We start from the raw sequence: 125562 nt of genomic DNA, 5'->3' as shown, positions 1-125562 counted from the left end.
ATTTTAAATGAATCTTTAAATCTTATTATAAACCTGTCGACTAAAGATGTGGACATGAGTCACATTCCTCACTTGAGCCTTTTGAGTTTAGAGGACCTGATTTCCTCCTCAAGGCCCAAGATTTAAAATTGTGTCATAGACTCTTCATTTTCCAGACAACTTCAAACAGTGGTCATATTGATGAGCAGACAGAGAACAACTGAAAAATTCACAACTGGCAGAAAAAATGGATGGAAACATGCAAAACACTCAGATATTACAAATGTCTAATTGTGTCACAGGAAAAAACTTACCAAGACTGCTTTATTTTGCAAATTTTATGTAATGTTTATTTCAAATGTATTAATACATGTTCTTAAAATCATGATAATAACTGTAAATCTGTTTAAAAAATTCAATATGCCATCAAATTCAGTGAGAAGTGCAGAATGACTTGCAGAAGTTTGGCCATGAGTTGGGACTTTTGATTTAGTTGTCAAGAAGGAAGATAAAAACCATAGTTTAAATAAAAAGCAGACCTGTTTCAGTCATAAATAAATGATACTATTATCTCTAGTCTATTTGAACACAAAACCTGTGTTTAATTTAAATTATTCAATTAAGTGATTAATTTTTATTTTAAACTTGTATTATTTAATCATTTCAGCAGACTTTACAACTGTGTGCTATGTCAATGTCAATTCATTTTTATTATGATGCACAGTATATATATATATATATATATATATATATATATATATATATGACCATTGCTATTATTGTTTTGATATCCACCACATTAATATATCTATCTATCTATCTATCTATCTATCTATCTATCTATCTATCTATCTATCTATCTATCTATCTATCTATATATATATATATATATATATATATATATATATATATATATATATACACACACACACACACACTATAGAGAGAGAGAGAGAGAGAGAGAGAGAGAGAGAGAGAGAGAGAGAGAGAGAGAGAGAGAGAGATAGATATGTAGTGTTTATACAATGCTAAAATATACACATGTAAATCAAGAGCTTTCACTTTTGATACTTTTTCCTAAAAATACTTCAGTGCTTTTACTTAAGTAATACTTGTTATTAAGTATTATTATTGCAATATTTCTACCTTTTACAGTAACTTCAGCTTTAAAGTTTCATCATCTGGTCTGAATCAATATAAAAATATTTCTTACACTAGTTAGTTAAACTTGCCAGATTAATCATATTACCAGTCATCTCCTCTATTGGTGACGTTACCATCACACAACCACAATGATAATCAGAGAGCACTCCTCGGCCCCTGTGAACCTGTGTGTGTGTGTGTGTGTGTGTGTGTGTGTGTGTGTGTGTGTGTGTGTGTGTGTGTGTGTGTGTGTGTGTGTGTGTGTGTCAACAACAAGGTCTGCACCTGTAAATTACAGGGAGCAGTGTGTGTCTCTGTCATAACAAACAGCACACCGGTGTGTCATGTGACCTCATACAGTTTGTTATATAAGTGGTTTCATCTTGTTGGTTCCCAACTTCTGCTTAGATCATCAACCTCTTCTAACCTGTGTGATTCTGTTGCTCAGGTTCCATCGATCTCTGGTTCTGGTTTTTTTAGTTTTTTGTTTTTTTTATAAAGATGCTGAAAGCTAAAACATTTTCGGCAAACCTGGTCTGCAGACACATTGGAAACCTTGACAGTGATGTGCACCTCAGTGATTTCTCCTCCCTTTTTCTGTGTGACAGGAGCTGCTCATGTAGCTGCACTGGGCTGTTCAATTCAATTCAATTTCAATTCAATCTTATTTGTATAGCGCCAAATCATAATATACATTATCTCAAGGCACTTTACAGGTCAAGGTCAAGACCTGACTCTGTTACAGAGAAAAACCCAACAGTTCCCACAAAGAGCAAGCGCTTGGCGACAGGGGGGAGGAAAAACTGTTGACCATAAAGGAAGAGTGACAGATTAATGATTTGGTGTTAAACCTGCAACAGCTGATTTCTTTGGCCATTTGGGGGCAATGAAAACAACACTGACAACAGAAACAGCTGGTTATTAGTACATCAGCATTTACGGACCAACATTATCACTAATTGGAGTTGTATTTCTGCCTACCTGATAAAGTAAAGTCCAATACTCCCTCTCTTTTAACTCTGAGAAATATCTGACTTTTTAGCTGCTAAATGCTGCACTATGTTCACCAGCTGGTCTCTAACTCCCTGATGCTGAGCACCTAGTGTTCAGTGTCTGCTGCAGCTGAAAACGACGCTAGGAGAGAAGTGAAAGTGACCCAAAAAAATGAAGTTACTGTAAAGCAGAGGGGAGCTGCAGGTTCGTGTGATATTTCCCTGTAGGTTCACGACTATACTGTCCCATTGTTTTCATTTTATTTACTGTAAAAATATCGATTGTAGTTGCTGTAAGTCCAGGGGATTTAGTAACCATCTACCAGGCAGCACACATACAGATCTCCTTTGGTTTCCAATGAACAGGACAGGATGCAGGCTATACCTGAGCTCTACTCACTTTCCACAGTCGCTCCTCTGCAGCTCTGGTTTGTTAAGCAACCAAATAGATGCAAACAGAAAATTAACCAAAATACTTTAAATACATTGTCCATCAGTCTCAACTTAAGGAGTTCTGTGCACTCTTCTCTACACTCTTCTACTCTCTCAGGTAACACCTACCTTATTGACCTTTGACAACCAATCAGTATCAAATGACAAACAATAGGCTGGGTTGTTTCCCAACTCAGTTTGAGGTGTAAGCATATTTCCTGAAATGATAACCCACCAATGATCAGAGTCAGTAAATGTCAACAGTTCTGTATTGAACATCTTGTTATTGTTTTTTGTGTGTTTGTAAGTTCAAAATTACGACCTATTCAGACAGTTTATTCGGATATTGGTCAAATTAAATAAATAATATCAACAACCAAGTTATCACGAATAGATTTTCAAAATAAACTGAATCAGAAGCATCATTACCTTTGGTTTCCACGAAGTGTATCTCCATGTGTGATTGTACATTACCTAACTCAGTGTGTGTGTAAAGCATGACTCTGTGTGTGTGTGTGTGTGTGTGTGTGTGTGTGTGTGTGTGTGTGTGTGCGTGTGTGTGTGTGCGTGTGTGTGTGTGTCAGATTGAGCTATGTCACAGCAGAGAGTTATGTCCACCTCTGCTGTGTTGTGTGTCAGCGTGCGTCCTTGGTGGGAGATGAGTTGTGTGAAAAGGAGGATTTCAGCCCAATCTTGCTCATGACTGGCAACCCTTAAATCACTCAGCAGCTTTGGCCCCTGGGGTCATGGCGAAATCAGGACAGCCAGATTAGATGAAAACCCACTCTCTCTCTCTCTATCCATCTATCTTTATCACTATCTGATTAGACACATGGGTGGGGGGGCAAGAGAGGGATGTAAAAATGACATGAGCAGAAAAAATAGAGAGAGAGGGATGAAGAAATGAAGAAAGGGCAAAGAAAGTGGGAAGACAGTCATGTGGATGTAGAGAGCAGAGTGAAGGGAGTAAATATTACAAGAGGGAGAAGGTGGGAGGGGGTGGAGGGGGGTGGGAGGAACAAATAAGAGAGAGGGATGAGGAAATGGTGGATGAAAAGGATGCAGTGAGGGAGGAAGAGGAGGTGGGGAGGAGTATTAGAAGACTGATTACAGAATAGAAGGAAGGTCCCACACTCACACACACACTCACACACACACACACACACTCACACACAAAGACACAACAGTGGTAATTAGCATGTATAATATTTATAATGGTCAGCACGTTGGCTTAACGCAGAACTAAACACGAAGGTTCATTCACTAGTTGAGACTGATGGTCACTGGTTCCATTGGATCCATCCAATAATTGTTGGATATTTCACTCAAAGCGACAAATGTCAAACTCATAGTGTTGCGAGAGGAAAAGTGAAGGCACTACCAAACTCATTAGGCTTCATCCTCTGAGCAGCGTATCTGCAGCAAATTTCACGGCAATCCAATAGTTGTTGAGACTAACTGGTGTCTGGACAAATGATGAAACAGCCATGTTTAGGTTGTCATGTGTGCTGCACCTGGAATTTAGAGGCAAAAATAGGAAGCTAAAACAGATTTTTTCGACATGGTTTCCTGGGATAGGACACGACTTAGTGCTGCTGTGCTCATGTGTGAGGTCGGCCCTGTGCAGCCGGTTGGAGGGAGTTCAGAATAAATAACAGAATGCTGTACAGTGTGCTAGCATCTCCTGTCACGCTCCACTAATCAATGTTTCTATATCCTCAGTGAATTCATTGACTCACAGCCACGAAATCACTGAGAATTTCCCCCACACAGAGCTTTTTAGCCCATTTAGCTCATTGTTTTGGTTGTATGGCACATTTACTGTGTGGTTTCATGTCAGCACTCTCACCAAACTAGTTTCCAGCTGCAGCAGACAGCTGTTTTCCAAAAAAACAACAACTGTGTGCTACTTGTCCTGCAACTAGCTGTTGAACGTCTAGCAACTAAAGAGCCAAATTTTTTTCTCAGAGTTGGATCTCAGAGATGTAAAAGATAACAAAGACGTCTTTACTTTCTGTGTCATCTGAGGCACAGAGTTGTGTGTTTTCTTGACTTCCAGTCTTCCCGCTGGTGGCGTGTTTACATCTTTAGCTACTCTGTGTGTTTCCAGGTGTGGCTATAAGGGAAAGCTCTGTTGATGCCAGTAGCCTGTGGTGCTTGATATCAGCTGTCAGACTGACTGACTCACCCAATGCATGTCTGGCTATTAATGACTCACACACACACAAACACACATACAGTACACACATAGCTGCACCCACGCATGGGGAAATTATTTGCTAATTGCTGCATGCTGAAGCACACACACACACACATACACACACAGACATACACACACAGACAGGGATCGAGGGCATTCCCATTTGTGTGACTCAGCGTCTGTGAGCGGCAGACACAGACTGAGAAATGTAAACAGCAGTGGTTGCTGGTTCAAATCCCTGCAGAGTGGAAGAGAACATGGCGTGGCTCTGTGGCTTTCACCCTGCATGCATACAACTCGTATCAGCTCCTGTTTACTGTTCACGCTTTATTTACCCATCGACGCTTTAACGTACGGTCCCGCCCTTTAAGGCCAGCCTGCTGCACATTCCTCTCTCTCTCTTCTTGAGAAGACTGACTGCCAAACAATAAGCAATCATGTTGTGCAGAGAATGCACTTTATTGTATGGGCTTTGTAATTTCCTGCCAGTTCCTGGAAGCCACAGCATATATATACTGAGAAAATACACATGATGCCCTGTGGCAGTGTACGTATGAAAAACCTGTACTCATTAATTCATGTTCTTTAGAAAGAGGAAGTTATGTAGTCAGGGCAACATTGACCTAGGGGGAGTTTGTAGGTTTCACTGATTACCAGAAGTGCTCTGTTGAAAGACTTCTAAATTCTCAATGACTGGACAAAGATCTGTTTCAGTTTAGGTTTTAGACACAAACCCTCTCTGTTCAGCAGCTGAGTCACTCAGGTGAAGTTTCACTGAGCACACCTTGTTGAAACTGTCCCTGCTCACAGCGACATGAGGCAACAAAAATTCAAGATGGCCCATCATTCATTTAATTTACCAGTGAGAAGAGTGAAAAACAATGGCCTCATCAAAAAACACGTGCACATCATGTCCCACACAGAAATGTAATATATGACCCTATATCAAGACTGATGTTGCCATGTATGTCACTTATATTATTATCATACAAATCTTCATGTATCCAGAGAATGAATATAAGTTTATAACATATATGAAATATCCATTGTAAAATGTTTATATACATATTAAATTGTCTAAATGATGAATTTTTATGTGGTACAACATGTTGTGACCATATTTGTTAACAATACATATTTAATTTCTATATACAAGTTTATTAAAATAACATACATATAAAAATTCAATGTGTTTATATGCTGTATGTTTTATCATTAATTTCTCATAAATTTTAGACATGTCTGTCGTCCTGCTTCCTGGAAAGTGGTCTCAGACTTTTGGAGCCCACTTTATAATATCAACATATACCGACAGGCTTTGGAATGGATATATATTTATCAGAATCAGAATCAGAATCAGAATCAATTTTATTGCCAAATATGTTTCACATACAAGGAATTTGTTCTGGTGATTGGTGCAATTGGAGGTTCTTGGAGGTTCTTGGAGGTTCTTGTAAACAACAGGTTTACACAGTTTTAGTTTCTGCCTGTATGTGGGAATCAGGTGGACCATGACATGGTCAGAGTGGCCCAGTGCAGCCCGGGGGACGGCGTGATAAGCACCACTGATTGTGGTGTAACAGTGGTCCAGAGTGTTCCCCTCTCTGGTCGGGCAATTAACAAACTGTCTGTATTTGGGCAGTTCGTGGCTGAGGTTACCTTTGTTAAAGTCACCAAGTACAATAACTACGGAGTCCGGGTTGGTCCGCTCCACACACAGTATCTGCTGTGGCCTGTGGTGGGATGTAAACACCGACCAGGATGAATGAGGTGAACTCACGGGGGGAGTAGAAGGGCCTGCAGTTTATGATGAAAGTTTCCAGGTCAGGAGAACAGTGCTGCAGGATCACTGTCACGTCTCTGCACCAGCCACTGTTAGCATAAAAACAGATTCCTCCACCTTTGGTTTTGCCGGACAGCTCTGTGTCGCGATCCGCTCTGAAGAGCTGGAAGCCGGCCAGCTCCAGCGCAGAGTCCGGAATCGATCCACACAGCCACGTCTCCGTGAAGCACAGGACGGAAGATGAAGAAAAGTCTCTGTTCTTCTGCACCAGTAGCTGAAGTTCATCCAGCTTGTTGGGCAGTGAACGCACGTTGGAGAGAAAGATACCTGGGAGAGTATATGTAATGTATGTCTACAATATAAGCAACATACATAAACCTACATATTTGTATGGGCTAGACATATGTGTCAATATATGAAATTGTTTCAATTTCTTATGGTTTTATATATAATTTTTAGATATGTGCTTTTATTTTATACGTACATATATGTCATATGTGGAAAATAAAATACATGTAGGCTACATATATTTGCTTTTGACAGACAGTATTTACTTGTGTTATTTACCACAGGTTTACAGGAAGCCATAGCATGGGGGAAGCTGTGGCACCTCTACTGATTTAGAAACTAAAAATATGATCAGGTTGAGCCTGACCTGCTGACTCATCCTCAGTTGTTTTCAATAACAGCATTACTTACTTCTTCTTCAGTGTAAATGTAAAATAATGCGTCCAGGGGACCTTTCTAAAGTGCTTGGTGGCAAAATGAAGCATCCAGGAAATTCCTGGTAAGTTAGGTAGGAAGTTGGCAAGCCCTTCTTTCACAAAATGAAAGTGTTTATGCAGATTGGATCATCAGCAACAGCGATTTCAGCCAAAGGGTGCTGGTCACATGAAACTTCATCGATCAGATAACAGGAGGAAAATAAGAAATGGAAAGCTTTGTATTTTTTCATGAGTAAAAATCAGAGTTTTGAGTAAACGAAGGGAGAAGAAGGTAACACCGCTAACCTTCCCATAAAGCATATCACAAATTCAGGCTGGGCATCTTGGGAAATTTTACAAACTATTTCTATAAAAATTGTTGGTTTTTTTTCGCTAAATGTAAGATATTTAATAGTAATGTAAATGCAGTCTAGGACAAAATCTTCACATAACAAGGTTAAAGTAACTTTATTTATTTGTAAAGCACTTTCAGTTAAAAGTGTTTCAGAAAAGGCTGTAAAATAAAAAAAAAATAACACATGAAAATCGCTGTTTGCAGCCTGAGAGGAAGAACTGCAGACACTGAAACAATCCAAATACCTCCTCTGCATTTTTTATTTAAAAAATCTGTTTTTATTTACTGATAATAAGCATAGGAAACAGTCTGGGATCAGGAAATGAACACAAAAAAGCCAAAAATGACACTGCTCTTTAGAATAAGGATGAAAAAACATTATTTAATTAGTTTATAGTTTAAAGATTAATTATTGACGTTGGCCATTGTAGTTTGATTTTTTTTTGGAAATAAAATTGTACGTTAAATCTGGATATGTTCACTGATACAGGTTGTTATAAATAAAGTTAGATTTAATTTCAGCTGAGTTAACATCAACAGTGAACGACAGTGAACACAGTAACAGCAGCACTAATACTCGTAATAACAGTAGCTATATTATTTGTAGTCGAGCTACTGAACAGCAGTAATAACAGTAGCCGTCATGATGGGGGGAGTGTGTGACAGGTCAAGTTAATTGTTGTGTCAGAGTTCCTTTGTGTGTGTGTGTGTGTGTGTGTGTGTGTGTGTGTGTGTGTGTGTGTGTGTGTGTGTGTGTGCCCAGACACCTGTGTGTGTGCATGTGTTGTGTTCCCACTCATTTATTCATTCATTCAGTCATTCCTGTCCCTGCTGCTGCAGGTGCTTCGTTCAGCTCCGCACTTCATTCATAAAACCAGGCCGTGGTGGAAAAACAAAAGGAAGGATGTTGCACTTCAGCGGAGAAAAGAATGGATGCATTGTGTCGTCACGACGCCACATCCACTGCACATTTCTCACACTTTTCATTTTTAAAGCGGACTTGAGGCGCGAGTTCACAATGTTGGGAAACGACGGCTGAGTTCATTTCCACCGCGTTTCTGTTTTGGAAAGACACAAAATCCTGACCCACGTCTGACATCAGTCAGCAGCTGGAAACATGTGGCACTTTTCACTCCCATTCACTACCCCGTCATTGTTGTCAATGAGTTTGGGTCATTAACACCGGATCCTACATTATACAATGATTCATCATGAAGTGATACTTTGTGGCTCAAACGAGCTGAAATGAACTATGGGGCAGAAAAACGGCTCATGAAAGTAAATCTTATTGACTCTGTACAAACAATGTAGAAGAGCAGTGTAGCGTGAGAGAGCAGCATGTTTCTGGACTGTCAGAGGGTCGGTGCTCTTCCTCTCATCAGTACGGTCACCTGAGGTTTCTGAGTCAGCCAGTGGATGAGCTCCCTGACCGACTGAACTTTATCTTGAAATTCTAAAACTTTTTTAACTTGAACACGCTGGTTTCCATTTTTGAAAATGTTTTAAACTTGTTTATATGTTGGCCCTGAGAGTTCAACGCTCTGCAACCTAACAAAACAGGCAATTTGACAACACACGTGACGCAAATACTGACAACACAACAGAAGTGTTTCTGTTGTAAAAGTTTGTTCAGTGCTTTGTGACTTTTGCAAGTGAAAAGCATTGATCAACAAGTGCACACAGATGTATTATGATATGTTTTATATGTATATTATAGCTTTTTCTTTGGAACAAACCTCTGTTTAGCTTTCAGTCTGCAGATTCTATCTCAGCTTTTAAATCACAACTTTAAACACATTGCTACAGACTTGTTGTTTGCAGCTCTGTCATGTTACTACTCGATTTGATTTTCATGCCTCGGCATTGGAACATTCTTCCTCCCTCGCTTTGAGGGAATTTCTTCAAATTTGGCTTCCATTTGGAAACAAGAAGAAACTTTGGTGGTCGAAGGTCAATGTCACTGTGATCTCAGAAAAAACATGTTTTTGGCCTTGCCAACACAACATCTCAGCAACGTCTTGAGGGAATCTCTTCAAATTTTGCACAAACATTCACTTGGACTCAAAGATGACCTGATTAGATTTTAATGGTCAATGGTTAAAGGTCAGTGTAGACAAAAATAACCCAAAAACACTAATTAACTGCAACTGAACTGGTTTGTGGAGGCATACAACTACAATGCTGTAATTATGGTTTCTTTTTTAATAACCTCCTTCACAATAACCAACTTTATGTCAGAGGAGCATGTAGAATATATCTAAATAAGCAAATTCTTCACCTTTATTCACTTTTGTTTTAGCAAGGTACAAATGTGGTGATGATGTTTTATTCATCCTTTTAAAAAGGAGGCTGTTGTTTTGTTTGTGTTTGAATTTATATGAAATAATCCTCATAAAACAAATGGTGAAGTAGACACTTTACTGTGGAATAATTCATCTCTTTTAAATCAAACTTTGGGAGACGATTATATAACAAGTGTCCATTGTGTCCATCCACACCCAGGTCTCTTGAGAAAGACATGTCCTTAAACAATAAACAGCTCAGTGGATTTAATTACTGTAATGTGTCAGTAATGACTCCACATTGAGCCACAAAGGGGGATATGACTGACTCACAAACACACAGGGTAACAGTTACCTAACATCACCTGTGAGTATATTTATCTTGCCCTTTCAAATCTTAAGAAATGACTCACGGATGTCCCAATCAGAGCTCAGGTGAGTTCGGCTAATCCCTCTGGTCTCCCTTTCTCCACACACGCTGGGACACTCATGACCACACCACCCGCCCTTTAACCCCAGCCTGAGTCACCTCGCCCTGCACCGACCACATCTCCAGCGGCCGCGGCCCACAGGGGCTGCCAGTCCCACAGCCGCAGGCACGCTAGCTTAATCTGCGCTAAGATAACAATAGCCTTGAGCATTACCCTGTGATGAAACAGCGGTTTGAAGAGGTATTAGAGTATCTCTAGCGTATTTGCCCCCCCTCCCTTTCTTTTTGATCCATGAGGATTGTTTTTGAATGGTCTCAACTTGCTGTTGTGCAGACTGACTTGTGTGCGGTGAGACTCCATGGAGAGAAACGCTAGGAATTAGCTAACTGAGGTACTGTCATCGTGAGGGTTAGCAGTGGTGGGATTTCTCTTTACAAGACTGATGAGCTGTCTCACACACAAATACACTCACTGACCAACACTCACACACACACACACACAAACACACACACACACACACACACACACACACACACACACACACAGAAGTTATTCATAGGATATTTCAAGAAGCAGTTGTTGAAATCTCTTCACATTTTCACTATCGGCTACTAAGTTTAACTTTTTATACAGAATAGGTTTTTGAAGATGCCTTGTTAGGACTGCAGCTGATAACCACACCAAACATCTGAAGACTGAATCTGCTGAAGATTTTAAAGATTTGAGATGTGAGAAGGGAAAATGTTACGTACCACCAATGGATCCAGAAGTGCAGGAATGCAGTGGTGAAAAGCACATTTCCCTTCTGTAAAACCTGATACTTTAATACTTTTACTGTGGTGACTCTCACTATAAATATATAAAGTTTATTTCATTGCAAGCTTTTGTACAAAACAAAGGGTTTTTTATCTTTGATATTAGTTTCAATATGAAGTCAGTTTTTAAAGTTCTCTTTAATCACTGTTTTCAAAATCCTCCTGAGGATTTCTGTCATAGTAAAGAATGAATTATATCTTCTAGAGTATGTGAACATTTAAACACCTCATAAACAGGACAAGACAGCAGTGACTTCAGATACTTTAGTCCTTGAGTACCCATGTGTACTTGTACTAAAGTGAACCTGCAGAAAGTTTGATCACAATGTGACATTAGATATAAAATATTGATACAAACACACATCTGAGCCATTTGACTTAACATGAAATAAATCAAAGAACACAAACAGATGCATGGAAGGATGGTCACACACACACACACACACACACACACACACACACACAGCAGATCTGTGGTAATGACAGAGCAGTTGGTTACCAGGATCTTTTCTGTCCAGCCATCCTCCCTCATCTAGACCAACTGCGTGTGTGTGTGTGTGTGTGTGCTCGTGATGACATTTTTAGAAAGTAATGACATTTTGTCCAGTCCTCACTTCTTCAAAGAGCTGTTTGAGGATTTAGACTTGGTTACAGGGTTATGGGTTTTGGTTTAGATTAAGGTTAAGGGTATGGTTATGGGTAAGGTCAAGTACAAATGTGTTTCCGTGTTGTGTGGTTGGATGTCTGAATTTTCCTTTCTACTTCTTTACTTTGAAGTTTCTGCAAAATTATCCCAGTTCTCTGCTTCACCAACACACACACACACACACACACACACACACACACACACACACACACACACACACAGATGTTGTGAATATGCTCATTCAAAAAGATATGTAAACACACACATACATGCACAAAACTCATCCATCATGCAGCAGGCACAACAAAAACTGTGTGTGTTTGTGTGTGTGTGTCTAATAAACAGACCTATAAATAACATGAGAGGAGGAGACACACTGCATTTCTGTTGTGGTTTCATGTTTTGTCGCTGGAGGATCCTGCAGACACACAAACATCCCCAACAGTAATTACCGTCTCCACGGACACTGACGACTGATGAGCCCCTCTCACAGCCAATCACAGGCCGAGGAGGGAGCAGAGATATTCTACCTCTTCCTGCCAGCTGTGGATCTACATCCTGAACAGTCTGTGCGCCGGCAGCAAAAACAGGTGAAAGTTAAAACCTTCAGCCATGAAAACTAAATGTCCACAAAGTTACCTGAACATCTGTGAGAGGAATCTGTTGCACAGCCAAATGTGCATCTTCGTGTCACATTACATAAAAAGTAAAGTAGTTTCTACTTCGCATCACTCTAAAAATGCATGTTGCCATTATGATTTCCGCTCGAGACTCTTTTTTCTTACAAATGGCCCTGATTAAATCTGCTGCATTAACCAGATTGCTTAATTAAAGGTCCCATGTTTTACACTTTTCCATTTTTTTTTTTTTTGAAGTGTTGATATAAAACAAGACATTGCCAGTAATTACATGAAAAACAATAAACTATTTTACTAATTGACAAAATTATTTAAAACAGACGGTGTGGGAGCTTAACTGATGAAAATTTTAAAAAGATGTAACATGGTCCTGGCTCTCTCTACACCAGGAGTGTGTGTGTTTCATTAAGGAAACAGGATTGTTGCCAACATGATGCCTAAGAAATCGGCCAGCACATTACAACCAGTCAGGTTCTAGGATGGCCCTCCTCATGAAGGAACCATCTGCGCAAAACCAGATGTGCTTCAGAGCTGCATCAGTGCTACATATAACCCGGGACAGGAGCAGGGCCGTGACGGAGCCGGTCCACCAGTTCATTACTGCGCTGGTCTGAGGGAGGTCCATGTGAGCTCAGTGGAGGAGAGAGTGAGGATGGGATACGATGACCTGAGGGGGGAGGGGGGGGGGCTCTGTGTTGATGAAGGTAAACAGGAAATACACTCACGCACAATGAAAAGGATTCATCCCTTTGATTGTCAAGGCTGTGAGAAAAACTGGCTTTCAAGCTGCAGTGTGTGTGTGTGTGTGTGTGTGTGTGTGTGTGTGTGTGTGTGTGTGTGTTGTGATTGTTTCCATGAGACACCTGCTGCCATTCTTTTGTTGTGTGCTGTATCACTTTACTTCAAATTCCTAAATGCAGTTTTGATTATTTTCATCAGTGGTGACACAGACACATGTGGACAAACCGCAGCGAGAGGCTGCAGTTATGAAGATGAATTTATGAGCACGGGCCTGTGAATGTACGTGTGAGTGTGTGTCTGTGCTCTGAATAGCTTTGAACAGGAAGTCTAAATTCAGCCTGGACCAGGAAGAAAAGTGTGTGAGAGGAACAAACAAATCAGGAAATCCTACCCCCCGACACCCCCCACCCCCCCTTCTCACATCAAACACACACACACAAAATGAAGGGTACATCCATCTCATGTCATTTTCTGACATTTCATCTGTGTTTACTGTGTTTCATATTTAATGTATTTTATTTATGTAATAGATCGAAACGTGCATCAGTAACTCACTGACAAACATGGAGCTGTGGAAGCTTCTGCATCAGAGCTGCACCTGGACAATAACACCACCACATGAGAAAGAGTCCATGGCGGGTGAATGATGTTCATGGTTGGTTCCATGGTTCACTTTCGGACTTATTTTTCCTTCTGTCCTGCATGTTTAGCTCTGGGATTTTTGGGGGGTAGTTTTGCATGTTTAAACATGACTTCGGAGAAAAATGCAATGCAAATTTTAGAGGCAGTGCATCTGCATGTAAGGTTGATGGCAAGATAAAGATGTTCGATTAGTTCGCCCACATCTGCTGGAGTTAAAAATGTTTCGGTTTGAGTGAAAGATTCACACTTATTCTGGGGTGTAGAGGTCCCAGTGAGTTCTAAAATCAGTCAGAGTCTGAGCTGTCGCAGACACACACACACAGACTCACACTCCCATGCCTTCGTTACTAGCTAGCTTACAGCTAACATCTGTACAGCTGCTACATCCAACCAGTCCTCCAACCTGAACAACCAGCAGCAGTGTCTCCTGAAATAGCATCCCTATGGCGGCGAGCGTACCGGACCTTTGTTGTCATGGTTACAATAATAACAACAAACGGTCATGGATAATAGAAACAACATAAACTGCTCCTGTCACATGGGAATCGAACACCGCTCTCCTGGGTCATATTCATCCATCCACCCCAACCTCCTCCTGACGTGGACTTTGTCGCTCTATAAACTACGTCACCGCACTTTTCCCTTTGCTCCTGTCATCATCACTACGACCACTAGATGTTGCCTAGCAACAGAACCTAACTCTGGGTCATAGTAACCTGCTGACACACGACCAGTGGGCTCGTTCTTTACAGGAGGACAGTCTGGCTACATCAGCTCAGTCAAACTTGTTCATAAAGTCACTTCACTTTCACTGTAGAGACACATGATGTCATGTGTTGTATAGACTCTAATGTCCTTCCTGTGTTTTGTGATATAAACATATAAATAAAATTGACTTGACAGTTCCCAGGATGCCTTTGGTCTGCACTCATTTCCTCATGACATGAAAATCAAACAGCAAACTCTTGGAAGTTGTTTGATTTGTTTGAACCAGCACAGAGAACATCACGTCTGCATTATTTTTAACTCTCACAATCTGAAGCCCTAACCCTGACAAAAGCTTACACAAATTACACAACTCAAGCAAGTTTTAAGAGTCTTTTAATATAATCGTGGCGTAATGGAAACCAAATGATGAACTGGTGAATGAATTATAAATATTAACAGTAATGAATGCCTCACTGGAGGTCTGCAACTTGATCCAGGTCTGGTTCAAATTTACCATGGGTTTGGACACACTGTGTCTTCACTTTAATATCACTGTCAAAGGTGAAATTATAAAGACACACACACACACACACACACACACACACACACACACACACACACACACACACACACACACACACACACACACAGTGGTGCAAGATGCAGCTTCAAAAGAGCCCAGAGAGGTGTTTTAGATTTTTTATTGATCTGTTGTTGACACGTGAACATGTTTAGCACCAACCTGATGCATCATGTTATCATCTGTAACTGAGCTGAACTGATAGCACACACACACACCTGCTGGTAAACACACACACACACACACACACACACACACACACACACACACACAGACTTCCTCAGTGGAAAACTGAATCCTACTTCCTCCTGTGTGTGTTTGTGTGTGTGTGTGTGTGTGTGTAAGTGTGTAAGTGTGTGTGTCTGTCAGGTTCTCAGGGTAGCCGGTACTTCCTCCTCTTCCTCCTCCTCCTCCTCCTCTTCTTCTTTTGTCATTTGTTCCTCCTCCAGCTGGACTCCAGACAGGAAACAGATGCTCTCTCTCTCCCCCTCTTTTCCCTCTCTCTCCCTTTTCTCTTCCTCCTCTTTTTCATCTCTCTTCCTCCCTTTCTCTCTCTCTCTCTCTCACCTCCTGCCATTTCTCTTTTTCCCCTCTCTGTCTCTCTTTGCTCTTTTTCACTTATTGCTCTCTCCATCTCCATTTCCACATCATTTTACTCTGTATTTTAAATTGTCACACACGCTTTCGTCCCTCCCTCTCTCTTATAACAGACCCTTATAAGAAGTTTTTGCTACTTGTTACTGTAAATGAATAAGTGATGAAAACTGTAAGTGAGTCATGTTGCAGATACAGAGTGTGATTCAATTGTTGTTATCTTATCATAATTCCTTTGTTTACTTTTGGGCAATTTAGTTTTAAGGCAGTGGTTTTAGGCTAAATGAATGCAAAGTCTTGGGGGAGCAATGGAAACTCATCAATCACTGCTGTATATTATACATTATACTATGATAATACTGCATTATAAACATGTAGTAGTATGTAATGCTCTGTTTCTTTGTATATTCTGATTGGAGATGCTCAAATTATAAATCTTAGTGTATAGTCTGTTCTAGTAGCTGATTGATTTAGAGAGAGAGAGAGAGAGAGAGAGAGAGAGAGACTGACTGTGTTTTTGGCATTGTGTCTCCACCTAGTGTTCATGCTCACACTGCTCTGCCGTCAGTTTGTAGATAGTTTTCTTTAACGAGCTGCAGGAAAAGCACAGTTGTAATGAACAACATGAATAATAAACTACACCAGTGAACAACAGCAGGGACAACATCAGGACCCTGGAACTGGATCCTGTCGTCATCACTGTGATTATTTGTGTTTGACTTTAAGACTTGTCTGCTGTGAAAAGGGATGTGATGACATGAAAATACTGGATTAGGAAAAACACAAGAAATCTGACCATGAACTAACGATAACTGTAACATCTCATGTATCTTGTGTTGATTGCCTGTAGGTCCAGCCTGACAAATACAGTCATGTCACGAGCTACACGCGTTAAATGTATTTACTGATTAATTATAAATAGAATCCAGTGCAGTTTGATGTAGGTTGACAGGTTATGTGTTTGTCTGCACATCAACAGTAGATGTTGATTTGTACATTTTCATACAAAACTAAATTGCCCAAAATAATCAAAGAAAATATGATGAGATCCAACAGTTGAATCTCACTCGTCCCTGCAACATGACTCATGTGCAGAGGAAAACTCCCTCTGGTCACAGATATATGACCCACTCTCTCCTCAGTAGCAGGTTGTATTGACCTGTTGTGTCAGGATTTGTGGAAAGCATCCAAAGTAATGAAACATCAGACACACTAAGCTCTGAGTGTGTGAGTGAATACAGAGGAAAAGAAAGCAAACTAAATTTCTACTAAACTCTAGACGAAAAGTGCAAACTAGTGAGGAAACAAACTGATAAAAGGCTCAGTAAAAGACAGAGAGGAAAACTTTCCACAGAGGAGAATCTTCCAAACATCACCTGTGAGAGGAGGTGATGGTGGGTAAAGTGAGTGAAATACACTCAGAATCTATTTTCAGCTCGCTCACACCACATTATTTATAAAGAAAACTCTGGATATCATGTGTCATATTTGACACTAGAGCTTATTAAAACACACAGATCTGGATTTTTAGGTTACTGCTCTTCTCCCGGCTTTGAACTGTGTCTCCCTCCTTGATGTTTCTACTGTTCACTGTGTCCATGTCCATCCCTCCACGTCTGTGTAAGTTTCCAAGATTCATTGTGCATCTGTAATGACATCACTACAGCAGCACAGAGCCTGAGGATTAGACTTTAAATGTAAGTATTGGGTCTAAGCTCAGGCCCAACAGCTAACTGTACAACTGTTAAAAGCCATGGTCAAGGTTGCTAGGCGACACAACAGTGAGGGTGGACATGCAAAGAAGACACGCAAGAATCCTCTATAGGCCAGATTTTCTCATTTTGGTTCAGCCTTCATGGTCTGCAATGAGTATAAAGGGCCATGCCTTCATAGGCTGCGTCCTCTGAAGGATATGAGCCCCTGAATTGGGACACAGCTTACGTGTGACCCTCCCCACTCTATCCTGGGTCATCAGAGCAACTGGCTGCACCTGAGAGGTGGGAGTGGCCCTGCAAGAGGCCTGCTCTGTGTCTCAGGTGCAGCCAGTTGCTTTGATGACCCCCTCCTCACCTGCTCCAAAAGAGGAGTTAAAAAAAAAGAAAAAAAAAGTAACACACCATATAATATTACACAAATAGGCTACATACAGTATGTGTATACATGAACTGTGACCACATTATGACCAAGTTGGTCATGTTACCAGCCCCAGTGTACAACTCCAGTTATTGCTGTTGTTTTTCTCCAGACCTCCTCCTCTCTTTTGTTGTCGACTCTCTACATTTATGACTTGGACTCACAAAGTCAGGCTGCAACATTTTTAACTAACACAGATGCATCTTCTCCTCAGTTCAAGCTGCACAGGATAATCTGCTGCCTGCTCCCATCTGTGTTGACATTGTCAGTTTAATAGACTTTGTCAGCTACAAACATTATTTTGAAAATTTTCTGATGCTCATAAAGTTGAAGTGATTTCCTTATTTACATTGTTGATTGCTTTCTGATTGATTGCTGCTACAGATTTTAGTAAATGATTTACACATTACTATTCTGTGAAAGTTAGAGGTTTCCACTTTGAACTAATTAGTAGTGTTGTTGGCCTAACTGCTAGTTTGCAAAATGAGTTTATTCATATAAACATGCAGGTTATTTTGTGAGAAAACACAGGAGTCCAGACTTGCAGTGTAAAAACAGCTGTGAAGACCATGCACAGCTGCAGAGTGTGCACACTTTTTGACTCGTTGAGCTGGTGAACTTTCTCCAGATCGAGATCTGTGGTAATGAGCCAGACAGCCCTTCTCTCTCCAACAAGGTAAACTGAGGTCAGGTAATCTCTGTTTGTTTACAGCTGCACGTTGCCTAAAGTGAACATGGAACACGGAGTTCAGTGCTGGAAGATGTGGGGGGTGTTTTCTGGTTTTATGGCGCCATGTAATCCTTCCAGTAAAACCAGTCCACTCTAACTACTACAACTCAACTCAATCCGAATGAATCAGAGTTTCCAAGCATCCTGCTTCAAATGACCCCCCTCCCCTGCTCTCTCTCTCTCTCTCTCACACACACACACACACACACACACACACACACACACACACACACACACGCAGTCACATCCTCTCCTGAAGCCACCACAGCTTTCAGAGGAAGCAGCCTGGAGCTGGCGGCTGCAGTGAATTATCATCCAGCGTGGCTGCTCTCTGCAGGGATGTTGATCTGCTTCTGTCTTCCTGAACTTTCCTCTACCTTTAATTAATATTTTCCAGTTCCCTCTCTCCCTCCTCTTCTTCTCCTCGTCGTCGTTCCTCCCGTCTCCTTCCCCGCACCACATTTTCCATGTCACGGTATTAGAATGCTGCACGAATCAAACATGCCACTAAATCTTGTTGCAGACACATCTAAACAAAACACATGAAAAAATATAGAAAAAAAACTTTAGTCTAGACGTGATCCTGTCTTCATGTAATACATTCAGTCTGTTAATGTTGGTTTCACGTTGCACTGGTTCAGTGAAAGGACACAAAGCAAACGACAAAGTTTCAAGCCAAGTGTGCAGTGTCATCTGTAGCATTTTACTGCCTTCATTAGGTGCAAGTCAGTAGATTATAATGTTTTATACCAAACCAAACATGAACTCCAGAGCTACACAAGAACTGTCATCCTGCTTAGATTTTTATTTTGAAGTATGTATGTAAAAGCATTTGTCTTACAGTAAAGCAAAGTTTGTCTCTCTCTGGTCAAAGTTAATTTAAATGAAGGGTGAAAATTTTCTTGCTAATTCTCCTGTCTCTCTTCTTGTGTGTCTACAGGGTCAGAAACCTGAAGTTAAGCTGTGCTGTCTCCAAGCCAAAAGAGTCATTCTGATTAAAGGGTCCAAGCCCTGCAGTAAATATACGGTTTGAGAGAGTGCGACTGGTTTTCGTAAAGACTTTCACAGAGGCTTGGGACTGGGACTTCATGGCCCACCACAAAGCATTGTTGTAGATGCAGAACCTTTCTGGATGCAGAACTCAATATCAAAAAGTCTCAATGAGAACCTGGGCTTTAGGTCGGCCCAAATCTGTTTTCACTTGTCTGCACACCATCATTCTTTAAACCAGTTTTTAAAGGTCCCATATTTTACACATATTTTAAGTGTTGATATCCTTAAGAAAATATATTTGTGTTTTTAAGAACCAAAAACATGTAAACACCAAATCATGCAAGGTTGGTTACTGGGTCCAAGTGGGCGGGGCTTGGGGCATGACTGAGGGCAGTGGCTGCTTTGTTGTGACATCACAAAGTTCCAGAAGTCCTGACAGCTGGTTTTAAGGCTCAGTTTCTGAATACAGGCTGTGTGCATTTCTCTGTGTGCATTTCTCTACTTTCACAGTATTAATATAGAACCTAGACCTGCTTTATAATCACAAATACACGGACATCTACCTTTAAACTATATGAGACCTTTATGGTTTTTGTCTATTTTTTTAATTTAATTTTTTATTGTCCACATTGATGAATTTCAATTGAGTGGCTGTGAGATGAGGGTTTCTCTCTCTCTCTCTCTCTCTGCCCTGGTGTCGGGGTTACCTGCTGGTCATCTCAGGGGCTGATCACAGCACTCATACATCACGTCTTTATTAGGAGGAAGTCATTAGGTTTCTGCAGCGACCCAGCCTTGACCCTGCCAAAGCTGCATTAAAAACCCAGACCCAGGGGTCAGGACAGGGAGCTACAGGCTTCAGCCAATCACAGATGACCTGGGCACCAAGCCAGCAGCTTGGGACAGGTTCCAAGGTTTTGTCTGGTGTGTGTGTGTGTGTGTGTGTGTGTGTGTGTGTGTGTGTGTGTGTGTGTGTGTGTGTGTTCTTCTGCAGCTGTAGTATTGCTGGTGAGCTGTGATAAAAGTTGAACTAATTGCAGTTATTTTTTTTCCCCCCACACAAAGCTCTACCACCAAAAACTGCCAGTCACAACATTCACTGAGAGCACAAAAACACATTCATTCAGTGACAGGAAATTTTCTCTAAGTAGTACTTACTCTTTCACTTTCTCTGCCTGCAGTTCTGCTTCAACCACACAATTAAATTGTCTGTTTTGAAAGATCTCTGCACGCAGGGGAGCTGAGGGGGGTGCATAATTTTCCCTTAAACTTTGGTTAAGAAATCTCCTGAGCTCTGCTAAAAACAAGCAATTATAGCATAGTCTTGACCAACAAGGACGGTGTGTTTTAAATGAGGTACCAGTCATGTGCAAAACACACTGCATGCACTCTGTGTAACCTGGATAACATGAGCTGTACAGTTCTGAGATTCTGGTGCATACGGAGGAGGTGGCCAAAGAAAACTAGACTAATCTACAGTAATGTTGGTGACTCTGCACTCGAGCTAATTGCTTATGTCAGCATGCTAACATGTTCATGTTTACCTGGCATAATATTTCAACCGGCTGTGTTTCAAATCTGATACTTCAGTCAGTACATGTTGTACACTGTGTACTCAGTATATTCACTGGTGTACTGCCTGGATTTTACCAGGATAGTGTTGTCTCAAATCAAACTGTTGTGCACTCAGTGGAGATGACCATCACAACATGGACATGATTGCTGCCCGCCTGTCAGCTGCTTTGCTCGCTTGACTTGAAAATTAACCTTTTACTTGAATGTGTTATGGAAATTATGCTTCGTTTTCACAAATTTAAAATACGTTTGAGGTAACTCCCCTTCTGCTATGTATACAGTTGTATGAAAAAGTTTGGGCACCCCTTAGGAAAATCATTGCATCAGTTTGTCACCTGCTGAGCTTTTGAAGCAGCAACTTTATTTTAACATATGTTATACCTTATGGAAACAGAAACATCTCAGTAGTGAAATCATTCTCATTGGTCCAACAGAAACATTTTTATGTGTATTTAAACAAAAATAGGCATGTTCATAAATTTGGGTACCCCAAAGAAATAATTCCATTAATATTTAGTAGAGCCTCCTTTTGCTGCACGAACAGCCTGTAGACGCCTCCTATAGCTACAGACAAGTCCCTGAAGTCTGGCAGGTGGTAGTTTGGCCCATTCCTCCATACAAAACGCCTCCAGTTCAGTCAGGTTTCTTGGTTTCCGTGCGTAAACAGCCTGCTTCAAATCAATCCATACATTTTCAATGATGTTAAGGTCTGGGGACTGGGATGGCCATTCCAGAAGATTGTACTTGTGCTTCTGCATGAATTCCTTGGTGGATTTTGAACAGTGCTTAGGATCATTGTCCTGCTGAAAGATCCAACCCCGGCGTAGCTTCAACTTTGTGACAGATTCTTGAACATTCTTGTCAAGAATCTGCTGATACTGAGAGGAATTCATGTGGCCCTCAACTTTAACAAGGTTTCCAGTCCCTGTGCTAGTGCTAGTCACACAGCCCCATAACATGATGGACCCTCCACCAAATTTCACAGTAGGCAATAAGTTCTTCTCATGGAATTCAGTGTGTTTTTTTCGCCATGCATACCTCCTCTTGTTCTGACCAAATAACTCTATCTTAGTCTCATCTGACCACAGTATTTTTTTCCAAAATGCTTCTGGCTTGTCCAGATGTGCTTTTGCATACCTCATGCGACTCGTCTTGTGACGAACACTCAGGAAAGGCTTTTTGCGCATCAGCCTTCCAAAGAGCTTTTCCTGGTGCAAAGTATGCTGGATTGTGGAACGATGAACAACTACACCATCAGTAGCCAGATGTTCTTGTAGTTCTCTGGAGGTGGTCTGTGGCTTGTCTGTGACCATTCTAACCATCCTTCGCCTGTGCCTTTCCAGTATTTTTTTTGGCCTACCACATCTTTCCTTCACAAGGACTGTTCTTGTGGCCTTCCATTTCTGCACCACATTTCTGACTGTGGAGACAGACAGTCCAAACCTTCTTGATAATTTCTTGTACCCTTCTCCTAATTCATGATAATGAATTATCTTAGTTTTTTGGTCAGTGGAGAGTTGTTTCGATGCCCCCATGTTGCCACACTCTAAAAAAGAACCTAGGACAAGCGCAACCAGCAATTGCCTCTTTTAAATAGCCTTTTTCATGATTGGTTCCACCTGTCTTTGTAATTGAAGGTCTCACAAGCTAGTCAAAGCAATTCTGTGCTGTAACCTGTCAGCTATAAATCCCTACAGGTCTTGAAATCAATGTGATTAGAAGGGTGCCCAAACTTTTGCACATACCATTTTTTACATTTTAATTTATCATAATAAAACTATGTAATGCTACTCTGAGAATTTTGGTCTGGAAAACACTTAAATGTCTACATCTCTGTAGGAAATCAAATCTTGTTGCTGTGATCTTCTTTTATAAAGTTAGAGCAAATTATCATGAAATCTTAGAGGGGTGCCCAAACTTTTTCATACAACTGTACAAGATGGTGGTTGTTGAGAGGTGTCATTCATTTTACACTCAATCTTGAGTGTACTCTCGAGTACTTCGAGTACACTGCATGTTGCTGTACTTTTCAATGTGAACGCAGATATGAACACAAAAGAGCGAGTGGGAGTATGGAAGTAAACAAATTGACAGCATACGTTCATCAACTTATTTTGTTGTGTTAGCATGCTAACATATGTTAGCACCAAACAGAAAGTACAGCTTAGGCTAATGGAAATGTCACTGGTTTTGCATTTATTTGTACTGACTATGAATAAAGATGGGCGTAGCCTACATGATGTCACCCCTAGGTTTCTGAAGAGCAGTTCTGAAGCTCAGAGTGGGCTGCTCTGTCGTTGCCATCTTGGCAGTGCCTGGCTCCGCCTACCTCCTGCCTAATCCAAAAATGTACAGTTGTCATGCAGGAGGAAATAAGCTATAGAGACCAAAACTCTTTTTTGTACCCGGCTGTAAACATGTTTATCTCTGCTGTAAAGCTGGACATTATAACATGGGAGCCTATGGGGATTGACTCCCTTTCGGGGTCAGACTCTAGGGGTCATAAGAGGAACTGCAGTTTTTTGCACTTCAATGTCGGCTTCATTTCACAGTCCCGGAGGTTGCCGCTTGGTCATAAACCAAATTATTTGACAGACTGAAACTTGAACCTGATGATGTTGCTAGATGAAAGGACAGTGGGTCACCAAACAATTCATACTGATGGGAACATAAAACACATGGCTGAAAGGAACAACACTGATTTTCAGTTGGAGGAAGGAAACAAACAAAAGGTGTTGCCTATTTTTACACAGGCCGTGAGAGTCTACCGTATGTTGGCGTATATGCGCCACTTAGTTGTATTGGATTATACCAAATGATGCTATAGGCCTACTACAAATAAGAAAAACCCCGAATACAACAGTAAAATAAAATTACACCCTCCAAAATCATCATAAAGTTCCCTAAACTACCTGCAACATTAGAAAACACAACCATCAGGAATGTAGGATTTATTGCAGGGCCACTGTATTAGACTGCATTAGTTTAAGCTAATAAATTTGTAGTCATATAGTATGTACACACAGAATCCTGTTTATTTTCATTGTCTTATTTCTTTGCAAACTCCTCTGTGCTGTCAGGGGATGGAAGCCTTCTGATATTCTGCTCAAGCCTTAGAAATAATCTGATCCTCTTCTTTTTAACACTCTTGAAATGCACAGCTCATTAATTACCTGCATCCTTGATATAATCCTCTCCACCTTTAAGTCCCATTCAACTTTAAAATCAAACCTAATTCCTTGTAAAAAAGATGATATTTCACAATTTTACAATAAACATAACTGTAGGGGAGCTGAGACTGGCTCACCCTGGACTCTGATCTTTCACCTCTGGGCTCCATGTGTGTCAGTGAAGTGGGTTTTGTTTTTTGTCCCATCATCATGGACCCGTGGATATTTAATGGCACTCACTTTCAGTGGATGATGCAGATGAATGTTTCACCCATGGGTGGGGCAGCTGCGGGTGTCTGTTTGACTGACGGGTGGTATTATGTGGCGCCAGGCGTCCCCTTACCCTCCATCTCCCCTCTTCACCTCTCCTCTCAACTTCCTCTGCCCAGATCCCCTTTCTGGAGGTCAAAGGTCATTCATTAGGATGCCCCTCCATTGCTGATAATACACCCATACACACACACATATATATGCACAGAGAGTGTGTGTGTGAGGGTCATAACCCACACAGGACTCTGCCAGGGGTTGAGAGGGCCGGAGAGGCCTGACAGCTACCATCAGTCTTTATGCAACCCCCCAAAACCACCTCTGTCACACACACACTCATTTCACCCCCAGGGGCATTAGTGTCCTCATTTTGCCCTGAAAGAGAGTTGCACTGACCGGTCACAGTGATGACAGAAAATGTGACGCTCCATCGGTTCAGCGCTGCTGCGACAATTTCACACTGATCAGCTGTTAATGTTCGTGTGTGTCAGTGTTAAACAGGAGGCATTAGAGGTGACTGTGAAGAGGCCGCAGTCAGCTTGGACTCACAGCAGATGGACAGATACTTACAGCAGCAGACTGGTAGCACTGGGTGGCTCCCAGTAGGAATGCACTAAAATATGTGAAGTAGGGCGTTGCTGCTGGAAATAAGTTCACTGTTTGTCCTCAGTAAGTCTTTACCAGGTGAACAAAGGTAAAAAAAAAATTCATTTACTGAAGAAAACTCTCTTTAGATAAGAAAAATTTGTTTGAAAATGTGTGGTTGTTGCTGGTCACCGACCACACACACACACAAACACACACACACTCAGGACATACTGTTGGTTGGACACTTCATTTGTGCTCTGGTTGAAACAGGAAGTTGAATCAGATTTGGTTAGGTAAAGGATTTTATTATTTGTGTTAGTCATCGTTTTCCCAGAAGAGAAGAGGGTGAAGATTAGGTAATATTATTATACAGACAAATGTATGTTCACTGAGCGGTTTATGGTAGTAGAAGGAAAAATCTGTGACTAACTCCCTAAACTCTAAAGGACTTTGTCCCACTGTCCCACATTTCAAACACATTCACTTTTTTTACTGTTCAACTCCAAGTTACTTTTTGTGAGGATTATTCTTCATTCTTGCAGAGTGTTAGACAAGAGGATCAATATCTTGCTCCAGTCTCAAAGTTGCAGGACTGCAAAGTACAACTTCGTGTTTTTACACACAAGTTTTTGTACAGACGAACAACCGAGACAAAATAAATGAGATATAAAGTGTTAATTCATGAGCTTCATAGGGGGCTAGGCTAGCTGTTTCCCCCCTGCTTCAAGTCTTTATGCTAAGCTAAGCTAATCGTCTCATAGCTTCTTATTGGACATGGTGGCATTAATCTTCTCCTCTAACGCTCAGTTCATCCAGGGAATTTTTCTGAATAAAATCCCTGATCACACAATTGAATCATATTGCTGAGTGCATATTTCTCTCAGAATTTTCTCAGTAATAGTCATCATCATCATCATCATCATCATCATCATCATCATCATCATCATCATCATCATCATCATCCAAAGAAAAAAAAAAAACCTTCTTCACAGTTCCATACATGATTATATTTATGTGTTTACTGATTTAATGTTACCGTTTTTAATTCTGGTATCAATCTTTTACTTTTTTACCCGAAAGAGTTTGTGCACAACATTGTATTGCACTCATTTGTATGAAACACGCTACACGAATAGATATCAATTGTTATTATTAATCTATCATCAATACAGGCAGAAACCAGAGTCTGTCCTGGGAACAGAAGTCTTACATTTATCCAAAGTTGCAAAATCCTGAAGTGAAGTTTGGTTTATTATGACTCAGAATAATCTTACCTTCTGCTTTACTTCCTGTCCACTTACAGCCCAGAATGACTCTTCAGTTAAATCAGGTCTTGCTGTAAATTTCCATGGACTGCATTCTGATTGGATCACTAATCATTTCCATATAATTCTAAAAATCCTTAGTCGTCCCATCTGAGGAGGGCGCTTTGTGGTTTTATCGACAAAAGCAGATTTAGGTTCAGGTCAGTCGGCCTTGTAGCATGAAGTGCACATGAAGGGAGATGAAAGCTGTTTATGTTTGCCTGGTTTACACGAACTAAACATTTCAACGAGCCCACACACACTCAGAGATACACACACACACACAGACACACACACACCGTGTGGTTTAAATCACAACTTAGACTGAAACTTTCTCTTTCTTTCACTCCTCATGCAAAAATGCACAAACACACACACTAATTTCTTTATAATGAGGATCCATCCACTCCACGAGCCTAATCTAAACTAATCTTCTCTGAGGAGCATGAAGATCTAACACAAATTCCATGGAGATCTGGCAAGTACTTGTGTCGCTATCTCTCTCTGGAAGCAGGCTCAGTGCTTTAGATTCAAGATATGAATGAAAGTATTTATGTTCACACACTGTAGAGCTGCAAGTCAGCTTCACAACAGGTGATGCCTCTCAGAATCTTTTATTAGCTGTTTCTTTATTAGCTTTTCAGTAGGCATACACTAACACTCACACACATTAATGACAGGACAGTATGTACAGGTTGTGGGTCTTGTTAAGCAATCCTGAGTGACGTCGCACATCCGACACTTTAAGTATAGCCCTTCTCTGAGCCTTGGTGTCTTCTGTGGTTGCACAGAGCTGTGTGTATTGTCTGGGCTCAGTGACAGTTTGATGAGCCATTAGATGATATTATTTATGTGTGTGTTCGCTCAGCCTGCAGACTTTCTGTCTGCTGTGCGGCGGCATGACTTTGTCCTGAGTGCTGCACAGGGAAGGGCAAGGGATGTTCATGCACACGCACACACATACAGACACACACAAATGCATGCATACTAGAGTCATACAGCACTGACGTAAAAAAAAAATGTTACTGTGTTTAGTAACGATGACATGGCATAAAGTTGCAAAGTATTGAAGGTTCAAAGATTATGTAACATGATGAGGAGTCAGACCAATGAAACATCAACTTTAACTAAACTCTACTCTACACTCTAAATGTGTAAAATTAATGCAGTATTTGTTTCCTCAGGGCAATGGCCGGTTTATTCTCTCTGTCTTTTGGCTCTGTGTTGTTACATCTGACAAAATAAAGCTGCCAATTAAAATAAAAAAAAAAAAGAAATGGTGAGTAAAAAGAACAAAAATAAATTACATACATATGACCACAATAACATGACAATACCAATAAATAAATAAATCAAAACAGATTTTGTGATGCCACTTGAGGGCAGTGCAAGCAGAAAACTCAACACTGACAAGTTATCATCTTATGAAGCTGATATAGTGAATGGTTAGCAAACAATTGCCTGTTTACACATCCAGCAGACACTTAACAACATTCAGTTTGAGTTGTGTGTCTGGCTACATAATGAAAACCAGTCTACACACACACACACACACACACACACACACACACACACACACACACACTTTAAGCTCTGTTTTGGACTCCACCAACTCAAATAATTGAATTCTTTAGCTGCTAAATGCTCCACTGTGTTCACCAGTCACTTAAATAATTACCAAATATGCTATAAATACCAATTAGCTTAAAGTTCCTCTCCAGACATGTTTTAAACTATGTAAAAATACCCTGCTTTGATAAATATTTGTTTAACATGGTGTTCCCTTACAAAAAGTAAAAAAAAAACCTAATTTGACCAGTGAGACAGCAGAGGGTATCGATATGATAAAGCAGAGGAAATGTCAGAGAGACTCAGACCCAGGCTCAGGGGTTGTTGAGAAGTTTATTGTGACCAAAATTGACGACTAGAAGACATATCAGAACGGTTAGCGTAGTTAATGGGTTATGTTGTAACTGGCAGTGGCTGACACAGTGTTCATGGCTGTGCTAATCCTGACTCTCGCTCTCTGTACTGACAAGTGAGCAGATGTTTCGTGTTACAGGAAACACTGGAGAGACTCAGACCAGGACTCAGGTGAGGAGTCTGTTGTGAGCAAAATCGGTGACTAGCAGACGTATCAGAATGGTTAGCGGCGGCGGTGGTGTTTGTAAGCTCGCAACTTGTCATGGCTGACACATTGTTAGTGGTTGTGCTAATGCTAACTCTAGCTCACTGTACTGACAAGGTTTCTGGTTTATTTAGCCCTCCCCTTGTATGAGATGAATCCTTGGCTGTCTGAATTGGTTTCATGAGATTGACATTTCTTCAGGTCTGAGGTGGAAATGTGCAGCCATGGTGCTGACTGCTTATTTTGCTCATGATGTCTTGTATTAAAAAATATCATATGAAACTGTTAACAAGGTTAAAAACTTGATTTTCATCTAAGGGGGGTCTTTAAAGATGTCGAGGTAAACTGCCAGCCACAGAACAGCAACTTCTCTTTAATACATCCACAATACAGAGAGAGTGATGTGACCAAGGACAGATAGCAGTGAGGAAGGGTGATGTGGCTGTGAGGTGGGGGGGCTGATTGTGCCCACTGACCTCTGACCTGTAGGAGGATATCAGGCAGGGGTCATGGCGACGACAGGTTGGCTAAGGTTGTATGCTTTCAAAAATGTGGTGCCTGTCTGGAAACATGTTCAATTTTTATAAAGACAGTTTCTTAATTAAATTCAGGTGGAAAAAGGACCACAGGATTCTGAGTCGTTATTAAGTCCGTCTTCGCTTCCTGTTGGTTTGGGCTGAGGAGAACTTAAATTAATAACCTGTTTACTGTTAGTTTCTGGAAATGGCCTATCATTCATGAGATGAAACACTGAATACTAAACTACTAAATGGACAAAACATATCGTGTTGACAGTGTTTTAAGGTGGATTTCTCTCTTTGAATGACTACACCTGCTTTGAAAAGAAAAAGAAGAGGGACACAGGTGGAACTGGACAGAGGGTCAACTCAGAGGCCAGAAGGAAAGATAAGAAGCATTTAGTCAATGTTAGTTACATTCAGGATTAGGGTTAACCTCTCTGAAGAAAGGTTAATGGTCGATAACATAATGCTCAATCTTTCAAGTTCATAATGCACATTCATTCCACAGGTACTGCCCTTTAGTCTGCTGTGGAGTTAAACGTAATGTCATCACCGTCTTGTGGTTTTGCGGTTTCGGCTCTCGCAGCTCTCACTTTGTTGGTGTCGTAACCGGTGTGTTGCTCAACGGCTGAAGCCGCTGTGAAGAGAAGAGAGGAAACACTGAGGGGAGAGGCAAGGGGCTTTCTGTCTGGGTGGAGGGCAAACTCCCAGCTCGATAAGAAAGGTGAGAGGTAAACATTGACCTGAGTCCTATCGCTGCTTGTCCAGGTCCATCTTTCACTGGAGAAACTATGCAAACAGCAGGGATGCACTGATAACTCTCTTTCACTCTGAGCAGTAAACCTTAAGTATCGTCTGATAACAGGGACCAGAGCCCAGGCGCCACAGTTTCTACCTTCGTTTAAGGTTGTTGGGGGAAAAAATGATCCTTATAATCCATTTTCTGTGTGAAAAGGTTTTATTATCAAGCATGTAATTTGACCAAATCCCCTGATCTGATGCTGTGTAACTGCTGTTACAAATGTTACAATCAGTAATGTTAAGGGTTTAAATTTTTTTTTTGTTTTTTAAATGAGTGTTTAGAATGACTGTCCTTTTCTATGTTAAAGGCTGAGGTAGCTTTTGGGATGGAGGCTGAAATGGATGTTTGAGCAGATAGTAGATACAGCAGTCTGTATTTCATCTTATCTCATCAGTCAGTGATGGTTTCTTTTAACCATGACCATGACTTTCCCACAATTTTTACCTAAAGCGTTTTTCCACCCCAATTCCACTCGACTCTACTCGCTTTTGGTACCACATGTTTCTTTTTCCCCTACAGATGGCACACCTTCAATGTGAAGTTGTTACTTTAGTGACAACGCATGAAACTATCGTAACATTATCTTCAACGCAGAAAAGCACATAAACGACGGAGGATATCAAAGGGATACCAACCAGAGATCTCTCCAGGTTGCCATAAAACAATAGAAGAAACAAGCTAGGTAGCAGGCACCATTAATTTGATCAATGGAAAACCAAAAAAAGCAAATAGAGTTGAGTTGAGTTGATACTATGCAGTGGAAAAGGGTCACAAGATGTCTTTAGCATTGCTAGCAGACTAGCTCTAGAAATGGCAATCCCCCAGAGTTTGGCAATCATCTGATTTTTTGGTCATCTGGTCTGATCTGATCTGATCATCTGGCTAAAATTTTCACTTTGCCAGTTAAATATCTCAACAATTACTACCATGGAAAGTAGTACAGATATCCTTCATGTGCAGAGGATGAACCCTAATGACCTTGGTGATGCCCTGACTGTTATTCCTGCACCAACAGCAGGTCGACTTTTGATTCAGAGTGAAACATCTCAACAGCTGTGAAGTGGGTTTTTATATTGCTGTGATTGTCCTGCTGTGCAATGGTGAGAGAGGATCCAGGCATTATTGTGCTTTTCTCCAACTTTCTTTTTTCATTTGTTACACAACTATTTGTGGCAGTTTTAATGTGAACAGCAGAGTGCAACATTATGAACTTCTTTCTGGAGAGACTGTCTTAAAAACACCATTATTGCCATTTTTAAACGATATCACGACACTGCCTTTATGATGGCCGCCATTTCTCTCTGTGTTCTCTCTGCACATGAAGTATATCAAAACAACTACAGCAGGTCTGTAGAACTAGTTCTGAGACCAGAAACCAACCATTAGATGTATTTCCATTTATTTTGGTGCAGACATTGTTGGTCTTTGAGAGCTTTGGTGATCCCCTGATGTTTCATTTAGGGCCATCAACAGGTCAAAATGATTTTCAACTCTTGAGGTAGAAAACACTCATTTGAGTATATATTTTTAATGGTGGACAGACAAAAAGACATAACCTTTGTTATGAGAGCTTGTTGCACAAACAGACAAATGATCAGGACCACAAAAAAGGGGTCTTCATAGGTCTTCATAGGTCCCAAGTGAGTTATGTTCTGTATAACCTGGTCTTGGTTGGGTCCTGCTGTGGGTTGGGGTTTCCGTGGGTTTGTTCTGGATCAGGTCAAACCTGTTAAGACCCCTACTGGAAAAATGACTAAGCAAAGCAAAAGAATGGTCACATGAAGAAAAAAAAACAAAAAAAAATCATTGCTCTCAGATTGTACTGCTTTTTATGGAGAATATATATATATATATATATATATATGAGGCCTGTTCCAGCCTGGTGCTGGTCCTGTGTGCTGGTGGTTTCTCCCCACTAAATAGGTAGCAGACCGGGTTGAGAAGGAGGGAGGGAGCAGGGAAACGAAGAAGAGAGGTTGAAGCAGTAAAACCACAAAATAAGGTTTTACTTCATTTCAAACAAAAGAAGGAAGGTAATACAAGATGACCCGATCGGTCTGTTAATGGCTAACTGGATCAGTACACATGTAGACACCCACCCTGCCCTCCCACATGAGCGTCATGTAAACCTGTAAGCAAACATATGGATATGCACATAAAAAGGCATTTGTACACAAATATGTTACTCAAAGAATCTTCCACTGTGGTCGGTTTAACATCGTGAAGATGAATTGATTTTTCCTCTGAACTTTCTCATTTACCAATCACAGGGTTACAGAGTTTTACTCAACCCATAAATCTTGTTTCTTTCAACAATAAACTTTTATGAAGCTGAGTGTAGCTCTGTTGTCACGTTTTCCAGATGATATTTAAATTTTTGCAGACCAAAAATGGATAGAATTGGTGTTTAAGTATGTGTGTAGGTTATGTTTACAACCTTGTTACAAACCTCATGGTTGGTTTGACACACACACACACACAACCCTGAATATGTCTTTATTACACTATGATGTCGGAGGCCACACACCCATGCATGCGTGTGTAAACACTTTCCTGCAACTGCTGAAAGCTCCAAACACAAAGTCAGGATATTGAATTTCTCCATGACTCTCACTGTTAATAAGATCCATACAACACATTTCCTGTCCATCTCAGTTGTAAACACACCGTTATCCTGCTAACATGTGGCACCGTAATGTTTGACTAGGACTGTACATGGTGCCAGCTGTTTGATTTAATGACACGTGAAACAAACAGAGAGAGGAGACGCTTCAAAACACTTTAAATTGTGTAGCCTAGCCAAGAATCGGGGGGAGGCTTGGGGGGGGGGGCTTAAAGCCAGTCAGGGCAGGGGAGCATAAACAATGCTAGCAACGGTATCAGATTCACATTAGCAGGATTTATCCAGAAAGCAAAAATAATTGATTTTTTACAGGGAAAAAACATGATGATGATTTCATGCATGGGAAAAAAATTAAATTAGATTAGATTATGTTCTTGCATTGAAATTAAATGTGGCTCATTTTGTTGCTAAAATCCTCAGATTAGTTAATGATTAATAAAGATTAAATGTGTTTTGTGGGAGGCACGGATTTTTTGAAATGATTTCTAGTGAGGGCATGACTGTAATACCTGAAGAAAAATTTGTGTTTCTCTCTCTTTTCTGTTACATGAAAGTTACCATCAATGTTACTCGATATAATTCTCCACAATTTCCAGTTCATAAGAATTTTGTGTTTATCTGCAAGTTCCAACCTTTGGCCATAAATAAAACATTGGCAAATATTAGTTTATTGCAGATACACATGCATCTTTGTTCATGTTGACGACAAATTATATTGAACAAAAATATAAACGCTTATAAACTCTTTTGTTTTCACTCCCATTTTTCATAAATTGAAATTAACACACACAGATTTTTTCACAAATGTGTTTAAATCTGTGTTAGTGAGCACTTCTCTGTTGTCAAGATCATCCATGCACCTGACGGGTGTGTCATATCAAGATGCTGATTACACACCATGATTGTTGCACAGGTGTGTCCTCGGCTGGTCACAATAAAAGGCCACTTTAAAATATGCAGTCTTATTTTGATAGAAGGCATTTATCAGGCACTGAACTATGGCTTTACAGAGTTGATCAGGCTGATTGTTGGTCCACTCCTCTTCAGTGGCTCTGAAGTTGCTGAATATTGGCAGGAAGTGGCTCATCATACATGCAGATCCAGAGCAGCTCAGACATGCAGGTTGGATGAAATGACCACTCATTTCACGGGCAACAGCTTCAGCAGCCGAATGTACGCTACCTCGAAACGTGCAACATCTATGGAATTGTTTTGTGTCATAAAACTGTATGTTTTAAAGTGGCCCGTTACTGTGACCAACCCAAGGCACAGCTGTGCAATCATCAGGCTGTGTAATCAGCATCATGATATGACACACCTGCCAGGTGCATGGAGGATCTTGGCTCATTAACATGAAAATACTCACTCACACAGATTTAAACACATTTTAGAGAGAGAAATAAATCCTCAACCTCTCTTAGAAAAAAAATCTTATGTCTGTTATTTTGACTCATGAAAATGGGAGTAAAAACAAAAGCATGTTAATATTTTTGTTAATGAAATGCCAACACAAGTTTGAGGTCATTTAGAAACATCGTTAACCAGTTTGTCCTCTAGAGGGAACTGACAAGTTTGTTTTCAACAGCAAAATTTCAATGCATACATAGCACATTTCTTTAAAAAAAAAATCCTTGACAATGAAAGTAATATTGATATTATTTATACTTAAAATATATCAAATACATTACAAATACTATAATGCAATTCAATACACAAGGTATGAGAATGTGCTGCAGGGCAAAACTCTTTTTTGCCAAGATGTCAACTTTTCATTTTGGTTTTTAAGTAATTACATGAGGATTATGGGACAATCCACATGAACCTGCACACATCAAAAATATTTTAAAAAAAAGAAAACAGGACAATAAATATATTATAACATTTTATGAAGCACACTGACCTGATACGTGACAGCTAACCACAAGGGGGTTCAGCTTGTCAGCTCATCATAGTGAAGTCTGTGCCTCCATCTACTGGTCAGTCAATGTACTGCATGCCATGTCCATTTATAGTTGTATGCATTCGATTGGGCCCCCCCAGGCATTAATGCGCTTTTACTTTTTATTCCAACTTATAAAAATGAAAAAATGAACCGTAATTGTGTCATGTGTAAAAATTTGGGCTCCCTACTAAGTAATACTTAGTAGGCTTAATGGAGATTCGGCTCCATGTTGACATAACTGCATCATTTTTAAAAAATGCAATAGACCGTCTCATTTTTTGTTTTTTTCTTTTTGTTTTTTGTTTTTTTATTTAAAGTCACCTTTACATTAACATGTAATTTCATCACAGTTTTAGCAAAAGAAAAAGAAAAATGTATAAAAAGCTGAATGATTACTGCAGCCAAGTATCTTTAATGTGAAGTAACAGTTTTACAAAATGACTGTTCATATATTTGATCTGAAAATACAAACACACACAAAAGAAGCATTTTGCGAAGCTAAAACTGACAAAATTCTAACTTCAATGTCCCGTTAATATTTCTATACTTTAACAATGGTTTGTTGATTAAGATGATAATGAATGCATTCATAACCATTTATATTTGTCCCTACAGCTCTGTGCTACTGAACAGTTATCATAGTTCTGGTTCATTCAGCTCAGCTCCTGCTTGATCCTCAGATTATGGCTGATTTCATGAACTGAAAATAGAGAGAGACAAAAAAAAATCATCATTATATTATTTTTGACAGCTTCCCAATCATCTGTGAAGTATTTGCTTCAAATATTGTTTAATACAGTGTTTGAAAACCTAACAGCGTTTACACCAATGCTACTTTAATTAGATTTTTTTTTTTGATAATATAAATCAAATCATTTAAACTCACCTGCTTGAAAGAGAAGCTGGCGACTTGGCAGTCACATGGCAAACTCAGCAGATGGGCCTTGAAACGATCTGAAAAAAGTGAATAATCTGAATAATCTGAACACAGAAACTGGTGTTTTCCACAAAATGTACAAAACATTTAAAGTATGTGGTGAGACCCTCCTGCCACACTCTGTTTGTCCACCAGATGTCCTCAGACTTTTCCTCCCTGCCTCAGCCACCTGACCCCCTACACCCCCCAGCTCACCTGTTTCCCATCTACTAATCTGCTCGCAGTAGCTGTAAACACCAGCTATCTTTACCCAGTCATTTGACAGATTGTTGCATTGTTGTTTTCTTGCCATCCTCTTACCTATGTTGTTTCTGTACCTGTCTGCCTGTAAGTCTCAACCTTTGGAGATGACAGGACGCCGCAATCACACTCAAACATAACCACAAGCTAACCAATTAACAGCTGACCTGACTCGGAAACTTCTGCTGGGAAATAATCTACATTTCACTTTGACAAGACACATGATGTGACAAGCTGTTATTTAATCAAAACTCAGATGTCACTCTTTCACTCAATCAGACCATTTGTTATGTGAGTCAGTGCAGCAGTGACAACAGATCAGACAAACACAATTATATCGCACAAACAATTTAAGATTTTTTTTCTTTTTACTAATTAAATACATGTAAATCATAAACAATAATAAACACAAAGATCCTGCTGTTTACTCTGTTGATGCTCACACAGTCTGTGGAATTAATTCATCATGATCAATACGAAGCTGCCTCCTGCTCTGAACTGTTCAGATCCAGGTCCTGGAAATCTCTCTCTCTCTCACAGAAGCCATGTTGTTGAATCATCACAGCGGTTTCTGGGCTGTGTAAAGTTACAGTCAAATTCACCTTCCAATTAAAAAAATATGTGCTGGTATCATGGTTAAAAAACCACCAGTCTACAGTATTAATTTGGGACATTTTGTGAATTTAAACAACCTGCAGAGGAGTTTACATTCACTATTACAGCTAGATTCTTAAATTTGACATTAAACACGACAGAGTTTCATATTTGTCCATCAGAAAATATTTTCCCATTTGGAAAATTCTGAAGGAGGGTAAAATTTGCTGAAAATATTGCAGCTGAATTCATAAACAATGTGGAAAAAGACAAACTCAAAGTCCTTTTGGGGGTTTGAAAGTTGCACTGGGGGAGTTTCAGTTCAATGGTCTCAGTATTTCTAAAAACTTGGCTACAGCTCAACAACCATGCCAAATTACAACAGCTGTGAGTAGCAGACAACAACATCCATTAACAGCACATTCAACAATCTAGAGGACTTCTTCCTCCTGCTGATACTGACCTTTGAGGATCTGAAGTTCTGTTATGACGGCCACATACTCATTGTAGTCGATCCCACTTTCGGAGCCGTATTTGTACCACAGAATATTGAAGGTTTCATCATCTAGACCGAAGTCTGCAAGACAGAGACAACCACAGACAAAAAGCTTCTGAGTGATTTAAAACATCAGGGATTAAAAAAATTACTCTCATCCTTAAAGTTCAATGACGGAATTATGGGGAATGATGATGTGTTTAGTACTGTACAGATATAAGAGATTACCATGGACAGACAGAGCCCTTTTCATTTGGGCTTTATTGACGGAGGGTGGATTCTTCCGCTCATAGCTCTCCACATACTCCCTCCTGACAATGGCCACATAATGCAGCAGTTTGAAGAACTCCACGGCATCCAGGTCTCCAGATTTGTCTGCCTGAAAGTGCTGTTAAAGAGCTCAAATACACTGAAAACATACAGCTCAACACCTTATTGCATAGTGGCTCCTATTACAGCCGAAGATGAGGGCAGTTTGACAGATTGATGAGCCATTACTGGTTGGTCAGGATATGATCTGAACTGAACAAAAATATTCAGATGTTTGGGTAAAATTACCTGTGATTCAGACTAAACTATATACATGCAGTCTCAGATTTTGTTGATAGCATCAGGTTTGAAAAACTGGTGACAGGTGAAAGAGCAGAGAGCATCAAGATGGTTAGAAGAGGAAACATCAGAGAGACTCAGTCTCATGTTTGAGCCTCAGTCAGACCCAGACTCAGATAAGGAGCCTGTTGAGACCAGAATCAGAGACTAGCAGACTGATCACAACAGTTAGCGTAGTCAACAGCTTTTATTTATGTTGTTTGTTTGTTTGTTTGTAACTGGCAGTGGCTGACAAAGTGTTAGTGGTTGTGCTAATGCAAACTCTAAGACGGGGTCTTTAATATATCACTTTAACATTTACAATAATCACCCTTTTCTATTTAGACCCACCCAGGTGACATGTTCTTCTTGTCTTCTCCTGACTGCAAAGAGCTGCTACACAACTATTGAAAATCAGCCATTTGCAAAGGATACATCCATGAGAATCAGCAGTAGGCGGGCAGTCTTGAGACTCAGGGCTGGATTGGTGAAAATAAATGAGTTTATGAGTGTAGAAAAAAAAATCTCATTCTGATGATAAGATGGTGTTTAAAATTGGTGGAAAATAAACTGACATTTGCCATGAACAGAGTAGCCACCGGAATCCAGTTTAGCAAGAACAGCTTGAGCATTCAGCAACTGTTGGAAACAGGAACAAATAAAGTGAGAGGAATGGATCATAAAGGTCACAGCTTCACACTATATGTAATAATTTGATAACCCTAACTTTGAGGTGAAATTCAGAAGGAACAACACAAAGGGACTTTATTGCACAAAATGATCCTAAAATAAAACATAGAAACTAAGATTCCAGCTGCTGCTCAAGTGTTTAGTGTCAATTAAAGGTACCATGTGGAGTTTTTCACCACTAGTAGTGCTATGGTGCAATGTTTTTACAAGATGATCCCTATTTTGTTTGTACCATTGGGGCACACAGTGCATTACACAGTCCTACTGCAGTCAACCCAATCACATGACCCAATCAAACCAAATGTTTTCTTTTAATGGGTATAAAATAATGGTAATTTCTGATTTGAAAGGTGCCGTGCGGAGAGTTTACTTGTGAACGATGTTTCTGTTTATATTTAGTGTTATATAAATGAATTGTGTGTATCTTTGAGATCTAAGCATGTTCAATGCAGTTCCTTCTTCATAAAATCTTTGCAAATCGGATTTTTCTGATAAGCGTCTTCATTGACTTTACTCGCACATTGCTGCATTCCTCAGCACCTTATCACCACCTATTAATCAGTCAAATACTGCGAAATCATTCAGCAAAAGCAGTGACAAAAACATCACAGAGTACCTTTAAGTTATTCGTTTTTTTATTCTCTTTGTTGGAATTTGTTCCGTTTTCTCTTCAGTTTGACAGTGCAATTCCCCTGCACTGTGATTCTTGTCTCTGCTAACTTTGATTAGACAGATACATGGTATCAAGTTTTGTTTTTGTTTTTTCTTTTTTCTCAAAGAAATGGCTGGTGAGGAGATTAATGTGACAGAAATACATGCTATCCCCCTCAGTTCATCACCCTCACCAACCAGTAAGAGTCACTCATGCAGCAATGAGGACACAATCCTTCACTGGCTTCCCACTGACATCCATTGTGTTCATAGAGACGCTGAACTCAGCAGCCGTGGTTGAAACTTTCCTGTGACCCGCTTGTACACCCTTATGTCGAGCCCTTTACTTACACTGTAGCGACATGCTTGATCAACATAACAAATATCAACAATTATAAAATATTACAATTACAACACTTTTTATCATAGAATTAACATAAAATTTCTGAAAATACCTCAGTCCTGCTTTCTTCCTGTAAAAAGAGAAAAATAAAATGTCAGCTAAAGATGTGACCAACAAAATATCCAATGATTCACATCCTTTACCAAATTTCTTTTTTCATCAACCAACTGTCCATCACTTACTGATATACACATTTCCTCTGGGAATGAGTCACAATTCAGCTCATTTGGCCACGAAACACCAAAACTGGTCATCAGACTCTCACAGCCCTGTTTGGCCCTCTCACAGAAGGACCTGCAGGGCCGCTGCACCTCCCCTGCCACGCACTGGGGGGCGTAGACCCTGCACAGGAAGAGGCGTATGTCCACCGAGCACACTGTTTGCACCATTGAGTTGAAAAAGGACATCTTCATTACAGCTTCTCTTTGACTGGTGTGTCCCAGAAGATTTGGGATGATGGTCTGGTTGTAGGACAGACCCTGGCACATGGGTATGGTGATCGGCTCACAGATCCCCCCACTGCTGCTTACTCCGTACTGTAACAAGACACAAGCGCACACTGTCATTCCAAATCCAACACCAGTTTGAATGAAGCAATAATCACCTGAAGATTATTCCCCTGGTGAATCTTTAGGTGATTGAACTTCCGTTCATCTTTATGTTGGATTTAAAGAGAGCAGACTTACTTGTTCACATGACTCCGTAGTAAATGCTTCACACCTGAGGGATTCAGGCCAGTGAAAGCCAAACTTGTTCATCAGCGACTCGCAGCCAGACCGCGCCTGCTCGCAGAGTGTCCTGCAGGGAGGCCGAGCTCTTCCTGACGAACACTCAGGGGCGTAGACAGAGCACAAGAAAGGCTTCAGATGAGGGGAACACTGCACTTTTACAAGTGGAAAAAACTGATGTATTTCCAGGCCTGCATCCTCCTGAGCTTTGTGGCCTAGGATGTTGGGCATCACAGTCTCGGTGTAAGGCAGGTCTTTGCAGAGAGGGATAGTGATTGTCTCGCATGTTGAAAAGGATGTTTGAGTAAAAATGCTGTCGTCCCCCTGGATGAACAGAAACATAAATCAGTGAAGTCTGAACTATAGTTTTGCTCTTGATGTCTTCATCATTTCTTGTAGTGCTTACTTTGGTTGGTTGGTTTTTGCTAATCATAGTCTTTACATTGTTGGCTTCAACTTATCTTATTGAAAATTGCTCAACAGATATAGATTCTAATCACAATTAAAAACTCTACACCAAGTGTAAATGTCATTGGATCTTTATCAGCGGAGATACTGTCTATGTCTATATACTGTAGGTTAGTGTCGGCTGTGCGACCGCAGTCCCAGCAGATGATCCAAAGCTAAATTTCTCTCCCAGTCCGACCGTGGAGCCAGTACTGGTCTGGTTTTACCAAGATGGACAGCCCTACGAGCTGCTAAAGAGCTCCAGCTTGACTCAGTACTGTTTTTTCTTTTCCTGGATGCATTAGTAACTTGATGCTACATAATGTTACATTTCTGTTTTCATTAGTGATGGCCACAGTAGCATGATTAACATTAGTTAACTCGCTGTTACCCGTATGATAAATGTGTTATGATAAATGTTGCCATCACTAGCTGGCTAACTGTCAGTACCGCTGTGGAGCGCATCACAGCGTTGCTAGTATGGGCTACAGTTTGTGGCTGGATTGTTTTTTGTTGGCTCTTTTGTTGAGCTTCTTTTTGTGTGTTGAGTGGCCACTTTCACTGTACTCTGTAACACCTTGCTGGCTGAGAATGTGATGGGGGGGGGGTGGCCAAATGGAGGCTGGAGGTGTGGCTTAAGAGGCGTTTGTTTTGGCCTGAGATGCTTGTGGTCTAATGCGACAGTGGCAGTTACGATCGCCTACATCTCTCCATCTGTGTTAGAGTCAAAGAGGGCAGACTTACTTCTTCACATGATTCTGTGGTGAACGCCTCACACCTGAGGGCTTCAGGCCAGTGAAAGCCAAACTTGTTCATCAGCGACTCGCAGCCGGATCGTGCCTGCTCACAGAGCTTCCTGCAGGGAGGCCGAGCTCTTCCTGACAAACACTCAGGGGTGTAGACGGAGCACAAGAAAGGCTTCAGATGAGGGGAACAGTCCACTTTTATAAATGATGCAAAACTATTTAGTTGCAAGCCCGCCTCCTCCTGAGTGTTGTGGCCTAGAAGATTAGGAAGCACAGTGTCTGTGTAAGGTAACCCTGAGCAGAGAGGGACAGTGATTGTCTGACATGTTGGAGGAGAGGTTGGGGCAGCACTGGTGTCTTGACCCTGGAAGAACAGGAACATAGATCAGTGATTTCTGAATAAACAACATTCTCACTTCTGTAGTTCAACTGTCACCAGTCTTTTTCCATTTTTGCCAAGAAAAGTCAACCAGGTTTTGTTTATGCCCGGATGGGACGTTGGTCTTCAGGTTGACCCAAGTGGTTGACCAAGTGGACCTGTGGTTTTCATCTTCTCATTTATCATAGACGCCATTCTACATGATAAAAACAGAGTGGGGGTGCTCATTCTTTCATTCTTACCTGTACACAGTTAGACTCTGGTAAAGCTTCACATCGGAGCCTCGCTGGCCAGGTCAGCCGCTTCACTCTGAGGGCAGAGTCGCAGTCCGTCCTGACCTTCTCACAGAGGGATCGGCAAGGCTTCTTCTGGCTGTCGTTCTCTGAGCCGCATTCAGGCACGGCAACACGACACATGAGTGTTGAGACCTCTGGTGAACAGGCTGTCTCCACAATCTGACCAATCTGCTGCAGACTGAAGCCCATAACTCCAGTCGGATTGGGGGTAGTGGTGTATCCCACACCTTGACAAAAGCTGGCTGTTACTGGTTTGCAGTTTGACCTGTCATCTCGCCCTCCATGTGCCTGCTGAGGAGACAGCAGCAGCAATCCCAAAATCACCAAGACAAAACACGTCATGGCTTTCGGTAATGTCAAATGTTGTCCTGCACTGTTTAACAAAGCCTTTGGAGGTTTGACACCAGTGTGTCTCTGCTGCTCTGCTTTACTCTCTGGAGGTGGAGTACAAGTCCACGAATGGAGTTCCTACAAACAAGGCACTGATTTAGGACCACTGTTAAGGTCACATATCAATAAAATGTTCGACACAAAATGAGAACCAAACTGGTCTCAGAGCAGCAGCCCCATTAAGAGAAATTCAATGCAAGGAACTTTGAGCTGTGTAAGGCGCTCAACATCTGGTTGTGATTTCGTGCATTCTGTGTAACCTTGGGGGGTGAGAATTTGTTGCATAAAGCTTGCACAATGAGCCCGACTTCTGGATGGAAAGTATTTCAGCATTAATAGGATCAAGACATGTTATTTGTGTCTTTTCTTTTTAGACAGCAATGTCTCCAGTTCTCTGGAACTTGGATTTCCAGGATTGCACACCCAAAGGCATGAAGAGGATTAGTTGATCCTCTTATGCAGGGTGGTGTTAAAAAACAGCAGTGCAAGAGAAGGTGGTTGATTTCTTAATAAAAGATGTCAGATTCTTTTGTACTTCAAAGACCCCTAAAAAACAGTACTTCCAAGTGGAGTCAAATGTTAGTTTCTTGGCTGAAGTATAAGATCCAAAATGTCGAGTCAAACAGGACAGAGCACCAGGTCAGGGGTGGCTGTGGGCTCGTAAAACCACGTGCAATATAATGAAAAGGTATCAGTTACAATATTCAGTGTTTCTAGCAGTGCTGTGTGTGGCTCTAGAGATGGTGATGCAGACTGTGTCTTGGTATGTGAACCCAACACAACTCCACACCAAACATTTAAAAAACATTCCATATCTATGAACTCTGATGAATCCTAATGATGCTTTTTTTTTATCTAGGACATGCTACAGGTCAGAATTATCATATGTCTTGACTACCATTAAAACTGATGACTGGATTCCAGTCTACTTTTAGGTCCAGACCAACACTGTGTTCAAGACACTATGTGTGGAATTGTAAAATTTCTGACTTCACCAGTAGATTCAAGAATTATGATGTGAAAAATTATGTTCATCCCTTTGTTTGATTTTCAGGACAGCTGGGATCTCTTGGAGATCACGGCTGACCTGGAGAAGACTATGAGTGGCTGGGTGATCTTTGACGAGTTTGTAGCACCTCTGTCTTTAAATGTTACACTCCTGTTATTATCCAGCAGTAAGTATTTGTATTTCATGCTAGTTAATAGTTTTGCTTCACTATTTCAATGGGAAATATTATTCTTCTCTCTCCACTACATGTATCTAACAGATATAGTTACTTGTTAGTGTGCAAATTAAAATGTTTGCAACCTGTAATGATACAATAGACCACAATAAAAAAAAAAAAAAAAACTGAGCAGTGTGGGAAATCCTTTGTTCCTACTGCCATTAGACTTTTTACCAACTAAGACAAAGGCAGTGGATAATGACACAGACTCAAACTAAATTGAACTAAATACAAGAATAAGCGACTGGATAATTCTGAATTTCCCACGAGAGATACATTTTTGTCTTAATAGTTATTGTGAAATAATAAATTTACCTGTATATAAACTATAAAATAGATTTTATTAACCTGTATCTAAAATAGATGTTATTAGACACACTCTTCTGGCCCCAAGTGCCGTTTTTTAAATATTTCTTGGGATTTATGCCTTTATTTGATAGGTGGGAAGTGAGTTTTGAAAGCCAGAAATTTCATTGAAACAGCTGTCATGCAGAAACACCAATATATGCAGTATGTCGGTTTATGGTCTGAGACAGTACAATCATAAGTCACAAGTTCATAATTGTGCAAATTAACAAGACCAACATAATGCAGAACAAGCTGCATGAACTTTCAGCCTTCGCTGCTTGTTTCCTCACTAATTTCAGTGCTTCAGACCTCTTTATTGTTCAGTTGACCTTTTCACATCGGCAGTGTTTCTATTTTTTCTACTTCCAGTAAACACCAGTAGTAGACAAACATACTCGCAGCCAGTCCTCTCCACCCTGGCTTACAGTAAGCATGTGTCCAAGGACATGGCTGTAAGTGCCATATGGAAATGATGGCAGCTTCCCCACCACTCATGCAGTTGAGTAGCTCTGAAGGCGCACTAAACCTGCTGCTGTGTAACATTGGCAGTTCATGTTGTTGGACAGAGATTTATGCTTCTGCTGAAGTGTACAAACAGCCGCTTGCTGTTATAGATTTGCCCTCTGGTCAATCCGTTACCTAAGAGCAAATTATGTCTTCGGTGAGCTCTTTAAAAGATCTCCTCTTTAAAGGAATATGAAAATTCACAGTGCACTGCAAGTCACAGGATGACTTTTTAAAAGGTTGTATACACTGAAATTAATTGCAGACATAGATTTTTTTTTCAGACTCTAAAAATTATTTTGAGCAGAATTAGTGATTATGTTGATGAAAGTGCATGTTGTTATTATTGCTCTTTGACATCAACGTAATATTTAATAATGTTTTGACAACTTAACTGATTCAAAGCTGACAGAAAATTTTTAAAAAACACAGTCGTCAATGTCCTTTGGAAAATCTGGAGAGTGACAGGAAAAGGGCAGAGAAAGGGGGAATGACATGCAGGAGAGACGATTCACCACAAAGGTGATTCAGATATTCACCACAAAGTAGTAAGTTGTCCAGCCTCTGTGCCTAAAAGTAAAATTTTGGTTTTGTTTATTGCTCTGATACAATAAAGCACAAAACAGGATTCTCCAGTGGAGCTTTTAAGGACAGAGGTAATACAATAAAATAAAATAAAAAACACAAGCAGAACCACAAACACATACTGTATGTTTGTGTGAGCAGAAACCAAACCATCCCGTAAAAAAAAAAAAAAAAGTACATGATTGTTTCTGTGCCATCATGAAGACAGAGCGATGAACCAGAGTGATGTGCTTGATGTAAATAAAACCAAAAGTGTAAAAGCTAATGTATGGATTCAAAGTTTATGGAGGCAGAACTGAGTATCCCTTTTGGTACCGCAAAACACCAGCTCTTCAGACTCCCAGCATGCTCCTGTGTCACAGTGAAACTGAACATCTGAAGAGTTTCACTGCAGCAAGGACTCGTTGCGGCATAAAAATATGTCTGCAGCTCAGATGATGTTCAGAGACCATCAAATAAAAAATCTTTGCTTGATGTCCATTATTTTACATCTCTAAAACCACAGGCTAAAATCCAAATAACCTTAAGACTTAGGGGACCTTCTATCACATGAAAGACAAGTGATTTTCAAAAGGTTGGTGTGACTTCTTCCACCACAGAGTAAATAATGCAGTTTACTGGGATTTTCCCTGTTTGTCCTCCTTATTCACAAGGCTTCAGAGCCACCAGCACAAAGTTTCTTGGAGAAAAGTTTGGGTCGAAGAGAGCGACCAGCTGACTGTCCACACCTGCAGAGAGATGAATAGGTGAATTAAAAGAGATTCAGTTACACACAAAGTGTCAACAGAGATTAAGGTATGTTTTACAGCTGGCTCACCGTTCTCCTGCAGGTAGATCATCCTATCCAGCAGCACCAGCGTCTCCACCACAGGAGCCAGCAGCAGGGCCAGGCTGAAGTACACCACCACCCGGCCCTGCTGCTGCAACATGGTCTCCACCCGCTCCGGGTCCAGGGGTAATTCAGGAGGCAGGCCGACCCGAGCCAGACCCAGACGGGCGTACCTGGAAGAGGACAATGATGTAGATGCAGATTGGTGAGTATGACACCACTCTGTTGTTGTACTGATGGAGTTAATGTATGGAAATGTTTAACACTGAATTTACTGCATTAACTAGTTGAATGCCTCCAGGTAATTCCTCAGTGTTTTATCTGTTCCTGCAAACTCTTATTTAGGACTTAACTATTATTCAAATATTAATTTTTTTATTAGAGAACTTACAATAAAATGCCTTTTGTCTGATTCACAATATCATTCTTCTGACCAATGAATAAAAAGAACTAAATCCAATTAGATTAGATTTTGGTTCCCCCCAATAATAATTTTAAAAATGACATGGTCTAATTTTTCTGAAAACAATCACAACCACCAGCATTAACTTTTAAAGATGCTAAAATTCAGCATGTTGTGACTTTAAATATATAAACAACTTACTTTGAGCCACTGGTTAAACTGGGATTTAAAGAGAATAACTTCAGTGAATCATCTCAAGTCTAATTTCCAGTTTGCTGTGTTGCCCAGTTGTCTAGTCCACTGGTTTCCAAACATTTCCAGATTGATTGCAACCAGTTAATACATTGATAAAAAAATAAATAATTTTCATCAATAACTAAATTTGAATTTAAAGGATGCATTAAAAAATCAAAATGATACGATGAATCAATAAATGGATTAATCAATCAATTCAATTTTAAAAAGGCTATGATATTGTTATTGTTCTTGTCTTTTTATTCAGTTCAAGCCGTCTGTAAGTGTTCCACCTAACACTTTCAGACACTGTAGAATTGTTCCAGACTTTCCAGACTTGTGTTGGGGCTGCAGGTAATGATTACTTTTCTTATCAAGTGATCATTAGTTGAATAATCTGAAAAAATAATTCACATTTGAGAAGCTGGAACCAAGTGATTAGTGGCTCTTAAGTTTTCTGTTATTAACTAATCATTTCAGCACTAGATAAAACTGTAAATAAACCATCCAATCATTTAAACACACTGACCCTCCTCTGGCTGTGCTATCATATGTTTAGTGATGCATTCTGGGAAATTTCCTCCTGGCAGCACCCCACAGTGTGGTGTAACATTAGACCTACTGCAGGCTGCAGTATTACTCACTCTGTAAAGGGTAATAGGTGGGCTTTCTTTATGGTCTGGATTCCTGCCCTACGTAGATCCTGCCTCGTGTCCCTGATGAAAGTCTCCAGCATCGCCCGGTAACAGTGTGTCCTCAGCAGCTCGCTCTCCTCCCTGAGCCTCCGCATGTAGTCCTCCACAGCATGACACGCCCCCTCCCGTGCCTTATAGGACAGCTGATGTCCTGACAGCCCCCGCACCCAGGAGCTCAGAGGGTAGCCGAACTCTGAGGGAACCGATTCCTGACCTGGAGTCGGTGGAGTGGGAGGTTCAACCAGTCCTGGAGGGGTGGGGTTTTCTTGGGTTGTGATTTTCATGTAACAGCATGCCACAGAGGTGATGCCACGAACATGTGGGCAGCTGACGAAGTGGCGGAGGAGGGTGGCGCTGAGGTCACCACACGCGTGGAGACCGGTCAGGACAAAGTCTGGATAGCGCTGTGGGCTGGTTTCTTCAGGATGAACCTGCTCCGGACAGACAGGCTGGATGCATGAGCAGCAGCCTTCAGCAGATGTCTGTTCTTCAGACGATTCAAAGTCCTGTGAGCGAGTTTCAGAGTCTGTGGAGCCAGGTGAAGGAGATGGTGAAGTCTGGACCTCATGTGAACATCCCCGACAATGCTCAGAGCCCCTCAGGCGCTTTTTGCTAGGTCCAGATGGGGTTGGAGGAACTTCACTCAAACTATCTGTAGTACTCAGCTGCTTGATGAAAGCCTCCCACGATGCTTTGGGGTTTACCCATCCGGTGACGTGGCGGGGAGAGTAGTGTGATGCTGGGAGCTGAGACGAGCAGTTCTAGGAAGAAGAAAGATGTTTATTAAGATTTGTGTTGATGGTTTGTTGACATCTACAGCAGGAGAACACATGGAATAAAATATTCATAATTATGTTTTCACTAGTGTATAACCACTTGAAATTAAGAATCGTGTTTTTGTCAGCCTAGAATGAGTCCTTCATATCTACATAGGGAGCATGTTCCTACAGTAGCCCGGAATGGACGAACCAAACACTGGCTCTAGAGATCAATATTTATAATCAATATCTATAAGCAATATTTTTATTAGCAAACATACATGAAATGACTACTTGTACGTGAGAGGGGTCACTCACATTGTGAAACCTACAAATACGTATCATCTCACTGTAGTGGTCCACATTCAGAAGTGAACATATTGGAGCATTTAGCAGCTAAGGACCCAGATAATTCCCTCAGGCATCAGTGACGCACAGTGAACATTGGAACAATATTTTCCATTGAAATAATGAAGCAAAAGTATTAACTAGCATGAAATACAAATACTTGCCGCTGACATCACCGTAAAGGTCCCATGTGTAAGTTTTTCCTATTGCTACATAGGATCAATCTTCTTTCCTTTACATGCTACTTCTAGATAGATCAGGTTTTCTCATACCAAGTTTGCATTAACAGTCCATTATTAGACACAGATCATTAAAAAACAACAGTATCGGTTGGAGTGTCAACACATGTTGATGTCAGTTTTTGATTTCCTACATTTTCCTTTTGATAGTCCCTTTAGAAATAGGTGTAAACTTGTTCCTTTACAGGCAGGATGTGGAGAGACAAGCAAGACAGATCAAAAATCTGCACTGTCCAGGAACCATCAGTGAAGAATATAAAGTGGTTCTGACATTTTACTGCTCTTTGCTCTTTCTCTGTGGACTAACAGTGTGTAATAGGTTCAGCAAAGAACCAACCTTTTTCTGCTTTTCCTTCTCCAGAGCCCACAGCAACTGTCCGTCAAACCTGGACGCCATGGCAACCAGGGTGCGATCAGCCTCAATAGCTGTCACCGACAGTCCGAGCCCGAAGGAAAGGAAACGAGTCAGATGACCCTGTTTAGAGGAGAGTGGCGGACATGTCTCGCTGATTAATACGCCACTGAAAATAGTCCCAACAAATCCACTATTTACTCCTGTCTGAGTAAAATTAGATAAAGCTGCCGGATGTTTTAGGAAACTACTGAGCCTTTTAAAAATCTGCTTATATATTCAAGAGTCTGTTTTAAAGATTGACATATTTTGCAGGATTTGTGCCATATCTTTTAACCTTAAGCAAGTGTTTTAGTTGCTTAACAGAATTTATTTGCCATAACCACAGTCTCTCACAAAGATAAAATCTTTTTTAAAAAAGCATTGGATTTTGCGTAACCTTCCAATATCAAAGTCCTGTCTGGTTACAATAATACCTGTCCAGAGCCTACATCCACCACTCTGTTGCAGTCAGTCTGGTCACACAGCTGTTTCACCAGCTGAGGATGAAAAAAAAAAACAATTAAAACACTATTAACACAGGAGCTTGTTCAAGTTTAAGTTGAAGAGCAGCAGCCATGACAATCCTTATAAGCAATCCTGTACCACGCCCAGCTTTCGGATCTCGTGTTGTTTCTTGGGTTTGACGTGCTTCCTGAAGATGTGGCCCAGCAGCGAGCTCTGGCTCTGGTTCTCCTGGAACTCCTCAGGCTTCACCGAGCCGGGAACCCTGCCCTGCTCCCGCCTGCACTCTCTGGGAAACGCCAGAGCATGAGCTGTGGCACGGAAAGCCAAAAGAGACAGAGGCCACACGGAAGGATATCTGCAACGACAAAGTCTCTGTGGTTATTATTCAGACCATGAGCCCGGCACTATTCTTTATTCTTTTACTGTCAACAAATTCCATGAGGGGCCTAAAATAAAAACTGATTACATTACCACAAAATAATCAGACTGTGTCTCTCTACTTATTATCACACATTAGTAATTTCAGGATTGATAGGCTTTGAATGCATTTGAGTCCAGACTGAAACATGACTCCTAATGAGCTGCAAGACTTTATGTCAATACTGTTACTACCGTTATTGCTCTGTACTTCAGTTTCTTATCTCCTGCACGTCATTTGTTTTACTTTTTATCTCTCTTTTGTTCTTTGGACTTTTGGATTTGTAAAGGGCCAAATTATACATTCCAGTGGTACCTCCTGTCTCCATGCGTAGCATCCAACAGAAGGTCTGCAATCTGTGGATAGGACAGGTCCTGCAGCACCGGCTGCCAGCTACTGGGCAACGTGTGCCAGAGATCCTCAGTGAAGAACTCCTGTCGAGGAACAACACACCAACATTCAGTCATTCATTCATTGTCCATGCCGCTTATCCGAAACTGAGTCGCGGGGGGGGCGGCTGGAGCCAATCTCAGCTGACATCGGGCGAGGGCGGGGTACACCCTGGACAGGTTGCCCATGCCATCGCAGAGCCCAACACACCAACTGTTACCAGACAGCTACAAAATTACTGGACATGAATCCAGTAGCTACCTGTGTTGAAGATCTTCTTTTGCAAATAGTAACTCTCAATAATTTGATGGTCCTCAGGCAATGATTTGATGCTGGGTCCCTGTTTGTGCCCCACAATATACAACAGTTAGACTCTGAAACCCACCAGCTCTCTGACACCTGCTTTCACATTTTCTGTGATCTGATGAAACACAGCTTTTTTTTTTTTTTTTGCTCCATGTGAGCTCAATACAAACTAAAATAATAAAGGTGTCACAACCAGGCTTGGATCCTCATGATGAGGCCACATATTGCACTTTAAGGGTACATTTTTTTAAAGTTAAGAGATTACTTAATTGACACACAGTTGACCCAGCACTGTTGGGGCCCATGGGCAGGGGTCAGAATAAAGAAGAATAAACAGGATATTATTTTAATTGCATTGGGGTGGGTGAGCTGAAACACCTCTCACAACTAGCTCCAAATACACACAATCAAATATCAGAACCATGCAACAGAGCCAATGCGTTGTTGTCAAGGAAGCTGAGGTCGCCATGGCGGTTTTTCAATCTTTGTTTCAAAACACAACACACATCCACTCCTCTGATGTCCAACTGGAAAGGCTGCAAACTATCACAGGACTTGGTTATAGATACGCACAATTATGAAGGAGTCGGATAAGTGGCTGAACTGAGGCAGGAAAGTGGTGAGTCTCTCCGCCAGCTCTCTCTGTTGTTGTGATGACAGACTCGGTGTAAACATCTCCACATCTTGTGCTGCCGACAGCTCAACTGACATGAGACTTACAGGCGAGCTAATGCTACTTGTGTATGTCAATGCTACGTTAGTTTTCCAGGGAAGACGGAAGTGCTAATAAAATACACACGCAGGTACTAACTCGCTCCTAAAATCGAGCTCTTTATAACGTAGGTCAGTAGTTTGTTTTTATTTCAGAAATGTTAGCTGCGCTTAGCCTTTAGCCACTGCAGCTAACTGTCAACTTCCACATGTAGGACGGCGAGGCGTTCAAGTGCTCCCCAACATCTCACGACATAGACAAGCGTACGTTAACAGAAAATGCCAGCAAACTTGAATAAATATCTATATACATAATTAGATAATTCACAGAAAAAAGAACATTGCGTAGGGTATTGTAGCATTAAGGAGTTTAAAAGTGCGAATTACTGTTTGGTCTGAAATGTTTTGTATCTTTGTTGTTTGGCATTATGGTTTTCATATATGTCTTTGATTAATATTTGAAAGAGATAAATAGCAGTTTGCTTGCAGATCATTTACTCTTATTGATTAAATATCGTCCCATTAAGGTAAAAATACTGAGAATAAAACAGTGATGGCATTAAAGTAAAAGAAAATGTCACAGTCAAGACCATGTTTTATTCTGGTTATTATTCACTTGTTAATTATGTCGGCTTTATTGCAGTAATCATTAATAAACTTCATTGATATAGCGACGTCCCACTAAATCACATCAGAATTGTTTCTATTGATATTGTAATTAACTGTTTCTCTGACTGTCCGCGAAGGTAGCATGACCCGGATGATGATGCTTTGTTTTGAGGAAAGGGCGGAAGTGTGTGGTCCACACGGTGAGCAGCAGGTCTGGTTTTACCTTTCACGTAGTTATTTTCAGAGATTTCCTAATTGGGAATCTATCGGCGCTAACCTGCCGATGTTCAGGAGCTACCTGAGCCGAATTTCCCGTCAGTGTACCATCACTTCCCGCCACTGGGAACCAACCGACCGAAAGCTAACGTTAACAGCCGTTAGCTAGCGTTGAATTCAAAAGCGGAAGTCGGTTTTAACAGCGTAAAATCGATGTTTTGTTGTTTTGTTTTTGTTTTTTTTATTTACCCGCTAGTTACGCCATTGTGTGATATTTCACTTGTGTGTACATGGTCTTGTCAGTATCCGGTCATTCACCGGCACAGCAGTGTGTAAGACAAAGCCAGTGTAAATGTGTGTTGTTTAAAAATTAGTAACAGGCACATGTTTGGATCATAGGATAGTCCATGTTTACAGGACGTTAGGTGTGTTCTGACCCCAGTGACACTAAACATCAACATCGGGAAAGAAAGCAAAAGTCAAAATTCTCAAATGGTGTTTTAAAAAAAAAAAAAAGTGCAGGTGCTTTCAGGCACACCTTAAATTCTTGCTCCAGTCTGCAGGTTGGTGTAGTTACACAGCAGAGTGGAGGGGAACCATTAGTCGATTAATCACTTTTAATCACTCCATTGACAGAAAAATAACCAACTATTTTCCCAGTTGTTGAATTGCATCAGTCTTTTTCTTTCCTTTTTTTTTTTTTTTTGTCTAATTTCTTCATCTATGTGTGGAATTTTTGTACTTTTTATTGATTTAAAGCACTTTGTGATTTTGTATCTGGTGCTGTACAAATAAACTTTACCTACTTACCCTCTCACTTATCAAGCTAAAATAATAAAAGAAGTGCTTTTCCTTGTCACATATCAAATAAATAAATAATATTATAAAATAATAACCTTGTGGTTTTGGACAAAACAAGATGTATGAAGACATCAACTTTGGCTCTGGGAGTTGTGATCGGCATTTATTTATTTTTTGACATTTCATAACCAAATGATTAATCAATTAATCAAAAACATAGTTAACAGAATAATCAATATTGAAAATAAATGTTAGTTTGTGTTTGTTTTGCAGGATGATCCAAGTAATGTGGTTTCAGTTGATGTAAACCAGGCTACAGAGGACTTCAAAATAAGAACATCTGTATGATTGGTTTGTTTGAATGCGCACTGAGAAAACCTGTGACTTCTGCTTGGCTGCAATTGTAACCATGTCGACCATTACGATCAACGTGTACCCTTCTGGTGATGCAGCACAGGGGAGAATTCCAGCAGGAAAGCGAAAGAGGAAAAACAAAAGGTTTCAAGGACAGATGCAAAGCTTGGAGCAAAAGGGAAACGTGGAAGGTAAAGAGAAACACAACCAGCACAGGAGTCAGTCCAGACACAATCAGACTCCACGCCACAACGGAGCCTTTTCAAAGCATCCATCGCCTCCCACTTCCACACAAAACAAACGTTTACCTCTTCCAAAAGGTGCTTCTCACTTCGGGCCTTTGGTATCCACACACAGCCTTCCCTCCTGTACTGTCACTGTGAGCAGCAAAGGAAGCCGCGAGAAGCGAATGGAACCTGTGAACACAAAATCAGAAACATCCACCCCAGGCCCCTCGGCATCAAGCAGCTATAAACCCACCGCCACATCAGCAGCAATCCCCACCAAGTACCTGGCTATTGATTGTGAGATGGTGGGTACAGGACCAAAAGGGCGTATCAGCCAGCTGGCGCGCTGCAGTATAGTGTCCTATGAAGGAGATGTGGTTTACGATAAGTTCATCAACCCCTCCATGCCTGTCACTGACTACCGCACCCGATGGAGCGGCATCCGTCACAGAGATCTCGTCAAGGCCATGCCGTACTCTGAGGCCCGGAAGGAGGTGAGGGATGAATTTGTGGATGGTGCTCAGGATTGAGTACCACCCAATTCAAGTTGCAGTTGTGATCAGGGGTTGTCAGTGGTGATCTTGCCCAATACATCCTCAGAATCCCAGGGTGAAATAGTTTGTTTTGTCCAGCAGATATGCAAAGTATTGTTACCTAACACAAAGAAAAGCAGCAAATCTTCACAATTCAGAAGCTGCAATGAGAATGTTTTGCACTTTTGCTCAAAAAATGACCTAAATGGCTAAAACCAGTTATCAAAACAGGTAATTCATTTTGTGTTGATTGACTAATTGATTAATCATCCACTGTTTCAGCTCTAGATGTGCCGTTACACGACAACTAGGATGACTGCAGCAAACACAGCAATAGTAACCAGGCAATGAAGTGATTAATTGAAAGAACAATCAGCAGATTAACTGATAATGAAAATGACTGTTAGGTGCAGCTCTATTCTCCAGCTCCAGGAGATAAAACGAGTGTGTGATTAAGTAAATTAGCAGTATGTGTCCAACTTGGTGCTGTGGTTTCTTGGTTTGTCCTTCAGTTTCTGTTTAACCTTGTGTCTCTGTTTTTGTCCTGTGGGACAAACTTCATCATGTTTTATTCAGAATTGTGCTGCATCAAGTAACAAAGGATGCAGGGTTAGGCTCGCTTGCCAGTATTTGAACATCATAGTCTCTTCTCTGTATTGTCCGCTGCTAAAATATTAACGTCCTCACTAAATTCTAGGAAACCTGCAATTCTTATTATTTTTCTTCTCAAAATGAAGCTGCTGTTAACTGTCCTTTTAAAAAAATTAGCAAACACACCAAATAAAAAAAAACAAACAAATTAAACAGCTGTCTCCGTCCAGTTAAACTCTTTAACACATTTACACTCAAAACTATCTGCATTTGTGTAAATTTTCCCTGTTATTAATGCTGTTTCAGGATGATTCTGAATAAACCTAACAAGTGAGTGTGACTCTTCTCCGCTGGCAGATACTGAGGCTGCTGATGGGGAAGGTGGTGATTGGCCACGCCATCCACAACGACTTCAAGGTCCTCAGTTACTCTCACCCCGCAACCTTGACCAGAGACACGTCCCGAATCCCTCTCCTCAACCGGAAGGCTGGCTTTGCTGACAATGAGTGTGCCTCTCTGAAGAGACTCACCAAAGCCATTTTTAACCGTGACATCCAGGTAGGATAAATTCTTCTTTTACTTTAAGATTTCAGTACTTTAATGTGCATTTAAATCACCTGGCACTGTCTTTATCCCTTTTCAAAAGTGAATGCCGTCAGATTTAAGTCCACAGGTCAAGATTAAGATCAGAGACGACACCAGCACAGTGAGAGATTAAATGTGATCTTATCTAAATGAGATCTTGTTCCCACTGTAATAAATCAGTTATCACTTTTTATCCACTAAGACCAAAACCACTTTAATGAACCACAAAACTAATTTTTCACAAAAGTTAAAGGTCCCTCACATTTAAGAAAGGCTGCCACAAAGTGATGTCATTTTTGTTCTTGTTGTTTGTTCTGTTTTTACACTTGAGAAAAATATCAACCTTAATAGTTATTGACACTTGTTGAATCCACTTTGTATAAAGTAAGAGATTATCAAAAGTCAGTGATGAATGTCAGCATGATGAAATGCAGCCTAAAGGCGCCCTCAATCAGTGTTTAAGCTGAACCGTCATCATGATTTAAAAATGTGTCCAACATGATGCTGAACTCGTCCTCTCTTGTGTCCTCAGACGGGGAAGAAGGGTCACTCTTCTGTGGAGGATGCAAGAGCGACGATGGAGCTTTACAAGGTGGTGGAGGAGGAGTGGGAGAGGAGCCTCGCCTCCAAACAGCAGGCCAGTTAGTGGCAGGTCTGCAGAGACAATGTGAAAATAAAGTGAGCTGAAATGAACATCGTGTGGCAGGTATGTGGTCTGAACTGACAGACTCTGCAGGGTTTCAGGATCGACCTCATGTGCATGTCCTGAAGCCAGGAAAACTGAATCTGAACCTTCAGAGAACTGGATAAGCTTCGAGCAGCTGCCTGAATGCTACAACAGATGAAGATGAAAAACTGCTGGGTCACACACTTTGCTGTCACCTTCACTTTCAACAGGTCCATTCTTCCTCAGGGTTTGCCTTGTGTTTAAACGGTGCTCCTGCCACTAGGCGGCAGTCATGTATTCACTCCGGGAACAAAAAGTACATAATTGAAACAAGAAAAAAAGGTTTTAAGCTTCCACACGTTAAGTGTTTTTAATCAGATCAGCAAGTCCAGCTGTTCCAGGACAACATGCAACCCAGAGTCATAAACTGAAAATTATGTGGTCATAGTAACAGACTGTTAAAACTCCCACATCCCCCAGAATACAGAGGACATGACCTCAGTGGTAGCTACAGCCCTGATGGGCTCCATATTCCTCCTCACACCGACTGTCTGTGTCACAGTGGCTGATTAAACAGTCGGTTATGGTGAATCAGCTGATTTGGAATATGTGTTTACTTTGAGAGTTTCCTATGCAATGTCAGATCAGGTCAGTTTCCCACCGTACATTCAGCTCTGTACTTTGGTGCTTGGTGTTTCAACATCAATAAATCATTACCACATTGAATTTGTAATAATTACTGTTACGAACATCACACACAGGACCGCGAGCTAGGAGCTCACCCTGAGCTTCAACTTCCACTGTGAGTCTGATTTGACAGGAAATGTGATCTAATGCTGATGTCAATGAAACAGGAAGCATTTAACTTTTAACTTAATCCAAATCCTAAATCCACTACTCATGCCACATGTCATCTTCCTGTCACATTAGCTCAGAGCTGGACAACACGCTTTTGTTTTCCTGGTGTTGAAGGTTGAATTATGTCTGACTGTCTCAGCTGAGTGAAATGAATCAGTGAAGACTGTTCTGTTGTCTTATCCACATTAATAATGGCACTTTGGTTCTTGAAAATGATTGTGTGCAAATTTCCCCAGAGAATAGCAGTGTTCATCTCATCATAAAATATTGTCCTAAATGATTTCAAAAGTCCTGAAAAAAACAGTTATTCTTTGTGTTCTTGTGACAACTTTAAAGTTAAAAATCATGTTTTTAACCTCATTTTTAATATAGTACAGGAAATATGAGCAAAATAAGCCCCAGTTTTTTCTTCACTTTTTATGTTAAACAAATTATTAATCATCAGCAGAGTATTTTACTGAAGAGGAACTGTAACCAGCCATTTTCTCCTGATTCATCAGCTGCTACTTTGATTTTTCAGATTCTTAATAATATCTAAATGGTCTTAATTTAAACAGAGGGATGTTAGAGCAGCCAGAGCCGGAGGCATACAACTGTGAGTAACAGTAATTCTAGTTTTGAACAGTTATTGATTTAAGTCATATTTAAACTGGTTTAAACTGTATTTTCTTCAGGCAGAGTTTTGCCACAGCTGCTTCCATTTAGACGACATTTCACATGTGATGACTTTGGCTTCGGTGGTTGATGAAAAGAAGGATCCTGCAAAAAAACAAGACTTAGAGCCATGGGAAAATTATCACTGTGACAATGCTAACACCGTGTTTAGTAGGTATAATTGTCTTCGTTTAATATGTCAGCATGCTAGCTTTAGCATTAAACACTGAAATGTTGGATTGGACAAACAGGCACTGGGACTTGTCTGGTGTTAATTTGCTGCTCTCTCCACGACCACCCCCTCTCCACAAAGCTCATCAGCTGCATCATCAACTTGGACACCAGTGGTGGCCTTACACACTCATAAACACGCCACTCTCCCCGAGTCTCACACTGCTCCACTTTCTGTCTCCTCTGGCAAGTGTTTGTCCTTAAAGGTGAGCAAATCAGCACTGTGTCCCCACTGTGAATTCAACACCAGCACATTAATTATACAGCATGCCATCCTGCCTGGAAAAGCCACACCACACACAGCTGCTGGCACAGAGAAGCTGATTAAAGAGGGAGAAACTCACTCTGCACTGACACTGCAGCACATTCTGGGTTTAAATCAGGTGCGACTGCAAGTGTCCAGAACTTAGAGGCCGGTGTTTGTGTGAGATTAGTGAGCATCTGTGCAGCCTTGGTCTTTGTTGGAAAAGATATGAATTCAACAGTATCCTGCCAGAGTCTCCAGAATGGAGTAAAGACGAGTCCTGTGTCTGTTCTTTGTCCCCGGACCAAACAGGCAGCTGAAAACCACAGTGTCAAACCAGGGGATGCCAAAGCATCTGATGGTCACAGTCTAAGTAGCTGGCAGAGGAGGCAGTGGAGTCTCCTGTGCTGAAATTCTTGAGCTGTGAGCTCCACAGTGTTTTCAGGTTCTCAATAGAAGACAGGAAAAAAAACTGCACAGTAGAAATCTGGAACCAGTTGAAAAGTGGAATTCACTGATGATTAAAAGCCTTTGGTAACAAGGAGAGAGCGACTTAAGAAAGGCTTTAAATCTACTGGATTTGCAGCTTCTTCCCTCTGTTCACAAACTGCTGTGGTGTGGCTGCTGAATGCAGAACTGGTGCTTGTGCTTAAAGGAATATTCTCCTCACTTACCCTTAGTGGTATTGACCCTTTAAAGGAAAGTAGGGTGAATTGCAATTTGACTTTTACTTCGGTTGCTGTGTCCATCAGGCCTAGCAACACTGTACCCACCAGGTTAACAGGTTAAACATATTTTGAAGAGAAATGAATGCAAACAGTGGAATCATAACCTAGATCTGTTGTGATTACTGTAGCGTATTTGTGTTTCCTGATCATATTACTGACATCACAGATTTTTTTGATTCTGCTAAATTGTCAGCTTGTAGGATCGTCTGACTGCTTATATTTGTTGCCATGATATGAAGAGAGGCTCTGAGCCTCTCTGCTGATTGACTGAATATTTTCTGACTGACGAAAGAAAAATACAGCAGATTTCAGGGAAACGACAAGAGAAACAAAATCCTGCAAGTTTGGATGGTGGGTCCCAGTGGGCGGGGCTTGGGGCACGGCTGAGAGTGATGAATGCTTTGTTGTGACATCACAAAATTAAAGAAGTCCTGATGCCTGTTTTATTTCTCTGTGGACTGAGGCTTAAATACTTTCACAGTATTAATATAAAACCTAGACCTGCTTTATAATCAAAAAACACATGGTGGTCTTCCTTTATACGATACGATAAGAATTTAAACCTTGAGTTTTGTGAGACTTCTCTCAAACTCAAACTATGGAGCAGGATAATGGTGCCATGTTAATATTTGATCAGTTGAAATGATTTCACCAAATTTTGTGCTGATGTCGAATGATCCCCAAGATTTGATTCAGTATGTTTCGGGTTTCAGTTTGCAGTAGGTAGTAAAGTTTATATGATTTAAAAGGCCATGCTTGAAGGCGGGTGGAAAAACCTGCTCTGTCTTTGCATTCTGGATGCAATAATTTCTACCAATGGGGCAAACAGCACACACTCCTTGTCAGTCTCTCCTGTAAAGCATTCATCGTGTTTTGCTTTCGATTGTGTTCATGAAAAGTGACTGAAGCAGTTGTGTGACGAATGAAAAAAAGAGCTGGACTCTGCAGGCCTGGGTAGTTGCTGATTTAGGCGGCACAAATGTCAAATAGTCAGTTTTGGGAAGTTATGTAAAATTGTCAAACACAAACTCCAACTTGTGATTGACAAAGTCGCTGTTAGGCAATCAGACACACTTCATTTGAAGCACACTGAGGCCTTTCAGGCCTCATCTGCAGTCTCACTCACCTTTACAGTTTCCCTGGGTTCTGCAGCCTTTGGGCTACAGACAAGGTTGAGCAAAAAATATTGCAAAGCAACATGTGATTTAATCCATTCCCTAGTCTAGATTATCCCATACTCTTTATCCCTCCTTAATCTCCTTGTGCATGGGCAATAATGTGAATAATTTGATTTTATTCCCTGTTATTAGCTCCATAAGTAAAAGCCAGAGCTTAAAACCAAAAGAGGCTTTGGGTTTTCTTCTGTGGCTGTGTTGTGTTCATATGTTAAAAACAAAGACTCTGTCCTTCACTTTTGAGGTTGAAAAACAAATGTCAGTGAGAAGCAACTTTCGGCTCACTTGATCCATTTTTGGATTTTAGACCTTTCTTAATTGTAATCCTGCATTATTTGATTTAAATATTATTCCCGACATTTGTTAAGTTAAAGAAGATTAAGTGTTCACCTGCTGTATTAATAAGGCCTTGAAATACTTGAAAGAGCGCTGTTGGCCTCATTAGGCAATACAATATGGATTTTATGGATTTTATTACCCCCTGGGTCAAGTTATTGGGAGCTAGACTCTGCAGATTACCCTTTCCACACACACATCACACACCCCACACATTAGTCATGGCCCCGCATCAGCCACATGTGCATAATTCGGTTTTTATTACCCGCTGCCAAGCCATAAGGAATTTGTCCATTTTGCAAATTGCTGGTTAACCTTACACATACAGTACATACACTGAGCACAGTGGGGGTGGGCAGCAGGTGGAAGCATAGAGGAGCTTATACTGTCATTTGAAAGCTGCCTGGGAGGGAGTAGAAGTCTCTGGAATAAATAATATCTTTTAAGGAAACACTTAGCCTTTACAAAAGTTTCAAGATAGGTTTAAAAATACATAACAAAATTGAAGAACAGGCACTGACTGAGCGATAACTCTAATCTAATTAAACTCGAATATCCGCGGGGGATTCAAGTACCTGACGGTAGATTCATCTTGTTTGACCAAATTAGTTTCCCACTGTCTCAGTCTGAGTTAATGCTGTTCTCAATTACAGCCCTACTCTAAGATTCATAGAGCGCATAGTTTGATTTATAATGTAAAGGTCCACTAATCAATATTTTCATATTCACAATAAATTGAACATCCAGTATCGTCACCCACACAACAAAGCTCTGAACAACCCACTGTCCACTACCTGCCCATGATGAAGCCCATCTGTACGAACTGTGTTCTCACACCTTAAACCATCTGAATGCAATGCTGCAACCTGACAAGATTCATTTGAAGGCAGTTTTAGAGAGAGTAGCTGGAGAGCCAGATATTTCTCTCAGGAGTTGGTGTTTACCTCTGGTGGAAAATAGATAAATAAATTGAAGATGCTATCTCATAATTATAACTTATTTATTATTATAGTATAGTGTAGTATTATACTAATACTATACTACAAGTATAGTATTTCATCATTATGAGATGCAAATGTCAATTATGAGAGTAAAACATCTCTCATCTCCAAAATCCCTTTCCCATTATCTAATACAGTGGTTCCCGACCTGTGGAAGTGGGCCAACAAATCACTTGCAAAATGGTACAATTTTGGTGAAAATTTTAATTATATATATATATATATATATATATATACACTATATATATATATATAAAGAAATAATAGAAATATAAGTAATATTTTTAACATAAAAAAAATTCTGGTATTAAGTATTAAATCATTGTGATAAGTCTGTGACAGGAACGTTTATGTTGTTGCCAACTGGACCATTTTGCCGTGCGACCACATCGTTTACTCGCTCGCTGTCTCAGCCTGATGAGCACTAACAGATTACATCCATGGCAAAAAACTGCGGTGTGAAATGATAGCTGGTCAACAAGGGGAAGAGTTACAAGAAAAGAGGGTCAAGAGAGACTGAGCTAATGACTGAAGCTAAACGAACTCATGTTGTAGGTTGCTGTGGTGGTTGCGTCAGTTGAGAAGTTGCTCACAGGGTTTTGGGTGAATGTTAATAGCTGTGAGCTGTTCCAGAGCATAGACTGTACAAAGGTCGACGTAGCCTCCCTGACATCACCCATGGCTTTTTAAAGAGCGGTTTTGTAGCTCAGAGAGGGCTGCTCCACCGTCGCCATCTTGGAATTAACTCCGCCTAACTCCCGGCTAATCGAAAAACAGGCAGAAAGTTAGGGCGTGTGTGGAGCTGAGACTGTGGCAAGCATACGCTCCCCCACCTGTCACTCAAATTTGAGTTACATAAAAATTCAGCCCGTACAGTTGTCATTAAGGAGGATATTTACTATAGAGACTGTAAACATGTTTGTTTCTGCTGTAAAGTCGGACATTTGAACACGGGGGTCTGTGGGGACCGACTCACTGCTGGAGCCAGACTCTCGTGGTCATTAGAGGAACTGCAGCTTTTGGCTTCATCTTCCAGCCCTGGAGGTTGCTGCTTGTTCAGCGAGGAAACATTTTACACTTTGTATTTTACTTTGTTAACTCATCTTGTTGTGTGGCTCCTCTGGCCCCTAGTGGCCATGAAAAAGTCAATCAGTGCAGCTTTAACAGGCTCCTGATTTACTGTTTAGCTAAAATAGGGCAGTTCAAGGGCAAAGCACAACACACCTGATACACTGAATGACACAAGCCCTCTGCTTTACACCCTCTGACAGATAATTCAAAGATAATTAATAACCATCCTCCTCAGTCCTCACTTGTTCACCTCTCAGTGTGTCCTCCACCTCATCAGGGATTATGCTGTTCCAGGCAGGAGGAGGAGGAGGAGGAGGAGGAGGAGGATTGGGGAGGTGCTGGGCTTTTAACACTGCCTTCCTCCCAGTTTCTCCTCTCTTCACCTCCTCTCGCCTCTGCGGTCGGGACGGACCCGGTCAGAGCCTGTGCCTGCGTGTGGCTGATCCAGACGCGGTCGCTTTCACGGCTTCTGGAGGAAAACAGACCGGAGCAAGACCCGCACCTGTCCGGAGGGACAACTTCAGGAAGCCGGGAGCGGGAGTTGAGCCTGGTGAAGATGAAGTAAGTTACATCTGTTCCATTTATGAGAGAAAACCCTGACTCTCACACAGTGATTTACTTGTTATATGTTTTTTATTTAGCTCGTTATCTTCACAGTCAGCGTGTCAGTGTGCGTCTTAATCAATAAATTGCCAATACCTTGATCGATTTTTATTGGTTTTAGGTCGTTGTCTTGTTAATGGTTCCAATTTAACCATCATAGATAAAAAGCAATGCGTGATTTCTGCGTGATCGGGCTGCAGATCCACACATAAAGTAAGGCTGACAGCATCAGTTATCACCTGCTGCAGCATCTCTGCATGTCTGCACAGGAGGGAGCAGATACTCGGTCCTTGCCCGAAGTGGAAGTAGTGATTCTACAGTGTAAAATACTGTGTGCTGATGTAGAACATCACAATAAGTGTAAAAGTCCTGGATTCAAAGTAAAAGTACAGAAGAATGATTTATAGCACTGGGTGTTTATTATAGTGCATCAATGTATAAACAGCATTTTAACGTTGTAGCTGATCAAGGTGGAACTAATGTAGGTGGGCGAAGGTAAAATAATGCATCATATTTTGAAGTTATTCAGTCTTTTGTATCTAAAATTGTACTGTGTCTACAGGTGTCCGACAAAAAGTACGATGATTTTCATTTCTCATTGATTGATTTAAGCCTTGAAGATCATTGATGATGTCCAGGTGCATAGAAAAACAGTTAAAATTGAAAGAGGACAATGCTCAGTGAAAGCATTTGACATGAGGTGAAGTGCTTTGAGATCACTGTCTTGAATGAACCGGGGTAACACTGAGCGTGCTGTTGATTTCCTTCTGACATGAGGAGTAGAGCTTGAAAGTAGCATCAGCTCTGTATGTGAGTGCGGTACTTGGTTTGTATGAATGTTCCACTGAAGCACATGGGAACTGGGTGGGAATAAGGACTCGGTCTGCACAAAAGATTTTCAGTTTCTCACCAAAACTCTGCTCTGGGAGCATCTTAGTGGAAATCATAAGTTTGAGTACCACATTAAAACATTAAGTCTCTTTGGGAAGATTTTGATGATACAATAATAGAGATAAAAGCGGTCAGGTCATCACTGTTGGAGTTCTTTAATGACAGCATTTAAAAATGGAGCCTTCCACAGACTGATCTGACTTTATTATATAGTATAGAAATACTATGTGACATAAAAACAAAATATCATAAAGCTTTGTAGCTGTTTCTCACTCACCAGGATTAAATTGCGTCCTAAGAGGAATATCATGGAAAGATCTGTACTTTGTAAATACACCTGGAGTTCTTGGAATAAAATAAAAAAGAGAGGGAAGGTTTTTGGGAAAAATATACCTCTTAAACTGAATTAAACCTTACAAGTGCATTCATAAATCAAATTAATAATGAAAATTGAAAAATATAAATATAAATAATGATTCTTAAAGGTGACAAACCTTTTTGTTTTGTTAGAGCCAGAGCACGATAATCAGTATAAAGGCTCATTATCGCTGTGATGAGACGAAGGTTATCTGCACTGGTCTGTCTGGAGAAATGGGTCAGACCCTTCAAAATACAGCAACCTGTCTACAAATACATGTCATGCTGTGAAGTGATTTATCCGTAGCACAAAATGTGTTCTTTAAGTAACTGGAAGCTGGTGAAAAGATTCAGGAGTGATGAGCTCACTTCTCTTGGGTTTTGTCTGAAGCGGGAAAACAGCAGCGTCCTGAATGAGCTGAGGTTCTTTAAGGGCCTTTTTTGGGAAGACCAGACAAAAGATGCTTATAATGGTCCACCCTGTTGGAAAAGGAAAGGAAGAAAGTCCTGGATGAGTTTTTTCTAAATCTCAACATTTCTAATTCTTACTCTATTAGTATTATATATATATTTTTTTTTTACAGCGTATTAGTGTTTTTTTTTGTTGTTGTGTTTTTTGTTTGTTTTTTTGGCATGTTTGTTCTCCATTGTTGCTTCATCTGATGATGGAGAATTTTTTTTCTGAATTTCCCCAATGTATTAATATTTTATCTATCGATCTATCTATCTATCTATCTATCTATCTATGAAAAAGACATTTTGAGGTTTTCGTCTTTTAGACCTGGAATCAAGCTGAGCATTACTGAAATCTTTACACTTAGCACAAGTCGTCTGTCAGCAGGTCATTATGACCCATAGTTAGGTTTTGTTGCTAGGCGACATCTAGTGGTCGTAGTAATGATGACAGGAGCAAAGGGAAAAGTGCGGTGACGTAGTTTATAGAGCGACAAAGTCCACGTCAGGAGGAGGTTGGGGTGGATGGATGAATATGACCCAGGAGAGCGGTGTTCAATTCCCATGTGACAGGAGCAGTTTATGTTGTTTCTACTATCCACGACTGTTCGTTGTTATTATTGTAACCATGACAACAATGATCGTCTAATGTTGAGGAATTACTTATTTTAACCCAAATCACCATCTTATCCCAAACCTAACCAAGCCATGAATGTTATTATAGTAACCATAGCGCTGAAAGTAGGTAATCCGCTGTCAGCACAGTCCGCCTGTTTGTTATTGTCACCAGGACAGTTCAGAAGACACTCCTATGGGTCGTATGTGTTTTAGTTATAAACGCTTCCAATTTGTTGTGGTTTCTCGGTGCTGGCTCTCAGCGGGTGGGGGGGGGCAGCAGGTCATGCAGGTTACTGTGGTTGCTGCACAGTGTGTCTATAACTTCAGAGGGTGTAGCTTCTCCGCAGCAGCAGCAGTTAAGTTTCCAGCAGCAGTGACTCAAACTGAATAATGAAAAGCCGAGCGGTGCTGTGACTGCTGTTGTTTTTCTGTCACCCTGTCTGAGGTATAAGCCGTTATAACTCGCAGCAGTTCTGCCTAATCAGCTTGTGGTATGTGGACTACAACACACACACACACACACACACACACACAGACTCACACATCTAAGTGTAAATACTGCTGAAGCTCACAGCCGGAGTCTTGTAACTCATGGCTTTTGTCACTTTATCAAAAGTTTTGCCCTCCGGCGCAGAGAGTCAGCGGCGAGCAGCTAATCAGACATGGCTGCTGCTGGAGGCGGCTGGTGAATCGTTCCAGATCGTTCCTGTGAACTTAACGTCTCTCTCAGCACTCAGTCATGCTGCACAGAGCTTTCTTCTTCCTCTCCGCCACCCTGTTCTCTTTAGCCGCCTCCGTTGTTTCCAGCCCTCCCCCGGCTGCTCCTTGCTTCCTGTCAGATTGTGTCTGTCGGGGGGGTGCAGGTTGCCCCTGGAGATGGGCAGACCGAGTCATTCGAGGCGGCGCAATGTGGGACTGGTGGGCTGGTATAATGGAGGAGCTGATGAGGGGGCAAAAGCAGGGTAACGGTGGTGGTTCTTGCCGTGAGAAAGCAGAGGGGGTTACAGCACAGAGGGGGGTGTTGGTGGTGGTGTCAGGTCGATCCAATGATGCCAATTGGTTTTGGACCCGGTTCTTAAATCTGAATGACAGGCTGAATGAGAAGCTGTTTTTTATGGTCCATTTATGGATTTTGAATCCTGTACTGAATCCACTGATTGATTTATATTTATATTAACATTTGTATGTTAATAAAGTCACCTCATTAAACCACCTTATTGAAGCTGAAAAGGAAAAAACACAGAAGTTTTGAGGGATACCCCTAATTAATATTAACCAGACAATAGCCAAGTTGTTTTTTGGCAAACTGCCAATGGAATTAAGGTTAATTAGCTGCAGCTGAGAGTTTATAATGGAAGCTACCAGCTGCAATATAAGTCATTTAAACCAGTGATGATGATGGTCAGTGCCAGCTGAAGGTGACAAGCCATGAGCTGAATGATTTCCGCATCGCTGTCTGTAAAAACTTAACTTATCAAAGCTTCTTGCTAATGTAAAATGGCTCTGCAAATACACAAACCAATTTCTACAAATTAACTTTTAGAAATAGCGTATTATAATTTTATTGCTCATTATATCTGATATTCATAAATGCCGTAAATCGATTACATTTGTTCACAGATGTTTTATATTTACAGATCACACATTTACACACCAATTGTTGATCTGTTCACACAAATAATATCCAGGTCCAGCTTCTACCTCCATAGAAACCTAAGTGGACAAGAATCAAAACATACACAGTAGAAAACAGGCTCACATCTAAGTGGATCAGGTATGAGTCAGATGTGACTGATCCACAACAGTTTCTTCATCAGTATCATTAAATCCAAAATGAAACAACTACAGGCAGATTTCCTTTTTAACTTACCTGGTTACGAAGCTGAAATCTTGACATGTGAGTTCCCTCCTGTTGTGTTTTCTTCCTGCAGCTTTGTGGTTTTATTTCTGCTGCTGCCAGGCCTCCCTTGAAAAAGAGATTCTTCATCTCAATGTGCTGCTGACTAAATTTGCATTGCCACAGCGGTCCACGGTCCACGGTGCACATGAGCTTTATTTATCAGTGTCATTATATAAAGAAAAACCCCTTGAGATGTACCATCTTAGTCATTTAGCAGACGCTTACAGAAAGGGGAACAATCAAGGTTAAGTGCGATAAGAGGTGTTAGCGCAGCAATAAGTGCTAGTGACGATCCTTTAAGTGTGGATTTGCTATGTAGTGCTAGGAGAGAAGGTGCTGAGAGAGAAAATGTCAGGTTGTGTATCCCTACCTGTAACCACAACCTGAAGTGTCTTTGTGGGCCGTGTTCAGACTGACTTGAGCCCTGTCATGGGTCTGTGGACACAGTGTCACTGGCACTGCAGTGCTGTCTGGCAAAAAAGTTGAACCACTTCTCAACTTTTGCTGCAAGGTAATGTAACGTCACCCAGTGAGGTGCTGCACTGGCCAGTCACGCAAGCACACCTCATACATCCACTACACACCCCGTACCTTCTGGTAGAGTATTTTGTAATGTGAACACAGTATTTCCCCTGTTTATGATGCAAGTGTTGCAATAAAAGATAAAATAGCTACAGATGTGACAATTTCCTAGAGTTGTAAAATTCTGATGAGCCTTTAAACACATTATATTGTTACTCCAACTGGACTCCCAGGATCCTATTTCATTGTCTTTCCATTATCTTAAAGGTCCCGTATTTTATATTTTTCCAGTGTTTTATTCTAAGTGTTGGTGTCCATAAGAAGATATATTTGATACTGTATGTTCACATGTCCTTATGTGACAGAGGTTTTCGCTCTTCATCATGTTATGACAACTGAGCATCCATTGAAGTTTGGCTGAAAGAATGAACTGTCACGCTCAACTTGACTAAGTAGTCAAACTCTAAGACACAAGTGTCAGTAATAACTGACTGAAGCGTAGTTGGAGCCATCTGTTCTGCTCTTCAGGTCTGAGCACTTGTTGTGCATCATGCTAAAACGTTAGCATGTGTGAACCACTGAGCCGTCCACTGGAGCACCGGCCCTCTAATCTCACCCTGGGTAAAGTGACAAATGGGCCAAACTCTCACAAAGCTGGTGCAGTCCTTTAAGAATGTAGTTCACCCCCCCCACCCCCCTTCCAGCCTCAAATGACCTTTCCTGGCAAGCTCTTGGCCCCCACCGCCTTTTCCCTCAAGGTGAAGTCATTTACTATTCAGCCACTTGTGATGCTTGTCTTTGCACTTGTGATGTTGCCTGGGATGCGTCCTTCGCCTGCTCTGCCTCCCCAGAGGAAAACCACCCCTCTCTCTCTCTCTCTCTCTCTCTCTCTCTCTCTCTCTCTCTCTCTCTCTCTCTCTCTCTCTCTCTCTCTCCCTAGCCTCATTTAACCAGAGATCCGCTATATTGCCATCAAAGATCCCATATTGTATAAAAGGGAGATGTCCATGTGTTTGTGATTATAAAGCAGGTCTAGGTTCTATATTAATACTGTGAAAGTATCAAAGCCTCAGTCCACAGAGAAATGCACACAGCCTGTATTCAGAAACTGAGCCTTAAAACCAGCCATCAGGACTTCTGGGACTTTGTGATGTCACAACAAAGCAGTCACCACTCTCAGCTATGCCCCAAGCCCCGCCCACCTGGACCCACCATCCAACATTGCAGGATTTGTTTTCTCTGAGTGTTTACCTGAAATCTGCTATATTTTTATTTGATTACTAAGAAAACAGTCAGCCAATCACAAAAGAGTCTCTTCTGATTGGCTTGCTGACTTGTTGTTACTAGAGCTCCAGAGAGAAGCCTACATGTAAAATTACACAGAGGTGGAACTTGGGAAAAAAGCAAAAAAAAAAAAAGAAACAACAAAAAAAAAAATTTACAAATATATGGATATCAACAGTTGAAATAAAACACTGGAAACGTGTAAAATATGGGACCTTTAAAAAGACCTTTTGTTCTGCTGCCTTTGCTTGTTTATGTTGAACCAAACAAAACCGCCCCAGCGTGACTTTAGCATTCTGCATTTGTTCATTTTATCCAGAATGGAGAGGTGGAATAAAAGCACAACATTCCCGCCTTAAATAAACTGTGTAGAAGGAGCTTCTCTCTCTCTCCCTCTGTCTGTGTGTGTCTCTTACAGTGAGTGAGTCAGACATGAAGGGATTGTAGGATCCGGATATCAGCACCAGTCAGACATTGGCAGGAGGATTTATGGCAAATTTGTCTGTTTCCTTGATGTAAATATGAAGTGAAACCAGTGTGACAGGAAGCCGACAGGTTGACAGCTGGTTTCCTCCTCATTTATTCTAAATTTTCAGACTAATATAAAGGTGGAAAATAATTGCTCTTGAGGAGCAATGTCCTGTCTGAATCACAGCCTACAGCTTCAATTTCTTCAGTGTTTCAGATGAGTCTGATGTTGTGTCTGTTGATTACAAACTGAACCAGTTGGAGAAGCAATCAGCCAATTTTCTTTTTCTTGTATTCTGGGAAATTGGAGAAATTAAGACAAGCGTAGATGCTGCAGTGTTGCCAACTCATCGAATTGTAGCTAGATTTAGAGACTTTTTCTCAAACGACTGGGAATAAACCCGGAGCACAGCTGAACTGTGTATGGGCCGACACCTCTTGTTACAGGTCGTCTACCAAGCCGCTCTGGTTTCCCAGCTGCTCTGGAACTGCAGGGAAGCGGAGGAGCGATTCAGTACACTGAGCCTCGCCTCCATTATGGCAAATAAAATACTCTCATTGCATGTATCATTATCACTAAAGGAGGCAGAGGAATAGCTAAACATGGGACACACACACCAAGTAGAGAGAGTGGGAGGGAGAGAGACATGTAAACCACAGAAACACCAGCAACCGGAAATGAGACAAGACACTTACTGCAGCACAGCAGTAAAAGCCCTGTTAAGAAATAACAGTTGAGGGCTTTTAGTTTGAAATGGTCACATGCGGTGTTGAGTTTGTATTAGTACAGAATGCGGTAACTTTAACACGACAAACGGGAGCGAGTGAAAACGAGGCTTTGGACTAAATTAGCTGTGACTAATTATACATATCAAACAGAAGGAGGTAGAAGTAAAGAGCTGCCTCTAATAAAAGTCTGTTACGTTCTGGAGTTGAAGTAAATAAAGACTGAACTGTTGTGGATCCCAGACGGAGGCTGTGATCTGTGTGAGAGACAGAATAACAAAGACATTCTGTCTGTTCTAACTTTCTCTCTGAGTGATCATTTTATAGTAAATACAGCTGAAGTCACAGCTCAGTCTTTGTCGTTCATTTGTGTGTTTGGTGATTTTGTCAGACAACGATGTCATGGTTCTAAATTCAGAATTTGACCACAGGTTAGGACCTAGTAGAAAGAACCAGACAGTTTCTCACGCAGTTGTTCATCTTTTGTCATGTTATATTTATTTTCATATTTTTTACAGATATTTTTTGTGCCTTTAATACAATAGCTTATTTGTTGTGCTGACTGTTGTCTACAGTTATAAGTAATGATCTTTATATGTGGTGCTGATGATTCTTAAGGGCAGCACATGATAGCAACAACCTCAGCATTATTAGTCACAAGGATACATTGGATCTTCCATTGTTTTTTCAACTGAAACTCTTGTGGACATGGGTGTGCGCCAGTCTGCAGCTCTGTGCAGTGAAATGATTTGAGCGGCCAGCTTTATCCCATGTGGCATTTCTGTCTTTGATTTGGGAATGACAGAGCCAAATTTAGGCATTAGAAAAACCTTTGAGTGATTATTTATTAATCCTGTTTTGATTAGGAACGTGTCTCTGCTGAGACCCACAAAACAAACTTTAATTTCCTGCGTCACTGCAACTTTAATACTCCCATCACTCAAAGGGAAGCACTCGCTGACATGACTGCGATGTCTGGTTTTCCACTCAGATGCCAACATCCATCCACAGCTGAGACAGACAGTCCCTCCTCCTCTCTTGTACATGAGATCAGCCATTTTTACCAAGTCAGCCTCCCTTACGTCCTCCAGGTGAGCTGCTCGTTAAGTCAGGCCTGCAGGTGAAGCCGGGAACAAAGCAGTGACGAGTCACCAGCTGTTCGTTTGTGCCTGGATGAACTGATGGAGATGAATCTGTTTACATTCACTTCCTGCTTCTTCCACAGAAATGCAGATTTATTAAGCGACACGGGGACGTGCAGACGTTGATATACCCAGACGGATATTTTGGGGAACAGCTGTGAAATGTGATAGTCAGTGCATTTTCATGAACACAAGAAACTAGGTTACTCTGAGAATCAGGTTACACAGGAAATCAGACGACGTGTTCACATGTTCTGCTGTAAAACCACAAACATGCAGCAGCTCGGTAACTGGATTTCTCCCTCATCCTCGACCTTATTTACATTTATTATTTAACTGTATTATTGAAACAAGCTGCTGCTTCCTGACAGACAGAAGGTGCGTTTCCATTAACCTGCGTAATGCACAATTTGAAATTGCAAACTTAATAACGAGTAACTCAAAGATGTGAATTAAAAAAACAAAAACTCTCAAACTCTCTTTTATAAAAGACACAATTGTGAATGGTCTGTGTTTCCACTGAGTGATTTTATGCAAATAAAGCTGTTTTTGTCTCACAAGATATTGTTCTAATTAAATGTGACAGCAGATTTCCAACAGTCTGCCTCTCGGTTGGAACTGGCTCCCTGGGGCCTGACACGGCAGGCGCCACATTTCCATTTCAGTTTCACAAAATATTGCTTTGTCGAATAGTCTGAAAAACTACGTCATGTGAGTTTGTTTTTTCCAAATCCATGTGTTTCCAGTCCTCGTTTTTAATTTTGCAATTTCAAATTGTGCAGGTTAATGGAAACGCACCTTTTATTTTGGTGGAAAATAAAATGACGTCACCTTTAGGATTTATAGGGAGTTTAGCTTTGGCTGTATTTCTTTTGTGATGTTGCTCACATTTCTTCTTTACCAATTATTTTAGAAAAAAAGTTTAATTGTTGGAAGAATCCAAATTTAAACAAAGTGGAGAAATGTATGAATACTTTTCTTTAAGCCTTAACGCTGCATAAATGTACAGTAACTCTCAAAGTGACCACATTAGAGAGGACACATAAAAGATGACGTTAGCTGATGAGCGTTCTAGCTTTTTGTTTTGTGCACTGGCTTCAACTTCTGTCCAGCTCAGTGACCATCAGGTTGAAAGAATTTTATCCTGCTACCATCTGGAGCTGACGATGTTTGCAGTCGCCTCATGCAGCTCTTTGGAAACGTAAAGGCTCTCTCTTGTTGGATCAAAGCTTTTCTAAACACAGTTCGAGGTAATTGGTCAGCAAGTTTGTCAGCCACTGTTGTGAGAGAAACCAGAGGATTTGAAAGAAATGGGATTACAATACAACAAAGAAAAACAGGCTATCAAAAGGAAAAGTGAATATACTACTTGAGGATAAAAGCAGCAGCAAATAATGGTAAATCTAGTTAAATTGGAGGCTGGGCTTCAGTCCGACCCTCCAGGGAGTTTTTTGTGGGAATCAGAATTCAGCTCACACTCTGCAGCTCCTGAAGTCTGACTCACAGCAGCTCCAAAGCTCCAAGGACACACAGGCGGTCCCTCTGTCTGTCCAAGTCTGTCTGTCTGTCTGCCACACACACACGCACACACACACACACACACACACACACACACACAGATACTAAGTGTAACAAAAATAAAAAATAAAAGTCTAACATTCTCATCAAAGAAAATCAAGTTTCTCATGTTTCCCAGTAACTGCAGCTGCAAACCACAAATAAGCTACAGTTATTATTACATTTTGATTATTGATTACTAGATAATCTGCGTCATTTTGTTAAGCCACTGACAAAAAAAATCTGCACTCCAACTCATTTATTTATTTATTTATTCATTCATTCAACCTTTGTTGAGCTTCACTGATTCAGAAGTGTCCTGGACGACACAGCCATAAATAATAGCGAGTTACAGACAAACAATTCAAGACAGATCACACAAAAATATGACACAAATAAAGACAGAAATAAGATTATTAATCATTATTAAGATTTATATTACAATAAGATAAAAAGGTCATTTCTTCTAGAAACAACCTAAAGACAACCTAAGAGTTTTCTGACACCATAAAGTGAGTGAATAAGACCAGTCATGTCTCTGAGTGTGAGTTCAGTGTGATTTGTTGTGTTTTTACTGACATTAGCTGTGATGGATAAAGTCTTCATATTATCTGTTTTCCTGCAGAGATACTGCTGATATCTGCTCCCTGGCTGTGGCAAGCTGCCACCTTTCTGCTGCGAGTTTGATGAATGGCTCAGAGTATTAAGTCAATATGTGGGTTTTCTTTTTTTATGAGTGTGTGTGTGTGTGTGTGTGTGTGTGTGTGTGTGTGTGGTGTGCGTCACAATTCACTGGGATTCAGAGTGTAAAGGTGTCACATTAGTTGATACCTGGTGTTATCCATACTTTTCTTTGTGTTAGCTGTTCTTGGAAAATAGTTGTTGCAGTCTTCTACAAAGTGAAAACCTATGAAAGCTTTAAAGAAGAGAAGAGACAAAAGAAAAAAAGACACAAGTGAAAAATAATAGTAACAGTAGTAACAAATAGTAACAAAAAAATCTTGAGTTAATTAAACTGTATCTGCTGAACAACCACACAGGTTGTTTTCTTCACCCTCTGAACCAACTCAGAGGAGTCCCTCCTGAAATAGCACCTCTACGGTGTCAGGCGTACCAGCCATTGTTTGTCATGGTCACAGTTGAACAAGTGGACTGTGGCGTACCTACCTTCATCACCATGGTTACTGTAATGAAGGTGATGGCTTTGTTAGATTTAGGAAAAGATGGTGATTTGGATTAAAATAAGTACTTCCTCAACATTAGATGATCTTTGTTGCCATGGTTACAATAATAACAACGTACAGTCATGGATAATAGAAACAACATAAGCTGCTCCTGTCACATGGGAATCGAACACCGCTCTCCTGGGTCATATTCATCCATCCACCCCAACCTCCTCCTGACGTGGACTCTGTCGCTCTATAAACTACGTCACCGCACTTTTCCCTTTGCTCCTGTCATCATTACTACGACCACTAGATGTTGCCTAGCAACAAAATGTAACTATGGGTCATAATAACCTGTATACACGTGACCTATGGGCTCGTTTTTTAATGGAGGACAGTCTCCAAACCTCAGAACCAAGGCTGTCTTATTGACAGGTGAAGTCAAGAACACAAGTTTGTCCTTTAAGTCTTTAGAGAAGTTTGGCCAAGCCACTGACAACAAAAATGTGCTTTGCGTTGTTACCTTTTCAAAAATGGTGAACTGAAATAAACAACAAAAAAAACCCAAAAAAAACAAAAAGGGATAATTTTCTTTGGTGCCAACATTTAAAAAAACTCAGCATATGTCAATTCATGATCAATATCAAAGATGCTGCAATTAAGAAGTCCTGAATACCAGATCAATGCCAGCAGATGAGATAAGAGATAAGGGAGTGATCCAGCATTACATTATTCTGCCCTCCTCTTGTTGTCAATAAATCCCATCAATACTTTCAATCAACACTGTGACTTCCCTGCTCTGTCTGTGGCTCTCAGCTCTGAGCCCTCTGGTTCCCACTGAAGATGATAACCTTTAAACACCTTACAAGTATATAGTTTAGTTTTTTTAAATGACTCAGTGATTTACTGCAACATTTTCAGCAATCAACACTCAAACAGTGCACTTGTTGGGGACTATTTTTAGTGGCGGATTGATCCACAGTTGGTGGTGTTGTGAGTATTTGTTGCAGCAGGACGGTGTGTGTGGGACTGAGTCAAAATAAACTACAGTGTGTCTGTTCATGTTGATGAAGGAGCACGTCACTCAGTGCAACAGTGAGACTCACTGATGTGTTTTGATAGTGTCTGGAAACAGTGGAGGAATCAGATATGTTACACACACCGTGGTGTTAGGAGCACACATTCATTCCTGGATTTTATCTTCTCAAAGATAAAAGAACGATTAAGTCTGCTGCTTTCTCACTTCTACCTGAGTAAAATTTCAGCAAGGTCACAGTGTCTGCAGCCCAAGTTCACACATTGTGTCCTCCTTCCTCTCTTGTCTTTTACCCACAGTCTGGAGGTGCTTCTACCTGTGCTGCTGTGCGCCATCTGTCTCCTCGTCCTGCCGTCGTCCTCTACCCCCCACCATGACTCAGGTACGCATCCCTCCCTCCACATCACCGTCACTTTCACTGCTGCCATCCGCCGCTGACATCCAGGACTCCATTAAATCATACATGACCTTTGACTCTTTAATCATATTCTGTCATTCATTGTTTTTGCTGACATGCAGACATTTTCAAGGGTGTTTGAGTGTCCCAGCAGAAAATCAGGGTTAACTGATAATCGTTGTATTGTATCCTTCAGTATTCAGTTGTATTGTATTGAGAGTATTGATAGATGCGGCAAATTGCTTGTAACATTATAATCTAGTTGGCTATGCATGACAAAGTGACTTGGGAAAAGTCCAAACTAAGTGTATTCACAGGAACCTGAGCTATAATTCAAAACAAGGAACAGCAATCGAACACCGCGCTCCTGTGTCATTTTCCTGTGTTTTGTTGATGCATCCATGATTACTACGGCTGCTAGATGTCACCTAAAAACAAAATGTAATATGGGTCATAAAATAGATACAGATGGAACAGATATTAAAGAACACTCTCACCTGACTTCACCTGTTGGGCTCAGACTTCTTGTCTTTAATAAAGATATGTGAAGAGCTTTTTTCCCCTCACTATAGATACAGTCATACACAATATGTTCGACTGCCTGTTGCCTGATTAAAATTACATACATAGATCAAGTGACAATGACCCCATTTGGTGCAAATATTCATGGTTCCCAGTATCTTGCACCAGCAGATGCACCTATATATGTCAGTAATGTCGCTGCATTCATTAAAGGAATAGTTTGACGTTTTGGTCACCTCCTCAGATGATTCAAAGCTTCTCCATGTGATCATCCCCCGGACTCCGCCTGTGGATGCTGTGCTGGGCGGCTCTCTGACATTACCCTGCCTGGTGTCCCTGGCCCACCCTCCGCCGTCCCCCTCCACCAATGGCCGCCACGCTGTGCTGTCCCTCCCTCGTGTCAAGTGGAGCGTCCTGACTCATGGCCGCGAGACAGAGATCCTGGTGGCCCGTGGAGACAGGGTGAGAGTCAACGAGGCCTACAAGGACCGAGCCTCACTGCTCAACTACGCCTACTCCCCCGCCGACCTCACCCTGCGGCTGGACGGCCTGAGGCAGAACGACACCGGCTTCTACCGCTGCGAGGTGCAGCAGGGCCTGGAGGATGCTGACGACGTGGCTCAGATCAAGGTCAAAGGTGAGAACCAGACAGAAATATATATAGTTGCACCATAGTGAATCAATTATATATTCATATTTATTTAAGAATACATATGACACATAAATACATACCTACATAACAAGAACACCTGACTGTGCCATGGATTCTGCAGGTGTTTGTGAAGCTTTTAGATAAACAACTCTCTTCTTCTATGCTAATACACACTGCATGAGCTTTAAAAAAGGTGTTTATCACAGGGCTGTTGTATTTGAGTGCGTTTGCTATTGAATTATATTCTCATATTTTGTCCAAGGTCTGGATGTTACATCTGCAGAGCTGACACGCGAAAGACGAACAGGAACACTTAAATAAACAGGCTGAAAGCAACACATGATCTGCAACACTTTTCAGCAGGGCCATTTCTCTGTCACAAATAACATCAGAATAATTTAGCAAAATAGTCAGATGGCACTGACAGAACAGGCGACTCAACACACGTAATGCAGTGGAGGTGGTGAAAAGTATCAAGGTCAAACAAACTGTCCTCTGGAGACCAGGAAAAAGCGCTGCTTTTTATTTCATATACCTGTATCTTAACTATAACAATACACACTCAACATCAGCAATGAATGGCTGTCTCATTCAGTGCCAGCCAAGTAATAGAGTATAGATTCTCTGACCACAGTCATTTGTGAGCTACTACATCAGGCACTGAATGCTGCTTTCACTGTGACTGCATTAAATATAGAGTCCAGAATAACAATCACTCATCTGGGAGATGCACTTAAAAACTACAGGCTGTTTTCAGTGTACAAGGACTTCAAGCATAAGGACAAGAGTCAGTCTAAGTTAAAGGTCCCATATTTTACACTTGTTCTGTGTTTTATTTGAAGTGTTGATATCCATATGAAAATATCTGTGGTTTTAAGAACCAAAAACCATTTCACTGTAGTTTTACATCTCCTCTCTCAGGCCTCTCTCTGAAGCTCTAGTAACAGCAGGTCATTCAGCCAATCAGAGGAAAGGATCTGATCCTCTCTTAAATCACCCTCAATCACCCTATTTTCTGGGTGACTGAATAAAAATATAGCAGATTTCAGGTAAACACTGAGAGAAACCAAATCCTGCAAGGTTGGATGGTGGGTCCAGGTGGGCTGAGCTGGGGGTAAAGCTGAGGGTGGTGAGTGTTTTGTTGTGACATCACAAAGTTCCAGAAGTCCTGATGGCTGGTTTTAAGGCTCAGTGTCTGAATACAGGCTGTGTGCATTTCTCTGTGGACTGAGGCTTTGATACTTTCACAGTATTAATATAGAACCTAGACCTGCTTTATAATCACAAACACATGGACATCTCACCTTCTACAATATGGGACCTTTAAATACTGTTTGTGTCCTGTTTGGTCAGTGCAACAAATCCTTTAAACTGTGTCACAAAATGTTTGCTGTCGCTTTATTCTAATGACTCATGACATAAAACAGTACAGGACCCAGGACTCACAGATCTCTGGTTTTACAGGGGTGGTGTTCCATTATCGTGATGCATCCAGCCGCTACGCCTTTACCTTCGAGCTGGCCAGAGAGGCCTGCGAGGAGATTGGCGCCAAAATTGCCACTCCAGAGCAGCTCGTGGCCGCCTACCACAGCGGATACGAGCAGTGTGATGCAGGCTGGCTCTCAGACCACTCAGTGAGGTGAGGACCTGAGAGAAAATGGTTCAATGTTAAACAGGACACATCTACACTCATTGCAGGATCAAGTGGGCTCTTAGCTAGAAAAATTCTGCATTTCGGGCGATGTAGAATCGTGGTTTGGGACACTCAGATGTTCAGTGCACATTTGGCAACAGCTCAAACTGTTAATGCAGCTTCACAAAAACGACAACACTAAAAACCTTGATTGACTCGTTGCTGTCCATGCGGCTGCGGGGGCCGGTCAGTTTGGAGGGCTGATAGTGGACCACTCAGCCAGCTAACATTTGTTATGCTCTCTGCATCTGCACATCAGTAAATGTAAATCATCAAGTAGCCGGAAGGCACTCATCTGACATCATCTCTTCAACACTCTCTCAGAGAAGAGCTCGAACAAGCGTGATGGTTGGAGTGCTGCCATTACAGAGGAAGAGGCACTTGGTGTTTCAGCGCCGTGTGTCATTTCCTTCTACAGATATCCCATTCAGATGCCGAGGGAGGGCTGTTTTGGGGACATGGATGGACTGCCAGGAGTGAGGAACTATGGACTCTTGGAGCCTGATGAGCTGTATGACGTTTACTGCTATGTGGAGAATATTGAAGGTAAGACAAAAAGGACATTTATTAAATTTAATTTTGTTTCGATCATTGCTGCCAGTTATTATAAGAATTTGTATCAGTCAGGATAACAATTTGTCACCATCTGTAATTGCTTGGATTAGAAGATGCAATCATATCAAAACCCAAACACAGGAGTGGTGAGATGGCCAGACAGATTTTGAAGCAGTTTAACCCACTTACACAAGGCCAAAAGTATATGGACACCTCTGTTTTGTGTACTTTTGGTTTGGCAGTTTTTTGTAGTTCCAGTTAAAGGAAATCAAAGTTTTGCCAGTTTCATTTGTATGAACTCAACTGGTCTTCAAAGAGCCCTGACCTCAACCCCATCCAACATGTTTGGAATGAACTGGTTGCAAACTGTGCCAGGTCTTATCACCCAGCATGAATTGGACCTCACTAATGCTCTTGTGTCTGAATGGGAGAAAATCCCTGCAGCCAGGTCATTGTGGGAAGTCTGGAGACTTGGGGCTGTTAATGCAGCACATTAATGCCCACAGCTTTGGAATGACATCCAATTTTTACATATGGGTTTTTACATTTTGGCTGTGTTGTGTATGTGAGCCCTCACTGGAAAACCAGGGTAAAGCTACATGAAATCAGTCACTCTAACGACTGTCGTTGGCACATGGAGCACAAAGGGAACCAATGACATCATCAGCCTTGTGAAAGCCCCTCCCAGAGGTTAAAAATACCTGGGTCTCCACACCAGATAGTTGGACCAGTCCCAGCCTGGTCAGGTGCGAGAAAGAACTGATGAAGCCTCTTGGATGAGAGGTGAAATGTCTTCCTAGACAAATAACCAAGTCCAGTTGCCTTCGATTTAAAACTCCTTTGAGATACTATGACCTGGACAAATGAGAATATTCACAGGCTTAAAGCTACATGAAATATTATAATCATACACTGCACTGAAAAAACAGTGTGCACAGTTACAGAAACAATGATTGAAAATATTTCACTTTACACTGTCAAACTAGTGCTTCAGATAATTGAGGATTTGTTTACAACCTGTCTGATCATCTGACTGGTATGTATATATGTATTTATAGCTGAAGATCATTAAAACCTGCCACCTGTATCCCTGTGAAAAGGTGAGGTGTTCCATGGCTCCGCCCCCCAGCGTTTCACCTTCTGGGAGGCCAAGGCCTATTGTCTGAGTCACGGGGCAGAGCTGGCAACCACAGCCCAACTATATGCAGCCTGGAATGATGGACTGAACCACTGCAGTCCGGGTTGGCTGGCAGATGGAAGTGTGAGGTACCCCATTGTCACCCCTAGAGAGCGCTGTGGGGGTGGCGAACCTGGGGTCAGAACCGTCTATCGCTACAGCAACCAGACAGGATTCCCCGAGGCTCACACACGACACGACGTCTACTGCTTCAGAAGTAGGACAACAATTTTATATCTGATAGGTGTTGTTATTCTTTTCTAGTGTGTTGTAAGAGTTGACCTACCGTCCTCTAGTCCCCTGTCCTTTGAACCAGCCTGGAGACCAGGACCCCTTTAAGGTTGCAACATAAATCTTAGTGGTCATGAAATGATTAGGAAAGAGGAAGTAACATAGTTCTGTTAAGGAAGAAGATCTGCACCTTGGTGGACTGTTTCTCTACACATGAGGCCTTTCTCTCTTCTTTGTGTCTTTGTTCACTTGTAAAATACCATCAGTTACAGTTCAAGCACTGTTCCAACTGAAAGACCACAGTTAGCCGAGAACGGTCCAAATGTCTGGAAACGTTCTGTACTGTGTCCTCCTTGACAGTTTCGATTTTGACTTTAAGTTGCCGAACTAATGAGATTGCAAATTAGAAATTAGTGTAACTGTATTGACTAAGGCCTATGGATATGTGACAAGGTCCCAAAGAGAAATGGTGTCACTGCATGGGGTCACAAGCCATAAACACTGGAATCAACTGCTTTAAACTACTGTATTTTCTTGCTCTTAAGTAAACAAAAATACTACAACAACCTTTAAACTTACTAATGAAGGTCACAGATGCCATATCCTATTTATAGCATGCAAATAAGCTTTGTTAAATTCTCAACAAAGCTTTTATAATATTAGGAATTGGTCCAGTAAAATCTTGGCCATAAATATATAAATCTATCAATTCTGCTCTTATTCCAGGCAATAACGGCCCTTATACCGAATCTCCTCAGGATTTTCTTGCCACTGAGCCAGAGGACATTGGCCAAGACATTGTTTTCTTAACTAATCCTGCTCAGGAGGAGGTCAGCGTGAGCGAGGTAACAGCAGGTGAAGAGGTGCTACATGCCCAGACAGTCAGTCCAGTAAAACAGGTCCCTGTGGAGGCTCAAGCCCCAACACCATGTTACGACAAGGAGCCATTGCTCACAGTAGACTTTCATCAGTCTGTCACTCCTCCCTCTGAGCATCAACAGCACTTTTCCACCAAAGACACCTGGGAGCCTATAGAGAGGGCCAGCCACCCTGAGTCTTATCAACCAGCACCTGGAGAAAACCCAGACACAGATCACGAAGAGTCTCGTGTACATCAGACGCCTTCTCCAAAGGCTGATGGCGTAGTAACTACTGCTGAAGACCCCACTTTACCCCCAGCTAATGGGACAACTTCAGAGAACACAGAGCCCTCAGAGACTCATATTTCTGAGATTAACCAAGAGACTGAAACCCTGGACATGCTAGGTGTTAATGCAACATCTGGAACTGATGCAAATGAGCTGCTCAACAGTTCTTCAGAGGTGCATCAGGAGGGTGAACTTCCTGTTTCACAAGAGGACCACACTCCAGACGCTGACTTGGAACATGCCTCTGAATCTGAGCTCGTCTACTCGAGCACATCTTATGATGTTTCAGGAAAGCCAGAAGAGGCCAGCACTAGTACTGTTGAGGAGGTATCGGCGGTGACTACGTCACCCCACACTGACGAAGCAGGTGTTTACTACACTACACCACCTGTTAACCATTCAACAGGAGAGGAGTCTGGAGATGAAAGTACAAATCTCCCCCCAGACGAGGAAGTACAAGACCTGGTAACTCAAAGTTTGACTGGAATGGACACTTCTGCCATCTCTGAACCCTACATCTCTATGACATATTCAAGTAAGTGTACAGTGAATATTAATGTCAGGATGCTACAGGGACCTAATAATAGCTTTCATCAGTATCCTGGTTCCAGAATATTTTGGCTATTTTAGAGGTATCTTCATTGCTAGTGTTCTGCTTTACCAATAAATAGATGAATAATAATATTAATTTAGCCTGGAGTTGGTGCCATGTTTATGCTAAAGGAAAGGAGTTTACAAAATCAGTATTGCAGGATGTCCCAGACTCAGACTTGGGTCTGCAGTCATTCTCAACTGTAGTTATGCTTTATTGCTGTCACATAGACTCCCCTGAAAAGGCAAACAAGTATACAGTAGCTGGGTAACATCAACCGAAATCTCCCTTTAGGATAATAAAACCAAAATGTTATGGCTGTAGTGTAGTACTAACCCTCACATGACCTACCCCAGAATCTTAGCTACAGTTAGTAGGCTGACAGGAATTAGGCTGTTAAGTAGTGAGATATATGTTAGCATGTTGGCTAAGTGGAAAATCTGATGTGACCACTTGTTTATGCTAGATTAAAAATAAGGGGTGCAAAAACACATCAGGATTTATCCTGTATCAGTTTCAATAGATGACAGTCAGTGTCTGTCCCAAATTTTGTTGTCTATCCAAGATATTTCACTCTGGACCAAAGTGTTGGACCCACAATATATAAAATGTAACTTGTATTTAATTATATTATAAATATTTTATGTATTTCTGTTGCTTAAACCTATTTGACACTGAGTGTAAGACATTGTTATTCTTATGTGGGATGTGTTTTATTTCCTGCTGTAGTTTTCCATTTTGAAACTAAATGTGTTCAGAAAAGAAGAGATATTTAAACAAATAAATGGAGATGAGTCCTCATCTTGACAGGTTATGATCCTACTCAAGAGCACACAGGTGCAACAATAGAGTCGTCCATCCCTTTCGACAGTGATGATGAGGAATACAACAGCACTACAGAAGAGGCAGCAACACATGATCCAACAGAGCAGAGTGGACGCATCCATCCTGCAGAAATCCCAACAGCAGAGGTCGTCACAGTCACAGACGGTTCCGGCTCCAGCGGAGACGCTCCTGTCCTAAACAATGATCCTGTGACTTTGTTGACATCTGCGGTATCTGTAACCTTGTCTCCCCCTTCTATGGAGGTTGAAGCCAGCTCCCCAGAGATTATCACCTTCATACCTGAAAGCAATGCTTCATCTGGGGCCGAACCTCTGGAGGACAGCCAGGAAAAAAATGAACAGGAGGGATTAGGAGAAGTATTTCTCAGCACAACGCAAAATATCTCAGACAATGACCCTGAGGGGAGGGAACAAGACATCGGCGAGGGATCAGGTGAATCATCAGGAGAAAACCCAGAGATAAAGCCAGAACTTCTCTTGACAAACCCAACTCTCTCAACAGACCACACCAGTGAGGGAACTGCTGGTGAGACAGGCACTGGGGCACCTCCTCCCTCAGATGTAAAAATCACACTGATCCCTCATCTGACCCTCACACCTGGCTGGGAACCAGAGTCTTCCTCCTCCACACCGCAGGAGTCTCGCTCTGATGGAGAATACAGCGCTGAGACTCCTGTCACCGAGGAATCTGATGATGTCTCTAAACAGCAGGAGGCCACAGTGGAGATCGCCACCAGCAGCATTAGTGGTGAGTTTGAAAGGTCCCATATTTTACACTTTTCAGGTGTTTTATTTTGCAGTGTTGATATCCATACGAAGATATGTTTGTGGATTTCGTATCAAAACCATCTCAGTGTAGTTTTACATCTCCTCTCTCAGGCTTCTCTCTGGAGCTCTAATAACAACAGGTGGGTGAGCCAATCAGAGGAGAGGATCTGACTGTTTTCTCAGTGATCAAATAAAAGTATAACAGATTTCAGGTAAACACTGGATTGTTGGTCCAAGTGGGCTGAGGGTGGTGACTGCTTTGTTGTGACATCACAAAGTTCCAGAAGTCCTTACGGCGTATTTTAAGGCTCAGTTTCTGAATACAGGCTGTGCGCATTTCTCTGTGGAGTGATCACTTTGATACTTTCACAGTATTAATATAGAAACTAGACCTGCTTTATAATCAAAAAACACATCAAACACTTCCCCTGTAAGTCGTTTCTTTAAAGCTTGTAGCTTGCTCCTTTGTTGACTGACAGTTAATCAATTCCAGTTAATCACTGGAAATAAAAATTATCAAAATGTACCATGCTAATGAAACCACTACTGCCGTATAATCCATAGTCCGAAACACTCTATTTCTCCAAAACATGTTTGTCATTCATGATCAAATTAAGACAAAGAAAAACAGCTAAGTGTGAGCAACGAGCAGAAGCTATGTGAGTATCAAGGACATTTTGAGCATAACAGTTTAACAGAGCTACATTCTGCTGCAGTAAATGTGAGACATTTCTACAGAGTGTCCTGGGCGTCATATATACAACCAAGCAAACAGATAAAGTGTAAGGGTAAAAGGTCAGGTAATGTCAAGGTAATTTAATGTCTTATTCATACCAACTTAATGGAAGCACAAATTAATCAAATCTGTCAGATAAATAGATTAGTGCAACACATCATCTTTTTTATTCTTCGCACAGCACAGTCATATCAGCCACTTAGGGCTGCGTATAGGTTAGACACTGGTGTGAGTCCTACTTGATTGTGTATCGAGGATGAGGCCAGTTGATACATACTGAACAAAAATATAAATGCATCACTTTTGTTTTTACTCTCATTTCTCATGAGTTGAACTAAAAGATTAAAGATTTTTTTTCTACACACACACACACCTCACAAATGTGTTTAAATCCATGTCAGTGAGCATTTCTCCTTTGCCGAGATCATCCATCCCCCCTCCAGGTGTGACATATCATGATGCTGATTACACAGCATGACTACTGCACAGGTGTGTCCTGGGCTGGTCACAGTAACGGGCCACTTTAAAATGTGCAGTTTTATCCCACAAAAAATTCCACAGATGTTGCACATTTTGAGGTAGCGTGCATTCAGCTGCTGAATGTCCACCAGAGCTGTTGCCCATGAACTGAGAGGTCATTTCACGACTATGAGATGTCTCCAAAGTGGTTTCTGAGAATGTGGCCGAACATCCAACCTGCCTCTCCCTCACCAGACACGTCAGCCACTGTGCCTGTTTGAGATGCTCTGGATCTGTGTGTATGATGATCCACTTACTGCCAATATCCAGAAACTTCAGAGTCACTGAAGAAGAGTGGACCAACAATCAACCTGATCAACTCTGTGCAGAGGAAGTGTTGCACTGCATGAGGCAAATGGTGGTGACACAGATACTGACTTGTTTTTCTGATCCATGACCCCCCCCCCCAAAATAAAAAAAAAAATTCACATCTGTTGCCCAAGTCATGTGAAACCCACAGTTCAGTACCTAATAAATCAAGTCTTTTATCAAAATAAAACTGCAAATTTTAAGTGGCCTTTTTATTGTAACCTGTGCAGCAATCATGCTGTGTAAGCAGCATGTTGATGTGCCACACCTGTCAGGTGCATGGATGATCTTGGCAAAGGAGAAAGGCTCACTAACACTGATTTAAGAAATAAACCTTCTGGTTGTGTTTATATTTTTGTTTAGTATAGTTTGAGATATTATTTGCGCTCTTGCATTTGATGGATTTTCAGTCTACTGAGAAAAGTATTATTCCCTTGTTCTTATTCTAAATGCCAGATGCATACACAGTGAAGCAATCAGTTTGTGCTGTTAATTATATGTATTTCCTTAATGAGCCCTCGTGGCCTCCATATATTTATTTTTCATTTAAAGCTGTGTCTCAGTTGCTGTCGACCAAATGAGCACACTGCAAACTTTTTTTTTTTTTTTTTTTGAGTGTGTGTGATTTTCGTGACCCAGAGCCGGAGAAGGCTGGTGTAAGGTGACAGCTTACACAGACCCCAGGCAGGGTTCAGCACCTTCTGCCACTTCTAGCTTTTTTTCCTGAAGGGTTTTACAGTAGAAAATCAGATGATCTGGCAGCCACATGGACTGCTAACAAGCAGCAGCACAGAGAAGCTCTTCAGGTAACAGTTCCCTGCAAATACTGCTGAACTGTAGATGTGACAGCAGCCACAGCACCAGCCATGAGTGGTTGTTGACGTGGGCCCTGGTTCTGTCTCCAAACTGCCAAATCAGAAGAAGGTACCATGCTGCAATTTTAGTTAATAATGGACCTAGCGTTTGCAGAAGGAGTCATTTCGCTGTGTTTTTATGTTTCATACGTCTCCACAGAACGTGGATCTGTGGCAGGTGAGGGGGAGACCGGCACAGATGAGCCCTCAGTTAAAGTATGCACATGGCATCCGGATGAGGGGGGCGCTGCCGGTCCAACTCGGACCACAGACGCTCATGATGTGACCATCACTGCTCCCACCATGTACCCAGAGAGTTTTAAAAGAGACGGGGAGGAAGAGGCAGCTGTGGTCGTCGCCCTGCCCGCTGCCAAAGTTTCTGCTGCAGGACAAGGAAGCGCTTCAGGTAACTGTACTTCACTGTACGTTTGATGACAACAGAAACAGCTGGTGTCAGAAGTCTGTCTCTGAAAATGACCAGGAGAGGGATTTAGGGACCTCAGGCTGACTCAGCACATCAGAGAGATTAGCTTGTTTTTGGATTAATACTTGGAGAGGAACTTAGAGCAAGCTCACAACAGGAATCTCCTCCTCACCATGTCAGATAAGAAGAGTTTTAGTGTCCACTTCAGATGATTTAATATAAATATAATTAATTCTAGTCAAGTTCAAAGACAAAAAGTTTTAAGTTACTATGAATTGAAATACTTTCCTTGATTTTTTTTCTAAATTTTTTTCTCCACATGCACATTCACTTTGTGAGGATGATACACGAGAAATTGCACAACATTTAAACGAGATTGGTTGAAGGTTATTATTGTGTCTCAAGTCCAATCATACTGTGGTGAAAAGCACAGCAAGCTGCACCTTTTAATAGTTTTTACATTTTAATTTGAAAATACAATAAAAAAAAAAACAACTGGTGTCATTTTATTTTAAAGTCACAATGTTTATTCACTTAAAGCATTAATGTGATTCAAAATTTTCTTTATCGTACAAACATGAAATGAATCCTGTCTCTCCTCTATTTACACTTTACCAGATTCACTGTGTTGTTTATGGAACAAGATTCTTTCAAATTACCACAATAATTGTTTTCATTTCATTGAAAACTGCAGCAGTGACTCAGCAGTGTCATCAGTCTCATTCCTGATGTGGCAGCGCCCTCTGCTGGTGCTTCTGCTTTCACTGAAAATTAAATGTTAGAAATGGTTTTTGATTTGAAGAATGTAATTTATTTTTTTTTCCCTCTTCTTTTTGGGGAATTTCTTGCAAACCTCAAGTCTGACAAAATGATTATAGGCATGAAATAATTTCAGTTCAGTTGGAAAACAACTTAGCTAAATCTGGAACAAAGTGTGACAATAATGGCGCCGGACAAACAGATTAATTAAAATAAATAATAGTATGTTTAATTGAAACTATCTCCAGGTAGCATGCAGTGGTATTATTTTAAGAGCTCATTTTAATATCTGAAATAATGAATATATTCAAAAATGTGTTCTGAGTTCTGTTCTTATTCCAAGAAGCAGATCTGGAGTTCATCTCTTACCAGCCCAGCAGAGACTTCACTTACTTAGGAAGTTAAAATACCACCTCCCACAACAACTGCTGGTGAACTTCTGCAACCTGCTGCGGGTTGTTAAGGCACCTGAGTGGGTCATGGGATTCAGGACCACACTACCTCCCCTCAGTGACATTATGCACTGGTCGTCTACACAGGGAAGCCAGTTGTATTTTAAGAGACTCTTCCCACCCTGGGCACTGTCTGTCCCCCTCCCCACTTCCACTGAGTGACTTGACCTGACCGGACTGCTGAGAGCAGCAACCCACATGCACTCCCACACATACGCTTTGTCACTTTGTCCTGTTTTTATGTGTCTTTAAATCCACTGTTTTATGCTGCTACTGTGTATTTTATTCTGTTCCTCCTTTGCTGCAGATTGTTGAATAGCTGTTAAATGGTCTTATGTTATTTTTTTTTAAACAATGACAAAGATCTGTTCTATTATTAAGCCCCTTCATCTTCACATCTCTGCAGACTCCTGCCTGGAGAACCCGTGTTTAAATGGAGGCACCTGCATCGACGGTGAAACTACAAGATGCCTCTGTCTGCCTGGTTATGGAGGAGATGTGTGCCAGAAAGGTTCAGTGTCAGCTGTTTGATAAACCTACAGTACAGGCCTTCTTAATAATTCACACTTCAGTAATGTCTTTACATTTCTCTCCTCTCTGCCTCAGACCTGGAGCTGTGTGAGCCAGGCTGGGAGAAGTTTCAGAGCTTCTGTTATCGGCACTTTTCCAAGAGGCAGAGTTGGGAGGCGGCTGAGCAGCACTGTCGGATGTGTGGTGGACATCTCATTTCTGTCATGACCCCTGAGGAGCAGGACTACATCAATGGTAAAATCTTGACCCCCCCCCCCCCCCCCCGATGAAGAACGCCGCACAAGTTTTAGCAAACAGGAAGCAAAAATAACCTGATTTAATGAGTTAGATGTAACTGCTCGCAGGAAGCAGATCTGGAGCACATCTTAGCTGGTTAGAGAGTAAACGTGTTCAGCACCTTGCATTTCAAATGAATGTGAAGAATATGACCATTTCTGCATGTTTTTAAGTCACATATACCTTTGATGATCAAAAGGCAAACCACACTTTTTTCAGATTGATTGATTGAATATCTTCCAGTTTTAACAGTTTCAGTTTGCTTTTGAAAATTAAAATAATTGCTTGACATATCATAATAATCAATCACCTTTATGGTTTTGACAAAGTTACATAACCTCCTCTGACAGTGAGAAATTGACAGTCAGGTGTGGGGCTGAGTTTTATTGGTAGACACTTGAACACAGCAGATAAATAATACACTAACTTGGACATAATAAAGGATGCTGACAGTGAACGTTTTCCACTGTCAAATGTCAAATTATTGCAAAATACCTTAAGCATAATAATTTATCTTTACAATATATATATATTTTAAAAACATTTAAAAGGATGTGAAAGGACAGAGTGTTTCCTCCAACTGCTGTTGTCCAGGCAACCGTCAAATCTCAGGTGTTGGTGCATCCTGAAACACATGAACACTGAAGCAGCCGGTGCCTTGTGCCTTGCTAAATGACACTTCAACAGGGACGACCATGTTCCCTCCAGCAGATATCAAACCAGCGATCTTCCACCCAAACATTCCTCCGATTCAGACGCTAGAGAAATTCAAAAGTGATGAGTTTGTTTTAACAACGAGGCTTCTCAGGTTCGTCCAGACACAACATTGACCTTTCATGTTTTCCTTCCTTTTTTTCATTTTTTCTTTTTTCTTTTAAATGTCATGGTTTTGAAGTTGGTGTTGGTATTTCGTCTGGCGAAAAGGCGATGAGATAATTATCTGGCATTCCTCTAGCGGTTTTTACTGCGGGCTGTAGCTGTGGATCGTATAGACTGATACTCAGACTGTTATGTAAGTAAGAGTAAAGACCTCATCTTCAAAATATCAGCCAACCATGTTAGAATGTCTAAAGCAGGGTTGTATAACAGGAGTCTTTGAGTATGCATTATAAAAAAAGTTTATACTTTCTGGTATTAATGTGTTAAACTGAATATTTTACAGAGTGTGTTACATAATGTGGCCTTGGACAGGATTCTACTTCCTGCAACAGTTTTGGACTCTCTGACTTTTGACTTGATCTGAAATACCTGGTCTTAGCTGTGACTGGGAACTGGGCCTTTTTAATCCTGCTCTCCACTCATACGTAGCTTAATATGCCTTATATACTGTATGTACAGTGTCTATTATACAGGGACCCCTGTCTTATTTTCTCACCCTCGTATCTTGTAATATTTATTTTAGATAAATACAGAGAATACCAGTGGATTGGACTAAATGACAGAACCATTGAGGGAGACTTCCGCTGGTCGGACGGGAACCCTCTGGTGAGTTTTACCGCTGATGCTGTGCCGATGCCAAAAAGCTGGCACGCTAATGTAATAAGTAAATTTATAAAAAGCAAGCAAAGCAGTTGTGTTCTGTCAGCCCTGATTTCTGTCCAACTGAAATGACCCCAATTTCTGCTACGTGACATTTTTCATCTTCTTTTAAGGGGTATTTGTGGGAGGCAAATTACAAATTGGTGCATTGACCTCAGCACCTACATTGTCCTGGTGGAAAAGAGATATATGTGTCCAAAACTTGTGAGTCATAATTTGGCCAAGCTGTCAACTGCAGAAGAATATTTGAATTGTTTCCCACAATTGTCTAAACTTTCTCTTTCTCACTCTCTCAGGTTAAACTTATGCAAGCTGATATTATAGTGAGATCATCATCATCACTAAAAAGCTGTTTTTAATTTAGCTCTGTTTTAATCTTCCCTCCTCTCTGTCAGCTCTATGAGAACTGGTACAGAGGCCAGCCTGACAGCTACTTCCTGTCTGGTGAGGACTGTGCGGTGATGGTGTGGCACGACGGCGGCCACTGGAGCGACGTACCGTGCAACTACCACCTGTCCTACACCTGCAAGAAGGGTGTCTGTGAGTTCACCTGACTGAACTTGCACCTTTTCTGGTGCAGGTCTTGTATTTAAATTTAAATCACCACAAGTGGTAAAGGGTCTAATTAGTAAATAAGCTTTGTCTCACCATTTTCCTTCCATCCAACAGCCTCCTGTGGCGAGCCCCCCCAGGTTCCCCATGCTAAAGTGTTTGGGAAGAAACGTTTGCGTTACGAGACCAACACCAAGGTGCGGTACTACTGTGAGGAGGGTTTTGTTCAGAAACTGAACCCTGTCATCAAGTGCCTGCCCGGCGGCCAATGGGAGGAGCCTATGATTACCTGTTTGCCAAGTAAGTGCTTTAATTTACTGACCTCTTTGAGCACAAGAGGGAGCAGGATGATGCTGATGGGAGAACTAATCACTGGCAATAAACATGAACATGAACATCACATCTTAATCAAATTATACAAATAAAATAACACATAAGGAGGAAGTTGAGGTGGTGGAGGAAGCTGTAGCAGCAAGAATCAGCAGGCAGTAATGGCTGCACTGCAGACCTGTATGAATATGATTGGATGTTACTAGTCACATGACAGCAAAACAGCTGGTAAAGCAGGAATGAAACAGCTGATGCCAATCAACTAATGCAAGCACAACTTCAGTGTTCTGCCTGAACCAACATTGTGCTCCATGTATTGTTAGAAAAACAATCAATCACAGAATATCCTGAATAAGTAAAGCAAAAATAACCTCAAGTGTTTATATGTTTATTGTTTTGTAGTTTATATATTTTCAAAAATGTAAATTTTAATGAAAGCCTCTGTAATTAGATGGTTTTCATTTAGCATTAGGTTTAGTTAACAAAAACTTTAGAAACCACATGTTAGAGAGCCTTTCTGCCAGAGCTTCTCCCATGTGACTCTTTGAAGTGGTCCAGGAGAGAACAAAACCTGGGTGTAAATAGCACCGTTCGCTACAGACAACTGGATGTTTGCCATATAATTTACACCAGGTGTGAAACGCCACATTGGATATCTACCCCAGGTGCAAATAGCAGTGTTGGCCATGGACATAGTAAACGCAATGAAAAAATTACACTATGTATATTTTTAAGTATATAATAAATAATATACATAAAATAAATAATAAAACTTGACTGTAAAGGCTGTAAACACAAACTTTGCCTATTTTTCCCTCCTCTAGCTCATTCAATGGAAGAAGCCCCAGTGACCTTACTTCCTCATCAGCATGAGGAGGTCGTGGAGGTCATGGAGGTCATGGAGGTCATGGGTACAGCCACAGAGAAAGCAACGCCGCTGTTCTGGGACATTAAGTGGAATGTGTAAAGCCATCCTGCCTTTTTGAAAAAAAAAAAAAAAATACTATTTCCTACTTGTCTTGTGTCTCAAAAGACTTTCTGGCCCCATTTCCACATTAAGTTAAACTGTATAAAACTAATCTAAGAAATGTAAAGGCCACATTTGTTACAATTATAGAGAATCTGGAAAAAGTGCTGTAATCCAAATATGTATTTTTCAACACTGGAGAAAACGGTGCATGTCAAAAGAGTTCTGGAAGATTTAGATAGATTTGTCAATTTGGCCAGTTGAAAAAAAAATGCTGGCTGATATAGATATCCATGGAAGAAATTACATCTAAAATGAATGAAACTGTAATATGGGAAGAAAAGAGAGGATCCTGCACACTAAACACTAAATGGTAGATTTTTATCAACAGACATTCTAGTTTTTAGCTTTGTGCAGTTTGCAAGATACTTTCTTATCAAATAAAAGACCTGGGCCCAATTAGGGAAATGCACATTAACCCCAAGTTATCCATCTCTTTAGACCCACTTATCAACATCTAAATACAAATATGTTGATATAGCTCAAACATTTCTGATGAGTTATTCATGTAAATGTAAGTTTTATTAGTCTGTATTACCCTAAATAAATCAAATTAAATGTAGGCTATTATATAAACCATGTACCAAGTAGGTAAAAGGAAGGATTTTGTCCCAAAATGCTGCAGTATATGGGGGATTGAGGGATCCAGAAATATAAAAAAAAAAAAAAAAATTATTCTATTCTAATTTCTGTTCTTCACAGAATACTCAACCTATAGTGTTCTTTACTTAATCTACAGCCATTTTGTAACCAAACCTAACTTTTTTTTTTTTTTTTAATGAAGATTGTAGATTAAAATAGTCTGTTCAGTGACAATGTTGAATTCATGAATTTGACTGCTGCTGCCATAAACACTGTATTTTAACATTTTTGTAACAGACTGCTGTTGGTGGTAGTTAGCACTGAGTTCTTGATGGGTCCTACATGTGGTAAAGTGTGAAGCCTGTCGTACTCGCACTCTGGAAGATTCCTTGTTTTTACTTCCTTAGTGTTGAGAAAAGCTCAAGACCAACAGCTGTCCATTAACCTTCATTTCCTGCAGTCTGCACCCTTGAAAAACATGTGCATTTGTTGTGTGTTAAGATTATTAAAACACATTTTTATACATTTTTTCCAGCACTTAACAGTTTGTAGGCAGAGGAAACCTGATTGGCCCTCTGGTTTGAGAGACACTTTAATTAGTCACCTGTGTTTGGAGGAGAGTTCCCGCCAGTCATCACACCTGAAAGTAAAATAGACTGAACCACAGCCATCTCAAGTAATGTGAGGGGGATGCTTTTGTCCTGCAAAGTGCAACTTTCATATCAGCAGTGATAAATTAATGTTGCCTGAAGACACAGATGTGCTGGGGATTCAGTTATGATCCTACTCTTGAGGAGGAAATAAGACACTTCCTCATCTGCACTGCTTTTGATTAAGATCCACCTGGACAAAGCTGAACCAGCTGACTGTCTCTGTGCACTCATGCCGTCATTTTATTTAAGACTGCAGATCACTGACTCTGCTCATCCTCTGGTGCTTTTTATTCAGACGTCTCTTACACTTTGTCTTATGGTCTGCTAATTTGAACTTCACTGTATCTGTATATGGCCATAATTCTTTCACATTATCATAATCAGAGAGTTTAAGTTTAAATATGTGTCTAAATTACTCTTTACTGGCCCCAGAGTCACAGCTCTACTTCTGGGATCAATGAAGAAAAACTTTTTTTTTTTGATGATGCAACTAATGCAACAAGAGCTCATCTGCTGTACCATTTTCTATAAGTGCTGTAATAGATTGTGTGACAGTAACTAAGCAGGTAATATTAATCGTTGATGTAATGAACACATACTATATAAATGTACAAGTAGAAATAATATAGTAAAAATGGATCCAATGAAAACAGAAATAAAATGTAATTTTGTAATGTAGTCTGAATTTTTGCTTGTTACATGTTCTTTATTGATTTAAAAATAGAATGGTTGTAAGAATCTGTTATATAGCAGGATCATATGACTCTTGATTATCAGTATGTCTACAATATTTTATCAGAAAACTTTTCTTGTCATGTTAGAGCTAATTTAGGCAGATTTTTGTCTTTTTGACTTAAAATGACTAAAGAACTCAGTGTGAAACTTTCCAATTGCAAAGCTGCAGCCCTCCCAGCAGATTTGTTATTGTTTGTATTCCAGATAAGGTTGGGTTATGGGATGTGAAGGAATCCCAGCTCGTGATCTCAATGTCTATTAATGTCATTTCTGATACTAACACAAGGAGTCTGCAAAGTAATAAAGTTTCAAATCTGACACAGGGCTTTGGCCATTCACACACTAATGAACTGCAACTGGACTGGTTGGCAGCAGCATACAACTGCAAGGTCGTTACATCTGTGATCTGAATGTATGCTAATACATGAAAGGCACAGTCCGGAGCCACTGCTGCAGCAATGTTGTTAAACCAAGCTGCAGCAACAGCACCTTGTCCAGATCAAGTCCGTATTGAAGTGTCCTAAATGTGGACCTGTTTGGTCCAGCAGCAGTGAAGGCCACTAAACCTGCTCTGTTGGTGTATGATGTGTTTCAAAACATCTCCACCTTTTATCATTTATGTGAAACACTGGTGACATCAGTTCTCTGGAAAATCAGTTTTCTCACATTTGCATATCCTGACATGGAAAAGTTCAAACAATGCACAAGTATTTTACTGGCAAATCAATACCTTTATATGTGGGCAGATCTTTATTGAATAAATTAAATTACATATAATTAATTTACAGATAAACCAGTTCACCCTTAAAGTACATTTTAGCTGCTTTGAATGAGTTCACAGGAAGCAGTTCAGTGTCGTGTTAGATGTAGACAAACTGGCAGATTTACAGAACTGTCAAGTCATTACAGGTTTAGTGTAAGATGATTGTGTGTGTTTTTCACCATTTACTTCCATTCTAATTATTCCATTAGTCGCAGAGGCTGGCGTTATCCAGTATGAACTGCAGTAAGCTTTCTGTCTGTTATACTGTTTTACCAACAAACAGTTATTTCTTACACTTTTGAGAGAATCACTGGTGGAGTGGAAATGGTTGTTTACCTGCCACAGACAAAATCTACCAGCATTTGGCTGGTAGCTACAAGCGTTCTGGAAAACTTTAGTTTAACGTAGATTTGTGCTGTCTTTATGTCAAAAAGAAGAAATAGGCCTGATCAAAAAAGCCTCTGACTATATCATTCAATCCAATAATTCAGTCTCATTTCCTTAAAATAAAATAAAATAAAATAAAATAAAGAGTTAAGAGCTACTGTATGAGGTTTTGTCCCTCCGCTAAATTAGTTCCTGGCTTTAAAATTTTCCGAATTCACCAAATTACATGGAAACGGGACCTTTTGTTTTGGACTCAAAAATCCCTGTTTTCATTGAATAACACTGACCCTTATAAGCACTAATATACTGACTAAATTATATGACAAATTTAATTTTAAAAATATAAAAAGTATGTTGTCAGTAATTGTCTGTTGCTTCAGATGTGAGGTTTCCTGCTGGGGACTGTAATTTGTCCCACTGGTGGATCATTCCTGCAAATAAAATTGTACAGTATGTGTTCTGGTTCGTGCAGCTCTGAGATACACTGAGGGACCTTAGGTTTTATTTGGGGCTACCTATAACAATAGGCTCCATAAAGATGTGTCATATTGTCAGGGAACCCTAATGAGCGCACCCCTGCCTCGGGGATTCCTCCACAGCGCTTCCTGGGGCTGCTGATGGGGAACCGCACGCTGCCATCTTTCAGCCATCCGCCGTCGCACTGGTCATATTTTTTGAAATGCCAGGCGGCGTAAAGCTGGCCGACCAACGCCAACTCAGCAGCCTGATGTTTACATGCGTGTTGTGCTTGTTCGAAGGAGAAGGCCCCTGATATGTAGAAGACAGAGCCTGTGAAAGAGGGGGGAAAATTGATGTAAACACATCCAGGCTTGGTGTCATTTGAACACTATCAAATGCAATAACCAGATTAAGTCCTTTGTTTTATATTTTCCAAATCATTTTTCAAACTGCAGTGGAAGTTTCCAGGGACAGAGGCCGCCAAGTATTTTCCCACTGATGAATTTGTTTTTATCCTCTCTCACCAACGGACTTTATTGTCCTCTGTCAACCTACTTTCAGTCCCACTGTCACACATCTGCCACTAAAGGTCAGCTTGCTGCTCCGCAGAGCTGACATTCAGAATCAATAATGGAACAATACATGATTGTGAAATAAAGTTAACAACATCCTTCTCTTCACATAACATTGAACAGTGACGCTCCGTTGCAATATAAAAGGAAAATCCACTTTCCTGGAGTTTTCTGGTCCAGAAATGTTGAGTTCTGCTTTGAAATGAGTGAAAAAATGTCAATTGCTACATAAACCTGATCTACAGGGGAAGTGAAATTGGTTAGAGCATAGATATTGCAGATGAGATTCTTATAACTTAGAATGTTCAGTCATCAGAGGTTTTTGGGGTTTAAAGGTGAAATAGGCTTTTCTGTCTTTTTTGAAGGATTTAAAGGATAACTGGTGTATCCCGTGTTTGTCCATCTCTCAACTCTTGCTAACTTCTCTATACTCTCTGTGGGTCTCAGTCCCAAGCCCATTGTTTCTTCCTGCAGATGTACAAGAAGTCACAAATGTACAGATACTAAAACAGCTGGGCACTCGATTTAAGCAAACATTACTACAACAGGAGGAAACAGTATATTTGTTGGGGACTATTTTCAGCAGCGGAGACAGAGTTTCAGCAATCGTGTTTTCACGTCTTCTGAGCAGCTATCTCCTCTGGGCAGACTGAAGTGATTCGGTACTGGAAAGTAAGAAGATGGGCCCACTGGACTGGAGCTAGCTGGCTAGCATGCTAACCTCAGTAGAAAAAAAGATGTGATAGAAACTGAAGCAAAACAAAAGGGTTGCTTTCCACCACCGGAGTCACTTTTATAGACTGGTCAATAATCAGCTGTTACTGCTAACACTGGCTATGTAGCAATAATAAAACTTACAAATAGCTCCTCTCAACAATTTATGTGTGTATTTCTACAGTGAATATGTTGACTGGTTAAACACATCTATGATGACTGGTCTCCAGCTAAGTCGTTCCAGGTTCCTGGTTTTATGCGTTTGTATTCTTATGTAAACCTCCTGTCTCTCAGGAACAAATGTTACTGTTACTGAATCCTTTCTATTTCCATCAGTCCACTTTGGTTCCAGGTTTCTGACAGAAAACTAGTCAAAAACCAATAAGAGTCAGATCCAAGGCAAGGCATCTTTATTTATATAGCGCATTTCCTACCAAAGACAAAAAAGAACAGCATAAAACAGCATAAAAACAGAAGAAAACACAGAGTTAAAAGCAGGAGCAAAAAAGCCAAACAAACTCGAAGCTTACCAGTCGTCTGGGAGGTGAAGCAGAAAGCATCGAACCGGTCTTGATTCTTATCCTTTAGTCCATAAGTGCGGATCCCGGGGAGCAGCCCTCCCCCACAGACGGGTCGAGGATTGATGATGGGGTAATGAACGGTTCCATCACGGAGCCAGCCTGCATTACACCAGTCCAGACCCTCTGTCCAGGCTGCAGGAGGAGACGTGGCGGTTAAAGAGGACTGATACAGCTGCAGACAACATATTGGTGGTGGATAATAACAACTGACACAGTATGTGGTACCTCTGTGGAGCTGGTCGTATGTGGCTAGTGTGCCATCTTGCTCAGCACAAGCCTCCTTGGCTTCATAGAAAGTGAGCATGTAGCGTCCGTTTTTACTCTGATAGGGGAACACCACACCTAGAATTAGAAACCATCTTATCAGTGTTTATGTTTTACACTTGTGTCCTGTATTTCCTGTCTGTCATCAAAGATTTGATTCCCACGCACAAACCCTCAGCCCTGATAAACCCTTACCTCCTGTGGGAACATTTCAAACATTCATTTTACACCATTTACACCAGTGACACTTTAACACACACGCATAAAAAACAGCATTTAGATGATACACTGGTCTTCTTACGGCTTCATTTACCTTCAATCGTCAATGTTATGTCGACACTCTCATCCTCAATGCCATTGATGAGCTCACAGCGATATGTGCCACTATCTTCCAGCTCCAGGCGCCTGAGCAGCAAGGAGGCATCCATGGCGTGAGCCTTTCGAAGAGAAGCCCGCTGTCCAAGATGGCCGTAGGGCTTGAAGGCATGTGCATTTGATATCATGATAATGTTCTCCGGCCCTATATGTTCCAGCTCCAGCTTTGTCCATTTCACTTTGTAATGGTTGGGTTTGGTTCTCAGCATGCACGGCAAGGTGACGGTACCCCCCCTTCGGCCAATGACTTCAGCGTACACAGGTGGGTCAAACAGATACTTCAGTGTCTTGGGCGCTGGGGACAAACAGCATCCAGCACGTGTCAGTGTTTGTTCCATCAAATATCATCGTTAAATCTGCAATATTATCACTCAGACTGCATCATGTTTTCTGAATGCCAGATATGAAAGAAATAAACTGTCAGTACAAATTCAAAAATAAGCCTGATACAAAAAGGAAAAACTATTGTTGAACTGTCCTTTGAAACACTGAAGCACGCTGCACTCGATGATGTAACTCAGATCTGACACTAGTGAAGGTCATGTGACTCAGAGGCACACCTGACACTTGCTGTGGCTGTGCCAAGGTGTGGGCAGTATTGAAATATTTAACTCCACAAAAAAAAAAAAAAAACAACTTAGTCCTAAAATCCAGCTTGCAGATGATGCAGGTTCACAATCTTTTTCATCTAAAATCTAATCAGCCGTCATTCATGCATTTATTCATTGGGAGACGCTGTCAGGACTCTACCTGCTCTGTTGGTGGTATAAATAGCTGAGGACCAGGTGAAGCAGCTTGATGTTAACAGAAGAATCACAGCACAGTTCATTATGATGGCAGTCGCTCTCCCAGCTCCTACAACTTATAGGAAGACACAAAAGATTCACTTTGTCTTTGTTCTCACGTGCTACCAGATATTTTTCATCAGTATCATCCCAACTACAGGTCAGCATGTTGGTGACAAAGTCGATTACATTTCATCTGATCTCAGCAAAGGTAAAGGAAGAAAATACCTGTGAAGTAGAGATGATGCAGTTGTCCAGTCATCCTCCTGCATTATCCCACATGACAACAATGTTTTTTAATTGTCCAATCAGAAAATCCCTGGATAATTCATAACTGTGGAAAGTAGAGGCTGCTGTTTGTCCCTGTTTGGTCCTCTGACCAAGCCCTGAATGCTCAGCTGTCAGTTCATTCTCACACCCTCACTCTCCTCACTCTGGTCATATGGTCCAGTCTGTGATCAACAGTGTGTAAACAGGCTTGTTGTCCTGTCTGCTCCAGATGTTAATGACCTTATGAAGCTCTCCAATGCTCTCTTTGATTCTGTTTTCCTCTTTTTTCGTTATCAAAAGTGAGACAAACTGAAAAGGTAACAGAAGTCATTTAAAGGTTAACACATTTTCAGTTCCCATTGTTATTGAAATAGTTTGCAAATGTGCCTGAATGACTTTGCCCAGGACAATGGACTGATGACTGTCTTTTCTTAAAAAGAACTTGCACAAAACTGACACAGATTCAATAAAAAAAAAAATGCCTCAGAAGTTAATTTGTGTAGCTCATGTTAATTGAGTATTTTTTTTCTTAATTTTTGCTTGATTTTGGAAGTTTTTAAATGTGCAGTTGGCAGGTGTGGTGAAAATCAGTTCCAGTTTAAAGGACATATTCGCAGTAAATCACGTGATGTAGAAAACATCATCTGCACTGTTTCCACTGGCTTGAATGTTTCAAAAGAGCTATTTCTATCACTTCTTTTCTTTAACTGAACCAGATATTCCCAACCCAGTTGGCCTGTCTCATCACTTTCTGATACCCAGTCACTGTAGCATCCAGTCTGCCCTGAAGAAGTAGGAGTAGAAGCCATCATGTAGACTGGTAAGTGAACTGCCTTTAATACTAACAATGTCTATGTCACAATAGAAGAACTTACAGACAGTCCCTTAAAGCTTGTCAGCGATGTCACAGGAGGAGTTCTGCACAGACTTACAACTAAAACCTATTTTACCTGCATTTCTACAGACACAGCCCAACTAAATCCAACTGGTACCCCACATTTAAGACCCAAACCCCAACCTGAGACCCAAACTATACATGAACAACACAAGCAATTGAAATCCCACAGAAAACAGTTCAGAACACATTGAAAAGTTCAAGTTTTGTCTATCCCAGCCCTAAAAACTTACAGCATTTTGCTTCAGTTTAATACAAATCAGCTTGTTTTCTAAGGTCATGCAAGGGCATTCATTTTAAAATTCCTCTAACAAGAGGAATCGTTCATTAAAATAATTCTCAAGTGCTAAATATGTGTGGCAATGATATCTTAACTGGTAAAAACGGTCTAATTTGCATGCCAGCTACTGCACTGGCCTCTCTTGTCAAACAGCATATTGTAGCATACAGTGCGTACAGTGATAGGCCATCACTGAACCTGGACAACAAGCCTGCCTGTTGTATTCTAGCCTTTCCCAGAAGGCTGTTGCCAAAGAGGACTATAGTGTGCATTCAGCCATCTTTGTTATTGCCCACACGGCTCTGGGGGCAGTGGGAGAGGAAGCGGTGTCGGCTCTAGTTTCCTCTGCTGCCGTGGCCCCTGGGCACAAGGGCTGCATTGTGAGAGTGGCCGTCTCCACGCAGTGACAGCAGGCGGCGGTCACACAAACACGGTCCAATGCGGAAAAAAGATGAAATAATGGGATTCTTCTGTTTTTGCTTGTGTTGCCTCTCCATTGTGCTCCGTCATCAATGGGACTCTTTCTTGCCCTCCAATTAGTATTCACCCAAACACCTCGAGGTGACAACAGCCAACTGTCTCTACATCTATCTATCTATCTATCTATCTATCTATCTATCTATCTATCTATCTATCGATCCATACCACATTGCATTTTTACCTGAGAGGTCATCGAAACGCTTTGGTCCACAGCATCATACTGTATGCCCTGTTATGTGACCTCCCCCCTGACTTTTTGTCTGCCACCACCATCAGGCCAAAAGAAATATCAAAATCTAAACTCATGAAATGAATTAAACATACTTGTTTTGACGCCCTTTAACCCTATGACACACCAGTAACACCCGTAAAACAATCTATATGTATTGTCAGACGTCACTTAAAACTCACACTGGCTGTCTCGATTCTGTTTTCTCTTTATTTCCCCCCTAATTATTCATTTTGGTCTCTTTCTTACAATTTCAACTCTCACTGACACCTATGACATTTTTTAACACCTCCTAACTCCTCCTTATTTTCCTTCCTTCCCTTTTGCGTCATTTGGTGACCGAGCAGTACAAACATTGCCCTCTGCCGTGTGTGGTAGGCATCAGTATGTTGGGTGCTCCACCAATGAACAGCAGGTCTTCATAATGATGATGCTTTATCAACGGAGTAGTCAAACAAATTAACATATGAGCTCCACACATTATCCTGACTGCTGTCTTTACAAGTGAAGTCAGGGGTCAAACATGAGGTCAAAAAAAGAAGAAAAACAGACTCAGGTTTAGTTTGACAACCATTTGTTTTGAACAACTGTGCTGTAATTTTGTACAAATGTCATAAAGAAAAAGCATTTTTTTGTACTTGAAAAAACATGAAATATACAAAATAAGAAGTTGGAGTTATATCATTTTCTTCAAACAGTAGCTTTAAAAATACAAAATAAAATACGAAATGTTGGTTATATTCTTTTACAACTGACCTCCGTTAGAGTGCAAACTTTACAGGTACAGTACAAACTATGTTTTCCTTTAAAGAAATGAGGCCCAGTCCTTTCTGGACTTGTCCTTGTCCTTGTCTCCCTGTTTGACTAATTTCTTCTCTCTCCTGCTCTCTGCAGCTGCTGAAGTCTCACAGCCTGCAGGTAAACACAGTTGGCCCTTGCAGCACTCACTCTCTCTCTCTCTGACACTTAATTTCCATGTGATTGATGGGTTTGTTTTTGATGCCCTGCGTTTGGGGGTTTGGGGGTTAATGCTCTCGAAGCAGTGAGCCTGGCTGGAAAACACTTAGATTGTGTTGATCCTGCTTATCATCCCACTTTAATACGATCATACTTTTGTGAAAAAGTAGTATGTTGAAAGACCCCCTTCCTCCTTATTTTCAACAGATTTATGCTGCTTTAACCCACCATTTGTCAGCGCTGAATGGCTGAACGTCGCTCCTGCTCTTGTACAACAGATGAGCGGAGCTGATATGAGAGCAGGTCGGGCCTGTCTGCAGCCCTGATGCCGTATCAGTTTGCGTAACGCAGCCATGCGTGATTCTGTTGAAGAACGGAGTGACAAGTGTCGGGGTCATGAGGGTGGCCTCATGGGTAGAAGTATGTACATTCTGACAACACCTCTACCCCCCCCCTGTAAAACATTTTTAACATTCTTACAGATGCCCCTCTGTTGAGCCCACACTGAGTGACAGTCTCTGAGCACAGTGACAGATTTGCCCTCCACACAGTTTAAAACAGTAAATGTTCCTGACAGCTCAGAGAGGCTCCCCTTTCTGACCGAGGGCTACCTGCCCCCCCCATTCCTGCTATTCATGCAGGTAAATGCGGGCACCTTTGTTGTCTTTGCATACCTCACACACGTTAGGTTAGGGAGTCTTAAATAGACCTGGATTTGAACTTTGATCCTTTGAATCCTTCCTCAGTGCAATTTCATTTCACTACATCAGTGGAACTGATAAAAAAACAAAAAAACATTCAAACATTGAATATTTGCCTCTTTGCTCATTTGGAGCCTTTGACTGTGTTTTCCTTTCCTATTTTATTCTATAAAAGGTGTGTGTGTATGTTTGATAGCTGATAGTTGACTGTTGATTGTCACCTGACAAACCTCAGACAACTATCGGCAGCATCAGTTATAAGAGTTTTCTTTCTTTTCTTTTTTTTTTTTACAGTGCAACATCTTGTGTCTTGCGTACATGTGGTTATCTGACATGTGACTGTCTCATCATCTCTACAGGTTTGTGATGTTTAGTTTGTTGTCAGGTGATCACTGTGAGGTGTCATTTGGCTTCCTCTATTGATTTTTTCTTCTAATTGTCATTGTGTGCTGATTTTTGTGTGAGATGTGCGACATGTGACTCTGCTCAGTCCAGTCAGACATGCAGGCTCTTCACTGATTGGCTGCTCAGATACTCTGCTCTGCCAGGTGTTATGAAATGTCTCAGTGATGCTGAGAAAACTGCTCATTGCCTGTCGCACAAAGTCTGACTTTATTTTTCAGTTCATACTGAGGCTGCACACAAACAGAAGAAATATGTCCAACACGAGAGCAGTACGGTGGCCCTGAGAGCTCAACGCACCGCAGCTTAACAAACATACGCAAATCAACAAAACACGAACAAATTCAGAAGCACTTGCATGGATGTATTATTACACATGTATTATAATACATCCATGTGCACTTGTTGCTCAACGCATGTAACTTTAAAAGTTGCAAATCATTGAACAAGTGTGTCCGAGCCAAGTTCATTCATTTTTTGTGGAAACATTTCCCTCGTGTTGTATTTACACACATTTAGATTGATAGATAGATACTTTATTCATTCCCAAGGGGAAATTCAAATTTGTGTGATTTTTTGGTTGTGTTGTGAGCATTTGCAGCACATGTGTTGTCAAACTGATGAACATGTTTCCTGAATTTGCTTGTGTTTTGTTTATTTGCATGTGTTTTCTTAAGTTGCAGTGTGTTGAGCTGTCAGGGCCACTGTAGAACAAGCATTTGACCCGCTGTCCTTAAAGTGGAACTATTGATGAGCCTGAGGCTGTTCAACCAATCATTTACCAGCTGGATTTGTTTTGAAACACGTGGACGCTCTGTGTGATAGTCAGACAGGTAGATAAGATCTGAAAGCAGAAACAGGAGAGAGATAAGTTAACATTCCCATACCTGTCTTCCTCTGTTTAGCCTGGAGCTCCTCTGGTTTTCTCTCCACAAAATGTCATGGCACAAAACCTCAAATTAACACAAGACTGTAACCGTTTGTTTGCACAGAAATCCATTGTGATTTCTTGCAACATGCTATCAGCAGGGTTTAGTTTTTTCCCCTCACTTCCCCATCACCTGTTTTAACCATTTTAAAGTTAGCTTTAATCAATGTAGTGAAACATAATGAAACAATGGTAAGATACATGTGCTAGCTGCTGGAAAACATTTGTATGGCAGTGTGCTGCTGACACCATGGAGAAAAAAAGGTCAGTTTCATGTCACCATGAGAAAAGTTTCTTGCTTTGGTTAAGGTTAGGGAAAGATGATGGTTTTGGTTAAAGGAGCTATATGTAAGTTCTGCTCGGCTACATAGCCAACATTAGCATTAACAGCTGCACCAGTCCTGGCAAGAGTTTTAGCCACTGTTGCATTTACAGTACAAGAGGTTATAATATGCTCTATGAGCCCGACTTCTTCAGCCCGGCTGCTACTAGAAATAGAAGCAAAACTCACCAAGGGTTTGTCTCCACTGCTCCACTGCGCCACTGTTGGAGACAACTCTTCCTGAGTAAGGGAATGAAGTTTGATGCTGAACTCACAATATTTCAACTTGCTAATATGTCAAAGCAGGCACGTCTCCTGGTCGTGCCACAGTCCTCTATTCAACATCAGAAAAATCAGGCCTTACCTGACTCAGTTCACCACCCAGCTCTTGATCTAGGCCATGGTTATCTCTCAGCTCAACTACTGCATTGCTCCTCTGGCAGGCCTTCCTTTGTGCATAGTGCCAGATGGTCCAGAACGTGGTCTCCGATCAGCCCAAAAGGGCACACATCACTGCGCTACTCTACATGGCCAACTGAATCAAATTCAAGTCACTAGTTCTGCCTTCAGAGTGACTTCTGGGTCTGCACCATCTACTTACACTCACTCATAGAGCTGTTATAGGCTGTTCTCATCTGTGGTTCCCCGATGGTGGAACAAGCCACTGAGGTCTGTCAGAGCAGGGCCGTTCCTCCCTATCTTCAATAATCTCTTAAAAACTCATCTCTTCCAAGACCACCTCCTCTCCTAAACATACTAACATGCCTGACTGGCACTTACTGTGCCCTTTCACTGTGCACTTCTTTTTTTGAATTCCTTGCACATATTAAATAGATGTAGTACTTAGTGCTTACGCCACTGAAGCTTTAGTGATGTCCCTCACTTGTAGGTTTTGATAAAAATATCAACCAAATGAAGTAAACAGCTGCTGATGCTAACATTGGCTATGTAGCAATAACTACATTTACAGAGAGCTCCTTTAAATGTAAATCAGCACGTTGTGTCTGAAGTCACTGAATTTATTCTGTATTGAGCCAGAGCAAGATCTGAGACTGAGAATTTTTGTTTTTGTCACAGTGTCATAGGTTTGAACGTAAAATATATGAAACGAACACATTTACAGATATTTCAACGCCTTATTTTTTAGAAAATTTATCATGACCCCATGGATGAAATAACTTTATAAGATAGATGTTTTTGAATTGCACACATAGTGACTGTGAAATGAGCGTATAGGCCCCTGAAAACCACCCACAGTACAGTATAATACCTCCACTGTACATTAGCAAGTTAAGTGTGAAGTGCCTGAACAGCTTCCTAATGTATGTTATCTCCGTGTTACGTAACAGGCAGGTTCGGTCCTGCATTTATCTCTTTTCATCTGGTGCCAGGCCTCTTGTAGCCTCTATGGTGTTAGTATTGATACCCTCCTGCCTCAGATTGGGAGATTGTGTTATCAGTGAGGCCCAGGCGACAGCCTGCTGCACTGATGGAGTGACAAGAAGCATCCACTTCCACAGTAAAAAAAAAATTCCCTGACATGCACACATGAACTTCACCACGACGAGAGTCAGGTGACACAACCAACATATTTTTATGCGTAAACGACAAAATGTTTTGTTTATCAGTGCAGTCTGATGCATCCCTGTGGGAGGTTTGTTGAGCTGGAAACCACATCAGTCGGACAGAAACACACCAGCTGTACTGCTTTTTGGTTTTTTTTGCAAGTTTTGCAACTAAACCTCAGGTGCAGATGAACTGTACTCATTTCTAGTAAGTAAAAGTAAAAAGTGCCAACACCACACTAAAAATACTGCATTACAATTGAAGTCCTGCATGCAAAACTTTACTCAAGCATTTTCAGCTAAATGTGCTGTATATCCCCTGAATATATAGAGTATTATTATTATCATTATATTGTATTAAATAAAGAAACATTTCTTGACAAAGAAGTGATACACAAACAGTATTGCAACATTTACGGTGGAATTGGAAGCATTTTAGGAATTGTTATGTGTTATCTAAAATCTGACATGAATGTCATAATGACAGGGACGCTTTGTATGAAATTAGAGCACGCGACTCACACAAGACTTCAGCTCAGCTGAGAAAGCCGTGGAATGACAGTAACTCTTGGCATCTCTCTGGCATCAATAGAAAAAAACTGGAATCCTTGTAATCACTCCTGCACAGAGCTACAGAGCCTAATAAATTGCTATAAAGCTAATACACTGTTTTTATCTGAAGGATAATTTAACTTTATAACAACTGGGGTCATATTTTTGTACTTTTTGGACATCATTGCTATAACATTATGTGCAATCAAGCAATTGCAAACAATTGACGATGATCATGCAACACCAACATGTTCTTTTTATATCTTATTACTTATTGCAGATTATCTAATTTTCTGGTACATAACAGAGGAAATGGAAAATGTAATTTTGAATCATCTGATCATCAAATTACCCAAACTGAAAAAAATAAATAAAAAATCGACATTCCTTTAATGTAAGACCTTGTCTCATAGCATCAAATTAAGACATTTGTCTTTAGTATCAACTAGCTACTAGTTGTTGCTACTAGCTGATGGAGCATGTCTCATCATGGTGTATGAATATATATTAAGACTTATAGGCTTGGCTAAAGAAAAACATGGCTTTGGCACTGCTTGATGTTTATATCCTCCCAAACCATAATAGGAACCCTCAGAACATATCTTTTTTTACTGTCACCTGTTTAATTATTGTTGATGCGCTTAATGATTGATTTAATGCATTTTTTCAAAAAGTTTTATTTTTCTCACTTTTTATTGAGGTTCAATAATGTTAAATAATAATATTGGATGAACTTATTCATTTTCAGAATTGTATTTAATAAATGAACTTTGTTTAATGTCTAATTAAATAAAAGTGAATGAACATTTAGAGACAAACTGACTTCATCAGATCGTCTTTTTATGTGTTTTTTTTTTTTTTGCTTTGTTTTGTTTTGTTTTTGTCTTTTCTTTTTACCCTGATCCCCATCACAGTGTTGTTATCTTGTTGTGTTTGGTTCAGATTTCATTTGTTTCCACAAACAATATGCTCCCTGGTTTCAATTGGACCTTCATGATGGCGCCATCCTCGTTTGATTTCTAACATGATTTCACACCCCTCCTCTGTTTTCTTATGAGTCTTTTCATAATTTTATTGACTTCAGAGGACACATCAATCACCAGACTGTTTACACACATTTAAGAGAAAGGTCAGAGGTCACTGTCTTCACCTGTTGTTCGCAAGTCTTCCTGCAAGACTGCGCAGGTACATTACCTAAAGTGCTGTTGACTCACTGGTTGTTTGAATCTACACCTGTGGACTTCTGTGAACCTGAGGTTGCCTTGACGGCTTGTTGATTTAAGTGAAACCTGTAACTGGAACTGTTGAGATGAAGTGATGAGGAACAAGAGCAGTTCTGGAGAAAAGACAAGATGAGACTTGTTTGCAGACATACAGGTTTTCATGGCCTGAAGTTGAAGTTTCTCGAAAGTTATCAATCCAAAAAAGTGACATAAGCAAACAGGTTTCTTCCAAAATCAAGACTCCACCTGCATCAACCGCTGAAGAACTGATTTTATTGCTCAGTTCTTGCTTTGGTTGGAGCTGTCAGGTATGAAATAAAAACTATATCTAAAAAGTGTCAAAGATTCATTTTGTAGAGGAGATGAACAAGAATATTTTACTAAATTGCTCTGTAAGTATTAAATGTTTAAATCCCAACAATTTGACTTGTTTCAACTGCTGGTCCCAGCAAAGTGCCGTGTTATGTAATCTGTGATAAATCGCAAAAAACAATATTACTTCAAAGAAGATGATGTAGTAATAGTTACAATACAAACATTACATAATGGATGATATAATAACTTTTATTACATCATTGGTCAACATGAAGGTGTTACAAATGTAAACAAAAACACAGTATATACAAATACAATATTAAAATAGAGTAATAAAAATGCATAAGAAAAAGAAGAAATTGATGGGAGCTCTGCTTTTAGTCAAGAGGTTGAATGTCCCGACCGTGAACCACAATTTGTTACATCTGTTACATGATGTAACAACACTACATACAAATACTGTGATGATGATGGTTGATGAATGATTTTCTGCTCAGGTTCTATTCTGCACAACCTTCATGATTCTTGTTCTTAGATAACTTTATTTTTATGACCAGATATTTAGAACATTTTTGAAATGAAGAAAGAAATCATGGTTCTCAGCTCTAAGCCCACAGCACTGAGTTTTTGGTGCAGAGAATGAAAAAATATAGAATGTATATATCTTTATCCTTTAATTTATTTTTTTTTAAAAAGAATAGGTCCAGAGTTTGTCACATAACATAACATGAGGCAGGTTGATATTCACCATCCCACCAGTTAGTGGAGACATTAGGACAGACAGGATGCTGAGCAGACACAGAGGCTTCTTCTGTGACTGAAGAGTTCATGGCTTCTGTTTGACGCCTGTGGTCTCAAGTGGTAATAGTTGAAATTCCCCAAACTCATAACAACATTCCTGCCAGTTTGTTCACCTTTCTGAAAAACAGGCCGTCTGCACTGATGGAGGAGGCCGATACAGGTGTGAGTGACATCTCTTATCAAGCTTTACAGCAGGAGGAGGAAGAGGAGAAGCAGGAGGCACACAAGGTATCCCTCAGCCCCACCCCTCGCCCAGCTTTGAGCCTGTAATGTCTAATCACAGCCTTCTCCTGATTCAAGTGTCCCCTCCTCAAAGGCACCAACACGCCCTCATCCCTTCTCTATTGTGACTGTGAAAGACACAGTAAATGGTCTATGCCGTTGTGGTTTTTTCAACAAGCTGAGTAAACAGCAGCAAATAATGCGTGAAGGATCTTTCTTTTTAGTGTGATCAACAAAACCCCTGAAAAGATCAGTGGCAATAATGAATTCCCAAAATATTAAAAATGTAATTAGAATCACAAAAGAACTGCACTGTTGCATTTAATGTCATATTTTTAAATTACAATGAACTTGACCTTTGTATTTATTTTCTTTTTTTGTCGATGATGTCTTTCTTTGTTTAGCCACAACAGCTGATAATCAAACTGCTACTGTTGCTATGAGAAACAAAACATCTCATCACTCACTTCCTGCGGGCCCTCTCTGATTGGCTACTGCCAGGCTGCTCAATGAGTCTCAGCCTCTGACAGCACCTCTCCACATTATGATGTGCTTTTATAAATTTCCACAAAAAAAAAAAAAGAAGAAGAAGAAGAAAAAAGTTTCATACTTCAAGTAATGAGCAGGGCGGAACAGAAAAGCCTGGGACTCCAGCTGCTGCCAAGTCGTGAATAATGGAGCAACCGCACACAGGAGTTCATGCTGCTAGCTAAAATCATTTTACACAACACTAGCCATGTGGCGAAGAAGTTGTCTAGTTTAGCCTCTCAGCTGCTAATGTCATTCATTGAAAATGCTGTTGCAAGTGATGAACATGAACGTGACCGATGCTCACGCACCAGAAGGCGGCGGTACTGAACCAAAAAAGCTGTTTGCTAATCACCAAAAAAAAATCACTAAAATGTGAAAATCACTAAAAAGAACTATTTTGGTTTTACGGCAGCACACAAAGGTTTACAGCACCCGGCATGTGTCCAGTGTGGTGTCTAATGTTGGCAATACAAACAGCACGGTTACTGGTGCGGAGGAAGTCTGTTGAACATTTGAAAGACTTTTATGAACTAATCAATTCATATTCCAACGGAAAAAATCTCATCGTCGTCTGAATGAACAACCACATCAGTGAGGAATATGAAACGACACATGGAGTTGACGCATCGGACCAGTGCTTAGAAATATCTGATGTGATGATCTGATCTGATGAGTGAATGATGATCACAATAAATCATTAAGAAAGGTTCAGACCATGAACCCACAGCTGCAAAACATTGGTTTTTCTTATCTTTTAAAAGTTACCTCTGTCTGTGACTGTGTAGTAGTAAACAGTAATTCATGTTGGACGAGGTTCTACTGAAAAAGAACTTTTAAAAACTGAAGAAATTAATGTGAATTAGTTCATTTTAATCTGTGTGAGCTGAACTTTGAGCTCTTGTAAAGTGTGAACTTGCACAGGACTAGAATTGTTAAAACCACAAAAAGAAATTACTAAAAGACACAACTGTTCCTGCCAAAGAGTCACGGATCATTACTTATTCCTGACTCTTAAGGTGAGCTCCAGCACTCCTGACCACCTTAAAAAGCACAGTCGCAGGGGGGCGGAGCTAAAATGGACCCTGCCTTGTTTGTGGAGGAGGCAGGTCTGGTAGGTGTGACGCTGCAGAACAAAAACACACATGTAAGACAGCTCCTGTGTCTCTGTGAGCTTCTTCTTCTACCTCCACACACATACACACACACACACACATACACACACACTGACACACACCAGCCTCTGCACTGAGGACTCCCCCGGGTGTGTGTGACAGAGACAGAGTGTGTCTAACTTTCTGTGCTGGATTTTTAATTCCTTTCATGCCCCAACTCTAACGACGAGCCTCGTGAAACCTCACTGGGAAGAAAACATGACAGACGTGGCGACCAACATGCGGCTGAAGCTGCCGATCACTTGCTTCATCCTGGAGATCATCCTCATCATCCTCTTTGGTGCGCTGGTGCAGTACGACCATGAGACGGATGCAAGGGAGTGGCATAACTCCAGTCATTCTGAGTATGACAATGACTTCTACTACCGCTACCCAAGTGAGTGTCCTGTGGTTGTCTGGAGTGTCAGGGTCAGAGGTCAGAGGTTACAGTGAGGGCTTTAACTCCCAGTCTGTAATCTGTGCCTGAATCTGAGTAACAGCCTTTAGATTAAGCAAGATTTCTCAGTGGTAGCAGCTTGTACATTAGTCATACATTGCCAACCTGATGGGAATGGGTTCTTTAATGTAGTGAAAATTTAGCAAACTTTGTATTTGTTTGTGTCAAGGAAGGATTTTAATTAATCACAACAGAACTAAACCATCAATTTGACCTTTATTTTACAAAATAATTGTACTACAATCCCCATGATGTCATTCTAAGACTTGATTGACTTGATTTAAAACATATTATTCAAAATTTCTTAATCCAAAAATCATGTATGAGCGATTTACAATGAGTAAATCAGGGAATGGTAATTTTTTCACACCTGAAGATTGAATCCTGGTCTATCCTGTTTGTTATTTTGGCCTTTTGGTTTTTGGGTGTGGACTCACTCATGTATATCCTTTGCAGCCTTGAAGAGTAATCTCATTTTACTGCAACTTTCCAAACAGTTTTCGATGCTGAACATAACTCACTAACACCAAAATCTCACCCTCTGTTACACGCTCCCTCAGTGATTTTTACAGATCTGTAAGTATTCCCTGTTTGCATGTTGCCCCCAAATCATTTTCATATTAAAAACATCTGGGTTTTTGTGTGTGTTAGCGTCATTAGCTCAACTGGGAAATGTCGTACTCTGTGTAAAAGGATGACAAACTGCTGAGCTGCAGTGTTTTCCCTAATTGGATGGGTCCCATTCTTTGTGAGTGAACATTACATAAAGATGTCTTCCAGTCTGCTGCTGTTCCATAGAGGCCGAGCCGCTGATCATTAATTTCCTGATTTATATGGATTGATGGTGTAGAAAAAAAAGCCTTTTTCCCATCAGAGGCTGGAGGATAAATGCGGGCCACTGATTACACTCTGTAAACCACTCATTACTGCTTCCATAAAACTAATTTTCTATGCACTGACACTTACTGCACACAAAACCTAAAGCTGTTTTTTAGTGTCAACTAATTTAACAACCAACAGTTAATTTATAGCATGAAAATTTAGCTTTTTCTTAACGCATCTTTGAATTTCAAATGGTATAAAAACATTTTTTGGGTATGACATTTTGAATACCATATGTTTTCAACAGTTATATTTACTGCACTACTATTTTACAACAGCAAATTTCCTAAAAAAAAAAAAAAAAAGGTTGACCGCTGATCCCTGCGCTGGCAGACCAATCCCAGCCTCCCTGAACTGTCCTGACCCTGACCAAAGTGGTTGTGTTGCCTAAAGCTAACTTCATGAGGGATGCAAGATACAAACACCAGTCTGCTGGTTTGAAAGTCCTGTGTGTAGTACAACCTTGAGGAATTTGTGGACTGGAAAAAAGCATCGCAGATAATCCATATGGATTTCTTTTTTTCAAGAAAATATTCAGCAAAACCATTTACAAGTATATAAATTACAGAGCTGTATATTTGCTGTTAAATACAGTTAAAAAGTCACATTTCTTTTTCTGTCTCTTCTATTTCAATTTGCAGTTAAAACAGATTAAATGACATGATTTTGCTTAAATTAATTTCTACAATTCACTCATCTCCTCACTGTTCCACCTTAACAAACCAACCTTATCCAACATGAATGAGGGCTGGTGGGCGTGTCTTAACAAGTTAGTCTCTGTCATAAATTTGCTCTTAGTGCTGAGATGTTTTTTTTCCCTCAGTGTGCTGGATGTGGATCTGGTACTGTCTCGAGAATTTTGAGTGTTTGGTATTTCATTTCATGCCACAAGAGTGCATGTGTACACATGACCATGAGCCGGTAATGAGTAGTAAATTGGAAGAAAACAATAAGCTTCATTATCCTCCCAAAAAATTAAGCTGCAGTTTACATGAAGCTGAGGAATTTTTTTACTTATAATACTGCGATAATTGTGCTGATGCTGTGTGTATTTTTGCACCATAAAAACAAGCTCACATAGGTTGTATTATGACAGTTGTGGTAGATGAAGTATTTAAATCAAAATGCAGAACAATTATCAACACTAACAACCAGTAAAAGATGTGTAACATAACCGCACAGGACCAATGAGTTGCTCCAAAGTCCACTGGCAGCAGGAATCAGGAGTAGTATCCACAGGCCACCCAGCACTCTGGCTACTGTCTGACTGCAATTAACTGTAATGTTGTCCCCACACTCCTCATGTCAGTCGCTGAACTCCTCACCTTGAAGTGGCATCTAATCTGAGGCTGAACTAACCTGCCGGGTTTTGAGGACTGTTACACTGAAGCTGCTTCTGCCTTCTTTCATTATGTTTGAATATGACCATTTCAGTATCCGCTGTTTCACCTAAATGCTGTCTCATGTTGAAAATGCCTTCACTGAAACTCAGACTGTCTATTTTATTTCAGTGAATGGGAGATGCAGGATGTAACTAGAAACTAGAAAGATAAATGAAACTTTGGAAAAACATGGGTCACTATTTCACCACGTTCAAATCCAATTAAATCAATCAGGCTTTATATTCAGCATGGGGGGGTAACAGTGTTGGCAGAAGAAGTCATCTGAAGCTTCTTTTGACCTCTGGAATAGCTGCATAGGAAAGCATGTTACACAGGAATTTTAGAGACTGTTCTTGTAAAAATAACAAAAGAAAGAGAAAAATAATCATTCAGTTCAATCACCCTAAAACATACAGGAAGTAGTGTGGCTTTGTTAAACTGCTGCTGCAAAAAAATCTGGCTTGCAATCTGAATAACTGGAGATCATGTGGCTGATCAGAAAACACTCATTTTGAAGTTTTATTTTCAGTCACACCAGTCGTGGCTCTGGGATGTCAGTCAGTCCACACTTTGGGCCAGGCTTAAATATCTACCACTGGATGTATTGCCATAAAATTTTGATCCCCACCTCCAACAGGTTTACATTTGTGGATGTGAGTTGATGGATGGATTACTGTAGAATTTAGTTCAGACATTCATGTTTTTCACAGAATGACCAGTAATAACTTTTCATCTAGAGCCACCATCAGGTCATAGTTTTGATTTTCTCTGTGCAGGTTTAAGACTAAATACCTGCAAAACTAATTACATCCCCATCAGCACTTTGTGATTAATGGCAAATATTAGCATGCTAACACATAAAACTATTGACACAAAGCTGGCTAGACATCAATATGTTAGCATAGCAACTGCATGTCAGCATGCTAACATTAGCATTTAACGCTAACTGGTTTGGCTGTAGACACATAGTCTTGGTTTAATATTTTGTTGTTATAGCACTTGTCCTTTAACCTAAATGGCATAATGGGTTGTTTTCATTTAGATAATGTCAGACTACTTTCACCTTTATTTCTGACACACCTGATTCATCTCGGAGGGTAACAGACTGTCTGAGGTTAGAAAAATAAGAGCTGAGTGCAGAGGTCCATTAGGTTTAATGGTTTCAGATAATCTTTAACCTGACACCTTCATTGTCATGGGAATTGAAACAAAAGATCACCTTCATGTGTCAGTGCTGTGTGCACACAACCGAAACTCTCCACGCTTAATGCACGCCTGGAAGAGACAATAAACTGACAGGCTCACACTTTGCAGGGCATCTATAGGGCAGGGTGGAGTGAGGATCATGTGCATGTTGTAAATCCACTGTTTGTTGGTGGCCATAAAGTCAATGTAATGTGTGTTCTATATGTGCGTGTGAGATAAGCATGGTAATGCAGGTGAAAATATGCGTCCTTCTTACACAACAGATCACCTGAAGGTGATGGAAGAGGCTGTCCTGTGGCTGAGAGCTCACAGTTTAGATCCTTAGAGTAGAAAAAAACTTTCATTTTCAAGTATGTGTAATTAAAAATCTGATTAGTGGACATGCTCTTATTCATTTCACATTTTAGTGTTGTTTCAGAAGTTTCAAGATGGCTTCACAGAAGAAGATACAACTATTTCTGATTTTGCATCATAGCAGACACAGCAATTGTTTCCATAACAGAAAATAACTATGTGGTCAAAATGTAAATATGTAACTATAAGACCTTCACAACTGTTTTTTGTTTTGTTTTTTTTTTTATTTAGGTGTAACCGTCCTCTTTTGAGACCCAACTAATAAATCAATTTGTTCAGATTTCAGTAGAGAGTTTTACTGTCCCATGATGGTTGAAATAAACTTTAAACATAAGCATAAAATACGATTAGAGCTCTAACAAACACCCAATGACTGTGAGACACTTGCTTTGATTGTACAGTGTCCTCCTGGATGTCGCTGAGCAGTATCTGGGCCAAAATGCCAACGGGGACACTGGCAACACCTCCAGCCCGGGCCATGCCAATTAACGGTCACCATGGTGATGGCAGCCACGGCACAGTGCAATATTGTGTGTGGTAGTTCGGGACAAATAACAAGAGTTAGAAAGCAGTGCTCACAAACTGTGTGAAACAAAGAAATGAGGGTGGAAGGAGACACCAGGGTACAAGATGAGAAAGTTCAGATCCATGTAGCTGCGGGTCTTTCACACGGTGGACCAGCTTCGTTTTGAAAAGAGAATTATTGTATAGGTTAATTTTGAAGTAATGAGTTTCTAAAAATGAATACCACTCTTTAATTCCTTAAAGTCAGAGCTGAACCTGAAGTCCCTGTTACTCAAAGCTTATGTAACTGTGCTCATTTACAGGGAAGAGGCTGTTTTCAATGACAAAGCCCTGGAGTGACTCAGTTGTTGGCACTGATCGGCTGTTTTTGTTGATGGAGGCTTTTGAGGAGAGGATATGAGGTTGATCTAAACGACTTGCATTCTCACTGAAATGCCATTAGCACTCTGCTATTGCTGCTTATTATTTTTTTAACATCTGTGTTTTTTTCATCTTTAAAAGGTCATATTTCAAGTTTTGAGATCTAAGATATATTTGTGGTTTTAAGAACCAAAAACTATCTCAGTGTAGTTTACATCTCCTCTCTCGGGCTTCTCTCAGGAGCTCTAGTAACAACAGCGTCGTCTTCAGAGTGATCAAATAAAAATATTGCAGATATCAGGAAAAAACTGGGCGGGGATTCCGGATAGACCAGGCTTGGGACATGGCTGAGGGTGGTAACTGCTTTGTTGTGACATCACAAAGTTACAGAAGCCCTGATGGCTCGTTTTAAGGCCAAGTTTGTGCATTTCTCTGTGGATTACTACTTTCACAATATTAATATGAAAACTAGACCTGCTTCATTATCAAAAACACGTGGATATTTCATTTTATCCAGTATGGGACCTTTAGTAATTCTTATATATGAGACTCTGAATGTTGCACAAAACGATTTTGAAGACGTCACATGAGGCACAATTTTTATACATTTTATAGTCCAAACAGACTCAATGATTCTTGTCTGAGTTGTAATACACTGATAAAATCTAGAAGATGCAGTTTTCAAGGCAGAAAAGGGAGCTGGGATCATCAGAAGCAACACCTGGGGAGAGCTGATTGTTGTCTGCATAACAATGAGAGTCAATAAAAAAATTAAAAAAAAAAGCTGCAATCTAATCGATAAAACCAAAACCATCTACATTGTGCAGGTTTCCAGGATGTGCACGTAATGATCTTCATCGGTTTCGGCTTCCTCATGACCTTCCTGCAGCGATACGGCTTCAGCAGCGTGGGCTTCAACTTCCTGATTGCAGCCTTCGCCCTACAGTGGGCAACGCTCATGCAGGGCTTCTTCCACGGTATGCATGGAGGCAAGATCCATATCGGAGTGGAGAGGTATGTGTAAACCATACATGTATGAATGCACACACACACACACACACACACACACACACACACACAAACTACTTCTGTTTGTTCTTAGCTCTCATTCATCTTAATGACACCCTGAGGCATAGTGGAAAGTCCACACACAAAGACATAAAAATCACTTTCTCTCATCATCCTCACTTTTAACTTTGACACTTCGAAAATGACAAAATGAAAGAGACAGACTCAAAGCCAGAGCTATGACTGAGGGGGCAGAGCAGCTGTTGATTCAACTCAGCTAACATTGTCTTCAGTGATAGATTTACTTCAACAATGTTTATGGCTCGTCAAGCAGTGATTGTTTGGCCTCTTCAACTCTCTTAGCTTGGATTTAAAGCAGTGGGACAAGCTGCAAACACAAAAATGACATTATTACATGTTAGCAAGCAGTTGTTATAGAACCAAAACAATTTGCTAAAAGGTGCTAAAACAGTTGGTGAAGCTAATGGGGACTATTAATGATACAAGTGATAATTCTCTGTAGATTTGTCACCATGAGAGACTCCTTCCCCATTACACACAAACATTTGATCCATGGGAAATATAAAAATATTTGTGTGTGCAGCTTTAAATTTTTAGATTTTGATAGATTCTCACACACAGATTGTTTCATGAATAAATTATACCATGTTCATTACTTTTGTCAGTGTGATTTACAATATTTTGTACTAAACTGGTCCTGATTAGGTCACAAAAACTTAAAAAAAAACTTACTTGAATTAGCAAAGAAGAAGAGCATCACCAACACGGACTTAGAAATGGTACAACCTCAAAAATAACCATTGAATTAAAGCAACACCTCAGACATTATAAACATTATAATCTGTCTTTTACTGAACTTTGTCTCTTGCAGTATGATCAACGCTGATTTCTGCACTGGCTCTGTGCTCATCTCATTCGGAGCTGTCCTGGGTAAAACCAGCCCAGTCCAGCTGCTGATCATGGCGATGTTCGAGGTCACACTGTTCGCCGTCAATGAGTTCATCGTGCTTTCTGTTGTGGGGGTGAGTAATAGAAAACACAGCTGACGTGACATGTTCTTTGGATGATCTTGTGGATTATTGCTGTTTGTTTCTCACTTCAGACTGAAACCCCTGATGAGTTCTTCCATCTGAATTCATCAACTCTACCCATGCACTTAACACAGTTGTGTTCACAAGTTGTGAACTAACTTTGTTTCAGGCCAAGGATGCTGGAGGCTCCATGACCATCCACACATTTGGAGCCTACTTTGGCCTGATTGTGGCCCGAGTCCTGTACCGGCCCAACCTGGACAAGAGCAAACACAGGAACAGCTCGGTCTATCACTCTGACCTGTTCGCCATGATTGGTAAACATCCTCCAAAGCCGGACCTTTCTTTGTCAATCAAAAATACTTTTATTGTTTCAAAGAGTCAATTTTTTTTTTTACTTAGAAGAGTAACTACAGGCTGAGAATCCTTGCTTGTGCTGCCATCTAGTGGCACAATGCATCTCTGCATGTTCTCTTCCTGGTGTAAAATGTCAAAGACTGGCAATTTACTGGCAATTTCCATCTATCGTGATAAATCATGAATATGTTTTCCTTCTTGTTGTACCTCCACATAGGTACCCTCTACCTGTGGATGTTCTGGCCCAGCTTCAACTCTGCCATCACGGCTCACGGAGACGACCAGCACCGCACGGCCATGAACACCTACTACTCCCTGGCAGCCTGCACCCTGTCCACCTACGCAATGTCTGCCATCACAGCACACGATGGCAAGCTGGACATGGTGAGGACACGGGGTTATCATTTCTGAACTGAACTGTGGTTTCTAAAATCAAATCAAGTTCAAAAGTCAGTTGATGAAAAGGTTCAAATAAAAAGCAGCAGGTGAAATAAAAGCTCTGACACAGAAGTGCTTGAAAAGACAAGAATTAAGATAGCTTTTTGTAACGTCCTGACTTCCTGTCAGCAGGTTGGGTCTGATGATGAGCGAGTTACCTGATGGTACGTTCAAGTTGCGGCTAAGTCACATGAACGCTCATGTGAGTCAAACTTTGTACCAACAGTGTCAAACTCAGCTGTCAACTGTAAATCATCCTGAAATCAAGATGGTACATTCCTGCAGTGATGGTAATCAAAACTGAAAGAATCAGATTCACTGCAGACACTTGACAAAGGGAGTGGTGGCCCTACCTCTAGCCTGTTGATAGTTGAGACAGGCTAATCAGCTGATAGAATCAGCTTGTCTCCAATGCATTCCACCTGTGGTGTGAAAGAGGCTGCAACATGTGATCAAAAGGCTCAGAGTTTAAAAGTTCCTGCTGCTGAGTTCACAACGTCTCATCTAATCCGCTCCTCTACAGCTGATTCCAAGTTTTACAAACCAAAGACAAGAAAATACACATTTGAATGTTTGATTGAGTCTAAGTTTACAGACATGTTTATGTCTCTTTTCTTTGGTTCTCAGTTTCTTTACAAGCTCAGGAATTATATTTTTTAGAGACATCATCATCCAGCAGTTAAACAAGAACAATAAACAAGAATTTAATCTGTTAGCAAGTAAATTGGAGAATAAAGAAATCATCAGACACACACTGATTTTCAGAATGGATGAAACTGTGGCACAGAGGTACAGAGCAGAGAATGAGTGAGGGAGTTGCTATTGTGTGTTATACTTTATAGGGCACAGGCTATTTTTTATTTATTTTTTATTTTTTGGCTCACATTAAATTAGTCTCTGTGTTAATGATTTCTCTACACAATATAATTTCTTGCAAAAAAATAAGTTTTGTGCTCAGAGATCTCCCAATGCACACTTGTGACTTGTTTTATGGTGGAAAATTAGATTTCAGATGTGTGTGGTTTGTTGTAATTGTGAAGTCACTCATCTGGGATTTTGATCAGTTCAGAAGTGCAACATTAAAAACCTCATGTGCAGCATGTGGGAGATCTGAAGTGCTGATTTTTAAGTTCAATACTTAAAATTGGCAAATAACCATTGTTTCTTCACTCTGTCCACCTGTGTGTCTCTAATTGTTGGTGTTTTGTGTTTTCTGAGCTGCTGATTAGCTCATTTAAAGCAGCTGGTCAAGTCAGTCAGTGACAAGGAGCCACTGCCAAGGTCCCGCATTCAAGTCTCGACATTTTTATATTTGTATTTTTTTTTGACACTATTTATTCAGTCAACCATTTGATTATACTTTAAGTACATTTTATTTCTCACCATTAAGGTTTAAATGATGTTTCAAAGCTTCCTCTGCAGAGCCAGTCAATATAATAAAACAAGTAGAATCTCAAATCTCATACTTTTGTCCTCTTTAGGTTCACATCCAAAACGCTGCCCTGGCTGGTGGAGTTGCAGCGGGAACAGCTGGTGAAATGATGCTGACACCTTTTGGCTCCATGATTGTCGGCTTCGTGGCCGGCATTATCTCTGTCCTGGGCTTCAAGTACCTCTCAGTAAGGACGATTCAGCATCAGTCAGAGCTCTCGATAGTTTCTGCTGTGAAATGATCAGTTCTAATACGACTGTAATGGTAATAGGGATAAAAACCTGGAAAGCCTGTCTGCATTAACACCTCTGGGATATTTTAGAGTGCACAGAGTCATACATTTAATCAGATGTAATACCGTCTAATACAGATACCATATTTAAATATCACTAAGAAGACAGTTAAGTGGCTGTAGTGTGGGATTTCATTTCCACTAAAAGCCACTTTTATTAAGATTATTTTGTGTAAAGGTCGGGGGTTATGATTACTGTTGATTGCTGTGGGTGAAATCTTCATTAGTTTGTAGAGAAAAATGTATTTCAGACCATTTGTTTCATCTACAAAACCATCACAGCCACATGATCAGCCTCCTCTCCTCCTCTTCCTCCTCTCAGCCCGTCCTGGAGAGCAAACTCAAGATCCAAGACACCTGCGGGGTTCACAACCTGCACGGCATGCCTGGCGTCCTGGGCGCGATAGTGGGATCCATCGTGGCCGCTTTGGCGACGGTGGACATTTATGGAGACGGGTAAACATTTCATTCACCCCCCCCCCCCCCCCCCAGGCCTTTTCTCCTGTCTCATCTGTAACTGAGAGTTGCCTCAGAGTCGCCTCAGGTCTGATTTATAAACCCCACACAGTGAGAGTGTTTAAATAGAGATTAGAGGTGATATTGGCCTGTGGTGTGTGTGCGGTGAGAAGGTGAAGCAACTTCAACAAGCCTCAACTCAGCTGAGATCAAAAACCACAAGCAGTGGTTTGTCCTGAGTTTCCACATTTCTCTCCTACTGGCTGTTTGAATAAGTTGATCTCTGTAAGTGTTTGACTGCAGGAGTGTATTTAGTCACAGATACCATCACATTAACCACACGGACAGATCTCAGCGTTCCTCAGAGTGCATGCAAGGGCAAATGCAAAATCCAGTGAATCTGTGCTATTGTATCTGCCCCTGTGTGTGTTTTTGTAGCTCACCCAGACTAACCTCTGCCATCTGTCTATAGTTTATAGAGTTGAAGCTCAGCTGACTGTGTGTGTGTGTGTGTGTGTCTTAGTTTGGCAGACGTTTTCCCTGATGTGGCGAATGGATCTATTACTGCATCTTACCAGGGGATTCGTCAGATCATTTCTCTCGCTGTCACCCTGGGCATCGCCCTGCTGGGGGGCCTCATTGTCGGTAAGTCTCATGACACGCTGCTGTTTAAGGGCCTGATTTGGGCTGTGGAACCAGGTGCGTACTGGGCCACAACAAAACAAGCATGTGGCCCAAGTATGGGCTGGATGTACTTTGCTATCTGAGTACATATAATATTTGTATTTAAGTCATGACAACACATTGAGATAAAGTCCCAACTATGTCCCTACATCGAGATCAATGTCGCCATATATGCCGCCTATAAGGACATTATTATTATTATTATTATTATTATTATTATTATTATTATTATTATTATTATCACCACATCCTCAGGATATGTGAAGATATAAATTTATAACATATATGAAATACCATCACTTTAAATGACGACTTCTCTTCTCTTGTGTTAGGTTTCATTTTGAAGCTGCCCATCTTTGGTGCCCCTCCCGACACCATCTGCTTTGAGGACAGCATCTACTGGGAGGTGAGGTGGCACAGACGCTTTATTTTGAAGGCTGTAATTTCTGAATGATTTCCTGCAAATTGTCCCTGAAAAGAAACAACAAAGAAAATAAAGGCAGCTCGGTTTCAGTTCATTAGTTGCAATTAATTGCTAAAATAACCGCGAGAGTCTTCAGTCAGAGCTCAGCAGGTCAGCTGACATTTTTGAACACTGTGAATGAAGTTTCCAATAATAAACTGGAGCTGAATAAAGATGTATTTGTGCTTAGATGGAGCAGTTCTTCAGTTCTTATCCTCCCTGTAATTAGAACCAAATTACAGAGTCCTCTCAGGAAGTTATAATGAAATTAGGGACCCATAAAATAAACCAATTTATCAGCAACACTTTTTCAACTATTTGTAATAGTTTCCAAATAATTTCTTCAGACATTTCCTTTACAGAGGTGTGTAATTTGGCAGCTTATTGGTATGATACTGATGAATAAACCCCAATCAAATTGTTGCGTGAACTCAGAAAGTCTTTGTAGAGCACAACAGGTCAGATCAACAAGTCCTCAGGCAAACATGCAATACAACATATACAGATATAGGACTAAATTACAGAGTTCTATAAGGAAACTTATAGAAAATTATTAGGATTGTTAAATAATGATCTGAGTTTTGACCCTTGCTGAATCTTTCAAACTGAAATAAAGAGGGGAAAAAAGTGAAGTGAAAGCTGAAATATTATCTCTAGACTTCTTCTGCTGGTGTTTCAACTTAAATCCATAAGATGGCGACGTTGCGCCAACAGTCGAGGTGTCAGTGACCGGGGCTTTCCCCAGGCAGTAGCACTGTCTGACCACCAGGTGGAGCAAACTACCACCACTGTCTGATGAACCAGGTGGATTACAAACCCTCCTGGATGATGTCACACCTTTTCACTTTGGCCTGATGTCATTTTTGATTTTCTCCCACAATGCAACGTGCAACATGGATGTGGCTCCTCATGCTTTTGATTTCATGTCTATATGAGCACGATGTAGGCGTTCAAGTGCTATATAAAGTAGCCTATAATGTACATTCAGTAGAACCACATGGGGATTGGTGCCTCTCCAGTGATTTATTACATCATTTTACTTCAAATAGAGCAGAGACTCTTGAACTGGGGATTCATAAATGCACAGAACATGAGCCTCAATTTGAGAGATTAAAGATAAAGGAAGATAAAATGTACATTTTAACATCGGCTAACACTTGGAAAGTATTTCTTACATTTTTAGTATATCCTTTTTTTTATAGTAATATTCCCATGATTCTCTGTCCTCTGCCTGCATAAATGACATCAAATAATAATAATTCACTCCTGGTATTTTCCATTCTTAAAACCAGTTTAATCTTAATCTATTTTATCTTTTTAATAAAATATCTGAAGAGACAACAAAAGGTTAGGAAAGTCTATAAAACTCAGGTATCTCCTTCTGTTTCTGTCCCAGGTTCCTGGAGAGGAGGAAGGTCATGAGGACCAGTTGACCACTGTGAGGACGGAGGAGGCTGAGAAGCTCAACAGCTAGACACACACACACACACACACACACACACACACACACACACACACACACACACACACACACACACACACACACACACACACACACAGAACCACACAAGCACACTCTGAGGTTTTAACATCCTAGCACTTGAGTATTACTGTAAAAAGAAAATTAGAATTCACCCATATTGTGCTCATGTCAACTGCTAAATGTCTGTTTTTATGTAAAGACTCAAATTCACATTTTTATATCCTTGGCAGCTTTGATCACTAGAGGGCGATCCAGAGCTGCCTTACCCCGTGCCACAGGCCTGTGCAGAGGCTGCACTGGGAAATGATGTGTCCATCCCCTGAGAAATGCTGTCTAATTGTCCCCTAAACCAGGCCAACACATGGTTACAGAATTTAGCCAGAACCAAACCAAAGACAGACTCATTCAGAGCCAGAGACCATGTGACAGGAAATTTAAAAAAGAAATGGGTTACATTTTTATAGCAAACCAGTTTAGTTTTACTATTTCCTTTATTTTAGATAAAGGATTTTCATGCAAAACAATGCATGAGCATAATTTTTTTTTTTTTAATGTATGTATTATCTCCTAATAGTTTAGGTTTGGGATTTTCTGTGATTTTATTTTTCATATTAAACTTAGTTAGAATAGAAATATTACTGTTGGTTTCTTGAGACTATTTGTGTTTCGGACATTTGGACAAAATCCAATAGAATTTTAAATTGGCCTAAATTTATTTGTTAATAGCTGCGTTCACTGATTGACACAATCATCTGTGAATTGAAAGTATTTTGAAACACAATATTGGATTACTTCTCACAAAATAAATTGTTCAAACATCTTGTGTCTCATTTAATATTTAATGTTAAACTGTGTGTGTGTGTGTGTGTGTGTGTGTGTGTGTGTGTGTGTGTGTGTGTGTGTGTGTGTGTGTATATGTATATGTATATGTGTGTATATATATATATATATATATATATATATATATATATATATATATATGTACACATACATTATAATGAGGGAGAATGAATATGAAAAGTGGAATAAAAACCAGTGACACGCGGATCGTCATAAATCACAAATAACCATCAAAATACATGGGAAAAAAAACATTTTCAATAAAGAACTGATCAATTCATACATTTTTTTTTTTTTTTTTTTGCTCAGCAGTCTGTTGCTGTTTGAGATTTTATAATGATTTGGTAATTTTATAAAATGTGGGAGAGACGTAAGTGGCTATGCAATCAAGTCTCTGCTTGTTGTGATGAAGACCGGTCTTCATTAGTCCTTATTTTTTCTTGAAGGCTTAATGAGTGTGTAGCAATCATGGAGGAAGGGGTTAATGCCTCAAATCCAGATGGGGTTTGTCTCTACGTAATTAACACACTTTCACTTTCAGGGATCAAACAGCCGAAGAAAGCGGGCGTCCTCGTTAGATATGGTCTCCTCAGGGCTTGAGTATGAGGGGTGATTAATGCCACTGAGGAGAAGGAGGAGGAGGAGGAGGAGGAGGAAGAGTCATCATCAACAAATTACTCTCTTAAATGGATCTACTAGGAAAACATTTCCAGGGCCTGTAATCTTGCTTTGTCTTATGTAGGCAGATGGTAGAACTAAGAAGCTCTGTTACTAAAATAACTCCACTAAATTATTCCCTCACTTTGCAGATTAACCCTTTGTTCCTGACTGATGAATTATGTGTGTGTGGAGTCACTGCAGCTTAGCTCACTGAGGATGACCGAGGACCAACACTGCAGATTTCTCTCTTGAAAATGTTTTATCACAACAGAAAATGTGCAGCATTTAAGCCCAGATTGCATATTATTGGGAAACAGAAATTACAGTTGCAGTGTCTTTGGCTGATTCTAAAGTTTTAATTGATCCCAGCTCTGACTACACTTGTACCTGCTGTGGTCAGATCTGACTGAAGAGTAGATCTTACAACTTGGTTTTTATTTTCATCCCTAATTGTTGTGATGAAACACATTTATTGCTGTTTTACTCTTGTTCTTATTCCTTCCTGCATCTCTCTTTATTTCTTGTTGTTTTAATATTTATTATTTGTGACACATTTGTTCAATAATTAAGGTTGAATGAAAGATGTGCTTATGGTTTGCACACAAATTTGATTAAGGACAATCAACCATAAATTCACTTGACACATATGATATAAAAAACAAAAGTGTGTCATAATCAAAGTCAGACTTTTGCTTCAGTACCAAAAATAACCGTCTGCACATCCTTCTTTACAGAGCAAAGACTGATGATTCATGGTGCAGTTTTTCCCAAAATGACACCATTACATTTCATGTTTTCATCACCCAAAGAGGGAAATATAAAAATAAGACAAAGACAAAATTGAGATGAGAGATTTGCTTTTTTTAAATGTATTTTTTATTGAGAGGCTTGGGATGTCCCACCAACATGTTTCTTTTTTCTCTTGAACACTGATTCTCTCCCCTGTTCATTTGTAGTAGTGGATCTTTGCCATGTGTTGAAACCCTTTGGTCATGCAGAGAAAAGGTGTTCTAATACGTGTCTGGTACCATTTACATGCCAAATGATAGCACTTCTACGTCACCTAACCAACCCTGAAAACTACAGCACAGCACATGACATACCTGTGGCCTGTCTTTGTCATTTACTTATGTCTTAAATCAAGCCAGTAGGAAAACAGAACTCGT

General features: G+C 40.7%; 6 protein-coding genes and 2 long non-coding RNA genes across 16 annotated transcripts; 3 read left to right on the top strand and 5 right to left on the bottom strand.

Annotated features, from left to right (window-relative positions):
- Nucleotides 1-34837: 34837 nt before the first annotated feature.
- On the bottom strand, nucleotides 34838-42342 carry LOC139613097 (atrial natriuretic peptide-converting enzyme-like). Of its 2 annotated transcripts, XM_071469445.1 has the most exons (12): nucleotides 41583-42342; nucleotides 40960-41325; nucleotides 39727-40092; nucleotides 39223-39576; nucleotides 39093-39110; nucleotides 37872-37935; nucleotides 37732-37775; nucleotides 36937-37087; nucleotides 36676-36789; nucleotides 35328-35395; nucleotides 35087-35141; nucleotides 34838-35050 (listed from the first exon to the last, which is right to left on the bottom strand). In XM_071469445.1, the coding sequence occupies exons 1-11, from the start codon at nucleotides 41976-41978 to the stop codon at nucleotides 35118-35120; spliced, it is 1965 nt and encodes a 654-aa protein (XP_071325546.1). In that variant the 5' UTR covers nucleotides 41979-42342; the 3' UTR covers nucleotides 34838-35050; nucleotides 35087-35117. The 2 variants fall into 2 exon arrangements, with proteins under 2 accessions (XP_071325546.1, XP_071325545.1); XM_071469444.1 differs by having other exon boundaries at nucleotides 34838-35141; nucleotides 41583-42340.
- A 2329-nt stretch (nucleotides 42343-44671) lies between these two features.
- On the bottom strand, nucleotides 44672-51143 carry mettl25b (methyltransferase like 25B). 2 transcript variants are annotated; one of them, XM_071469447.1, is made up of 9 exons: nucleotides 50742-51143; nucleotides 49788-49906; nucleotides 49193-49409; nucleotides 49024-49086; nucleotides 48533-48670; nucleotides 46800-47611; nucleotides 45618-45691; nucleotides 45507-45572; nucleotides 44672-45417 (listed from the first exon to the last, which is right to left on the bottom strand). In XM_071469447.1, exons 1-9 carry the CDS (start codon nucleotides 50877-50879, stop codon nucleotides 45332-45334), a joined length of 1713 nt encoding a protein of 570 aa, XP_071325548.1. In that variant the 5' UTR covers nucleotides 50880-51143; the 3' UTR covers nucleotides 44672-45331. The 2 variants fall into 2 exon arrangements, with proteins under 2 accessions (XP_071325548.1, XP_071325547.1); XM_071469446.1 differs by having other exon boundaries at nucleotides 45507-45691.
- On the top strand, nucleotides 50629-56188 carry isg20l2 (interferon stimulated exonuclease gene 20-like 2). 5 transcript variants are annotated; one of them, XM_071469452.1, is made up of 5 exons: nucleotides 50629-50787; nucleotides 52779-53050; nucleotides 53180-53580; nucleotides 54568-54768; nucleotides 55328-56188. In XM_071469452.1, the coding sequence occupies exons 2-5, from the start codon at nucleotides 52867-52869 to the stop codon at nucleotides 55439-55441; spliced, it is 900 nt and encodes a 299-aa protein (XP_071325553.1). In that variant the 5' UTR covers nucleotides 50629-50787; nucleotides 52779-52866; the 3' UTR covers nucleotides 55442-56188. The 5 variants fall into 5 exon arrangements, with proteins under 5 accessions (XP_071325553.1, XP_071325549.1, XP_071325552.1 ...); XM_071469451.1 differs by adding an exon at nucleotides 51626-51688 and having other exon boundaries at nucleotides 50634-50787; nucleotides 52779-53580; XM_071469449.1 differs by adding an exon at nucleotides 51626-51699 and having other exon boundaries at nucleotides 50635-50787; nucleotides 52779-53580.
- A 4652-nt stretch (nucleotides 56189-60840) lies between these two features.
- bcan (brevican) lies at nucleotides 60841-93659 on the top strand. 2 transcript variants are annotated; one of them, XM_071469698.1, is made up of 16 exons: nucleotides 60841-62321; nucleotides 74783-74865; nucleotides 75647-76039; nucleotides 77519-77693; nucleotides 78166-78293; nucleotides 79403-79696; nucleotides 80437-81393; nucleotides 82261-82728; nucleotides 82798-83043; nucleotides 85642-85887; nucleotides 87523-87627; nucleotides 87723-87881; nucleotides 89326-89408; nucleotides 89858-90002; nucleotides 90132-90314; nucleotides 91169-93659. In XM_071469698.1, exons 1-16 carry the CDS (start codon nucleotides 62317-62319, stop codon nucleotides 91309-91311), a joined length of 3813 nt encoding a protein of 1270 aa, XP_071325799.1. In that variant the 5' UTR covers nucleotides 60841-62316; the 3' UTR covers nucleotides 91312-93659. The 2 variants fall into 2 exon arrangements, with proteins under 2 accessions (XP_071325799.1, XP_071325798.1); XM_071469697.1 differs by having other exon boundaries at nucleotides 60842-62321; nucleotides 82261-83043.
- On the bottom strand, nucleotides 63809-67339 carry LOC139613827 (uncharacterized). Its single transcript, XR_011686829.1, has 3 exons — nucleotides 66953-67339; nucleotides 66553-66648; nucleotides 63809-64091 (listed from the first exon to the last, which is right to left on the bottom strand). It is a non-coding gene; the product is annotated as an uncharacterized lncRNA (long non-coding RNA).
- Nucleotides 93660-94068: 409 nt separating the features above from the next.
- On the bottom strand, nucleotides 94069-98679 carry hapln2 (hyaluronan and proteoglycan link protein 2). The gene is made up of 6 exons (XM_071469699.1): nucleotides 98470-98679; nucleotides 98207-98317; nucleotides 97395-97751; nucleotides 97043-97159; nucleotides 96767-96949; nucleotides 94069-95280 (listed from the first exon to the last, which is right to left on the bottom strand). The coding sequence occupies exons 1-6, from the start codon at nucleotides 98501-98503 to the stop codon at nucleotides 95003-95005; spliced, it is 1080 nt and encodes a 359-aa protein (XP_071325800.1). The 5' UTR covers nucleotides 98504-98679; the 3' UTR covers nucleotides 94069-95002.
- Nucleotides 98680-100995: 2316 nt separating this feature from the next.
- LOC139613536 (uncharacterized) lies at nucleotides 100996-104394 on the bottom strand. The gene is made up of 3 exons (XR_011686772.1): nucleotides 104070-104394; nucleotides 103895-103945; nucleotides 100996-103299 (listed from the first exon to the last, which is right to left on the bottom strand). It is a non-coding gene; the product is annotated as an uncharacterized lncRNA (long non-coding RNA).
- A 5668-nt stretch (nucleotides 104395-110062) lies between these two features.
- On the top strand, nucleotides 110063-123716 carry rhbg (Rh family B glycoprotein). Of its 2 annotated transcripts, XM_071469892.1 has the most exons (11): nucleotides 110063-110462; nucleotides 116059-116245; nucleotides 117132-117282; nucleotides 117461-117608; nucleotides 117866-118032; nucleotides 119568-119705; nucleotides 120133-120266; nucleotides 120790-120911; nucleotides 121283-121356; nucleotides 122810-122851; nucleotides 123127-123716. In XM_071469892.1, exons 1-11 carry the CDS (start codon nucleotides 110285-110287, stop codon nucleotides 123130-123132), a joined length of 1347 nt encoding a protein of 448 aa, XP_071325993.1. In that variant the 5' UTR covers nucleotides 110063-110284; the 3' UTR covers nucleotides 123133-123716. The 2 variants fall into 2 exon arrangements, with proteins under 2 accessions (XP_071325993.1, XP_071325992.1); XM_071469891.1 differs by having other exon boundaries at nucleotides 122810-123716.
- The last annotated feature ends 1846 nt before the right edge of the window (nucleotides 123717-125562 follow it).

The sequence above is a fragment of the Trachinotus anak genome, unplaced genomic scaffold, assembly GCF_046630095.1.
Source record: "Trachinotus anak isolate AG129_WGS33_773 ecotype Australia unplaced genomic scaffold, CSIRO_AGI_Tana_v1 ptg000032l, whole genome shotgun sequence".
NCBI lineage: Eukaryota > Metazoa > Chordata > Actinopteri > Carangiformes > Carangidae > Trachinotus > Trachinotus anak.
The sequence above is the reverse complement of the archived record's forward strand: the minus strand, read 5'-3'. Positions and strand labels throughout refer to the sequence as shown.

Coding starts and splice junctions, on each gene's coding strand:
- LOC139613097 (XM_071469445.1), bottom strand. CDS start 41,978: ATGACGTGTTTTGTCTTGGTGATTTTGGGATTGCTGCTGCTGTCTCCT. Junction 37,776..37,871: donor CTACTCTGTTCATGGCAAAT/GTCAGTTTATTT, acceptor TCACCAATCCAG/CCCTGAGTCTCAAGACTGCC. Junction 35,142..35,327: donor CCAGCTTCTCTTTCAAGCAG/GTGAGTTTAAAT, acceptor CTCTATTTTCAG/TTCATGAAATCAGCCATAAT.
- mettl25b (XM_071469446.1), bottom strand. CDS start 50,879: ATGTCAGTTGAGCTGTCGGCAGCACAAGATGTGGAGATGTTTACACCG. Junction 48,671..49,023: donor TGGATGTAGGCTCTGGACAG/GTATTATTGTAA, acceptor TCCTCTAAACAG/GGTCATCTGACTCGTTTCCT. Junction 45,418..45,506: donor GATCTACCTGCAGGAGAACG/GTGAGCCAGCTG, acceptor ATCTCTCTGCAG/GTGTGGACAGTCAGCTGGTC.
- isg20l2 (XM_071469448.1), top strand. CDS start 52,867: ATGCGCACTGAGAAAACCTGTGACTTCTGCTTGGCTGCAATTGTAACC. Junction 53,581..54,567: donor ACTCTGAGGCCCGGAAGGAG/GTGAGGGATGAA, acceptor CTCCGCTGGCAG/ATACTGAGGCTGCTGATGGG. Junction 54,769..55,327: donor TTTTTAACCGTGACATCCAG/GTAGGATAAATT, acceptor TTGTGTCCTCAG/ACGGGGAAGAAGGGTCACTC.
- bcan (XM_071469697.1), top strand. Junction 81,394..82,260: donor CATCTCTATGACATATTCAA/GTAAGTGTACAG, acceptor TCATCTTGACAG/GTTATGATCCTACTCAAGAG. Junction 90,315..91,168: donor TATGATTACCTGTTTGCCAA/GTAAGTGCTTTA, acceptor TCCCTCCTCTAG/CTCATTCAATGGAAGAAGCC.
- hapln2 (XM_071469699.1), bottom strand. CDS start 98,503: ATGACTGGACAACTGCATCATCTCTACTTCACAG. Junction 97,160..97,394: donor CATAACATTGACGATTGAAG/GTAAATGAAGCC, acceptor TTCTAATTCTAG/GTGTGGTGTTCCCCTATCAG. Junction 95,281..96,766: donor CTTCACCTCCCAGACGACTG/GTAAGCTTCGAG, acceptor CCTCTTTCACAG/GCTCTGTCTTCTACATATCA.
- rhbg (XM_071469891.1), top strand. CDS start 110,285: ATGACAGACGTGGCGACCAACATGCGGCTGAAGCTGCCGATCACTTGC. Junction 110,463..116,058: donor CTTCTACTACCGCTACCCAA/GTGAGTGTCCTG, acceptor TACATTGTGCAG/GTTTCCAGGATGTGCACGTA. Junction 117,283..117,460: donor TCGTGCTTTCTGTTGTGGGG/GTGAGTAATAGA, acceptor ACTTTGTTTCAG/GCCAAGGATGCTGGAGGCTC.